This window comes from Mustela lutreola, chromosome 9, assembly GCF_030435805.1.
Source record: "Mustela lutreola isolate mMusLut2 chromosome 9, mMusLut2.pri, whole genome shotgun sequence".
NCBI classification, from domain to species: domain Eukaryota; kingdom Metazoa; phylum Chordata; class Mammalia; order Carnivora; family Mustelidae; genus Mustela; species Mustela lutreola.
Genome location: NC_081298.1, coordinates 30,215,588 through 30,358,906, shown reverse-complemented (window position 1 = coordinate 30,358,906; position 143,319 = coordinate 30,215,588). Strand labels below are relative to the sequence as shown.

Sequence of the window (143,319 nt, the reverse complement as noted above, 5' to 3'; positions counted from 1 at the left end):
AAAGCTTTTGTCCTAGCACCATTTATTGAATAATCCATTTCTTCCCTACTGTTTTATGAGTCCTCCCCAGGGAGACATTTAAAGGTACAATTTCAGGAGACTAAATAAACTCTTACAGTTTTTTTTTAATGGAATTTTCTTGTTCTAAAACACAAAAGAAACCTATGCTAAGTTAAAGAACATTTATTATTAATTTTTAACATATCCTGGATTCCCATGCCAAAAATAAATTAAAAGCAGTTGGTTATTCTAAATCATCAGTTTTTCTTCAGCTTTATAGTGGAGTTAAGTGAAAAATGACAAGTTTAGACAACAAAACTAGAGGTTACCTGAAGGGGTCTCATATAACTTCTGGGTAAAATTTGTAATTGGTGATAGTGTGTGGGCATGCACGTGTGTGTGTGTGTGTGTGTTGTTTGCTTAAGCCCTTGGTCCTCAAACCATGATCCCCCAGCCAGCAGCATCAACTTCAACAGACAGCTCTTAGGAAGTTAGGATCTCGGACCCCACTCCAGCTTAATGAATGGTAATGGGAATTTTATCAAGATGCCCGGGTGACCCGTGGGCATGGGAAAGTCTAAAAAGCACTGGCTTCAGCATGGCCTTCCTGCTTCAGCTGGCTAGGGCTTCCATTATGTTATCACATTCTAGCTGCAAAGCAGGGTCTTTAAACCACAGCGAAGAAACAGAGACCCACCCAGGTAACTCCATTCAAGGGAACTGAGAAGCTCCGAGGCAACCCCAGGGACTGAGTTGTGTGGCGCTCCTCTCAACCCAAAGAGGTTCATCACTCTTGTATTTCACCACCAGTGCGTCTTGGCCACGGGCCTATCTTCTTTTTCCCCCTAATACATATTGGCAGGTTCTTTTCATAGCTTCCTGGTAAAATTCCATAAAGAGATTATCTGATTGTCCTAATTATTCACTTTACTCTATTAAGCTGAACATTCATGCCAAGCTTTCTCATGGCCAGGCTGTATTGGGCCCCTTCCTTATCATCAAGGGTGATACAATTTCCTTTAGAAGGGCCCATGGGTGTGGAATGCCTAAGTGTTGTCACACACACTCTTCTCACACTTTAAAGTGGAGGGAGGAGAGCACTGTGGTCCACCATGGCCTGAGATCTGAGCTCTGTGCCCAGAGATGAGCTGAATTTGTTGATACATTCACAGCCTCTCCCAAAAGCACTTTTGTGTGTGATTGGTAGAGACTTACCTGCCTCTAGAGTGAGAGGTTGCTGCGTACTCTGGAAACTCAGCAAATGTACTAGCCTACTGGTATTATTTTTGTATCCAAGTACAGCTGAAACGCAATGTTACATTAGTTTCAGGTGTTCAAAGTAGTGACTCCACAAGTTTATACATTGTGCTATGTTCACCACCAGGTGTAACTACCACCTGTCTCAATACAATGCTGTTACAATATCATTGACTATATTCTTTGGGCTGTTTCTTTTCTTCCCATGACTTACTCATTCCATAACTGGGAGACCATAGCTCCTACTGCCCTTGACCCATTTTACCCAGCCCCCATCCTCTACCCCTCTGGTAATCACCATCTTATCTGTAAATCAAAATCACAGTCTTGTCCATAGCCATCCATTACTTGACTACTAAAACCACCCAGAAATAAACTTTTCATCTACCTCTTTTGCTCTGGTGTTTCTCTGCAGGCCCCAGGCCTTTGGTTCTTAAGCCTAGCCCCTGCACCATCTTGTCTTCTCTCCACATGTAAGTTAATGTCTCCGCTACTCTGAGATATTAACTTCCATATCAAGGACACAAAAGTGAGCTTTCCAGGTGGCTTGGAAGGGCAGAAGCTGGTACTTCCCAAGGGTTCATCTCAGGCCTAGCCTCTGCTCTCTCCATGCCAACATTCAGGAGTCCTTTTGGCCAAATAGGACACAATGGCTAGTGACCATTTACTGAGCATCTGCCAAGCTGAAGAAGAGACAGGAGGAGATCTAGTCTCCACCTTTGGAGAGTTCACCATCTGCTGTGAGGATAAACCAACCTACAGCAAAGAGAAAAGCAATTATAGACAAACAGCAGTTTTTACTTAAAAGTAGTTAGAGAGGAGAAACCAGGAAGTCTGGCCAGAGTGTTTACCCTACCATTACAATGCACACAAGTGTACTGGCAAAGTCCAGCCCATCCGCTAGCTCATTCATTTCGCCCGTTTAGTTCAGCAAACATGTGATGAGCACTCCGTGTCATTTAATCTTCATGATACTGAGAGGCAGATATGATTATTCCCATTCTACAGATAAGGAAACTGAAGCCTGAAGAGGCAAAATGACTTGCCCATGGCCGCACATTGTAACAAACCTCAGCCCAAGTCTCAGCAGGGTGACAACCAGCACAGTGACAGAGGAGCTGGAGGGCCACAGAAACCCCAGTGATCGTGCTGGGTCTCAGACTTAGGGCTGCAGCCTGAATCCCAAGCTTCCACTCTCAGCTCTTGTACCCTTGGCTCTCTATCCAGCTCTGAGACTCAAAATAGCAGGGAAAAAATGCACTCCTGGAAGGAGGTGGGTTAAGAAATCTTGCTGTTGGAAAAATAGAAAGATACTTTCTCCAAATTACTGACTCCTGTACAAGAATCAGAGAGGTGATAGACACTGGGGCTATTTGTAGAGATCTGAAGTCCAAGTAAAAATGGAGAGAACTTGCTTCTGAGTGCTACCAGCATGGGGTGGGGGCCCACAAACTCCTTTAGGCTTCCTTGGGGTGGGGGTTGGGCAGAGAGGGGCCTGGGGACCCAGCCCGCACAGGTGAGCTTTGGCAGGGATGAGGGTGTCCCCACGCTGAGTCCAGTCCCTTAGCCAAGGACAAAGGGTCGGATGAAAGGCAGAGGCAAGACTGAGCTGTCCTGTAACAAACCTCAACCCAAGTGTCAGCGGGGGAAGAAATAAACAGGGGCAGAGGAGCCAGAGGGCCATAGAAAGGACTCATGCAGACCCAGAATCTTCTTCTCCAGGATTACAAAGGTTCATGAGCTCCTTGCCCCTACACCCCAATCTATCTAAGGGAGAAGAGGTGGGGTGGCTGAGGGTAGAAGCAATTTTATCCCAAAGATCCCAGGCATTAGTTAAAGGAGCTGGCTAAAGTATTCTATCATAGTAAGTTCTAGAATGGGAGTAGGGGAGGAACCAGCCCCTTCAACCATGACTGGTTGAGTGGGGGTTCATATGTGACAACAGCAGAGCGATTACAAACAAACCACATCTTCCCAGGTAAGTGAGTTGCTGGGAAGTGTTTTATAAATCTGCCATGCCCACAGTGGGATTACATCTAATGCAGAGGTTGGTCTCTAAAGTAAGGTGAAATTATACCCAGTGTTTGTAAATACTGCTAAAAGTCCCTTCAGAGGTCATCATGCTGGCAACCAGCCTAGTCAAACTCTGAACTGGGAAGTCAATTCTGCAATTGAGCACTGGGATGAAAAATACACATCTTTAACCCATGCACTTGCTGTCAAGCAGCTGGACCCCAGGAGAGGTCGTGAGGATCTGAAGGTCACTGCAGGCCAACAGAGCAAGTGTTCCCATTGTGACAGGGGAACGCTGTCATGGGAGATGGAGGAAGTGACATCACAGTCATGGGTGTGATATCCTCAGAGAAGATGAGTCCAGAGGTTCCTGGAACTGACACAGCTTTCCCCAGTCTGAGAAGAAAGTATCCTTGCAAGAAAGTTTCTGTTCTTCAGATATTTATAAATAAGTTCAACAACCATCTGCCTTGACTACTTTGACCAACCTGCTGCCTGATCAAGAAGGTATGAAACAAGAGGTCCAGCCTACACTTCTCCCAGCCCACACATCACAGCTAACTTCCACATCCCTGCTGCAGGGTCTGGGCTCCCTCCAATGCCCATCCCAGCAGTAGATATAGCCTACTCTTCTTCTCCTGGAACTAAGATGCTGGAGCCCCACATTTGACACTGAAGAAGAAAGGGAAGTCAAAATGTGATTACCATTGTCCACAGATGGAAGAATCATGATCATCCCCCTTCATCAGAGTGTCTGTCTAACAAAGTCTTGCTTCAGGAAGAGTGAATTGTTGAGGGCATCAGGAAAAATGAATCTGATTCTTCAATTCTATCTGTAGGGATTCTAGAAGCAGAAGGGTTTCCATGAAACTATGTAAATATCATAGTGTAATTCAACCCAAAGAAAAATACTGGACTACCATTAATCTGGGTAGCTAAAGATGCAGGTTTAATTTAAATACAAAAGAGACATGGTCTTGTGCTCTCAGACCAAGCAATGAGTCTTACCATCATCATCTCTGTTATATTATTGCATTATCTCTGTAATCAATTCTACAGTTGAGCACTGGGTTCAATCAAAGTTCAGGAGCAACCCTGGAGCTCCATACTTTCTCAAAGTTGAAATTCATTTATTCATCAACAAATATTCTGTGTTTGGCACCAAGATTACAGTATTCAACAACAACAAATTCCTCTAACTCAAGAAATTTATATGCTGATAGAGACAAAAAATAAATAATTTTAAGTTTATATATAATTACTATATCAAGTGGATGAATAAAACAATAAGAGAGTGCCAATAGGGGGTGATATTTTATATGAATGGTCAAGGAAGGTCACTCTGAGTAAAGATTCCAAATAAATGAGGAATGACTCATGATGAAACCTAATGAAAAACGTTCCAAGCTGAGGGAAGAGCAAATGCAAAAAGCTTGAGTTGTGACCTTCCTTGGCAAGTTCAGAAAACAGCAGGAGGGGAGTTTGGCTGGATCAGAGTGGGCAAAGAGTACAATAGAAGTTCAGGTCAAAGTGGCGATGAAGGCCAACCCCTCTCTTGTGTATCATGGAAAGACTCCATATTTTACTCTGAATGAGATGAGGAGCCTTTGGTGGGTTTTGAGCTAAGAGTTTATATACTGATGTGATCTATAATTTCAGAAAGATATATCGGCTACTAGTAAGGAAAACGAGGTTGGCAATCATGAGACATGTGGAAAGGGTATTAGACCGATCAAGAAAAGAGAAAACAAGACAGGATGGTGGCAGTGGAGAAGGTAAGAGGTGCTCATATTTTAGATGTATCATGGAAGTTAAGCCAATAAGTTTTGCCACCATATTGGATTTCAAGTATGAGAGAAAGAGGGGGCTCAAAGATAACTTCAAGATCAAACTAGACTTCAGTTTTTTAGATATTCCAGTTTCCAAAGGGCCCTGGAGAAGGTTGGACAGCCCAGCAGGCTTTCCACCAGGGAGGAAATAATCAGGACCAAGCTTGAGCCGATGACTTGGGGGCAGCATCCAATGAGAAGCGTCCTCTGGATGGAGGTAGTACTCAAGGAGATATGATCTCCACACATAGGAGATAGCTGTAAGGTGAGAGACATGATTACTTTCATAATTTCCAAATCTTCCCTAAAATTGCCAAACTATCAAACTGTTGTGTATGATCAGATTTCTGTGGCTATGGGATTTGTGTCCAGTCTATTGTTGGAAACTTGAAAAAATGGGTAGGAACTTTGGACTGGATTCTCAGGAACCACAAAATTGAGGATTTTAGTCAAATTTAGCCAGATGCCCCCAGAGCAGGGCCCCAAGCCTGCCAACATCAGAGTTCTGAGATATATTTTTTCCAGTGTGTTATCTGGGAGTCTTATCTTCTTACCAAACTGGTAGGTTTCTTGAAGGCAGAGATGACTTTACACTTATTTAGACCCTCAGAGACTTATTCAAGCTCTATACAAAACCCTCAAACTGACCCAGATTGCATTAGATTAGCTTGGATTCCATAATGCTCATGGAAATTCTGGCTTAGGGTACAGTTCCTTTATTACCTTCGTTTCGAATCTTCCAAAAGCAGACTCTGAGACAAGAATTGCCATGCAACTGGTTTATTTAGGAGGTGATCTGGGGCAGCCCCAAGAGAAAAGTGGGAAAATTAGACCAGACAGGGAAGGCAGCCCATGAAGTGGGCATCAGTGAGCCAGTCACTACAGTGAAAAGCTGAGAGTGAAAAGCTGAGAGCTCATTTCTGCTGGCAAAATTTTAGGGATTACATAGAATACATCTAGGTGTCCCACATAAGGGAGAGGATGCTAGAGTGTTTATTCACCAACTGTCACCTCTCATTAGTTCAGGATTACTCCCAAGACTCCTAAGCTCCAGCATTCCAGCTTGCCCTATACAATTAGATTCCAAAGACTAGGAAACATCCTCAGTCTCAAGCACTTGTAGCAGAAAGCTTTGGGTGGGAAACGGAATAGTGAGTGGCAAAGGGATAACATGGGCAGGGCATCAGTAGCAATCACAAAACTAATTGTCTTCCTTTTAAGTGATAAAGAAAATGCTGGCTCACAGAAAAACTAAAAAGAATTGCTGTATCTACTCTCTCTTTTCCCCCTCTCCCTCTCTCATTCTCTCTCTCTTTACATTCTCTTCTCTCCTTGGTGTTGGTTCCCTCTGAGCATCTCTTCATGTCTTCATGGATCAATGGCAACAAGATCAGAAGATCAACTTCAGTCCTAACATCATCTGACATCATCCTCACATCAAGAAATCCCAGAAGAGTTTTGCCTCCCCAAATCCTTCAACAGTGTCTCACTGGACCAGCCCGAGTCATACCCATGCCTGAGAGGGACCATGGAGATGAAATAAGCTCACTTGAAAGTCCACGATTGTGTGCTTGCCCCAAAGCCTTAGAGGTTGGAGTTAACTCCACAGTAAGAACAAAAATAATGTGAGGAATCAAAGGTCTATAGAGGGTTAGAGGTTTGCTCAAAAATCACACAGACACTGTGGGCAGTCAATATGAGAATGACGGGCCACCCAACAGAAAAATGGGTAAAAGTTTTGAACAAGCTTGTCCTGAAAGGGCACTTCACTAGAGAGGATATCCAAATGGTCAATAAACACATAAGTATGAGGTGCCCGATTAGTCATAAGGAAAATGCAAATATAATGTGATATCATTACACATATGTGATATCCATATGTGATATTATTACACAACCATAATGTGATATGATTACACAACCACCAGGATGGTGAAGATGAAAAATGCAAAAAGTATCAAGTATCAGCAAGAATATAGAGCAATTTGAAACCTCATACATTGCTAGTGAAAGTAAGATTGCTGAAAGTATTTTGAAAAACTACTTTGTAATATCTACAATGCTAAGTAGATGCCTACTCTGTGACCCAGCAATCCCACTCCTTGGGGGATGTGCAATGGAAATGCAAACATAAATCTATCAAGACACACACAAGAATGCCATAGCAGCTTTATTCATAATAACTAAAAACTGGAAACCGTTCATACATCCATCCAAAGCAGAATGAATAGACCATAGTATAGTCACAAAATGAAATACTGTACAGCAATAAAAAAGAATGGTCTGTTGTTACACACAATGTAGCTAAATTTCAAATATGTAATGCTGAAAGGAAAAAGAGACACTAAAGAATATGCACTGAATAATTCTATTGCTCTGACGTTCAAGAACTGGCAAAATTATGTTATTAAAAGTCAGGGTAGTGTCTACCCTCAAGGAAGTAGTGGCTGGGAAGAGAGCACCAGGTGGGGATTTTGGAGGTGCTAATCATCTTCCATTTCTCTAACAAAGTGCCAGTTAGATGGGTGAATTCAGTTCATGAAAATTCATCAAGAAGCAGTACACTTTTATTCACTTTTCAGAATAAATGAGAGCTCAGTTTTTAATTTTATGAAAGATGAAAAATTATCTATCCTGTTAATGAAAGAACTGGAATTAATAAAAACCAAGGCCTTTCTCTCCCAATCAGAAGGTTTTCTACCAAACAAATTCTTCAGCATACCCTCAGGGTCCTTTTTAAACAACCCCAACAAAACTAATTGCTTCTGTGTTGGACTTTATTGGAGAATGGAGTCTCATTGCCTCTCTCATCCTTACCCATGTATGAAGGTAGCTTCCCAGCCTGGCCTGGATCTTTTCTTTGGCAGCTTGTACTACCCTCCTTGATCTGGGTGGGAGGTGGCTGCCAGGATTCCAGCCTCCTTTTTCACCATCTCTCTCTCTCTCCTGGAATTTCCTTGAGCCAAATGTTCTTTGAGTCTTTGGCTGGTCTTGCTGAGCTCTTTCCAAGTCCTTTTTAATTCCTTCAATGGGTAAAAGTGTTCCAGATTCAGGATGAACAGATGGATGCATGAGAAATGAAATTCACATAGTCATGAAGGCCTTTGGCCCTCATTGCCAAGGTCACATTATAGAATATCCTAGAATTCAGGCCACAGGAGATCCCTACCCTGTAGGAGATCTGTGCCTTCAGAGATCCAGCTTTTGGGGGGGGGGGGGTGCAGCACTCAGGGAACCACTCTCTCTTTGCTGGTCTCCTTGAGCTGATAGCATCTGTTTCTGGAACAATATTTGAAATTGGACTTGTAAGTTTATCTAATGACAGGGGTGGGAGAAATCAGTCTATGGCAAGTGTGAGCTGTTCTCTGAAGCCAGGACTAGAGGGGAGTCTGAGATAAAGTCGGAAGGTCCATCTGTGATCCCAAAGTGTAGGTCATAACCACTAACTCAGGTTTCCCTCAGCGGGGAACAGATCAAGTACTGTGTCAGGACAAAAGTAAGCAGATTCCTTGGCAAAAGGTACCCAAGCAGCCACTCAGACTCAGAAGGAAGATGTGGGTTTCAGCTGGCCAAAATGGCACTTTCTCTCTGTAACCAAACTACTTGGTAGTAAACTTTCCATTCAGAGCACATCTTTTGGTAATACTCAGGGTTTACCAAGCTTCAGGGTCACTCCAACTTCATCAACCTCTCTCCTCTTTAGCAAAGAGCTTACACTTAGAAACCCTGCTTCCCACGCCCACCTGACCCTTCCCTTGACCTCAGACTTACCTCCAAGTGCAGCACCTCAGCTCTACCTGGCCCCTAACACTCAGTGTCCCCCAGTCCTCATTACAGACACAGTGAACCCCAACAATCTCAGTATGCTTCAGGGACCCTACACCCACTGGTTCTCATGTTGAGGCCACCCACGTGGTCTAGGTGACCCTGAATGCACAAATTAAGATAAGAATTCAAGGGCAAGTTTAATCCGGGGAGAGGTGACAGCTGGAAACACTCATGGGGGAGTTGAGAACTGAAAAAATAAGAGAAGGCAACTCCAAAAAGGGAGTATGTTACCTGGCAAGTCACCACTGTGGGCTACTCCTGTGAGCAAGGCTGGGAACGAGGCTGGCTGTGTGTAGGTCCGACCTTGAGGGAGCATACAGCACACCCTTCAAAGTCATCTCACCTTGGGATGAGGAAGTTGCCAACTTGTGCTGTGTCCTTCCTGCTCTGTAGCTCATTGTGCAGGTGTGTGCATATACATCGCCTCTTCTTGCCCTACACACAGACCATACAAGCTCCCCAGCCAAAAAAAGGAGTCCTGGGGTGGAATGGCAGTGTTCACCGTGCAGAAGGAATGCTGCAGGGATGTGGGCAGGGTGCCAAGAGCATCCACTAAGGTCCCCATAATCATGTCTCCTAGCACCCATCCCTCCAGTGTTCATGGAAGACTGCCCAAGGACTTGGCCCCGTGCATGGCTATGCCATGGGGATGGAGAAGAGACTCAAGCCCCATCCTTGGGCAGACAAAGCTCACACCTGCCACAAGAGCCAACACTTAACCAGATGGCCAATAGCCACTGGCCTGATGAGTGACCCCCCCGAACATGCACTGTGAAGAGCAAAGGGAGGAAGAAGACCCGACAAGGGCACAACCATAACTGGCCTTGAGTCATGCATAGGAGCTGGGCAGGCAGAAGGAGAGGAGTGGGCTGGCAGGCCCAGAAGGTTTGGAAGGGGGTGGGCAAGGCTGGGAATGAAGGTACAGCTAGCTGTGTATGGTGCTGGCAGGGCAGGCCCAAGACAATTTATTAAATCCATTAGCCAAATGTGCAGTAGCTCCCACTGCACACATGGTGTGGAAAGCAGGAATGTAGGTTTGATTATGCATTCTGTTATGGTTATAATTATTTATGGATTGGAGGGTAAAGAATTATCAGGCAGCGCTGGAATGGCAAGAATTCGGGAAGTTAGCTTGGATGAAGTAGTGACAGGGATCCTTGGAAGCTGGTTGTGTAGGGAAGTGGCGTGATGAAAGAGTCATTCCCATTGGTGACCATTCCCCCACTAGGAGGAAATCAAGCAGTTTTCAGTGCCTGTGTATTCCTGGGAGAGGGTCTCCTTCTGTCGTCCGTGAGCTCCCACTCTTGATCTCTTGCAGCTTGGGCCTACAGGTCTACCCGAGCTCACTATCTGGCTATGCAGGGTTCCTCTGAGCACAGAGCACGCAGGAACTGCAGCCTTCCCCCAGTGAAGGGGGCCGTTGGGGGTAGTGCCCCAGCTTCCTCACCTCTCGCCCCTCTCTCGAGGAATAGTCAAGCAAGGGTCTCCAGCAAGACAGAATTTCCTGAGGGCCCCCACCAACCCATTAATGTGCCCTCCACTGGTGTTACTCCCTTCCCTGTCTCACCTCTCCACTCCTCTGAGTGACTCTTGGGACTACCTCCCAAATAACTCCCTTGGATCCAAATTGCTCCCAAGGTTACAACCCATGGCACCAGACAGAGAAAACATGCATGTGGCGCTTATATATGAAAATTGCCTGTGAGTAGAAATGTTTAATAATCTTTCTCCGGATCTGATAGGACTGGCGGGAAATTTAAGAGCCGGTGCATCAGGGTTGAAGGCAGAGAGTTGTGGGGGTTATTTCAATATTTTCTTTTCTCTTCTTGATGAAACAGTGGTAAAATCAACTCAGAGTTAATCATAAACACCAAATTAAGGGAAGAGCATCTTAAACGGAGCACTTAAATGGTCCAGAACATCAAACCAGACTGCTCATTGAGGCAGAGTGTAAATGCCAGAGGGCGATGCAGCACCTGTCCTGTCTGTCCTCAGTCTCCCTTCCTAGCTCTCTAGCACCCATCTCCACTCATGCAGTCACTCAGTTCCCTGGCACAAGACCATGGAAAGAGACCTGGCTAGTGTCCTGTTGAAGGTACCGGCCCTGGCCACTGCCATATCCCATACCCAGCTGCGGGCACCCCCCTGCTCTCTGGCCACTAGAGTCTGCTGTGTTGTCTGCACCACAGGCTGGGCATGCCAGATGCCCCAGGGTGGGCTCTCAGCCACAGTTGGAGTTGGTGGATAACTTTGCAGCATCCCCCTTGGTTGGGATAACGTTGAGGCATGTGTCCTACACTGCCTTTCAGGGGTTTCCCATGGAACTGAGCCCCTCTGCCCAAGGTGGAAACAAAACTGAAAATGCCTCCTGGATGGTCTGACTTCCCTTCTCTGTCTCATTTTCCCCTCCCTGGCCAGTGTTTCCTGGGATCACCTCCGAAGTAAGGTACTTATACTCACATGCTCACCTGGTGACTGCTTCTTGGGGAACTCCACTTAAGGTAAGAGTGGGCAGGTCATCTCTTCCCTCTGAGTCTCTAGTCCAGGGTATAATATCTTCTGTCGTCTCAAATGAGGGTGCATGAGAGAAGATGAGGTTCATTCAATGCTTGAACACAGTAGGAGAACCGTCAACATTCATTTGATGGTGATAAAAGCTAAAAACCTCATACCTATAACTTCTCCATTGCTTTGTACAAGTCAAGCATTTGTTCATATCATTTGAACTGGATGACCATCCAGTGAGGTGGGATTTATTATCTCAATTCACAGCTGAAGATGTTGAGGCTCAGAGAGTTTAAGGAACTTGCTCAAGGTCACAAAGGAAGTGATAATGCCAGGATTTAAATTCCACTTGACCCCAAACTCTGTTCTCATACCCCTATGCAAAATTCTCTCCAAATAAAAAAGTATCATCTTTATAGCTAATGTTGGTTGAATATTGAATTTGGGGGCATTACCTTCTTCTAACTTGGAAACTCCCATTCGCCTTCAACATTCAGCTCAGGCTTATTCATCATGGAACTGTTCTCTGCTCCTCTCCTCAGCAAGGCCGGGCTACACGCTCAGGACCCCCTGGACTCTATCCACATGCCTCAAACCCTATTGTGATTCCCCATTTACTTTACCCCATTTATACTCACCTCCCTGCACAGCTCTATAAGCTGAGAGCATAGCTTGAAACAGGACATGATGTCTCCCTCTTGCAAAACGGTTTCAGGAAGGTTCCCAACCACCTGTGTCAAAGGTCTAGGGCTCCTCCAGGTACCACAAAGCATTACCAATGATAACTCAATAAGCAAAGAAATGACTATCATGAGGACACAATACCTCCCTTCACATCTCAGTCAGGAGAAAAAGAGAAAGTATCATTTAGTCAACATGCCCCTTAGTTTTCTGGGGCTTTGTTTCCTCATCTGATCTCAGTGACCTCCACAGCCTTTCACCTCTGACAAAGGGTGATTCTAGAGATGTTCTGGTGTCTAATGGGCATCTCAGGGGGAGATAAGGAGTGTAATATCCCCTCTATGGACTTATCCTAAATTCAGGAAGGCAAAGCTCTCAGACATGGCCCAATTGACAGTATGGGTCAGGTTCCTAACTGATTCAAACCGGGGGAAATTAGAAAAAGGAGTATGAGACAGAGATACTGTTTTGTCTTCCCCTGTGATGAGAATTCCTGTGAATGGTGGGGGAAGGGTGAGTACTGGTAGGGCCTGAGACAATGGGAGTAGGAATAGGACCAGGCAAGGGTGTGAGATCAATCAAAGTGCCAGGAGGGTAACTTTGGATCAGTACTGCAGAAGGTTCCATCAGGGACAGGGGAACTGGGGTATTGATAACCCCACAACTGTCAGGCATTAGTTAAGAGCTGTCCCCAGGGTGTAAATATCCAGCTTACTCTTGCAAGGTGGGGTTCAGCACCAGGGAGCCTGGAACTACATTTCTCTGCAATCTAGAGCAGAGAAGGGAGAAGGACAAGAAATGAATCTCTTCAGGCGTGCCTGAAGAGTTAGGAGACTCAGTCTTAAGAGTCACAATGCTTGAGATGTTGTTCCCAATTTCTGTTTCATGTTTTCAAAAGATAACTCAGAGTTACCCAGTAAGTTCTCAGAATTTCCTGAATTTAGAACCTGATTGCCTATGGTTATGAGATTCCAACATAAATGTCACCCTCTGCAACAGGACAGCTGGCTCAGCCAGGTGGTATGCACCCGGGAACATCCAGCCCCAGAATTTTCAGTTCTCTGAAGTCTCAAGGCCTGGCTTCCTGCCACTGGAAAGGGGACCAGGACAAGGTGTTTTGTGTGGAGACACAGCTAAAGAATGCGGCTGATTATTGGGGGGAGGAGCAAGTTAGACTACATTTGCAGTGACAAAAATGTAGGCCTTGCTAAAGCTTTTCTAAAAATTTTAAAAACCAAAGAAACGTCTGGGTTTCCACTGAGGTTTTTGTTTTGTTTTGGGTTTTTTTTTTTTTTTTTTTTTTTTTTTAGCATCAGTCTCCTCGGATGCAAAGCAACCTTGTGTCTCCACTAAGAGCATGCTGGGAAAAGAAAAGCTATGGGTAGGAGCTAGGAAGCCAGAGGACCCTGAGCAAATCCAGGAGAGCTAAAAGTCCCTACAGGGAGCAAGGATGAGAGATCTTGCTCACCTGACATACTGGCTGCCCCTAGCAGGCCATGTTTGTCCTGAATCATGTCATGGGATTTGGCCCTACCTGCCAAAGCACTAGCTCTGGAAAGTGATAGCAGGGCACAGGTGAAAGGCAGGGACTCCAGTACTGGATCTCTCATCTTCCCCCCCGCAGGGCCTCCCAACTGATGCCTTCAAGCAAACAGAGACCAACTGCTTTCATTCACTTCTAAACCTTGCTCAACCCAAAGTCCCAAGCCAAATTTAGGGCATTTCCTCCACCTCCCATCATTGGTAGACCCCACCCTCAGGCCTCAGAGGTCCCAAAGCTATCAACCCTTCTGCTCCACATCCTCATCCAGTCCTGTTCATTGAGAAATGGCCCAGATTTTAAACAGTTCTTCCCTCCTCCCCACCATTAAAATGCAGTGGCCCAGGAGACAAGTGTTCTATAAACTCTGTAACTGGGATGTTTGAGAGTGATAACATCTTGATATGTTCCTCCTTGCCTGGAGAGGCAAGACCTAGGCCAAAGGAAATGATGTGGTAATGGCAAGACTTCAAGCATGTGACAGGCTAATGGGAGAGATATTTGGGGGTGAGGAAGGCACTCTGGAATTATCAGTCACCAGGGCCAGGGGTTCTAGAATGGAATAGTGTAGGAATTACAGCTCCATTTTTGATCTTTCACAAGCTCTCTAGACCCAGCCCAGATACTCCCTTGGCAACCAGGCATATGGAGCTATAGATGCTGAATCAGAGGGCTCTGCAAGGGAGAGGCGGGCTGGGGACCAGATGTCCAACATCATTGCCAGCTGATCAACTAGTCATTAGGGCAAAAATTCCCTTTCTTCGGTTCTTAGTGACTTTTTATTCAGACTAAAATCAAGTCAAGGCCAGTTGCAAGAATATCTATGACCCTGGAGCAGGCAAGTCCCTGTAAGTGATTAGCCAGAAAAAAATGATTATCTTCATGTTCTGCTTTATAAGCCAAATGGATGTCAGGGTTCTGAATGCTTCTTCATTCAAGAAGAATAAGGCACAGATAAACTATACCTTGAATCACAAGCCATGATTGTGAGAGGACACCAGAAATCAGGCAATGAAGCTCTCTGGACTGGTTTTGGATGGTGCCTATCAGTGACCAAATTATTACCCCAGAGGCACTAAGGTCAGGTGTCTCCTATAGCCCCATTACCTCCACCCATCCTGATGGAGTCTTCTTGTACATCATTATTACCTTGATTAGCTTGACCATTTTTTCCCCTTTACAATGGCCAACATCATCACCAATGACATCAGTTATCTCCCTTATTCCACTTAACATTGAAGTTCAACTCAAGGTCATCTCCTCAGGACAACTTTCCCAGCCATCCTTTCAGGCACAATTGGTTATTCCTTCCTCATTGTCTCCAAAATAGCATATTCCTGTGGTGTTGATCTGTGGGTCTGTCTTTCCTATCAGACTGTGAGCTTTTCACAGCCTGAACTGATTTTCAATCTTTGTTTCCCTAAGATCCAGCAAGTACCTGTAATACAGTAGGTTTAAAACATTCATGTATACAGTAAAAGACTGAGAAGACATTTCAACAACATGGTGCATAGTTCTGCTTCCAACTTCCACTTGCCCTGTGTACACAGCTCTAAGTGAATCCCCTCCTTCCTCCCTATAGCTCCTGCTAAAGCTGAGCACCTCAGACAAACCACTGTGCTCATCTGTCCTCACTTCTGTATCTTCCCACCCCTGGCAAGTGGTCAGTTCAAGGTATGGTCTGTGTGGGTTACTGGAGAAGAAAGGGCAGTGATAGGAGGTGTCTGCGAATAAAGAGTAACAAGGCTTGATAGAAGACTGGGTATAAAAAATGATGATGAGGGAGAAGCCAGGTGATCAAGAAGGTCACTGCTGCTGACTGACAGGAAAGTCAAAAGGAGAGCAGAGGACGGGATGGGGGAAGGGGTGAATTCAGTTGAGAACAAGTTGACTTCGGGGGAAGTCAGCAGCATTCAGTGGGAGATTCTAACAAGTCAATGGAAACACAAGACACACACCTAAGGGAAGTGATAGGGCATGAAGAGCTGGGCATGAAGAATTTGGAGTCCCCCACACAGAGATGAAAATTGAGGGCATACAAGATCATCCATTTGAGAGTTCCAAGGACAAGAGAGAACAAAGATCAAAGGAGAGGAAGAGGTCCAACCAAGACTGGGCTTTGAAAGCACCATCATGTATTGGGGAAAGTCTTGGGGATGGGGACCCCAGGAATAAGTTGACATAATGGTGCCATATTCAAGCCTAAAGCAAAAGGAAAAATCAGTGATGCTGATCCTGTCTTTAATTAATGTTTTAATATTTTATTCATCATAGATTTTGGTATTTTCATTTTTTTAAATATTTCATTAAACTGTTAGTTTGATAAGTAAGTAATGAAAATGCCTTTGAAGCCTGAATCGAAGACAAAAGATGACTAGATGTCGAGCCCATTTACAGAATCCTCATCTGACTAACACCGGACTCAAAATGGGTTCATATATGTTAATAGAAAAAAAAGAAGAAGGTTGGGGGAAATTGCTCTGTATCACACATTAATTAAGGCAGAATGATACTGCTGTGGGAAGAGGACAAAACCAACTACAGGAACTAAACAGAGATCCAAGAAAAGACTTGTTCTTAGATCAAACTTTGGTTTGTTTTTGTTATATTCCTGTCACTTAACTTATTTTACAACTGGAAGTTTGTACCTCTTAGTCCTCTTCCACTATTTCAGTAACCACCAGGTCGTTCCCTCTATCTATGAGTCTGTTTCTATTTTTTTTTTTATTCATTTATTCTGTTTTTAGATTGTGTATGTAAATGAAATAATATTATTTGTCCAAAAAATGTTAGCTTGAGAGATAGGATCAAATGTAACAGTCCAGGAATGTCCTTCTCAAGAAAAGGAGACCTGAGGCAGCTGAGGCCTGTGCCCAGAGCCTAAGCATTGGATCCCGCCGGTCAGGATTCAAGTTCTGGCTCTGATGTCTCTTAGGTGTGTGATCTCACGCAAGTCACTTCCCTTCCCTCAACTTGGCATCCTCACCTGAAAAATACCTTCCTAGCAATGCTATCACAGTGCCTGCCTTACATGGTGATTCCTAAAGAGTTGTCCCCATCCCCCTGGGCACTTAAGATGGTGAGGAGGGAAATGAATTGGCTGGATAGGGAAGGAATGGTAGGGGTGAGGAGTCTGGGGAGGATAAAGAGACAGTGCAGCCAGGAAACCAGGCTCCTCCTTCTCTACAGTCTGACAGATGGACAGAGCCATACAGAATTGGAACACTCCATCCACCATCCACATTTTATATGTTGCATTACACTCTTTTAATATCTGCGACTTCCTTCCATTTGTGTGGGGGTTGGAGAATCAAAACCTTCCCACAAGGCAGAAAAGGCCCAATGCTCAGAGTGAGCTGGAGCCTGGCCACTGTCTGACCCAGTCCACTCTCCCACCCCTGTCCTCTGGAAGCATTGTCACAGACCCTTTGGTCAGTACCCTCAAGGTGACAATGTACAGCCACTGCAGAGTGGTTCCCAGAGGACGGGGAAGAGGCTGGGCTGGGGAGGGGGCTCTGCCATCATTTCCTTCCCTACCCTCTTTTTTCATCAGCCTATAACTCCCCGGCATATTTTCCCCTGGTGGAAAATGTCCATGTTTGGTGTCTGCCCAAAGGAGAATCTCTATGGAAAGTTTGAGAAAGATTCCCTCTGGCTGGGAATGTGAAAAAAAGCCTGTGCTTTTCCCATTTGGAAAAAAAGGAAAGAACATACTTGAGATGTGGTTATTTTTGTCTCCAATTCAGAAGGAACTGACTTGGACAGTGCTCACTTGGCCCGCATTCCCAACACTTTGTTGGTAAAGGCAGATGGACCAAGCCACACGGAGGTGATGCCGACCCCAAAATACTCATGTCTCTTCTGAAGAATCTTTTTTGTTTTACTCTTTTATTAGATATAGGCTACAGATAATAAAGTGCGCAAATCTTAAGAGTCTTACGTATCCAGCTTGATGAATTTTTATGTAGGTGTATAACCACGTAACCATCGCCCACGCCAAGAGCTCCAACATTTTCAGAAGGCTCCCTCCTGCCACTTTCCAGTCAATACTCACACCCTGAAGTTTACCAATTAGTTTTGCCTCTTCTTAAATCCCATAGAAATGGAATCATACTGTGTTTGCTTGACATCTCATTTCATTCACTCAACGTAACATCTATGACATGTGCTCATATGATCACCTATTTATTAGTTTCCTAGGGCAGCTGTAATGAAGTACCAAGGACCGGGGGCCTTAAACAACAGAAATGTATTTTCTCACAGTTCTGAAGGCTGGAAGTCCAAGAGTAAGGTGTTCGCAGGATCAGTTTCATCTGAGGCTTCTCTTCTCAGCTAGTAAACTCCGACTTCTCCCCGTGTCTTCATATGACCTTCCCCCTGTGCATGTCTGTGTCCTAATTTCATCTTCTTATAAGGACCCCAGTCATATTGGATGAAGGGCTGTCCTAATAACCTCATTGTAACTTAACTGCTTCTTTAAAGACCCTGTCTCCAAATATAGCCACACAAATAAAGTCACACTCCATAGTACTGAAGTATAGGACTTCAACGTGTGGATTTGGGGAGGGGAACATAAGTCGGCCCATAATACATACAATACCGAATGTTTGGGGGAGTTTTTGTGGCTGAATTGGATTCCACTGTGTGACTCTACAACAACTTGTGTATTCATTGTTTTATCAATAGACATTTGAATTATTTCCATTTTGGGACTACTGCCAACATTGTGGCCATCACTGTCTCTAGTACGCATCTTTTAGTGAACATCGGTCCTCATTTCTGATGTGCTCCTACCCAGGAGTCTAATCGATGCCTTATAAGGTATGGGGATGAGAAGCTTCCATAGACACCACTAGACGGTTTTCCAGTCCCATTGCACAAACACTCTATGCCTTTGCCAACTCTTATATTATCACACCCTTTTATTTTAGCCTCCTCAAAGAATCTTAAAAATGATCTCAGAGCAAGTTCATCTGCAAAATCTAGGCTCCTGGGAATTGTGGAGAGCACCGACCATATACGCGTATGGATAACTGCAATTTCTTTGGGGCCAAGAACTCTGGTCTTCTGCCTCCACTCCACTCCTGCTCAGGAGTCTTGAGGTTTTTAGTGGGTTGTGTCCCCAGTGGGACTGGAACAGCCTAGGATCTGGGGGCGGCCTAAGGCCAGTGAGTAACTGACCAGAGGAACAGGAGAATGAGAGAAAGTGAAGAGCAAAATGCAGTTGGAAATGTTGTTTCTGGCCACCTGGGGAATTAATGAAGGCTGTGTGTCTATCTCAGAGAGAGCTTCAAAGGACCCCTGTGAGATCATTGTTTCCTCACAGTTTCAGCCAGCTTTCTCTGAAGAGAAAACTCTCAGAGTCCCTCACACCCAGGCCCCACTAGGAGGCTTCTCGAAGCTGACCCTTCAAAACGGTCTTCACCCTGAAGGTCATGGATTCGGGACAGACCTTCTACTCCCCAATTTCCTCCCCCACCTCGCCTGCCCTAGTACTGGAAATTCCCATAGAGTGCCATTCCCCTGCTTTGCAACGTTCTCTTTCCTGGTGTCTTCAAACCTCCGAAAACTGTCCAGTCAGAGAAAGACAAATGCCATATGACTTCACTCATCTGTGGAATTTAAGCAAAAATACATATGAGCAAAAGGAAGAGAGAGTGAGAGACCATCAAGAAACGGACTCTTGGGGCACCTGTGTGGCTCAGTGAGTTAAGGCCTCTCTGCCTTCGGCTCAGGTCATGATCCCAGGGTCCTGGGATCGAGCCCCACATCGGGCTCTCTGCTCGGCAGGGAGCCTGCTTCTTCCTCTCTCTCTGCCTACTTATGATCTCTGTCTGTCAAATAAGTAAATAAAATCTTTAAAAAAAATTTTTTTAAAGAAAAAAAGAAACAGACTCTCAACGCTAGAGAGCAAACTGATGGGAGAGGGTGGGGAAGGGGTAAAACAGGTGGTGGGGATTAAGGATCACACTTGTTGTGATGAGCACGGGATGGTGTGTGGGAGTGTTGCATCACTATATTGTACACCTGAAACTAATATAACACCATATGTTAACTAACAGGAATTAAGATTAAACAAACAAACAAAAAACCTCCGAAGACCTAAGACTGTCTAGATCTGAAGGGAACAGGAAGATAACTGTGACTTGCCCAGGTCCTCACATGCAAGTCTGGCTCCTCAGAACTAGCAACACAGGGCCTGTTTGGAAAAACATAAAGCAAATCCTTATCTTACTCCTTAGAGCAAAGTAAAATTCAGTTGAAGCAAATATTTAAGGGTAGAAAAGAAACCATACAAGTATTAAGAGGAAAAAAATTAGTAAATGTACTTATCATCCTAGAGGGCAAAGTCCTTTCTATTTAAGTAAGATAAAAACCCTGAAACTATTAAGAAAATGATTGATACATATAACTACATAAAAATTAAAATTGCTTGAGGGCTGAAAAATGCCATTAAGAAAGTCAAAAGATAAACAGCCAACAGGGGAGTGGGGATAAAACTAGCAACATATTTGTCAAAGGCTCATTTTCTGAAGTCACACAAAAACACTATTTGTATTAATTAGAAAGGGCCTCACAACCCCACAGGAAAAAAAACGGAGGAATGGGTGAAAAGAGGAGGTCACAAAGGAAGGAACCCAGATGTCCAGGATACATAAGAAAAAATGCTCCACCTGCATCATAAAGAAGATAATGCAAATTGAGACAGTAAGATGCCTTTTCAAAACTGATTGGATCAGGAATGCAAACACTGAACAACAGGTATTTGGTGAGAGTTTGGGGAAACAGACGTGCATGGGCATGGTTAGTGGGTGTGTATGTCAATGGAGCCTTTCTGCAGGATGATTTAGAAATACCACTGAATTCCACAGCTCACATAGCATTTGATCCAGCAATTCCACCATCAGCAATTTAACTTCTGGTTATACTGACAAAAGGGTCCAATATGTATGTTCAAGATGTTCATTACAGCTCTGCTCTGAAGCGAAAACTGGAAACAATCTAGATTTCAACCAAGGGGCAATAAATTGTAGTATATTTATTGTGATGGAATATTATATGCTTATAAAAAAAGAAACCACTTAGGCAGACCTGCGTGTAGATTTAAATAAATCACCAGGCTCTATTAAGTGAAGAATGCAATTAACTGAATAATGAGTGAGGCTTTGTGTAAATAAAAAATCCGAGAGTGTAACAGGAATGTTTTTAGCTACAAATACTTGGCAACATAAGTAAAAGTGGCTTAAACAATAAAGACAGTTCATTATCTCACATAATAAGAAATCTGAAGGTTGGGAGACCAGGGCTGATAACAAAGTCATAAAAGACCAATCTTTCTGCTCCTCCATTCTCTGGCTATCTGATCTCTTGTTGCCACTTGCTTTTGCAAGATGGCCACCTCTGTTCTACCTAACCTCCACATTTAAAGCAAGGAGGTAGAAGACTTAACGCTCTTCTCATGCGTGTCTCTTACACTCATTGGCCAGAACGGTGTCACGTGAGACCCCTCCCCCACCCTGTTGCAAGGGTTTCTGGGAAAGTGAGTATCTAGCCGAAAAGGAACCTATTACCATGATTGCCTTAGCCGACCATGATTTGTCTTTAGAGGCTGGGCACATTACCTCCCTAAATTAACTCCAGAGCAGGGATTATTTTGGTAATAATATTTTATTATATTATATATATATAACTTATATTTTATTATAATAATAATAAATTATCTTAAGCCTAATTACAAAATGTTTTCAATGAGTAGGTAACTACATCATCAAAAAAGCTAGATATATGGCTATCTGGTTGGCTTTATTGAGAGCCAAAATAGATGGTAATACATACGTTAGTGACGTCAGATGGGGGCAATTTAGAGCATGGGCCATGACAGAGAATGGAACAATAATTCTCTAAATGGCACTGGGTCTGCTCTAAGTTCCAAGACCACTCCCAGAGGGCTACTGACAGAACCCAAGATATTTAGCAATACCTTGATTGTTTTTGAGATCATAAATTGGATTTCTCTTCCTTCCCGGAGCCTGAGGACTCCACGCAGGACCCAGGGAAGTTGTTTTGCCTAAGGTGCTGACAGACTGGGGAGTTCTACTTAACCCGAGGTACTCACTAGCGCCCCTGCTGGAGAAAGGAGTGATCCCACAAAATGCCCTGAAACCCAGCAGAGTCTGGGTTCTTACAAAGCCATCCCATTTTCTGCCATGTTTCTTCATTTTAATGGTATTCAGTTTCCTCACTAGTTAAAGGGGCAAGTGGACCCATAATCTCAAAGGCCCTTTCCAGGTCTTTAAGGCATCAGTTCTAAACAAATCTTCTCTCTCCACCACAACCTCTATGGGTGTTATAATCAGAGATCCTGGAAGTCCAACAACAGGGACTCAAATCCCAGCTCCCCACCTTACAAGCTCTGTAAGCCTTAAGCAAGTTACTTAACCCCTCTGAATTCATTTACTCATCTAAAAACATTTTTTAAAGAAATACTTTGCAGGAAAGGGGTTCACTGGGTTTCTACTCCAGCTAAGCCAGCTGGGGTCCCTTCTAGGGTCCCAAGTGACCCCTATGTTGTCATACCCAATGGGCATTCTTTTGTCCTTATTTTTACTTTTGGCAACATCTGGTAGTGTCCTTCCACCCTCCACCCATCCTCCTCCCATCTTTGAAGCTCCTCTCTCCCCTTCTGTGAGCCCAGCTTCTCCTGCTTTTCTTCTTCCCCAGTCCATGCTTCTCATTCTCCCTTATGGGATTTTCTTCTCCTCTCAATGCCAATATTTTTAACATAGACAATGATCTACCTCACTCACAGCAAAAGGAATGCAAATTAAAACAATGAGAGATCATTTTTTGCCCATCAGATTAGCAAAACATAAAGAGTTTGGCAACAGTCTGTGGACCATGATGTAGGGAAATAGGCACTCTTGCACATTGTAGAGATGCAATTGGGGGGGAAAAACCCTTTGGAGGGCGATTTGGCATAATCAAAATTTTAAATGCATAGGAGGATTTAATCCAGCAATTCCATTTGTAAGAATTTGTACTAGAGATAAAATTTACCAGACATCTACCCCGTGCCCATTCTCTCCTTCTTTATAGCAGAACCTGATTTTGTTGGCAGAACAATGAGCCAAACTAAAAGATATTTCCCAGCCTCCCCTGAGATAGGGATAGTTGCTTGACACAGGTCTGGCCAATGAGATGTAAGAAGAAAAAAAAATGTTTGGAAGCCTCTAGAAAATTCCCTTAAAAGGATAACAGACTTAGCCAACAACACAACCAACTTCCCTTTGTTGTCTTCTTTCCCACCTCCTGCCTGGAAAGGGGATACAGTGGCGGGATCTGGAGCAGCCACCTTATAACCACAGGAAATGAACATGGAGACTTTGCTGTGATATCATTGCACCATTAAACCAATACCAGCATTTGCCCACCCCAGATTTCTCACAACTTAAGAAAAAAATAAGTCCTTGCATTGCTTAAATCTCTGTTGTTTGAGTTCACTCTTCATGCAGCCAAACTTAATCCCTAAATAATGTTTGTATGTTCCAGGATATTTTTGCTGTATTGTTTATAAAGCCTCAGCCTGAAAATTCTCATTTAAAAGGTACTGGTTAATTAAATCAGGGAACAGGTTCATGGCGGAATAGTATGCAGCTGTACAAAAGAATGAGATAGCTTTTTAGTGCTGATAAGGAATAATTGCCAAGATATTTAGTTAAGTTTTAAAAGGAAGATAGAAAGTAAATATGATGTGCATTACAGGCATTACAATTATAAAATTGCATTACAGGCTTAGAATATTTCCAGAATACATTAAGAAACTGGAGGGCCTCCAGAGGTGGGATTGTTAGAGATCCTAACTGGGTTGTTAGGGATCAAGAGGGGAAATCCCCATTCACTGTATACCCTCTTGAACTGTTTGAATGTTCATCACGTGCAGATCTTAATCTTCCCAAAAAGTTAATTAAAATTGTATTGCTTTATCAAACAGGAGAGAGAGAGGGAAGAGGAAAAGCCAATTATTTCCATGACTCATTCTTTTCTCTTCCTTCTTTTTATTGAATGACACCCCACCCCAGTCCCTTGGGCTCAACTGTCACATATATGTGAATGGAGTCCAACCTCAATTATTCAGCAATGGGCTCTCAGATGAATGCCGTACTTCCTTATTGGACCACCCTTTAGACATCACCCCACGGAGGCCCCATAGGCATCCAAATTCAGCTTGTCCACACCCGCAATGCTGCTCCTGCACCAGTGTTCTCAGTAAAGTGACCAGAGATACACATTCAGTGGCCCTGCCATCTGGGAAAGGAGGAATGTCTCCAAGTCCTGCTTTCCCTGTTCTGTCTCAAATCTACCCCTTCTCCCATCTGGCTTCATTGGTCTCCCTAGAGATGCTGCACTAGTCAGAACTTTCCAAGAGCATAGCCAGATGCCCAAACCCCCTTTTTTTGCCCCTCTTTACATGAACCACTCTGTTTACTTCTTGTTCACTGTCTTCCTTCCTGGGCTGGCATTCCCATGAAAAGAGGGACCACGTCTGTGTCTTTCTCTACTGAATTCCACATATGGATGGCAGGCTCTCACAGCAGTGACTGCATGAGCCAAAAGATGTGGCCAGCATCTCACCCTCCCCTTCCAGTCCTGTCCCATCTGTCCATCTTCCCCAGCAGCCCCCAAACCACCCGCTTCTCTCCATCTCTGAAACCATCATCCTAATACCAGCTTTTCCACTGCTCACCACCCCCAGTCATGGCCACACCCCTCAATGGGACTCCCTATGTCCAGCATGACCCCACAGACAGAATTGAGTATATAAAATGGCATTGTCATGTCGCCCACCAGTAAATAATAATAAATAAGTATTGCAAAGCTTTTGTGTTCAGACCCTATTGTAGCTCCTGGACCTCCAAAAGGCCCTCCATCCCTGCATCACACCTCTGAGCCCATCTCCAAGCCTTGGCCTCAGTCACAGGGAACCATTACACTTCCTGGAAAATGTTAATGCTTCAAATCTCTGTGCCTGCACACACATTCCTACTTCCACATGGAATACCACCACCACTTCCCACCACCACTCTTTAATTTTTCTTTTAGTTAAGACCTTCAAACTCAAATCAAATGTTACCTCCTCCAGGAAGCCACCCTGGACTACCCAGCCTGACGGAAGGCCCCTCCCATCTGGACTGTGAGCTGTTGAGAGAGGGGCGGGACCCTGTTTCATTTGACTTTCATCTCCGGTGCCTAAAAAGGTATCTAACGTACGGAAAGCTCTCAATAAATGTTTGTTGGATGATTAAATAAATAAGTGAATGAATCAATGGGTTTTGCTGGAATGAAATGAAGCATGTGTGATTTACCTAATAACCATGCCAGGTACATAGCTGCCAAGCAATGTACCTGGCATTTCCATTCCTTCCTTCCCCTCTCCTGTTGCTCAGTTTTCCCTGGTCTTCCCCAGCCCATGCCATGTACACCAATGGAGTCCCCTTGGCAGGGAGGCCGGGCTTGGCCCCGCCTGCTCATGAAGGACACCCACTCGCACCTTGCCTGCTCCATGATTCTGACAGGCTCCAGTAGATCTTAGAAACTAACCCATCAACTACCTTCACTGCCTCACACCTGCCATGTGTGTCCTCCCTTGCCTCAATCCCACCTCCCGGACCCATGGAGTCAGTCTTCGGGGCTCCGTGCAGACTGCTATGTCTCTGCTCCTTCATGTCTACTCACAGCCCCTCACTCTACCAGGTTCAGCTGGTGGGAGGCCCTCTGACCACACTGCCCTCTCCACCCCGCCTTCCCCATTCCCCGGAGTAGGTTCCTCCCTTTCACACTCACTGCGGGGCTACCCTCCCCCCTGGCTCTCCCCAGCAGAGGCAGCCCCCCTCCTTCCCCTCCAGATTCCAGGGGCCCACTGGGGCCTCTCAGAGTTCACGCTTGCCTCTCGAGCCGGGCCTCGCTGCTGGCCCGGACTGCACAGCTGGGAGCTGGATCCTAACAGCCACCAACAGGCCAGAATGGACATAGTTGATTCCCATCATTGCCTCTCTCTAAATCTGAACCGTGACCAAAAGGAAAAAAAAAAAACAAAAAAACAGGAGAGAGATGAAAAACCATAGGAACAGGACGTCCTTTTCAGTTGCCTCCCCAATTCTGTCAGGGGCTTAGTCCAACAGAGGCTTTAATTGGTCAAACTATGTGTTTTTCACTGAAAGAAAATGCCGTAAATGAAATATGATTCACATTTGGCATGGGTGGCTGGGGGGGAGAGAGACCTCATCTTTGTCAGGCCCTTTTGAAGGAATTTGGGGTGGGGAGGGGTGGGGAGGGCCCAGAACCCCCCAAGGTCCCCAGGGGCAAGGACATGTCCCCAGGGACGCCCTGGAGTCTGTGTCCTCCGTCAGGCCATAGTGGGCCTCGCTTCCCGGCAGGGCGCCCAGCACTGACCTCACACCGGCTGCTGCCTGCACCCTGAGTGTGTGGGAGGGGAGGGGGCTGCGGCCTGAGAGCCTGTGGCCCATGAGCAGAGGAGGCCACGAGGGAGCTACAGGCCTCAAGCAAGTGAGGCACCCAGAGGCCCAGGCGGCATGCACAGACAGGAACAGCAGCCTCTCCTCTGCCCACACCCGCTTCCTTCTCCCCCTTCTCCTATGCCCACACGTGACAGCATCCCATTTACACAATCCCAAGAAGACCCAGCAAGATATGGGAGTGGCTCCTCGCCACTGCAAGACAAGAATTAGAACTAAGATATGTGCAAATGACAGAAAAAGGAGTCACTTCAGGGCCAGTCACAAACTCGAGGCCCCCTCCCTCTAGTAAGTTTCAGGAGTCCCAAGGTAAACTCAGCACCTCACCCAAACCCTTCCCAACAGAGGCCTGGAGTTTCGTTAGAGCTCCCTTTGGCCACCTTGAGATCTGAAAAACCTCAGGGAAGGATATAGCAGTTCCCTGGAAGATCCCAGTGAACTGATCACAAAGACACAGGAAATCCACCGTGTGTGATGACAGGGATGAGAGGAAGGGGAGAGAGAGGCAGGGAAGGGGGAAGGAGGAAGGAGAGCTCCAAAGAAGTAGAAGGGTTTGGGGGGAGCTGGGCTGATCAAGCCAGCTTCCCAGGTCTCAGCTGCCCAGGATCAGAGTGGAGGGGAGCAGCCAAGAAAGCCTTCCTGGAGCAAGCCAGGTTTACCCTTGACCCCTCACTCACAGCCAGTCTTAGGCCAGTGGGTTGTCTTCTGTTGGCAAGGTCACCTTCTCCAGCTGAGGAGCAACAGGAAGGTCCCCACAGGAATTAGGAAGAAAGAAGGAGATGCCCTCAGCAAAGGGGCTGGTACCTCCAAGGGAAGGTCAGCGGGAAGCAGACATCCCCAAGCTGATTAGCTTGGACCAAGGCAAGAAGAGGGGAGTGCTGTCCCAAGAAGGCTCCTGTAAAAACAAGTGCATTTCACCTGAGGAGAGAGAGGACCACACAGGTGTTCTCCCGTAAGGAGTTTGTTAGATCCGTGAGCGAACAGAGCTGGAGCCTAGAAAGGGGGGGGGGGGGGGGGGCAGGGAATTTCCCTGAGGTTGAGAAGGCTGGAAATAGTGGAGCAAGGGAAAGGAAAAGCCAGAAAATGAAGCCAGGGGAAGTAAGGGGGTGGGAAGAGGAGCAAAAATTGTGTGCGGAGGCCAATGGGAGCTATTAGAAAGGTTTACACGGTAGAGCTGGGAGCCCTGAAGGCCGAGTGTGCTCACCTCACAGCTGTGCCTGGCACCAACCCCAGGAGATGAGCAGGCAAAGTGCCCTGTGGACTTGTTAACATACCCAGTGTCTTAGGTCCCCTGCAAGTCCTGGGACTAGCTCAGACCTCCTCAGGGCCTGCCCCAAGATGGTGTCCAGTGCCCGGATGTGTGCTTTCCTCCTTGGAATCTGATTCCCTGAATCCTAACTAGCCCTACTCTCCAAGCAAACATTCTGAAGAGGCCTTGCCCAACCCCTTGCCATGTCGACCCCACCAGGCAGGTTTTTTTTTTTTTTCTCTTTCTCTCTCTCTTTCTTCCCCCCAACATAGAAAGAGCCCCAGACAAGGGATCCAGGTCTGGTCGGGTCAGGGGGGTAAGCTGGGCCCCACATCTGGGCCTCCATGTCTTCCGTGAGGAGAATGGGAACCACACTCCCAGCCCTGCCTGTGTCCCAGGGCACTTCAGGATGGAACGAGGTAAAGGCACGGGAAAGCTCTTTGGAAATTTTCAAATGTTGTGAAGGTTTATTATGATTATTATTCATGTCTGATTTCACCGCCTCTGTGGAGCCCCGGCTCAAGTTTGTGCCTCCTCGATGCCAAAACAACCAGTCAAATCCATCAAAAAGTCACTCAATTGAGTGGGAAAAAATGCAGGCGTCTCTGGAGCGAGCTATCAAAAAATAAAGCCACCAGCACATCACTGGTGTTTTGGGGGACGTGCAGTGGGTTGTTCTAGGCACTGTTTTTGAGTTTTTCTAAGGCTCTCACCTTCTGTGAACCAAAAAAAAAAAAAAAAAAAAATCAAGTCCCTCATTTGTTTCCCAGGAGTGAGGTTGGCTGCAAGGCGCCAGGCTCAGAGAAGGGGGGAGGCAGAAATATTCACAGGGATGGACTTATGTCATCCTTGTCACCCTTAGTCCCAGCAGGTCTTATGCCAGTGGGTTGTCTTTGATTGGTGAGGTCACCTTCTCCAGCTGAGAAGCGACTTTGGAAGGTTCCCCACATGGGTTAGGAAGAACGAAGGAGGTACCTGGATGGTTAGCCAAACTAGCAAAGGCTGAAGGAGCCCTGGACCCAAGCACAGGAGCCGGCACCCAGGAGACAGAGACCAAGAGGCCAAGGAGTGGTTGGCATCTGGGGGTAGAGAAGATTCTGAGATAAGAGGGTGTTTTGAAATCAGGAATGTCCCGAGAGGGTAGCTTCAGAGTGGCACGTAACTCAAGCCGGTCTGTTTTGCTCCGTGTGAGCAGTTCCGCTAAGCATTTTACTGGGACAAAAAGATGGAATCCAGCTTGGCTATCAGCCGTGAGTTTTCTATAAGGACCCCATTCTCATCAGAGGGTGTCTTCTGCTTCTAAAATGGAGTTTCTAGGGGACGCCTGGGTGGCTCAGTTGGTTAAGCGTTAACTGAGTTGGTTAAGCATGACTCAGGTCATGATCCTGGAGCCCGGGATCGAGCCCTGCATTGGGCTCCCTGATCATCGGGGAGTCTGCTTCTCCCTCTGACCCTCCCCTGCTTCTCGTGCTCTTTCTCTCATTCTCTCTCTTTCTCTCTTGAATAAATCAATAAATAAGCTTTTTAAAAAATAAATAAAATGAAGTTTCTGGATGGAAGGAGAATCCATATGAGTTTAAGACCCAAGTCGCATCCTGGAATTATTCCCATCAGTTAACAAGTCCTTCCCAAGCATCTGTGCATTCCCACTCCCTTGCTACAGGCCGGGGGTGGGGGGCGGAGGAGGGGAACAGAGGAGGATGTCATGGAAGATGAGACCCACAAGAAAGAAGGGCCATACCGTGGGGTGGTAGGAATCCAGAGGCAAGTATAAGCTGGAGCTGTCCCCACAAAGTAGGTCTTGAGATAATATTCAGGAAAAGAGATTTGGGGAAATATTTCCAAATATGTATTTCGATCATTTTTAGCATAGTGCTTGAAATGGAACTTGAAAGATGACTAACATAGTAGATGCTGTTGGAGCTCCACCTGCATCCCGTTGGAAACATCCATTTCCAGAACTTCACCTGCCAGCAACTGCAACTCTCTTCCAGGGGTTCCCATGGGCTGCTGGAGCATGAGTAGGGGGCAGGCTACAAATAATAGCAAATTAACCCCCAAACCCCGCAGCCACACTGACTGATGGGAACAGGTGTGTAGATACCCCACCTCCCTCACCCCACGGATGGGATAACCTGAGGTCCTTGTTCTTCACAGTGTCCAAGAGCTCCCGGAGGGATTGAGCCCCAGGTCCCTACAGTGGTGACTGACTTGAGAACTCATCTTTATGGGATGCTTTCCCTTCTCTGTCCCACTTCCCTCTTCCTCAACAAGTGCTACCCAGAATCACCTCCCTGATAAATTATTTGTACATGAATCCTTATCTCAGAGTCTACTTTAGGGGGAACTCTAATTGAAATTATGCATATATTATTATCACCCTTTCAAGTTAAATTTCATAAGTTTTTTCCTATTTAATCCTAAGAAAATGGAATTACTCTTTAGATGATGGATTAAGATCCTGAAAGTTAACATAACCAGCTGAAGATTACATAATGAGTAACTGACACACCTTGGGCTAGGTTTAATATCCGATATGCTGACTCCTGGCCTGGTACTCTCTCCATTACAGCCCACCACCATGGTCATTCCCATCTCTAAGTGAACTCTGCACAGTAATGTAGCCCAAGTTCAGGTTGGCAGTGTCCTTACAGGAGAGGGGTGTGGAATGATACATTTTCTAAGACTTTGCATATCTTGGCTATAAATAATATATTCCTGATACCTCTACATATGAACAACAACTTAGTGGAGCCAAGAATTTTTGGATCACAATCCTAGAACCCTGCTGATAAATAATTCCCAAAGTACTGTGGTGGGAATTATCTATGGATATTAGCAGAGGCATAACATTTGTTTTTTATTTAAAGACCCTATTTATTTATTTGAGAGAGAGAGAATGTGAGTGTGAGAGCAGGAGCAGGGGCAGCGGGTAGAGGCAGAGGAGAGGGAGAAGCAGGGTCCCTGCTGAACAAGGAGCCCGATGCGGGGGCTTGATCCCAAGACCCTGAGATCAGGACCTGAGTGGAAGGCAGATGCTTAACCTGAGGCACCCAGGCGCCCCAAGGCATAACATTTGCTATTGGGAAATACGGGTAAACAAAGATAAACAAAGATAAACCCTTTTTTTATTACTAAATTAATGTTTGTAAATATATATATATATATTCCATAGTACTCCCTAAGCATGTGTCTTTCAGAGCATACCCATCACAGTCTCCCACAACAGTGATGGATATAACATCTGCTTAAGAAATGGTTTCCTAGGGCGCCTGGGTGGCTCAGTGGGTTAAGCCGCTGCCTTCGGCTCAGGTCATGATCTCAGGGTCCTGGGATCGAGTCCCACATCGGGCTCTCTGCTCAGCAGGGAGCCTGCTTCTCTCTCTCTCTCTCTCTCTGCCTGCCTCTCTGCCTAACTGTGATCTCTCTTTGTCAAATAAATAAATAAAATCTTTAAAAAAATAAAATAAAATAAATAAAATAAAAAGAAATGGTTTCCTAGAGGCACCTGGGTGGCACAGCCAGTTAAGTCTCCATCTCTTGGTTTTGGCTCAGGTCCTGATCTCAGAATCATGAGATCAAGCCCTGCATCAGGCTCTGTGCTCATCGTGGAATCTGCTTGAGATTCTCACTCCTTCTCCCTCTGCCCCTCCTGCTCTCTCTTACTCTCTAAAATAAGTAAATAAATCTTTAAAATAAAAAAAGAAAAAAATGATTTTCTGACATTTACTCCACTGTCTTTATCAGGGAGAAATCTGAGTCCACACTGAATTACGTTTCTTAATATCCCAAAGTATGAAATCTTCACCAGGATACACTGAAATACCAGGTTCTTTATTATTATTCTTTTATTGAAATACATTCAGTTCTTCTTTTTCACTGCAGTTCTCTCACTTTATTTAAATTTTTATAGAAACTGTTTTCCAAAACTACGAGTCACTAAGAAAATTATTCAATAATTAGAAAATTTGATTTTATATCGCACGGTCTCTGGCCCCCAAGATTCTCCAACTTTCTTATCTTTTTTTTTTCTCAGAAAGGTACATATTATTTTATTGTATGAAAACACTTACAAATATTTGACACCTTTGAAAGTGTCTGTTGGGTTAAAAAAAAGATACATCTATATTCAGTCTAGTTATATTTTATTGGACTTTGTGATATTGTCTAATCACAATTCTTTTATTTTTTAAGATTTATTTATTTATTTATTTATTTGACAGAAAGAGGGAGAGATCACAACTAGACAGGGAGGCAGGCAGAGAGAGAGAGGGAAGCAGGCTCCCCGTGGAGGAGAGAGCCCGATGCGGGACTCGATCCCAGGACCCTGAGACCATGACCCAAGCTGAAGGCAGCTGCTCAACCCACTGAGCCACCCAGGCGCCCCATAATCACAATTCTTAATAATAGAGAAAGAAATGAGGAGATAGATGACCTCTAATAATAAAACTCTTACTTTTTTCCTACCACTATGTTGAAAACTATTTTCTCTTGCACATTATTATTTAAGGGTATACAATTTGGTTTTTTGATCTTCATCACTTCTGATCTCAGAAAAGCATCCTATTTGCCTCTAATTCTTTCTTCTGTTCCATTTTTGTGGTGGGCTCTATGCTTTCTCTTCAGAGTTGTCATCTTCTCTCTCATCAAGTTCATCTCTTGACCTGTTGCATGGCATTCTAGATTATCTTTAGTTTGCTGATCCATTACTAATTTTATTTTCTACAATGTCATTTAGGTTCTTTGCCACTTTCAATGCATATTTTATGCTATTGAGTTCTTGCCTTACTTGAATGAATAATGCATGTATAAGATGCAAAATAGAAAAGGAAAAGGCAAACCGTGAAAAGTATCTCCCTTCCAACCTTGCCCCTGAGGCATTTCTCTCCACAAAGGTAAACACTGCTATCAATTTCACAGAATCCTTTGAGAAATAATCTATACACACACACACACACATACACACCCCTATCAACATGTCTATTTCTTTTTTTTTTTTTTTTTATTTTTTATAAACATATATTTTTTATATACATATATTTTTATCCCCAGGTCTGTGAATCACCAGGTTTACACACTTCACAGCACTCACCAAATCACATACCCTCCCCAATGTCCATAATCCCACCCCCTTCTCCCCAACCCCCTCCCCCCGGCAACCCTCAGTTTGATCTCCCTGATATGAGGAAGTGGTGATGCAACATGGAGGCTTAAGTGGGTAGAAGAATAAATGAAACAAGATGGGATTGGGAGGGAGACAAACCATAAGTGACTCTTAATCTCAACATGTCTATTTCTTAACATGTTTTTAGTGACCAATCCCTATATTGTTGGGAATAGTAATATGTCTTGACAAATAAGTACATTTCCCAACCTCTTCACAACACGTGTTAACATTTTGACATTTATGGGTGAAAAAAAAAAGAAGAAGAAGAAGAAGATAAAAAGATACATAGCCCAACTCAAAGTAGCCTATGAGGAAACTGATAGTTTCCTCATAAGTTCAAGGCACGAAACTAAGAGTTTCCAATGACAACATGGCAACTTCCAGGCTGGTTGATTCAGCAGCTCATACAGTCATCAAAAACCCAGATTCCTGGGGTGCCTGGGTGGCTCGGTGGGTTAAGCCTCTGCCTTCTGCTCAGGTCATGATCTCGGGGACTTGGGATCAAGCCCCATGTCGGGCTGTCTGCTCAGTGGGGAGCCTGCTTCCCCCTCTCCCTCTCTGCCTGCCTCTCTGCCTACTTGGGATATCTGTTTGTCAAATAAATAAGATCTTTAAAAAAAAAAAAAGAAAGAAAGAAAGAACCCAGATTCCTTCAATCATTTTATTGTGCCAGCCCTAGCTAATCGGTGTCTTCGTGGTCCCAGGATGGCTGCAGGATTTCCAAACACTCTACCAGAAACAATAACTTCTAGAAGCAGAAGAGTGGTTATCTTTTCCTTGTGTCTTTTATGAAGAACTAGAAAATCATTCCCAGAAGATTCTGGAAGACATCCTCTTGCTCCCATTTAACAGAATTTCATCCCTTGTCAATGCCTAAACCAAACCTTGGGTCTAAGAACAGGATTTCCGGGATGGCTTTAACCAATTAAGACCCATTTCCTAAGAATAGGGAAGGAACATGCACAAGGCTTGAAGATAGATAGCTAAACCACCACAAAGCTCTATCAGGAAGGAAGAATGGCAGGGAGCCACAATGAAGGATGGATGTTGGGTGAGCAGTCAACTATATCTACACTGCACATTCTTTTTTTTAAATATTTTTTATTTATTTAACAGACAGATATCACAAGTAGGCAGAGAGGCAGGCAGAGAGAGAGGGGGAAGCAGGTTCTCTGCTCAGCAGGGAGCCCGATGTGGGGCTCGATCCCAGGACCCTGAGACCATGACCTGAGCCGAAGGCAGAGGCTTAACCCACTGAGCCACCCAGGCGCCCCTACACCGCACATTCTTGATTATCTCAGTTAGCGTCTGTCTTCCACCAGCTCCCACATCCCTAGTTCAACAACTTCCTGGGTCTCCTTTTTAATGATGCAAATAACCACCTCTCCCTGCCTTTCCAAACACACCCAGTGTGTCCTCCCACTCCATAAGAAGCACTCCTGCACTGTGAAACTCCTCTCGGGGCATTCCACTCCCCTCCTGCTTAACAAATCTAGCATCCCCTAGAACACTCTTTCCCCAAGGCCCTCTCTAGTAGTTCCCTGTTTCATCTCTAACACCTCCAGCATCTCAGGATTGGGTAATTGCTATGGACTGAAGATGTGTTGGCCCACCCCCAAATTCCTATGTTCAAATCCTAATTCTCAATGGGATGGTATTAGGAGGTGGTGATTAGGTGATGAAGGTAGAGCCCTCATGAATGGGATTAGCACCCTTAAGAGAAAAAACAAGAGGGAGCTTCCTTCCCCCCTCTCTCTCCTCTCTAGTCGGAGGATACAACAAGAAGATAACCATCTGCAGACCAGGAAGGGGTCTCTCAGCAGACACCAGATATGTCAGCACCTTGACCTTAGGCTTCGCAGCCTCCAGAAGTGTGATAAATAAATATTTGTTGTTTAAGCCACCCAGTCTATGGTAATTTGTTATTGTAGCCCAAACTGACAAAGACAGCTATCCTCCTCCTAGTGTTTCCCGACTCTGCTCTCCCCACTAGCTAGTTGAAACTCCAGATCCTTTGAGACTTTGGGTCCAATGGTTTTGTCACCCCTCGCTTCTCCCCACTGCTGCCATCCATCTACCTCCTAGTCATTCCTCTCATTTGCTAATAATCATAACACCTATTGACAGCATTCCTCTCATGTATTGCTCTCATGTATTTCTTGTGAATTTAGCATCCTCAGGTCTATCCCCACTCAAAACCCTACTCTTCGTGGTGACACTTCCTCTCCCTTCCTCTTCTTCAACCAACTATTGTCACATTCTGGACCTGGGCATCACACAGGTAATTCTGGACAGCTATCTATTTTTTTTTTTAAAAAAAGCTCTTTCCCTGACAATACCCAGGAAAATTCACGTATGTGTTAACTTCTTTGTTGCAGCTATCTCACTGCTAGGAATCTATCCCAATAGAGCAAAAATATAACAAAATGTTATACAGCTAGCAAAAATATAGCAAGATGTAGGAATAAAGCTAGTCATAAAACAGCATTATTTGTAATGGTGAAAGACCAGAAATAAGCTAAATATACAATAGGGGCGTGACTAAATGAATTACAGTCTATCTGTACAATGGGGTGCTATGTCCCTATAAAAAGCAACAAGGAAGACCTGCATCTCCAATAAAAAAATGATCTCTGAAATATTTTATGTTTAAAAAAAAAAAGAAGAAGAAAGAAGGTACAAGATAATGTGTATTGTTTGCAGGGCGTGTGTAAGAAAGGAAAGAATGTGTCACTGGTAGTAGTTTGTGTGTGTGTGTGTGTGTGTGTGTGTGTGTGTGTGTTTATCTGAAAAGAAGGTATCTTAGTTTAGGCTCTTTTAACAAAATCATCCAATGGATGGCTTAAGCAACAAGCATCTATTCTTCACAGTTCTGGAGGCTGGAAAAGTCCAAATTCAAGGTACTAGTAGATCCAGCCTGTAGTGAGAACTACTTTCTGGCTTGTAGACAGCTCCCGTCTTGCTATGTCCTCACATGGAGGGGAGAAGGAATAAGCAAGATCTCTCATGTCTCTTGTTATGAGGGCACTAATCTCATCATTAGGGCCCCTACCTCATGACCTAATTACCTCCAAAAGGCCCGTCTTCAATTATCATCCCATTGCATTCATGTTAACCTATGAATTTTGGAGTAACCAAACATTCCATTCATCACAGAAGGTAAGCCAAAAACTAATCTTTAAAATGGTTAGCGATAAGGGGAAAGAAAGAATTTGAGAGATGGAATGCAATTTTGGAATCATGTAAATGTTTTATATAATTTTTTAAAAGGGGGGTGCCTGAGTGGCTCAGTCAATTAAGCCTCCAACTCTTGATTTCAGCTCAGGTCATTTCAGGGTCATGTGATTGAGCTACCTGTCAGGCTCTGTGCTCAGCAGGGAGTCTGTCTGAGTTTCTTTCTCTCCCTCTGCCACTTCCACTGCTTGCTCTCTCTCTCTCTCTCTCTTTCTCTCAAATGAAAGATTAAAAAAAAAAAACTTAAAAAAAGTTAATTCAATAAGAAAAAAAGCATCTCTAAATGTAAAAAAGGAGCTTCAACAAATGACCTTATTGTATATGAGGTTGGGAGAACAACCATACAGAAAATAAATATTTCCAATGACTTAGAAAACTAGTATTTTGACCATGTGACCCTAGTGAGTGACATTCTAAAGGCAAAATGAACAACTGCACACAGTAGTCTCATTGTTGACAATAAAGTTGGAGTATTGGTTTCTTATTGCTCGAGGTAACAAATGACCACAAATTTAGTAGTCTAATACAATACAAATTTCTCACCTTGTAATTGTACCTCTGGACACAATTCCTCTCCTCAATCTGTGAACCTATGAAACCCAAGCAGCAAGTTGTCTCTTCCTAAAGTATAATGCAAAGACAGGCATAAGATAACAATTAGACATTTGGTTCAAAGAAGATGAAAATGGAAGAGGGGGGAAAAAAAGAGTCACATGTCCCAAACAATCTCAAAATCCAGCCAGAAAAACTCCATTTGTTTCCATGGTCTGGGAATAATCCTCTCTCGTTTGTGGCCCCACCCTTTGGAGTCATCTTTTATTTATTTTAAGAAAAATAGCACATGTTTGCAGTCTAGTAGTTTTATCAACTTGTTTCTCGCCTGTAGAATTTGGGGGATGGGGGGTGGGGTTGGTGCCCAGCAGTCTTCTTTCATTTTGTCCTTTCTCTGTACCTTTCAGTCCAAGTTGGCTGTATTTCTGCTGAAATACATTGCAAGAGCCTTGTGGATCTCCTGGGTTTATCTCAGGGATTTGCTCCATTATACAAGAAGCTCCCCTACCGAAATTTCCTGGATAATCCCATCTCTATTCCCGGCTTCTGCTGAGGCAGCTGAGGGGTCCATGAGTCACACATCTTCACGGAGCCCCCCGTATGACTGGGGAGTCTGAACAATGGCTCCTCCAAGGCACTCACAACAGGTTGTCCATCCACACCCTTCAATTTCTTCCCAGACTATGTTTCCTGATGGTGACTCTCCTAATTTTAGCTTCTTTTGCAATCTGGGTAAGCTGAAAATTGCCCCAACTATCAAGTTCTGGTTCCTTTTTGCTTAATCCTTTCTCAACCTAGCTCTTTCCTCTTACATCTCACTATAAGAAGCAAGAAGAAGCCACGCCACATGTTGAACCCCCTGCTTGGAAATCTTAGCTAAGTATCTAAATGCCGGGATGCCTGGGCAGCTCAGTCGGTTAAGTTACTGCCTTTGGCTCAGGTCATGATCTCAGGGTCCTGGGATTGAGCCCCACATCAGCTTCCCTGCTCAGCTTGGACCCCGCTTCTCCTTCTGCCTCTGCTGCTCCCCCTGCTTGTGCTCTCTGGCTCTCTCTATCCTTCTGCTAAATAAATAAACAAAATCTTTTTTTTTTTTAAGGTAAATATCTACTTACAAGTAGATACTTACAAGTTTCGCTTTCCACATAACTGCACAACCCAATTCAGTGCTTTCAGCTGATTCCCTTTCCACTAGCTACCAAGAACATGTCTCTCATTTCCATCTGAGCCTTGCCGACAGCTCTTTTAATATCCATGTTTCTATCGGCAGTCTGCTCAGGACGGTTCAGGTACCCTCTGAGATAATTACCCTGCTTCTCACTTCCTTCTGAGTCAGCACTAACAGAGTCAATCACATCCATATTTCTATTAACAACTTATTCAGGGCAATTTACTTTTTTTTCTTTTCTTATCATGCTCTAAAAATTCTCCCAGCTGCCAGCCTTCTTCATCCACATTTTTAGGTATTCGTTTCAATAGCACTTTGCGTCCAGGCACCAAAATCTGTATGAGCTTCCTAGCACTGCTATAATAAATTATCATGGCCCCAAACGGCAAATTTATTGGCTTACCATTCTAGAGTTAGAAGTCTGACAGGGCTGCTTTCCCTTCTGGAAGTTCTAGCAAAAACCTATTGTCTTGCATTAATTTTCCAGCTTCTAGATGCTTCCCTCATTCCTTGACTCATGATGCACTTCTGTCTTCAGTGCTAGCAATGGCCAGTCTAATCTTTCTCCTGATTCTACGGTTGGGGATTCTTCTGCCTCCCTCCTCATCATTTAAGGACTCTTGGGACTCCCTTGGGCCCACCTGCAAAACCCAAAGTACTCTGCTTGTTTTAAGGTCACCTGACTAGTAAACAAGTCTATCTGCAACCTTAATTTTCTCTTGCCATAAAACATAACACATTCAGTTTCTAGGGATTGGGACATAGACATCTTTGGGGAGTGAGGGATAGATTATTCTGCCTCTCAAATTCAGTATTGTTATTTTGAAATAGACACACATCTACAGATATAAACACCTATATATACACACAAAGATAAAACAAATAAGTACTTCTGATAAAGTTATAAGGAATCAAACTGATTTTCAGCATATGATAAAAGAGGTACAAATATAAAGTCTAAGTAAAAACCCTGTGTGGCCAATAGGCATATGAAAATAAAATGATCAATATCAACATCAGAGAAATGTCAATCAAAACCACAATGAGGTAATCACATTACACCTATTAGGATGGCTACTATTTAAAAGAATGAAAAGAGGGGCTCCTGGGTGGCTCAGTCAGTTAAGCATCTGCCTTCAGCTAAGGTCATGATCTCAGGCTGCTGGGATTGAGGCTCACATCAGGTTCCCTACTCAATGAGCTTCTCCCTCTGCCTCTCTACCTCCATCATGTGTTCTTGCATTCTCTCTCTCAAATAAATAAATAAAATCTTTTTAAAAAAATTTTAAAAAGAAGGAAATCCTGTCACATGCTAGAACATAGGTGAATCTTGAGAACATGTTAAGTGAAATGAGGACATTATATTAAGTGAAATGAAGCAGTCATAAAAAGACAAATACAGAATAATTCCTCTTATATGCAGTATCTGAAGTAGTCAACTCATAAAAAGTAGAATGGTGGTTACCAGGGTCTGGGGGAAAGGAGAATGGGTAGCTGCAGTCTAATGGTTACAGAATTTCAGATTTGCAAGGTAAAAAAAGCTCCGGATCTCTGTTTCACAACAACATAAATGTACTTATCACTCCTGAACTATACACTTAAATGGGTAAGATGATCAATTTCATGTTAGGTTCAACAAAGTTTATGTTATCTGTAAATTTTATCACCATAAAAAGAAAGAAAGCAAAAGAATCGAGTTTCTATTCTTTTTCCTTGCAAAGTGTATTTCAGAATAACCCAATAATTGATGTAAGTTCTTCATAGAGGAATCACAGCTCATAAATGCAGAAGGAATGACAGATTTCAAAAAAATCACAATTTCACAACCCCAGAAGAAATAATGAGTGGAGGCCACAAATGATTACATAAATCTTCAAGTGATGTTTGTGGGGAAACTGTAACCAACAGACCAACTGACGACTCCTAAATCCATAGTTTATTTTTAACATCCGAAGAATGTGACAACCGGCTATGGCACATTAGGCTATTGGTTGTGAAGTACCTAACACAACCTATAATGTACACTTGCTAAAGAAAAAAAAGAGAAAAGCACAGAAAACAGAAATGCAGAAAAAGAACATCGAAAAATGCCTAGATGAGTACAAAAATGCCTAGAGTTGTACAAGGATGGACCACCAGCAAAAATGGCAGAGTAAGGAGCTCTGAAAATTCTCTCCTCTATAAAAGCAGAATCATCAGAATCAACATTTTTCAGAACTCTGCAAATTCACCTGAGTTTATTATTAACAGAGCATGTATTCAAAGAAAGCCGGCCGAATCTCATTAGGAACAGTGAGCTGTGTGGCCAGGTAACTTGCCCTCGTCCCATCCCCCACTCTCCGGCTCCAATAGTCTTTAAAAAATAACAGCCCGCACTTGCTGTGGAAAGTAGCAGCCTGGCAGACCCCAGAAAGAAAGAACAGGGCTGGAGCCCTTTCAAAGCCACAGTCCTAAAGAATTATCATTATCTGACCTGTCTGGTTAATTTTGGAAGATCCCACTTACCAAGCTATCTCTCTTTGACCTGACTCTGTGCTTTTCCAGGGGAAAGAAAAAGTGAAAAGCTTTTTTTCCCCTGGGGGCACATTAAAAACAATTAAAAGCAAATGTTTAACTTCCACACTACCTAGGGTGGTGGATAGCAGTTGGAGCAGTATTAGGTTAACCAAAAAAACATAAAGTGAGACGTTGGGAATGAGATACCCATAGGTACCTGGAAAATCTCTGACATATTCCTGAGAGTCTGGAAGATTCCCTGGGTGTATAAGGCTGGCCAAGAGTTCAGGGAAGTCCTGAGAAGGCCCTAAGCTCTCACCTTTGACTCACTCTAAGGATCTACACACCCAAGTGAAAGCTAAGGAAGGGGTGTCAACGGTCTGGTTGAGTGTTGGAAATGGGCCCCAAGATGTACCCAGAGTCCCCTGGCAAAGACTGTAAGTCTCAACATCTCCAGGCTAACAATCGTCGACTCCAGACATTTAAAACGCTCTGTCCAGTCACTGGCTGACCACTTAACCACACGGAGACTCCAGTGGCCACACACAATCAAGAATACAGACTTTCCCCAATTTGTTCAGAAAGGTCACTAAGCAAACAACAGCATCTATGACAAACAGCGACAAAAACCGACATGGGGGATGGGGACAGAATTCAATTTCCAGACCTGCCATATTGTATTATTTTAAAAGTACAGCTTTCAACAAAAACACTATGAGAGGCACAAAGAAATGAGAAAGTTGGACCCATCCATAGAAAAAACGGTAATCAATAGCAACTACCTTAGAGGAACCCCAGCTAATGAACTTACCAGAAAAGACTTCAAATCCGTATCTTTAAACAGTGAAATGCTGTTCAGCCATAAAAGGAGTGAAGTACCGAAACACACCAAAACACAGATGGACCTTTAAAGTACTACGTGAAGTGAAAGAAGCCAATCCACGATGCCATTTTAATGAAATGTTCAGAATAGGCAAAATCTATAGAGATAAAAAGTAGATGGGGGGCGCCTCAGTTAGTTATGCATCTGACTCATCATTTCTGCCCAGGTCATGATCTCAGGGTCCTGGGGACTGAGCCCTGTAGCAGGCTCTGTGCTCAGCGGGGAATCTCCTTGAGGGTTCTCTCCCTCTGCTCCTCTCCTCTCTCTCAAATAAATAAATAAATCTTTAAAAAAGAAGAAAGAAAGAAGTAAATGAGTGATTGCCCAGGCTGGGGGAGGGTAGGTGCAGGGGAATGGGAGTGACTCTCTATGAGTAGGGGGATTTTCAAGTCAAAAGAATGGCCTCTACCTTGGATGGTCAGTGGGTCAGTCATGACAAATTATCCAAGCCCAGAGTGGGGATCCAAGGGTAAACAGAACAGATATGCCCCTTCCCTTAGGCAGCCTCAAGACTAGTGAAAGAAGCAACCGTGAACCGTGTCATCAGCCCAGGGTCGGGTGGGAGCAATGACAATCCCGTAGGAGCTCCTGACCAAGAGGCCACACAAGGACCAGGCAGTTGCGAGGTCCAGATGCCCAATGGCAGCCTCCCATGGGATAGGAGTAGGGGGTCCCACTATTTCCTCATATGGGTGATGGTTACACAAGTGGGTTCACTTTATGAAAATTCAGCAAGCCATTTACCCACAGTAAGTTCTCTCCCCATACATCATGCTTTAGTAAAAAGTTTCCTGGAAAATTCTCCTTTGATTCAAATATTCTGCTGGAATTAAATGTAGACACCTTTCTGCCTCTCTCTGTGTCCCCCCCCCCCCTTCCTCTGTGGCTGTCGCTCGTGTCCTCAGTCCTCATTCTCTGTGCTCTAAGCTCACTAGCCTTCATTTGGTGGCAGGAATGCTGTAATTGTCCCGGCCTGAGAATTTTCTACGTGGTTTTCCTTTGCCTGAGGTGCATTCATCTGTTCCTCACAAACTCAGTATTTCTAAAAATCCAGTCTCCGTCGAAATGGCATCCTCTCAGAGGCACTCGACCTCATTGCTCCATCTACCTGGCCCAGTGCCCCGCACCATCCTGACACAGTGCCCTGTGCATGTTCCTCATTGCACTAGACTCATTGTACTTCCGTGTCTTACCACCTGTCTCCCATGGTATACTACAGTATCCAGGGAAATCCAGGCTGTATCTTACGCAACATTTTATCCCCCTGCCCAGCAAAGGGCTTGGTGTATAGTGCACCCTTGTAATAAATATTTGTGAATGAATGAATGGGGAAATGGAAGGCAATGATCAACCCAAGAGTGGAGCCAGGATGTGGCCTTTCAGGCAATGTAGCAAGCCATTCAGTGAGGTTTTGTTGACAAAAGAATTCCTGTGTTTTGTGGCCCCCCATTCAGTCACCCTAGATTAGCAATAACTGGACATCAGGAATTAGAGAAACTCCTAGAGCCAATCTTCCAAGGGGAAGGAAACGCATTAAATTGCCCAATGAAAGGAACAAGGCCCCTGTAATTCCTGCCATCTCTGCACCCCTACCCACCTGGGAAATCTGTGATGTCACAGCGTCTTGATTCTTAACACAATGGCACAGGGGCCGCTCTCGCTTGTCAGAGGATGTGACTGTCATAGCGTCTTTGTGTGTAGGTGTGACAATGCTTTCCCCACACAGCAGGGAGAAACTGCAGGCTGTAATTGCGCCCTGGCCCCCTATTATCAAAACCATACCACTTCCTCCCCAACCTTAGAATATACTCCCCGAAAGGTACCAGGTTTAGCTGGGGAAGATCTCTCAATGCCAAAGGAGATGTGTAAAAAGTAGGAAGAGCTTAAATCAGGGCTGGTCAGAGATAAGGCCAGCATCCCTGGGTCAGCCCCACACTGGTAACCTGCTCTCGGAAGGAAGCCATTGGCCAACCCCGTCAGTCTGCCCTGACCAGCCACCTGCCCATAGCCTGCCTGGCCTCAGAGGGACCCTCCGATTCCAGACACATAACGTCTTGCCCTTCAAAGTACATCTGATTTCATTACCCATACTGTGAACTTGCTGGGGCAAGACACCAATATCTCTTGAGAACCTGAATATACAAATGGACGATGGCCAGACCATAAATGACAATAGAACTCTTACCCACCATCTGTAACAACCAGTTCAGGAAGCCAAATGCTCAAAGCAATTGGCCTGGTATGGTCAGAAATTGTTCCCATGATGTCCAGCTTCCTGTTTCCCACCCAGAGCCCACCAAATAAAGGCAAATGGGCTCCCCCAGCAATCACACAAGATGCCTGGCTTCTAGTAGGGCTCCCTCCAGGTCCCCATGCCAACAGCCTCCAATCATGGCACACCTGAAGCCTTCCTTCCTCTCTGTGCTAGAACATCTTCCACTCCCTGCCTGCCTTTAAGTCCCTGACAAAGTAATGGTGGCTGACTCCCTTGCTGTAACAGGGCTTTGAATAAACAGCCTCTGTTTGTTCTCATCTAGGAGGTCTTCGCTTCTGTCCACAGTTCTCCTGGCAGGCCCAACAAGACACAGTCTGCACTGCACATCTTGCTGACCCCAGCCTTTGGCCAGGGGCATTATTTGCAGACAACATATGAGCCCTCTGTGCCTTGCCACTCATGACTTGTCAAATCCACCCCAGGGTGGTGAGTCAACACTTAGTCTGAGTTACACCCCCCTTGGTATTGAGTCCTTAGCTACGTCTTACCAGTTTAGTGCCCAGGTTTTTTGACTGGGTCTCCTTTGTTTGCATTCTTGGTGGAATTGAGCCTTTCCTCTCTTTTGTGCTTCCATTTGGTGCTGTTCTGTCAAAACTCTTGGTCACCAGATGGAGAATCACAGGGCAGAACACAGACAGAGGCCCCCTGTAGGTTGTAGGTCAAGCCAGCCTCATAGACTGGTGAGTTTGTGGTTCTCACTGCACCAGAATCCATTCAGACAAACTGCTGTGGGTGACCAGTAAAGCTGAATGAGGGTCTCCTTCCATCTCAATACCTTGTCCAGAGAGAGTCTGCTCTCTGGTTTTCCACAGGGAGTGCAAATTGTCAGGTCTGCATTTGGAGACAGCCAACTCTCAGGCTGAGGTCCTACAGACACAAGGTGTCAAAGCATCACCTTTCTACAGACCATGGCCAGCTCCCATGGGGTCTCCAAGTCCTCTCCTTCTCCAGGAAAAACTCCTGTCTCTGACCGATTATTCTCTTTAGAATCCAAATCCTTGTGCCTGTTTTCCAAACGGCCTAACTTTGCCAAGGATCATTTGGACTTTCAGTGGCCACTCCAGGGAATGCTTGACTTGCACAAAATTGTTCATTTGAGAGACACCTTTAGAAAACAAAAGGAACAAGAGAGATATTTTTATCAGTGTGCAGAGGTCCCCAAAGTAAATTCTGATTTAAAAATTGCTTCACTGGAAGATTCTTTGGCCAAAGCTAAAGAGCAATTTGAAAACTCAAGTAACAGCCAACTAGACTTGTTGCCCTTAATCTTCCTCCTCCTTGTCCTGCGCTTACTCCCCCAGATGCAGCCCTGCCTCGCCCCCCTTACTCTTCCATGGCCTCCCTCCACAGCCCCAGGGACCTCTCCTCCTCCTCCCCTGTCTAGCCCCTATTCTTTCCCCAAAAGCTCCTAAGATCCTTAAATTCCAGTCACCTCTAAATATTCACGCCTGCCATGAGCCAAGTATGGAGATAACTGTAGAATTAACTAATTAACCAGAACTGAATGGGTAACTATAATTAAAGATTTCCCTAAACCCAGAGAAAACTAGCAACTATTCGTAGAAGAATTAGAATTCGTTTGGATACATGGGAGCCTGGGTCACCTGAGCTGTCACCAGTTTCAACCACAAGGGTCAGACCCTCAGGGCTAAACCCTGGTTGACAGGAGCTAATTAAACTGACGTGGTTCTCTCGAACCACAATAAACCTGAGGGTCAAAAACAGGGTCCAAAATAGAGCAAGATCCCCTAAAAACCATCCCTGAAACTTTTCTAATAAAAACCCCCCTGGGTCACAATGCAATTGTTCAAAGGAAGAAAAGTGAGGCTCTGGGTCCCTGTTGTTTGTGGGGCTGTTTGTGTCTCCAGCACTCATCCAGATGTGTGAGTGAAGGTGTTCTGTAGATGTAATGAACATCAACAATCAGTTGGCTTGAAATAGAGATTACCCGTGATAGAGTGGGTGGGCTTCACCCCATCAGGGGAAGACCTAAAGAGCACAAACCAAGGTTTCCCAAAGAAGAAAACATTCTGCCTCAAGACTAACATCGAAACCCTCCCTGGGATTCCAGCCTGCAGCCGCCTGCCTACAGATTTCAGACTGAGGCCTGTAACGTCGACTCTTACCTGAATTTGTAGCTTGTGCTACAGATTTGGATTTTCCACCCCACCCCCACACGACCTAGTGGGGAAGATGTCAGCAGGGCCACACTCCTGCCGAAGTCTAGGGGGGAGAAGCCATCTTCACCTCTTCCTGTTTCCGGAAGCTGGTAATCTACGGCAGCTGGTAATCTCTGGCCTCCTCGGCCTGTGGTCACATCCCTCCATTCTCTGCCTCTGTCTTCACGTCGCTTTCTCCTCTGTGTATGCATGTCCCATCTCCCTCTGACTCACCCTGATAAGGACATTTATCATTGGGTTTAGGGTCCACCTGGGTAATCCAGAAAGAACTTCTTATCTCAAAGTCCTTACCTTGGTTACATCTGCACAGACTTTTTTTTCTGAAGATGGTGACATTCACAGGTTCCAGGGATTAAGACATGAACATATCCTTTGGGGATTCATTCAACCTGTCTTGGTGGGACCAGATGATTTCAAATGGGTATAGGCTGAACAAGTCATCGATGTTCCTCTGCAATGTAGTTACCAATCCAGAGCGGCCTTCTGCCACGATCAGAGAAGTCACTGGGTCCTGCAGTGTCCAGTGACCACCTTCCTTCAAAGGCCTGAAGCCCTAGACAAGAGCCCAAACTAAAAACTACAGGAACATGTCAGACACATTCCAACCCTGGGCCCTTTCTAGTCCCTTTTGGAAGCAGGGGCAATATCACTGTAATCCAGCTCCTCCTGGTGCCTCCCAGAAACCCTCTTCCTGGGAGAAAGGTGCCCACTCCTGCCATAAACAGACCAGGCTCCCAGAATGTGTGAAGGTCCTCCTTGTCGCCTCTTGCTAAAGGATGGCACCCATCAGTGCCTCTCAGTGACACTCGGTGTACATCTCCCCCTTGCTTCCTGTCTTCACCTGTTGATACACACGTTCATCCACCAACTGAACAAACCCACTGAGCAACTTCCAGAGCCCAGGCCTGCACTCAGAGCTGGGCACAAAGACACAAGTATGTCACAGTCACTGAAAATCCCAAGAAGGCCGCGATTTCCCGACACTACAGGTAAACGACGAAATTACAAGGCACTGCAGAGGAATAAATCAAAGACAATGCGGGGCCCAACGAGGGAGGGGAGCGGGATTTTTGTAGACACTTAATCCCCACGTGGGACAGTGATTACCACCATTTTACATTCATGAGGAAATGGAGGGTCCGAGAATCAGTCACTAGCCTACAGAAGAGAGAGAAGGGGAGAATTGGTAGGAACTGGAGGGATAAGGCATGAAGAAGACTAAAGTGTCGAAGGCCAGCCTTGCATCCTAATATTTTTCCTGGGACACTTGGGATTTGTTTGTTTGTTTGTTTGTTTGTTTCCTCCACCTTCTATTCTCCAGGGAATCATTATCAAGGGAAATCCTCCTTTCTTCACTGTCTTCTCCAGAGAATCTTGGCCCAGGAGAAAGGAAATGGAAAATGGCTTTGGGCCATCTTATTTGTGAGCTGGAAGGTTGACATCCCAGCAGGAGTTGTCTCTGCCTCCCTAAGTGGGATTGGAGTCATGCAACCCTGCCTGGCCTCTCAAGCTGATTATAGGCCACTTCCTCTGAGTTGACTGGCCTATTTTAATTCTGTGTTAGGAAATCTCCCTCATTAGCATTTGCGGCTCTGTTTGAGGGTCAGAGAATTTGTCAGGCTTGCAAAGTTTATCCCTGGAACTTTCTCATCTTCCTTTTCATTCCCACAGAATATCCCTACGGATCGACTTCCTCACTCCTTGCATTACCCAATCTCAGGGGCGGAAGGAGGTAGTAAGCTTGTATGTCTCTTGTACTAGGAGGTACAAAGAAACTGTGATGGAATGAGAAATAGTGATTCTTGGAGTTCGGAGACCCAGATTATAGGAGTAGACTTCTAGGCAAGGAAGGGGAGAGATTCTCATTGGCACTGGGTGGATTCCACTAGAAAGGGATTGCTAATTCTCCTCGAAGGTTAAAGCAATGCTAGCTAGCTGAGTCTCCACTGCCCACTTCAATCTCCTTGTGCATCACCAGAGCTGGAAGAGTTGGGACTGTCATCATCACCAGCTCATCCCCAAATGGTATTTCCAACTCTCATGGGTTTTTTTTAACAAGCTGTTCTGGAAGCATGGTGCATGGTGGGCCTGGTCAGAAAAGACTAGCCACATGAACAGCAATCCCTGGGCCTGGGTGGAGTGTTGGCTGGGGTTCAGCCAATCTACCTGCTCTTTTCACAATCCGTCCATGAGATATTGCCTGACTAATGTCCAAATCAAGTCTTGCCAAGGCTCTTCTGTTCTGCAGCATGAACAGGCTGGATGGTCATCAAGTTTGCTCCCTTTTCCTGGGCACTTGGCTGAACCACATCTCCCCCTTGCTTCTAAGTGGACTCGGACAGAGGTGTTGGGTGTGGCTCCTCAAATGTCCACATAATCCCCCATACTCCCTCTCTGTTCATTGGGCAACGGGATGTTGACAATTTAGAAGAGGTCTCCAGGATCCTGGAGAATTCCCAGGCTCTGGGGAAAAAGGGGAGTCATGCATTGGAAGAAGCAGGGGTCCCGAGTTGCCTCATGATCTGTCCATGAACTCTGACAACCAGGGACATCCGCACTGGACGCTGAGTAGAAGAGATTTAAAGTTTCATTGCGCTAAGCCACTGGCGTTGCTTATTACAGCTTTTAACCTACGACGACTAATCTCTGCCCCACTCAGGGAGTTTTCCACGCTAGTGTGTCTTCCGATTTTGTCCAATATCCTGCTTCCCAGCTTATTTCCGCTCTGAAAGAACATAAAAAGAAACAAAAGTCTCTCTCTTAGGAGCAGAAGCAAACACAGCTGCAAAGCTAACAGCCATTCCAAGGGTCTGCAGAGCTGTTTGCCAGTCTCTGAGTGGAATATTGTTCTATTTGCGCCCATCCCCAACCTCTACCATCTCCACTGTGATGGGAAATAAAATCACTAGCCTCCAACTCCATTAATTTTAAGCAAAAATTAGCATAAACTGTCAAATCATAACTGGCTTCAAGTCCCCAGCAGCCCTAGTTGATCAGGCTGGGAGGAAAGATTACCAAGCATCTCCTTACAAATGACATCCTTTCCCTGACCTAGGATCACTGAGAGGCACCATTCCTAAACACCAAGCTCTGCTGTCTTGCAGATGAGAGATGGTAGCCCCAAGCCTTGACCACAGGAAGTAACTGGACTAAATGATACAATTAGGGGTATCAGGAAGGCTTAGATTGCTTTAATAGTCATTAGCAAGTTCTAGCTCTCTTCCTAATGTTTAGAGACCCTTTCTGCCTTTTGAATGTGAGCTCCAGGAGGGACTTTGCTTTATTCAACATCATATATGTGGTTCCAGTGCCCGGAACTGTTACAAGCATATAGCTGTTGTTTAATTTGTGTTGAACGGACAAATAAAGGTTGGTGGGGTGGGAGGGAACTGAGGGCTGCTGGTCCCCCCCCAAACAGGATACCCATCAGGAACACCTTCTCTGTCCACATTCTGTCCCATTCAGCATTCTGTCTCAGCAAGTGACAACCTCCTGCACCGTCTTCAGAAGAGGGGAGGAGGTTCCAGATCTCCTCCAACCCCTCATGACTTCTCAAGGAAGCTGAAGTCCAGATTTATCAGCCTAGGAGTTAACTTCTCTGTTGGAGGATGAACTCCTCCTTTTTCTCTATGCTGGCTCTAAAGGGGTCTCACAAAGGAGGGGAGAGAAATGCTAGGGATCCATCTTAAATCAAGACTTGCCACTGGATCGCAAAGAACCTAAAGATCAGCAGGGTCACCAGGGCTCCCCTGCTGTTCATGCCTACTTTCCTGTAGTCAATTCTCAAAAGACCCAAGTAAAAGATGGAAAATGGAATGGGGAAACTGAGGGCCTTGGAAGAGCTGTTTCTAAGCTTGGACTCTAAGAGCTTTAGCTTCCGGGCTGGGGAGGCCAGTATAAGGTGTTACCCATCTCTCAACATTTGCACCATTTTCTGCTTTTTCTCCAAAGAACATTCCCACCTAGGTCTCTCCAACCTCCTGCCTCGGTCATCCATGGCCAGTGGGTGCCAAGGCTCTGAGTTCTCCACCTCTTCCCAGACAGCTCTCCAAATGAACCCTCACCTCCCTGGCACAACTCAAGCCTTCCTCATCTAGCACCTACATGGTTCTATTATCTTCCCTGCAATTCCCTTCCTCCTGCTACCCAACATGCCCAGCATGGCGCCCTGGTGAGTAATTTTACAGCAGTCAAATGAATGATCTCTTTCTGTCTCTTCCTACCCAGTCCCGCTAGTTAGCAAGAGGCTCCTCAAAGCCAACCCTCCACCTGTGTCCCCCATTCAAACCAGCTCCACACACCCCCTGCTCTCTGTCCTCCCTGTCCAAATCCTGGCCTGCCAAGTCCCACGCAGCCAACAAACCCAGTCACTGCTCTCGGGTCTTAACAATGTACTAATTTAATGTTCACATCATTAAGTAGACACTACTCTTATCTATTCTTACCCTCCTTTTACAAATGAAGAACTGAGACATGAAAAAGTCAAAGAGCTCCTAGGGTACATAGCCCAGATGTGGAGCCAGACATTTTGCCAACCCCCCACTCTGTAACCATCAGGCCAAGCGCCCTTTCCCACCCTCCAGCACTTCCTCCTTCCCCAGAAGGCTACTTATTTGTGTAACAAGGAAGTTTTATTCCGATATCTGATACGTAGTCAAGTAACAATGCCGAAGATGGTAGACATAAACCAGTGGGTGGTGGGCAGGGTCTGAGAGCCATAACCAAATGGATTCTTGTTCCTTTTCCCATCACAGACCAGCAGTGGCACCTGATCCCTCCCCGGGCTCTCCCCACTCCACCGCACTGGACAGAGGTGTTTGAGACCCTCGCCCGGCCTGTGGCCAGAGAGGAGTAAGGAGGTGCAACAGATCCCTCCAGGCAGTCCCAAGAGGCGACCGCCGCCGTACTGCGCGCTCGGGTCCGCAGTCCGCAGATCCCGGGTGCTTGCTGCTCTCTGGCGGCCGGAGCCGGGAGCCCGGGAGCCCCGGGACCCGAGAATCGCGCCGTCTCCGCTCCGCGCGCCCAAGGGCACCAGCGAGTGACCGAGAGGCTGGGGAAAAGGGCGGGAGGAAAGGGGATGCGGCGGAGGGGAAAGGGAAGAGGCCCGCGAGGGGCGCGGGAAGGGGCGAGTTGCTGACGGCGAGAAGAGAGGGCGGTCGTGGGTACCCGCGGCAGGGCAGGGGTGGCTGCCGCGGGGTGGGAGCGGGCGCCAGCGCCGCGACCCCTCCGGACCCCGGAATTGCTGCTCGCCGGACTCGCGCTGCCCTTTCTCCCAGCGCGTGGGGCGCCCCCTCCCTCCGCGCCGGCCGCCCCCTCCTCCTTCCCCGCGCTGCCCCTCCTCCGTCCCGCCCCCCGCGCCCGGTCGAGAGCGCCGCAGTGGCTTTGCCTGCACTGCCCGGCCCCTGAGCTGCCGCTCTGCCCGCTCGCCTGGGCACGCTCAGAGAGCAGCGCGCGTCTCCGGCCCCGGCTCTCCGGTCCGACTCCGCCGCCAGCCTCGGGAGCTCCGGCCGCTGCCCCGGCCAGCCCCGCTCCGCTCGCGGACAGCGGCGCTCGGCGCTACAGGAACTCGGGCAGGACCCCGACGGGACCCGCGCGCCAGGCTGCAGCAGGAGCCCCGCGGCTATGCCCGGGGCCCCTCTCCTGGCCAGCCGCCTGTACTGCGCCCGGGCCCGGCCCCCGACGGCCGCGCGCTGAGATGACTTTCCGCGACCTCCTGAGCGTCAGTTTCGAGGGACCCCGCCCTGACAGCAGCGCGGGGGGCTCCAGCGCGGGCGGCGGCGGGGGCGGCGCGGGCAGCGCGGCAGCCTCGGAGGGCCCAGCGGTGGGCGGCGTGTCGGGAGCCGCGGCGGGCGGCGGCGGCGGCGTGGTGGGCGCGGGCGGCGGCGAGGACAACCAGAGCTCCGCCGGGGAGCCTGGGGGCGCGGGCGCGGGCGGCGAGGTGAACGGCACAGCGGCCGTCGGGGGGCTGGTGGTGAGTGCACAGGGCGTGGGTGTGGGCGTCTTCCTGGCCGCCTTCATCCTCATGGCTGTGGCGGGCAACCTGCTGGTCATCCTCTCGGTGGCTTGCAACCGCCACTTGCAGACAGTCACCAACTATTTTATCGTGAACCTGGCCGTGGCCGACCTGCTGCTGAGCGCCACGGTGCTGCCCTTTTCAGCCACCATGGAGGTCCTGGGCTTCTGGGCCTTCGGCCGGGCCTTCTGCGACGTGTGGGCCGCCGTGGACGTGCTGTGCTGCACCGCCTCCATCCTCAGCCTCTGCACCATCTCAGTGGACCGCTACGTGGGCGTGCGCCACTCGCTCAAATACCCCGCGATCATGACCGAGCGCAAGGCGGCCGCCATCCTGGCCCTGCTCTGGGCCGTGGCCCTCGTGGTGTCCGTGGGGCCCCTGCTGGGCTGGAAAGAGCCCGTGCCCCCTGACGAGCGCTTCTGCGGCATCACGGAGGAGGCAGGCTACGCCGTCTTCTCCTCCGTGTGCTCCTTCTACCTGCCCATGGCCGTCATCGTGGTCATGTACTGCCGCGTGTACGTGGTAGCGCGAAGCACCACGCGCAGCCTCGAGGCGGGCGTCAAGCGAGAGCGCGGCAAGGCCTCTGAGGTGGTGCTGCGCATCCACTGTCGCGGAGCCAGCACGGGCGCTGCCGACGGGACGCACGGCCCGCGCAGCACCAAGGGCCACACCTTCCGCAGCTCCCTATCCGTGCGCCTGCTCAAGTTCTCCCGCGAGAAGAAGGCGGCCAAGACGCTGGCCATCGTCGTGGGCGTCTTCGTGCTCTGCTGGTTCCCCTTCTTCTTCGTCCTACCGCTTGGTGAGTGACCCGTCTCCCACCGGTCCCTTCCTTTGCTCCGTGAGCCTGCAGCTGTGCCTTCCCGGCACCCGGACTGGGATGGCCTTCCCAGGCGGAAGGTGACTCTCCACCTGGGCCCACAAGGTTGACTTAGCAACCTCTCTGGTGTCTTGGGCAGGTGCGCTTTGTGGTCGACAAAAGAGAGGCCCCTCGTGCTTGCAGGGTTCGTTTTGCAAGCTTTGAACTTCTGTCCTTCCCCTCTCAATGGCCATGACAAGCCCAGGGTTTGTTTTCACACTCCCAAACCCCTAAATATAAGAGATCTGTGGCATCTGTGTGGATGTCTGCTCCATAGGATGTGGTCAGCAGTGTACATGTTCCTCTAAATACCCCACCCAACACACACACACACACACACACACACACACACACACACATGCCACACACATTCACAGACACAAATGCCAGCACCCAGTGGTGGGGTCAGAGTGCATGCTGGTGTCCCAAGCCCGTACCTCAGCAGGGACGCGAAGCCACCTGCTTTCTCCAGGAACTCATTCAGTTCCTGGCCAGGAGACCCTCCCTTTCTGGTGTCTGTGAATGCTCTGGGCTCTCACTTCTGAAATCTCTTCTTGTAAGTAGGGAGGGGGCTGTGTGGGATCAGAAGGAAGGGGATAGGGACAAATTATCAAATGCAAAGTTAATATCGTTCATCATTGCTTCTGACATTGACTGAGTCCTTTAGCTCTCTTGAGAACTTTCCTGTTTCTCTCAGCAGCTTCCCTGCAGTCCTGGGAGGTGGGCGGCTGTTCTCAGGGGCTTTTTCCCACCCCCTGAAGGTCCCTCCTGGAAACCTCAGGGCCGGGTCAGCTTAGGGAGGAGGAGGGGAGCATCGTCTCTGGGGACGTATTTGCCCTGAGTCATTTTGCCCATGGCTGCAACCCCGGCCGGCTCAAGCTGGGCCTCCCCTGTCTTGCCCAGGCCTCGCTCCTTCCACACTGTGCAGCGGAGTCAGGAAGGGGACAACAGCTTCCCTCTGCTCCCCTGCAGGCCCTCTCCACACAGCGGCCATAGTGAACTTATATTATAAATTAGAGTGTTACTCTCTGCTAAAACCCCTCCATGCTTTCCAGCTGCCCTGGGAACAAAATCCAGACTCTCCACCATGGCCTGTGAGAGGGTGACCTTCAAATTTATTATTGTCCAAACCAAAACGAGACGTTATGAATATTTATGCTGGGATCCCAGGCACAAACCGGGACAGTGGGGGCAAACCCGAACATGTGCTTCCCCTCCTGGAAGGAGGGCCCCGGGTGATGGCCTCATGGCTTTGCTTCCCTGCCCCTTGCTTGTTGTATGCCTTGGCTTCTCGGACCCTCTTCCGGTTCCTTACCTACATCGAGCTCCTGCTCCTGCACTTGCTCTTCCCTCCATCCCACCTGCCCTCCACAACCCCTCCTGGCTAACTTTAGGTCTCCGTTTAAATGTCCCCTCTTCAGAGAGGTCTTCCCTGATGCCTCAGCCCTCTTGTGTCCTTCTCTGGTCTCTCTCCCTTGGGGCCCAAGTTTCTCTTTCTTTACTGTCTCCTGCGTGCTGCTTGTTTGGTGTCCCGGCCCTGCACTGGCCCCAGAGCTCTTCAAGGGCAGGGCCTGGGGTAATTTTCAAATCCACAGTGCCGGCACAGCGCCTGGCATATGAGGAACAATGTGGCACAACAAGGACCACAGGCTCTGGCACCAGACAGGCTGGGTTCAAATTCCAGCTTTGCTCCGACTGGCTCTGGAAGTTCCCGAACGTCTCTGTGCCTCTGCGTCCTCGTCTAGAAAATCAAGGTCATGGTGATGGTAGCAGGGCCCACGTGGGGACCCACCATGAGAATTCAGGAAGCTGCTGTGTGTAAATCTAACCATTGCTTGTCACGGGCTCCCTGCGAGCTAATGCTTTTGTAGTAGTCACTCTGAGTACATCGCTGACTTGAAAATCAGCCAGCCAGAGGCTGCTGTGAGGGTGTAGGGAGGCATGGACACTAAGCAACACACTTGGGGGCCAAGTAGGCAGGCAGGAGAAAGTCAGTGTGTCCCCACTCCTTTAGAAACCTGCCCCAGATTTAGTACCCTCCCCACAAAGCTCCCCACTCAGGTTCCTTTCCTCCCATCAACCAACCCCTTCCTTATCCATGCCCCCCCTCATTCACCCCTCCCCCCACTTCACACTGCACCCCCATAGGGAATGATGGAGCTGTGTACAGAAGGCCACCTCCCATAATGTTCTTTTAACTTCTTTTAAAATTTCCAGTTACAGAATGATGCACAGATAACGAGAAAATGCTAGGCCGAGGGTCCCTGTACCCGTAATCACCCATACAGAACAGCTGTTCACGTGTTCCTATATTTGCCTCAGATCCCTTTCTCTGTTTCTCTTTACAAAGACATAGAACACAGACAAAAGTAAGTTCCCTCCTGCGGTCCCTTCCTCCTCTGCTCCCTCCCTCCCCAGAGGTAAATCTGGAGTCTGTCACCCCATTCATCTCTTTATACTCTTACCGCAAATATCTGTATCCATAGTAATGTATAGTATTGTCTTGTCTGCCTTTAGGATGTGTAGAATTGGCAGTATGCCGTGCACACCGTTCTTCAGTTTGCCTTTCTCATGCAACATTACCTCGCTGAGATTTACCTGGGCTGGTTCACTGTAGCAGCAGTACAGTATTCCATTCGAGAATATTCCATGGGGTGTTACACAGTCTTCTGCTGAGCATTTGATTTTTCATAGTTTTCACTGTTCTGGTCAACACTGCAAAGGGCTCCTACTGTTTTTGTTTTTTGTTTTGGGGTTTTTTGTTTTGGGTTTTTTTGTTGTTGGGGGGGGTGTTTTGAGGTTCAGAGCATGCTCCTCTTCCAGGAAGTCATCCTTAACTTTCCATGGCTTTTGGCTCTTTTTCAATCCCTCCATCTCTGCTGCTCCTCACACTTGGCGTCAGCCACCACCCACCCCCCCGGCGTATCCTTGTCTCTTCCTTCCTACCAGTCTGGTTTGTGCCCAGACTCCCGAGCCCCAGAGCAGAGCCCAGGGCCGCGGGTGGCGCCAAATTGAGTGGAATCTGGCAACAGTGAGCAACCAGGACAGAGGCCAAGCAGGGAGACAGAATATTCCGATCTTGCCTCTGCCATGGTGTGGCTGGGAGGGCGGTGCTTGCAGTGGGGGTGGCAGTGGCTTGAGGGCTGTGCAGAAAGGAGAACCAGCCAGGAGGTTCTGAGACACCACCACCCCCCCAGCATTGGGCCCAGGTCTGGAGAAGGGAAGTTCCTTTGAAGGAGCAGGGACAATTCAGAGCATCAACTCTGGGGAGGAATGTGGAATCCAAGGGTCTGGCATATGCTGGTAGGGGAGTGCCAAGATATGGCCAGGGTGGAGGAGGTTGAAACCTTGGATAAAGGGGACCAAGAAGGGGGTGGTTACCGAAGCAGGAGCATGGGGACAGAAAGAGGATGGAGGGGCAAAAAGAAGAGCGGGGCTAGGGGTAGAGCTTTGGGGAGCACCCACTTTGAAGGAACCAGAAAGAGGTCAAGAAGGGGGCCACCAGAAAGAGTGGCATCTCCCTCCTCCTGGACCCTTGTTCCCGGGCCAGGTGTGATGAGCACCGGAGGTGGAGGGCTTGAGAAAGAGCAGTGTGTGCCAGCCAGGGCTATAGCCCATGGAAATGAAGGCACCTAGTAGGTCCACAACCCAGGGGTTGTCCAACAGACCCAGGGTGCCCCTCCCTGCTTGTCCACACTCAAAACCAAGAAGAAGCACGAGCCACAGCCGCAGTCTGTCACCTGCCTGACCTTTAGATGCCAGTCAACAAGGCCAGGAAGGAAGGTATTGGCTCCTTCCGGGGCACCCCGGGAGCTGTGTGTGGATGCAAGAGGCGTCACTTGCCCTCATGAGGGGGTCCCCACCTGCCTGAGCCATTCACTCCATCCGCGTGCCCACGCCCCCTGGAGTGCCCAGGACAGCCCTGTTATGCCTGCCGAGTGGTATGATTACTAGCAATGCTCCCCTTTCACCCTCAAAGGTGTTCCAGGCTGAATGACAGAATATAGGGTCACCAATCCTTGGGGCCTTTGGAGGAGGGGCTCTGGGCAGCCCTTCTCAAGACAGGCAGGCAGTCCCTGCTCTCACCTCAGCAAGCTGACGTGGAACTGGGTGCCTTAGAAAATTACAGGATGTCGTGTAAAAGTCCCTTCTGACACCTAGAGGAACCCAAACTTACAGAATGCACATATGGAAAGGGGCAGCAGTTCTGCAGACTTCCCTGGGGAAAGGGGGTTTGGTAGGGGTGCAGCGGGTGGGAAGGGCCCCTGATGAAAGCCTCTGCCCTAGGGCACTTCGTGCGAGAGGCTTCTCACCCCCAGAGGTCTGGGCCAGCCTTTGGGGGCAGAAATCCCTGCGAGCAAGAGGGGAACAGAGAAACTGGGGAGAAACCTTGCCCCAGCAAGTGCCCATCTGCACAAGAGCTCTCTTCCTCTCCCAGGCATCTCCAGACGCATCTTCTCTTGTGGGTTCACTGCATCAGGCTCAGGTCCCCCCTTAGCCATCCCCAGAGGTGGACCTGTCCCCTGGAACATACACATACACACGGACATGACAGCCCCCCACCCCCCGCCGCCTGCCTCCAAGCTCCCTTCCATTGGGCAGGTCACTGAGCCTGATTGGCCTCTGAATGTGCTCGCTCGTGCAAAGTAGCCTCAGAGGCTCACAGCCCATGGCGCCCTCCCAAACACGCCTCAAGGTGGGCAAGCTGTCTGGAGGCTGATGTCAGAAGTCCTGGGACAGCCCAGCTGCTGTCCCAGACCCCACATCTAGCCATCTGTGAGCCATCCCTGGGCTTCCTTCCCGGCCAGTCAGGCTCGGCCCTGTGATATCGCCATCCTGCCCACCCCTGGATTTAGTTAGGGGCTCCTTCCTGCTCCCCAAATATTCTGTACATGCTTTGATGACAGGACATTGTAATTGCTGGTATTCTTACACATATCACAAAGCGGCAGGACAGAGGAAACTATACATATACAGACATAGAAAAGTAGAGGGGCCTGTCGCCTTGGAGGCATGAAGTGGAGAGTCCATGGCAAGAGGAGTCCCGAGATGAGACAGGATGCCATCAACAGGTGGAGTAAATAAATTGTGCTGTGTTGTTAAATTTGCTGAACTACTATACAGCTAGGAAAAATAACACAATGTGGATGGATTTCAGGGACACTATGCTGGACCAGCTGAGCCAGATCTGAAATTAAAAGCACACAATCTACACGATTCTGTGTATACGAAGTTCAGAAACCAGCAAAACTAGTTGATGATTAAAGTCAGGTTGGTGGGTATATGTATTGGCTGGAAGAGGGAGCAAAGAAACCTTCCGAAGGGTTGAGAATGTTCTAGATCTTGGTCTGGGCAGGGACTACCTTAGCATGTGCATATGTAAGTCATCAAGCTATACTCTTAAAACTTTATAACTTGACTGTCATAATCTGATGCCTGAATTAGAAAGAGAGAAGGCGGGAGGAGGCAGGAGACAGGCTTTAGCCACGCCGAGGAGTCAGTGTCCAGACTGGCAAACACGCGTGGGCAGCCGGCTAGAGGGGGTTGATTCCTCATGTGCATCTGAGCGTTGGCCAAATGCCAAAGGACTCCTCTGCAGATGTTCCCTGAGGTCACGTGGGGGTCTACAGTCACAGGGGGATTGGTAAGGGATGCTTGGTGGCAGGTCCTCAGCAATGCCATTAAATATCTCCTGGCCCAAAAGCCTGAAAAAAGGGCTGGCATCACATCTCCTAACTGTGCCTTTGTGACACCTGGCACATAGTAGGTGCTCAGTAAACATGTGTAGAAGGCAGAAGTGGTGGATCTCATAGCCTCTTCACATCTCCCATGCCAAGGGTCTGAGTGGTAAAGCACAATACACTCTTTCTTTTTGGTTTTCTTTTATTCGGATAAGAACACTTAACCTGAGATCTACCCTCTTAACAAGTTGTGACGTGTACAATGCACTGTGTTAGCTGTAGACACAGTGTTGCATAGTAGAACTCTGGAATGTAGTCATCTTAAGTGAAACTTCATTTATTTTTTTTAAGATTTTATTTATTTATTTGACAGAGATCACAAGTAGGCACAGAGGCAGGCAGAGAGAGAGAGGGAGAAGCAGGCTCCCCGCTGAGCAGAGAAGCCCGGTGCGGGGCTCGATCCCAGGACCCTGAAATCATGACCCGAGCCGAAGGCTTTAACCCACTGAGCCACCCAGGCGCCCCTGAAACTTCATTTATGCTGATGGATCAGCAGCTCCCTAGTCCCCCCTCCTCCCAGCCCCTGCCATTGCTCTCTCTGATTCCAAGGACCCAGCTTCCACAATGTCAACCCAAGCCCAGCCTTGGTGCATCCCAACCTCCACCCACCATCCCAGCACTGAGAATTATTCTGTTTTGTCTTATTTTGGTTTTGAGGGTTATTTTGAAGAACATCCAGAAGCCTTATCAGTTCATCTATAAATTCTTCAATATACATTTCTAGAACTCAAGAAGTTTTTTTTGAAAAAATAACCACAACCCATTATAACACATAGAAATAGTTGTTTAAGGGCAAATATGGTCTTCGTAGTGTTCAGATGTTGCCAGTCGCGTCATAAATGTATCATTTGTTTGACTCAGGATCTGAGAAAGGTGCCTGTGTTGCATGTGGTTGATTTGCCCACTTGGTCTCTTTAATTGGTAAGATTCCCCTCCTCCCACCTTTTCCTTGCAATTTACTTAGTGAAGAAACCAGATCATGTGTCCCGAACAGGTGCCCACAGTCTGGAGTCTGTGTCCCCGTGGGGCCATTCAGTGTGTCCCTCTGGTCCGTGTACTTCCTGTGAACCGGCTCAATCAGAGTAAGTTTCAGTGTTTGGACCAAGAATTCTTCCCTTTTGTGCTGTTACTAGTGGTCAGTGACCCCGGTACCTGATAAGACGTCTCAGGTTCAGCTCGTACTTCTCTTCCCCCAGAACCTAGAAGCAGCCATTTCTTCAAAGAGCCTCGGTCCCTTTTAGTGGTAAATGATCATTTAGAGATCACCGTCTGAGCTCTCAGCTGCTCAGTGAGACTGAGTTGGCCCCTGAATTAGCAGACAGAGCTAGTACATTTTATTTTTTTTATAAAAAAAAAAAAAAAAGTACACCACTAACGGGATGTACCTAGGAGCCGCCCCTCCGCCCACATCCCCCCAACAGCAGAAGGGCATCCAGGGCCAGACAAATAGTTCTCTGCCAGCCCCACAGAGTTCATGAGTCCTAAGGCAAACACGGGGGCACAGGATTTCTGATCTATTCCCAGTCCATCTTGAGCCAGAGTATCCGTCGATTACCTCTTACCATGGAAAACTGGCACTGCAAGGAATTCAAGAGAATTGGCTTGACACAGCTGGCCCCATGGTGCCCTCACATCACCCCTTCATGTTCACACAATCCATCAGAGACTAGGCCCCTCAGGCGGTCACCTCTTCCTGACAGCCTTCCATGATTGTGCCCACTTCAAAATGACCTTATCTCCTACCACTCTCACCTTCCCCTTCTCTGTTCCAGTGATCCCAACATCTTGGTTGTCCTCCAACATCTCAGGTTCCCTGTTGCTTCAGGGCCTTTGCACATGCCCTTCCACTCTCTGGCATTCTCTTTCCTCACGTTGATGTGTGGCTCAGTCCCCCCTCAGGGTCTTTAGGTCTCAGCTCAAGTGTGCTTGATTAGAGAGGTTTATTCGACCCTTTACAGTATAGCAAAGAGGTTTGCCCGCAGCAGATGTCCCAGGCTCTCTTGGCAGAGGAACTACTGAGCTTCAGAGTCAGAGCCACTGAGCAAGCAGTTGAGAGAAGGGGAGAGAGACAGGCTGCATGGGGTGGGGAATTCCTTCTCTCCCAGCCCTACTGGTGAGAAGACCCTGACTATCCAGGAGAATGTGGTATTTCTAACTGCACTCTATCTCTCCGGCCAGAGAGAAAGGCTGCCTGTGAATAGAAAAGTCCCCAGTGATGGAATGGGTGGGAAAGGGGCAGGCTGGGGTGCAGCCTGATATTTCATGGTCGGCTGCAAGTTATGAGCAAGCCTGGCTGTGAATTCTGACATTCTGCCAAGAACAAGTTCCCTTCTGGTGGTGCCAGAAGAAAGCTGTTAATCACACAGCCCGCCCCATGGCTTCACAACTGTCATTCCCCAGCGAGGCTCGGCCAGCTCGGCCGCCTCTAGCCTAACCAGCATCTCAGTAGCATCTCCATCTCCTAGACCTGGACATCTCTGGTCCTTAGGCGTGGAGGCTGGCTTGGGGATCATCAAGGCTGCAAACACAAATCTCACGGGCTGCCTCAGTTTCCCCAACAATGTGTGGGCCTGGTTGGCCCGGCCACCATGCCACAGAATGAGCCTACCTGTTGACATAAGAGAGAGGCCCTGCCTTTTGTGGCTAGTGGCTACCCAGTTCCCCTCAACATTAGGTTAGACTCCTGACTGAGGCGCCCCAATATAGGAAATGGGGGAAAGCAGATGGGAGCAAGACTGATGGGACACTCGCATGAGAGCAAGGCCGAGAAGAGAGAAGCAAGCAGGAGTTGGGTCTGTGCTTATCTCCCACCTGTGTTCTTACTACTCCTCACAGGTGCCTAGAGGGGATCCCTCAGCCCCCGCTGAGGGTCAGGCACCTGTGTTAGAGGCTGGGATGAAAACAGCCATCAGTTTCATTGCTGCCTTCAAGAAACCAATCATCAGGGCGCCTGGGTGGCTCAGTGGGTTAAAGCCTCTGCCTTTGGCTCAGGTCATGATCCCAGGGTCCTGGGATCGAGCCCCACATCGGGTTCTCCGCTCAGCGGAGAGCCTGCTTCCTCCTCTCTCTCTCTGCCTGCCTCTCTGCCTACTAGTGATCTCTCTCTGTCAAATAAATAAATTTAAAAAAAAATGATCATCTAGGAGGGTAGATGGAGCAATAACAAATTTTATTAGAATGCGGACTTGCATAAAAGAGCAGGTAACCCAGGCTTGATGGGGAGGATGCCAGCCCCAAGACTCGAGGGCTGGGAAGGACGAAACAGTTGGGGCCAAGCAGAAAGGCAGAAGGAGCCCAGCCCCCTGTGGGAGGACCTGCTCTCAGCTTCATCTCTCAGCTTTTGTCCAAATCTGGAGGGGAGCACAGACAGCACTGGGTTCTAAAAAGCCTTGACTGCAGGGGCACCTGGGTGTCTCAGTGGCTAAGCCTCTGCCTTTGGCTCGGGTGGTGATCTCAGGGTCCTGGGACCAAGCCCCGCATTGGGCTCTCTGCTCAGCAAGGAGCCTGCTTCCTCCTCTCCCTCTGCCTGTCTCTCTGCCTACTTGTGGTCTCTCTCTCTGTCAAATGAATAAATAAAATCTTTAAAAAAAAAAAAAAAACTTGACTGCAACTGCAACACAAGAAAGCTTGGGGTTAGTCCTCAGACCCGCTGGAAGCCACTTGCAGTTTTCAGAGGTTTAAGGAGAGAAACCAATTTTAGAAAAAGCCTCCAGCAGCTGTGTGCGGAGTGGAGAGGCCCCAGGACCCTTGGGGGCCATCGCAGCCATGCAAACAAAATGAGACGCCAGGCTAAGCAAAAGCCTCAGGAATGAGGTGAAGGGAAGGACCCTGCTAGAGACAAAATCGAAGGCACCTGGCATGATGGCCAGTTGGACACGGAGAGTAGAGAAGAGGGACTCACTGAGCAAACTCGGCAAGTGCCCAGCACCTACTGTGTGTTCAGTGTGCTCAGGAGGGCTTCAGGGCCATGGGAGTGTAGTGCCAAGCAAAACAGGCACAAGTGCTGCCCTGGGGACTTGGCCGCAGACAGAGATGCTGGACAAAATGAAAACTCAAACAGTATGGGAGGAGGCGAGTAGGTGCCACGGAGAGCAATAGCCCCAGTTGAGGGGGATGGGAAGTGATGGGGTGGGGGAGGGCAATTCGATTTTACGTGAGAAGCCAGGGAGACCTCACTGCAAAGCTGAGCACACGAGCCTTGTGGATATCTGGGCAAAGAAGATGATGAGGAAAAGCAAGTGCAAAGGCCCTGTGGTGGGAGTGTGCCTGGCATATCCAAGAAGTAAAATGGAGGGCAGTATGGCTGGAATAGAGTCAGGGGGTTAGGAAGGGAGGATGGCAGAGGGGTTGGGGGGCCACATGTCGAGCTGTGTAGGTTGTAGGCTTTTACTGGGAGGGGGAAGGGTAGCTCTTAGAGGGTTTTGGAACCTAAGAAGTGACTTGATCCATTTTTTTTAAGATTTTATATATTTATTTTACAGAGAGAGATCACAAGAGGGCAGAGAGGCAGGCAGAGAGAGAAGAAGCAGGCTCCCTGCTGAGCAGAGAGCCCGACGTGGGGCTCGATCCCAGGACCCTGGGATCATGACCTGAGCCAAAGGCAGAGGCTTTAACCCACTGAGCCACCCAGGCGCCCCATCCATTTATATTTTTAAAGAATCGCTCTAGCTGCTGGGTTGAGGATAAAAAGCAGGGTATACGCACGGGGAGGAGGGTAGCTTTTGAGTTCTGACCTTGCGTCCTTCCTCTCTGCCCTCGGTGACTCCTTTCTGTAACCACTACCCTCATCATTGTTCTGCAAACATGCCAGGGCCACTGCAGGGCCTTTGCACGGGCTATTCTCACTGCCTGAAAAGCTCCCCCCCCCCATGTGTCCACATGCTCAATTCAGCCCTTTCCTCAAATGTGATATCCTCAGCAGGATGTCCTGCTTTCCTGGCCACCTTATCCAAAATCTATCCCACCCCACACAGACACACAAATACACACCTCCTAGCTTCTTTCCCTGCTTTACTTCTCCTTAGCATATTTAATTATCTGATATGTTTGCATTTTCCTTGTTTATCCTGTGTCTTGCCAGCCTGGCCTAGTGAAATGTAAGCTTCATGAGGTCAGGGTAAGTGTGACATGGCCATAGATACCCAAGTGGAGAGGTCTGGGAGGCAGTTAGACCTGAGTCTGGGGAGAACCGTCTGAGCTGGAGATAGAACTTATGGGCATTCTCATCTGAAGTTGGTATTTAAACCCATGAGCTGGGATGAAATCACCAGGAGAATGTGAAGGGAAGAGATTCCGGACTTCGGAGAAGGGCACTCTTACATTTAGCAGTGGGGATGTGCAGAAGCAGCAGCAGAGGTCATGGCTACGGAGTAGAAAATCCAAGAGTGTAGCACCCTGGGAGATGAGATGGCACCGGGTGAGACGAGAGGAGTCGGTGAGGGAGGGGGTGGATGAGAGCTGTGTTCGCAGGACAGGAGGAGCAGGGCTCTACAGCAGAGCAGTGAAAAGCAGGTGGGGAATGGAAGTAGGCAGGTGTGGGCAGAAAAGAGAGAGGGGATGAGGTTGTAGCCCGAGACCCAGCAGAGAGGGTGCAGCTGGGACAGGGGCACGCTTGAAGGGGACCGATGGACGGAGGGTACCACCACACAAGGAGGCATGCTGACCCTGGGCAGGAGAAACCTCCTTCTTACCAAGGAGGCGAGGTGAGGAAGGCTTGAGCAAGTGCGCAACTTCTTGGCTGCTCTTTCCTCTGTGAAATGGGAAGTGATCGGCGGCTCCGGAAGAGGCAAAAGGGTGGAGTAAAGGCTCAAGGAGATGGTGCTGGACTTGGGGAAAGCAGGCTGAGGGTGAGGAGCCAGGTCCCTGGAAGCCCCAGACAGAGCTGAGTTCGGGAACCCTAACATACTCAGGGAGTGGGTAAATCACTCCAGAGTTCAAGTCTGAGTGAATACGTACAGCCCAAATCCAGAAGGATGTGGACATGGGAGGGTTGAGAAGGGAACATGGGGGGAGTGGTGAGTGACTAGGAGACTCAGCTAAGCAGGGATGATAGGAGAAATCCAAGGGCTGGCAGAAAGTCCAAGTGCAGATAAGAAAGAGAGGACGAGAGGCTGCAGTCGCAGTGGAAAACAGGTTTTAAGTGCAGAAAGGAAATGCTCAGGTTTATCTTTTAAAAGCTCCCCACCACCACCACCACCAGGGGCATCTGGGTGGCTTAGTTCGTTGGGCATCTGACTCTTGGTTGGGCTCAGGTCATGGTCTCATGGGTGGTGGAATCGCCCCACATCAGCTCCAAGCTCGGCTGCTTGGAGACTCTCTCCCTCTGTCCCCCTCCCCTCTCTTTCTCTCTCCAAGATAGAGGAGTAAATCTTTAAAAATAAAAATAAAAATAATAAAAGGGTTGTTTTTATAATCCTATAATTAGGGGGTGGCATAAAGGGGGGAGGGTCCAGGACCAATAGGAGTTGGTGATGGATGGGATGCCGGGTGTAACAGAGAGAGGGGTTGGAATGTATGAAGCGCCAGTGATGGGCCAAGTACATGTGGAGAGCTTACCATTTAGAGATGAGATAGGCATGCGGTGCCTGACTGGCTTATCTGGATCTCAGGGTCATGAGTTCAAGCCCTACATTGGGTATACAGATTACTTAAATAAATAAACATTTTTTTCTTTTAAAGATAAAGTAGACAGGAAACTGATAGTCGCCTGCTATGTTCTTGGCACTTAGACGTGAGAAGATGTGCTATAGGGAAAGTACCCCTAACTGTGGGGTTGGGAAGGGTGGTGTGCGGAGGGCTTCCAGGTGGAGGTGTCGCTGGAGCTGGCACTAACAGGTGGAAGGAGGCAGTACAATCCGGGAAGAGCAGGAGCAAAAGCACCCAGGCAAGCCTGGGGAGGCCACTGTGGTCAGAAGACGGCGAGAAGTCAGCGCAGCCATTCAGCTGATGCACAGGAAGACGAAAGACTGCTGAGGGAAGTAGGAGCCATAAGAGAAAGGGGAGCGAGGGTATGAAGCCGGGAGCCAGAGGAGCGGTGGGAGGCTAAGGGAGGCTGCCCCACACAGGCCTCTGTTTCCAATGACAGTTGCCAAGTTGAGTTAGCGGGACTGGGCTTTCTGCTGGCAGGGAAGGCTGTGGGAGAGGGAGCCAGGTCAGGGCAGGAAAGGGGACTGCCAGGCACTGAGAGACAGTGGCCTTGTCTCAGAGCCCCCAACTGCTCATTGGGGCTTTCCTGTAACTGGGCTCAGGGGCTGGCACAGGTGGGTGCCAGGCCGCTGGAGAGAGAGGAGAAGGCATATAGGCAAGGTTGACCTAAGTAACCACAAGTCAGAGGGGTTGGGAGAGCAGAAAGCTGGGAGTGGCCAAAAAGGGGCTTGTCCACTGATGACCCCACGGCTGGGTGACATTGCAGGGACAATGCCCATGAGCCAAGGGCCCATCCTCAGGGGTCTCGGGGCAGCTCCCCATTTCATCTATGCGTGCCAAGAGCAGGGATGGGTTCGCAGCCCCCTGGAACCCAGAGGTCTTGGCCAGAGGTTCAAGCTAAGCACATGGAACACCAGATGCTGTCAGTGTCCCCTCCATGCCATCCCCTGGACCTTCAGGCCACATCAACCAATTTCCATCCAAAAACCTGCCCGCATCTTTGCCCGGCTCCACCCACCCAAACTCTCATCATCCACGTACACAGCAGGCAGGAAGCGTGGGAAATGAACACCTCAGGGAGCAGCACAACCCGTGCCTGATGAATGAGGGTGTAGACACCCTGCCTCCCTCACCCCGCTGCTGGGACCACTCTGAGGTTCCTGGACTTCCTGGTGTCCCAGAGCTCCCAGTGGCATTGCACCCCAGTTGCTCACAACGAGCAACTTGCCCTTGAATCCTTGTCTCGGGGTCTGCTTCCAAAGCCCAAAGTAAGGCAAGAAGCTCAGCAGGACAAGGAAGAAAATCTGGGGACAGGAAGGCTGAGTGTGGATCCCAGGTCTGCAGCAAGCTTCTGCTTGAACATAAAATAGAACAGTGTTTATTATGGCTGAGGGCATCCTCACAATATGCTGTGTCGCCCACAAATCTGAGCAAAAACCACGCCGATAACAGCACTGTTCGGCCGGCTCCGGGCTTGCAGCTGAACGCATAGTCCACTGATTTGTCATCCTGGGCTAAATATAAAAGAACCATGGCCTGAGTCAGAGTTATTTTGAGCACTGTGTCTTACTTTGCGGCCACCGAGGGATGCTATTCAGAGGGCCACCTTCCTGGGGGCTGAAGTCAATCCTGGTGGCCCCCAGGGCCAGGGACAACTGTCTAACTCCGCTCCTAGGGGGAAGTTGCCTCCTCAGCATATGCTGACAGATGCCCCCGCCTCCCCCAAACCCACCAGGTCTTGGCTTCTGTTTCTGGCTACTCTCCAGATCCGGGAACTGGTCTCTTCCTGGGGCGGAGCTGTCCTCCCTCAAAAGCCACCCAAGAGGGAGAGGGGAAGTAAAGCAACACTAGTGTTTATTAAGAGCCTGCGAAGTTCTGCGCCCTGAAATGCGTGAATCTTCACGACATCCCTTCCAGCGAACTGTTACTGGATTTTGCAGAAAGCGTGAGACTTGCTCAGGGCTGCGTGACTGCAGTCTCAATGGCCTGTGCCTCGTGACGCTGGGCAACTCTCCTTCTTCTGCCACTGCCACCGCCACCGTGGGTCTTGGCACCAAGAATTCTCTATTTGGTAGGAGGTGGGTGATGGGCAAGTGCTCCCAGGTCAGAGAGGGGATAATGGTGCCTCTGGCCCCTCAATAGGGGACCTGCTTTCATTTCTCTGGGGGCCAAGGGAGGAGAGAGCATGGCCCAAGATTTGTCAAGGCCCCCTGGCCCTGGCCCACTCAGTCTCACGGGCACCTACAACTTTTGTCCCTGGTGGGATGTCCCTGTCACCGTCCACTCCCCTGCGGCTGCTGAGGATGTGAGAACGAGAGTGGTTTTGGCTTTCTGCGTCATGCATGCCCTGGCGTATTGTCGGGTGTCTTTTGAAGACATGACCCCCTCAGGTCAGTGATGGGGATGACAGGGGAGAAGTGGGCAGGGGGGAGGATCTTTCTGACAGAGCTCAGGTCCTAGTGCACACACCCCTACCTGCCTGGCACTCAGCTCCCTCAAAGCTACCCCCAGAAGCCCTCCCTGACCACTTCCCCTGGGATGGCCCCACTGACCTCCATTCCAACAGCCATGGGCGTTGTGTTTACTGAGGCTTAATTCTAGGCTCTTGTCTCCCACCTGCTTGAAAACATCCATGGCTCCGAACTACCCACAAATACATGTGGAAATTCCCAGTACTTCAGGCCCTTTACCATCTATCCCAAATGATGTTGTTCTTGGTGTATCCCACAGGACATTCCCAGGCCCCCAACTTGTACTCCTCTTGCCCACCTGTCCCCTCCTCTGCTGTCTCCCTCTGTCCCTCCTCATCTCACCACACTCCTGTCCATCCTCTGAGAACCCTGGAAGCTCCCCGGCCTCCATGCTGAGCACTACCATCACCCTGTCTTCATTTCCTTGGTAGTTTATGCACATGGGTGCTCAGGGAATGCAGCCATGCTTGATGTGAGCCCAGCACAGTGCCTGACGTGGAGCACGCCTTGGTCAACATTTAATTCAAAGGCGCTTACCCTTTTAGTGCCACAGACAGCCCTGCGCATGTGGCAAAGCTTGGCAGGGGGCCCTTCTCAGGGTTATGCTTTCAAATGCATAAACTAAAATACAAGAAATTGCAAAGAAAACTGATTTGGTCGAACACATCAAAATATTTGTGAATGAAATCTGTGAGTTAGTAAGTCATTTGCTTCTAGGTTAGGGCAGTAAAAGGATCTAGGGGTGCATTCGGATGTCTGTCGTTTCCAAATAGTGAGCAGCGTGGACAGCGTTTCAAAGCGTCTGCAACAACTGAATGTGACAGGAAAATATCTGGCAGGAACTGCTGATAGCAGGTCGAATCCTAGGAAACTGCCAATCTTGCACCCGTTTTGAGCTCCAAGAACCTTGATTGCATATGGCTCGGTCTCCTCCTGCACATGTTTGTTGCCGACACACGTCTTGAGGGAAATGAACAGTATCGGGTAGAAGTGAGTAAAATGGAAAATGATTTTTCCTCATCCAAGTTCATGGACCCCTCGAATTATATCAGGGACCCCTTGGGAAGAGAGACCTTGAGAGACCCGAGTTCACGACGCCTTTGTGCCCAGGGGCTACCTAGGCTTCCCTCTCCCCAAGCCTCCGTCTAACAGGCGTGACTCTCTGTCCTCCCCTTCCCCAGGCTCCCTGTTCCCGCAGCTGAAGCCGTCGGAGGGCGTCTTCAAGGTCATCTTCTGGCTTGGCTATTTCAACAGCTGCGTGAACCCGCTCATCTACCCTTGCTCCAGCCGCGAGTTCAAGCGCGCCTTCCTCCGCCTGCTGCGCTGCCAGTGCCGGCGTCGCCGGCGCCGCCGTCCCCTCTGGCGCGTCTACGGCCACCACTGGCGGGGTTCGACCGCGGGCCCGCGCCCTGACTTTGCTCCCGGCCCCGACGCCGCGCCCCCTGGGGCCCCGCTGGCCCTCACCGCGCCCTCGGCCCCCGGCTCCCCCGACACGCCAGAGGCGCAGGCTCCCGTCGCCGGTCGTCGAAAGCCGTCCTGCGCCTTCCTCGAGTGGCGGCTGCTCGGGCCATTCCGGAGACCGACCACCCAGCTGCGTGCCAAGGTCTCCAGCCTGTCGCACAAGATCCGCGCCGGGAGCGCGCGCTCAGAGGCCGCCAGCACCCTGCGAGCGGAGGTGGAGGCGGTGTCCCTGGGAGTCCCCCACGACGTGGCCGAGGGCGCCACCTGCCAGGCCTACGAACTGGCGGACTACAGTAACCTCCGGGAGACTGATATTTAAGGACCCTGAGCGAGACCGAGGAGTGTGCTGGGGGAGGAGAAAAGGGGCTGCGGGTGGGGGAACGGGGGTAAGGGGCGGTGAGGGAGGCTGGCTTTGTTCAAGAGGCCCCCGGCCGGATCAGGGACGGGACACTGATTAGGGTGGCTGCTCTGGGGCCTCCCCGAGGAACTGAGGCGGGGAAACGTGAAAAGTTGTGGCCCCCTCCTGGACACGGGTGCCTGGAGCTCCTCCTTTTGGAGGAAGGGGCTGCGGGTTCCGGGAGGGGGGGCCTTTGCTCCCAGTCGTTTGAGAAACACTGCCCCATCCATGCCCTGAACCCTGGACAGACAACCTCAAGTGTGGCAAGGCAAGCCCACCCCTCCTCTTGGGGGAGATGGGGCGCAAAGGCCCTGCCTGGTTGTTTCCAGTCCTCCCCTAGGGAAAAAGTCAGTGGGACCAGGGTTTCTCAATGGACACAATTTCTCCTTACTGCCTGGAGGAATCCAGTGGACCTGCTGCCACCATCAATTTCGTGGCAGATTGGATGACTGTCCTACAAGCCTGTTGTATTTACCCATGGACCCACTCCCCCTACAGAGGCTCCTCCACTCATACCCCATCACCTGGCCCTGCCCCTCATTATCTCCCAAGGGCCTTACTGTTTACACTCTGTACATAGTGCCTGTGCCCATCACTTCTTGCCGGGATCTGGAGCCATCAAATGGGGAGAGTTTTATTTGTCATTTTGAGACATATTTATTGGTAAGAGTACTTCTATTTTGTCCAAACTGTGCAAACAGTCCCTCTTTAGCTTGTAAACCCATAAAGAACCACCCTTTTTTTTTTTTTTTTTTTCCTGAACTCCTTCAAATTCTAAAGCCCCACAAGAGGATAGATTGGGTCTGCATTCACCTTTCTAATTTCAACTTAACTATCTCTTTAACTGATGGCTGCTATCCTCTAGGACTTTCAGCATGACCAAAGGACTCAGGGGTTTTGTTGGCTTTTAAAATTTACATGATTCGTCTTGGGAACCAAATAGTAATCGTAAGCATAAGTTTTTGCTTTGTCTGTCTCCCCAGATGAAACTGTGATGCCCTGAGGGCCTCCGTGAGGAAGGTGGCCATCAGTTAAATGGGTGGAACGTGAAAAAATATACAAGCCCAAGTAGACAAGTATACATGGTGAGTGAGAGAACACCTACCTAAACCATGCTTGTTGGTTTTGAGTGAATGTCCAACACTTGCTGCATTCTCAAGAGATTGCAGGTAATTCAGTCTTCAGCTGGATAACATCAACCACATACATACAGTCAGAGTGGTGTTGATGACTGTGATCCAGTGGAAAGCTGGTTAGGTGATACCCCAGGGTGTCTGGAAGTAGGAAGGTTCTAAAACTGGAAGAGCCAGTTGCTGGGGCCAACATGGACCAATATTTTGAACCAGAAGTTTCCATCCTGTACCGAGGAAGTCATCTGTTTGGAAGGTCACCACAATTTTAGACCTCTCATCCCATTTTATAAGGTAAAAAGATAGCCAAGAGCAGACATTTCCTACTGTGGGTCTGCAGCAGGTTCTAGACTTTCAGGACTTGCATCCCCCCAAGGCACAGGAAGGACAGTTTAAGGCAGGTGCTGGGAATATAATGCACACCCCAAAAAGGGCCCACTTTATAGCACATTGACCACCCTAAAGCTGGGGACACTGAGGGACAGTCCTTGCTATCTTCTCACAGAGGTGGGAGCCATCCCTCAAATCAGGGGTCAGCAAAGAGGCTCACCCCCTTGTCGGAGAATTGAACACTGGGCTACTGGGCAGGGGTTCCAGTAGCAGGGGAGGGTCTCTGAGCAGGCGACCGTGGGCTCCTACAAGCCAGGGCAGTTGAGCCCACAGGAGGTCAACGGTGCAGACAAGGGAGCAGGTTGGGGAGGGAACATTCATAAGGGGGATTTTAGGGGGTCCTCCTTGCCCTGGATAACCCAGTAGGTGTGCAGGCAGGTGGGGCCAGCAGCTTGCCCAGTACATCCAGTTGGCACAAGGATTAATCTGCAAAATGTATCTGATGTTCAAGACTCAGCCCCCATCTCCTGGGCACAGGGGACCTCTGCACACAGCTGTCTCCTCCTATACCTCCACACCAAGCCTCCAGGAGATCAGAGAGAGCTACAGAGCCCCCAGAGAGGCTGTGCCACGGGGACCCTCCAGGGACCCAGTTATAATCATCAATAAAGCACTGAGTTGGTGACCTTGGTGTCAGGACATGCCAAAGTGTCGTAGAGTGGCCCAGAGCAAAGGAGGGAAAGCAAGAGCCCTTCTGGAGGAGGAATCCTCTTACAAGTGATTTGGGGACATCTGGAAGAAGCACATTCTCCACACTATTTCCTGAGTCCTCGGGCACCCCAGTCCACACATCTGATTAGAGATACTGCCTCCGAGGTACACACAGAAAATGAAGTTGTTGTCTCCAGGAAGTCCTATGAAATGTCAGGCTGACTGGGAGAGTGGGAAGACTCTCTCAGCGCTCCTCAAAATGGGAATAATTGTTCCTTTACGATCTTCAAGGAATGGGGTGAGGCCTTGAGGGAGTTTGTGAGTGGGAAGGGGATGGCCCCGTGAGATGGGACAGGGACAGAATGAGCCTCCAACTTCACTGGCATTTGCCTAAGCCCTTTGCCCCTCACCATCCTTAGAAAGCCTCCTTCCTGCTTCCAGCTCCAGGCCCCAGCCCATTCTGCCCGCCCTCGTCTTGAGCTGGGCTCTTGCCACCCATCTTGCCTTGCTTCCCACACTCTTTCAGGGACCTCTGTCCCCAGCAGCCCCCAGAGCTGCTTTTGCAAGTCACCTGGGACATCTCACTTCCTCCATCTCCTCCCCTCTGTCTCTGCCACAGTCCACGCTGGGGCTGCAATGTTCTCCCTGCCCGAGCCACGCCCCTGGGATCTCTTCTGGCCCCTGACTACTCTCTCTCTCTCTCTCTGTCCTTATATGTCTCCCAAGGTTTTCCTCTCCCTTTCCTCAACTGTCCACACAATCTTATCCACTCCAAATCATCTCAATGACCACTTGTACATAAATGCCTCCCTAGGGTTTGTCTGTAACTCCAGATGTGTGTTCACCCTCCCCTTGGATGCTTCCCAAGCATCCCAAACTCAAGCCCACTCACCTGCTGCGAGGCCGTCTTCTCGACTCCATGTGGGCAAGGTAAGGACACTGGTGCTGAGGCCGTAAGCTCCTGGAAGGCCTGAGCCTGCCACCTTCTCCCTTCCTTCATCTTCCCGAGATCTCCCCAGAGCCCCTGCTCAAAAACAAGCCCCAAGTGTCCCTTGGCCTCACTAGTAGCTCACACAAGATCATCCAGGTCTAGAGGTCACTGATAGAATTCCTACCTCTGTATGGGGAGAGGGCTCCCTGTCCCCAGAGCTGCTCAGGGCTGGGTGTGAGTGTTCATTAAATCCTGGGTTGATGGAGTTGGCCCACTGACCCTTCCCTGGGACACTGCCCCACTGCCCACCCAATGCTCAACATCACTATCTTTGCAAGACCCTCACCCCCAATGGTGCCACCAGCCCTCACAAGGTTAGAGCCTGTGCCCTTCCCCAGCCAGAGAGCCAGATGTGCCCAGGACTTCTACGGAACACCTGCTCTTTGTGCCTTCCAGCCCACCCAACCCTCCACCTGGAGCCCCAGCCCAACCCTTAGTCCCTCCTGCTCCAGGCGCTGACAGGTCCCGGCAAGTTTTGAGACCTCAGTTGCCCTCCCCTCCGTGACCTGTCAGAGCCCCTGCTCCTCCGTGCCCTCCTGACCCTGTTTCTATTTCCATCCTGTTACAGCCCCAGGGACTTACATGTTCACCGGCCACTTGGAAAGAATTTCCTTTTTTTTTTTTTTTTTTCTACTTCTTGTGGCTCCAGAGAAGCACAAAACCAGATGCTCCTCAAGGCTAAACCGGTCCCGCAGGCTCTGTTCAGAGTCGCTCTCTGGGGAGCCCTGCCGACCCAGGTGGTGCCAGCGGCAGTGGGGCCTTCAGGCAGGGGGGCTGCCCTGGACTCTCCCACCATTTGGAGCTGGCTCTCTGCCCTTCCCCCAGCCACCCCTTCGCAAGAGCAGGGAAACAAAAGGCATGCTGCATTCTCAAATTACTCTGGTTAGGAAGAACGAAGCAAGAATCGCAAGAATCGCAAGAGGCATTTAGAATCAAGGAGAAATCCAGGAACTGGGGCCACAGCAGCCTGAGCTCGCAGAGCTGGGGGGGGGGGGGCAGAGGGAGGGATATGCTGGAGGCACCTGGAAGCACCTCCCCCCAGACTTCTGCGATGTTCCCTCTAGGGCCTCACCATTCACTGGACTCCGCTATTCCGTGTGTGTTTAGCTCTTTCTGTCCTGCCCAGAACTGAAGAAGGGGTCTCCATTCCCACTCCTGAGAGTGACCCAGACTGGCCCCACTTATCTCTTGAGCCAAGCCACATGGGTCACTGGTCAGTCTATGGACTGGCTAATTAGGAAGCCAAGCCCGATCAGCTTGGGCAAGCTGATGGAGGTGGGTCAGATCACATGGTACAAAACACACCAGCCTGGGGACCAGTGTCCACGGCTAGGAGTGATGCTCCCAGATCGGGCAGGGGCAGACAGCCATGGACAACTCCAGCAAGCTAGACGGGTTCAGAATGCAACTACAAGGAATACGGACGCTGATGGACTGCTGCTTAAACCCGGGTCATTACTTTTCTCACTTGATAAGTTACAAGGCGGGAGGTTGCTAGCATTTTCCCTTCCAGGCCTTTGCATTCTAATCTCTGGTTTGTTGACCTGTATACTCTTTGTTGCCTAATGCATGATCAATGTTTCCATAGTCCACATTCTTATTCAAAATGACGAGGGGGAGGGGTGAAGGAGAAAGGTCTGCTTTCATCAAGGTAAGAAAAGCTTTCCCAGAACCCCTCCCTCAGCACACCTCCGCTGGGTCTTGTGGGCCAGACCTACCAGGGACACGGCTAACCTCCAAGGCCGGGCATTCAACCCACCACCTGATTTTGTACAACCCACAAACTAAGAATGGATTTTACATTTTTAAATGGTTGGGGTAGGTTCGGGGGGTGTGGGGAGGAAATCCAAAGAATGTCACGATGGAAAAATTACATGAAGGTTTCCTCTTGGTTCACAAAGCCCAAATTTTACTGTCTTGCCCTCTACAGGAAAACTTTGTCAATCCTTGCTTTAGGGCAGCAAGGATCACTGCCTTGCATTGGGCATACTGCTATCCTGAACAAAATCAGGATTCTGGCAGGAGGAAGAAAGAAGGAATGGCTATGGAGCGGGCAGCTCGCAGTGCCTACTCCCTATGCCAGGCAACACATTTTCAGCCTGTATCCTGTTACCTAATCTGCAACAGCAGAAATGAAGAGTTCCGCCTCTAACTAGCAACCTGACACAAAGGGCTTTTTCTGGAAGCCCTCAGCCCTGAGGACATCTTCCCAGACTGACCAAATGTATAAGATTTTGAAAGAGTCCTGTGAAAAGGAAATGGGGGTAGCAGGAAATATCACCACCACCTGTGTCTCAGAAAGCTCAAGGAGGTATTATTTGCTCTATGAACTTGCGCCCAGCCAAGGTATGCAGTCCTTGATAGTACAAGTCTAGAAAATGGGTCTGGTCAGGATTCCAGAGTGACCAGTCTCCTATAAGCAGACAAAGTCAGCCTAACTCACTAGGATGTCAGGCGCAGAAGCCCATGACCAATGTACTAATTTATTTTATTTTATTTATTTATTTGACAGACAGAGATCACAAGTAGACAGACAGGCAGACGGGGGCAGGGGGGAAGCAGGCTCCTCGCTGAGCAGAAAGCCCGATGCAGGGCTCGATCCCAGGACCCTGGGATGATGACCTGAGCTGAAGGCAGAGGCTTTAACCCACTGAGCCACCCAGGCACCCCAATGTACTAAATTTTAATGGAAATACAGCCTAACTATATATACAAGCCAATATCTTCATGATGACAAATGAACTTGATGGGAAGCCAAACTGTGGTCTGAAAGTCCCTTAGTGAGTTCAGATGCTGAGCAGAGACATTAATAGGAAGAGGTGTTGATTGAGACCTCTGGCATAGGGCTCCATCCCTAGTCCACATCTTCACCTCCTTGCACATCCTACCTCTGTTCCCATGATATGTCCTCTCATCCAAATGACTCAGACTCCAGCCCCAGTCTTCTGTCATTCTCTACACCTTTAAGTTCACTTTACCTGCCTCCAGTCTCATCTGTCATGGACCCATTTCAGACTAGAACCCTTAGAATCCAATCTTGAGAGCTTTTATGTCTCAGCTCTCAGGGAACAACTTAGAGTCATCCTAAGGCAAGCCTACAAGCATCAAATGCCTGGACCTCTTGCAGATTATGCAGCTGGTATTCCTCCAACCCCAGAGGTGAACTGCACAGGTGGGGCCCCGGAACCCTCTGATGCCTTTCAACCAGCTAGTCCCCACCAGCCAATAACAAATAATGGTCGCTAAGCAGTGCATGTGTTTGATAATATTTACTCAGCATCTACTTATGTGCCCAGCAGATAGGGAGGCATCAGTGTACAAAAGAATAAAATCTCTACCTCCAAAGTGTCCTCATTTCAGAAGAGACAGGAGTGATGGGTGGTAAACGACATAAAAAAAAAAAAAATAGACAGTAGATGGTGGCAAGCCAAGGAAACATAACAGGGAAAGGGAACAGAAGTGTTGGGGGTGGGAAGGAGAATGCACTTTGAGGCCAAGTACCCAGGGAGGTCCTCAGGGAGAAGGTGATGTAGGACAAAGGCCTGAAGATGGTAAAGGGGTGAGCCATGCAGATCTTTGGGAGGCAGAGGGAGGAGCAGCTGCCAAAGTCCCAACTGAGGAGGAGACCTGGTGTGTTTGAAGGTTAGCAAGGAGGACCGAGTAGGCAGAGCCTGTCAGGCAAAGGAGGGGAGTAGGCACTGAAGATGCCAGCCACAGGAGGTGATGGGGGCCCAAGTACACGGGGCCGTGTAAATCACAGCAGGAACCCGGCTTTCCAAGTGGGACAAAGGGAGTCAGGTGGGGCTTCAGCAGGCTTGAGCAAAGAAGAGACAGGATCAGACTCAGGGTGAACAGGGTCACTCTGGCTGTGTGTTGGGCTAATAAAGAGAAAGAGGGACTAGAGCAGAAGCAGGAGGCTAGTTAGAGAAGAGAGGTGACTGCAACGGTCCAGGCAAGAGATGGTGGCATTTGGGCCACTGGCCACGGGGATGGAGAGGAATGGTGAGAAGAGGTAGAGTCCAGGAGATTCTGCAGATGGCGTTTCCACATGCCGTCCCCACACTCAGCATTCCCAGGCTACCATCCAGACCTGCCTGCCTTGTTAGGAGCCCCGAACAACTCAGGAAAGCTTTTTCTTTTTCCTGTCCCTCTTCCGTCACCCCTTATACACAGACATGTCCTAAAGTTCTATTCTTGGGTTTTTTTTTCTTTTTCTTGTTGCCATCCATGGGAATACCCATATCCCAAAGCCACATTTCCAACCCCAGCACTACCTCCATACACAAATTCTGTGGTCATCCATACACAAATTTTCTCCTCACTTTACTACTGAAACTCATACACACAGTTGGTGTAACAAAGAATTTTTAAATCAAGAACAGAGACTTCCGACTTAAAACGCCATCCTGTTCAAGCCCTTTATAAGACCCCTCCCCCCTTAAAACACCACCAAAGACTTAAAAAGAGGACATAAATTCAAAACAGGTCTGAAAAGTAAGGGTATCAGCCAACCACTTTGAAACAGTGGGAATTCCAGGGCTGAGGAAATTCAGCGGAGGAAAAGAGACTCCGGGGCCCTTGCCAGAGATTTCCCTTCTGCAACAGAGGCACCACTGGCTGGTAAGAAAAAGCTCTACCTTCTTCACTGTGTATCTCCCTGCTCCCCACTCGTAACCCCTGGAAGAGCCCACCCAATTAGTCCCTGCTCCATGGCCCAAAGACTGCTCTCTGAGTAGCTGAGGACACAGTAAGCTGAGGACACAGCCCCATCCTCCTGATTCCTGCAGGAACTTTCTACCCTCAGCAAAGACTTCCTGCTCACTGGACTATCTGGGCTTATGGATCTGGGATCAGAAGAGACCTGAGAGCAGAATAGGATGGTATAGTTTCTCAGATGTTCCCTTTGATGGAAGAAGAGTGGCCAGTAGCTCTGAATTTTTAGAACAAAGTTCTTCCTCTTTAGCTGAGAACTGGGGAGTTGGGGGTAGATCTTTCCTCAGACTGGTAAAACAGAACTAAAAGAATGCCCATCGGCTCCTGTCATCATGCCATGTACTATCTCCTCCAGGGAACTGAAATCCTTGGCCCATTCCTGCCAGGCCCCTTGGCAGGACTGAGCCTCCCTTGTACCCTGGGTGGCTTCCCCATCTATGGCCCTATTGCCCGTCCTATCGCCGGTGCCTAGAAATATCCCTCTTGGGGGCTGAGTGACTCCCCCAAAGAGAGACGTATCAGTCAGCTATTGCCACAATAAGGTTGCAAAACAAGCCAGCCCTAAATTCACAGGTTATGAGAGCAAGTGTTTGTTTTTCTTGCTTGTGTGTCTGTCCACAGAGCCTGGGTTTGGTTCCAGGCTTCCATGGGCTCCTCCATAACCTCTAGGAAACATCAGCTATCCGGGGCGTGTTCTTCTCATGACAAAGACAAGTACACGAGAAGCAAAACACAGCTTTACAAGAATATTTCAAACTCCTGTTCATATCACATCGTGTCTGTTCACATTCCATTGGCTGAAACAAGTCAGAGGGCCAAGCCTCACATGATTGGGGCAGGAAACGAAACTGCTCCCTGAGGGAAAGGAGAGTGACCGAGTATTTGCTGATTAATCTTCCAATCCATCACACGTAGCTGGGTTAGGACATCAACCTATGAATGTGTGGGGGACCCAATCCAGCCCACAGTAACCTATTCTGTGGCAGGAGATGCAAGGTCATCTAGAAAAGCCTCGGGTCACGGGGAGAAGGGAAGAACCAAGGTCAGGTCACTTTCGTCATCATCTACCGCAAGTGGCAACACCAATCTGGTTCTTGCCCTGAGCCAGAACAAAGGCTGGTCCAGACTGGAACACCCCCTCCTCTGGCCTAGAACAGGGACCCCACCTCACCATCCCTAGCCCTGGGTTTCCTGGCCTCTCACTGGGGCCCAGCTCACAGTTTTTGGTGAACTGCAAATGATACCCTGTTGTACACGGGCTTTGAAGAACAGAGAGAGTGATAAAGAGAGACCGTGATTTTCTAACCTAAATAGGGTATCATTCAGGCCTATACACAAGAGGCAGATACTTTTAGCTTCTTTTAAAACAGTACCTTTTGAAAAAGCCCAGTCAACGTAAACACAATGAAAAAGAACACCTCTGAAACAAAGTGGGGGTTGGGGGGGCTATGACTAAAGTCACAGAGAACACTGTGAACAGTTTGTAAGCAGTAAATGTTTAAACCATCACGAAAAGGCCAATTTTCTAGGAAACTATAAATTGCCAAAATTGCATCTCCCCTCAAAAAGTAGAAAATGTTCACAGAAAGTCGACCATAAAAGAAATCAAAACATCCGTCAAAAATCTACTTCAAAAAAAAAAGAAAAAAAAACAAGTCCAACCAGTTTTGCAAGTAAGCTCTTTAAAACTCCAGGAAACAGGTAATTAACATTCTATACAGACTTCTGCAATCGATATACTAAAAAGATGCAAAGCTACCCAAATTATTTTAAAAGCCCAAGAGAGTAAGAAGGAAAAAAAAAAAACCCGGGAAAGCCCAAGACAAAAACATCTTAGGTCACTTGTGAACATAGATACAAAAGCCTACATAAATATCTGCACGTGAAATCCAGCAACAAATTAAAGTAATACTATATCATGACCAGTGTGATAGATTATATTATAATTATGAAAACATCCGCTGCCCCAACTTGCTGGGCACTTTTCCACAGGATTATATACCTAGTCACTGACATCAAGCTTAGTCACTGATGGGCTTGGACCAAGGAAAAGTGAATAGAAGTAATATATGTCACTCTTGAGTAGAAATGTTAAGATGCTCCAGTATCTGCTTTTCCGTCTACCATGAGATGCTCCATCAACGTGGGTCCTAGAATTAAGAAGACATGAAATCAATCCTTAGTGCCCACATGACATGAGCAATAAATAAACCTCTGTTGTAATTCACTAAGATTTAGGGATTGCTTGTTACCAGAGCAGAATTTAGCTTAAGCTGACTGGTACAACAACGTAAAGACTGTTCCCCATGATACAAGGAAAATATCAGAATATTAATGTTATTAACACATGAACAGGTAAAAGGAGAAAAACCCTATGATACTCTCCAATAGATACAGAAAAAGCATTTGATAAAATTCAATTTTCATTTATAATAAGACCATGACGAACTAGATAAAGAAGGGCATTTCTTTGACCTGATGAAAGGTACCCACCAGAAAACAAAAGCAAATAGCATACTTATTAGAAACTTCAGAAGCATTCCCATTAAAGTCAGCAACAAGGCTACGATCCTCCTATCACTCCTTTACTCAACATTATATCGGTAGCTCTACTAATGCAGTAAGAAAAGAGAAAAAGAAACAAGTACATTGGCAGTAAAGAAACAGGACTATCTAATTTTGCAATTAATATGATCTTCTACCCACAACATCCAAGCAAAGTAACTGATCAATAATGGAAACGAATAAAAGAGTTTGCAGTGTAGCCAAGCATCAACCAATATTCAAAAACAAATAGCCCTCCTATTCCCCAACAATAATCATTTGATGACATTTCACATCAGTGGGGAAAGGGTAACTCATGCAACAGGTGATTTTGGGATAAGCAGCCAACAATGAGAAACCAGCACGAAGCCCCACCCCTGCCTCATACCACAAGTCCATTGAAGATCTAAAGATATAAAAACTTAAGAATTATTTTTAAAAACACAGAATAGGGGCGCCTGGGTGGCTCAGTGGGTTAAGCCACTGCCTTCGGCTCGGGTCATGATCTCAGGGTCCTGGGATCGAGTCCCGCATCGGGCTCTCTGCTCAGCAGGGAGCCTGCTTCCCTTCCTCTCTCTCTGCCTGCCTCTCTGCCTACTTGTGATCTCTCTCTGTAAAATAAATAAGTAAAATCTTTAAAAAATAAAAATAAAAACACAGAATACTAGCTTTATGGCTTGGGATAGAAATGCATATTCTTGAAAAGGTTATAAAAAGCACAAAATCGATGGGTCACATGGGCGGCTCAGTCAGTTAAGCATCCGACTCTTGGTTTCCACTCAGGTCATGATGTCACAGTCATGGGATAGAGCCCCGGGTCAGGCTCTGTGCGCTCTGTGCGGAGTTGTGGAGCCTGCTTGAGATTCTCTCTCTCTTCCTCTCCCTCTGCCCCTCCCCCTCCCACTCGCACTCTTTCTGTCTCTCTAAAAACAAAACAAAAAAAGATTGATAAGTTCATTCTTTTGTGAATGTAAAGCTTCTGTATGTGAAAAGACCCCATAAACAATACAGCTGACTAGAAGAAAATATTTGCAATCCATATCATGGACAAAAAGACTATTATCCTAAATATATTTTTATAAACTCCTATAAATCGCTAAGAAAAAGACAATACCAGAAATGTGGGCTAAAGGACAAGACAGACAACACCTGGGGGGAAGAAAACCCCAAATGTCTAATAATCATAAGAAAAAATATCACTAGTTGGGAAATACAATTAAGGAAAAAAATAAGACACCTGGTTTTACCTAGCTGATGACAAAAAAATTAAAAACATGGGTTTTTCAGTACACTAAATGATGGCAAAATGGCATAAATACAAGTGTTCTCATACTCTATTTGTGGGAGTGTAAATTTGGTAAACCTCTTCTCAGGATAATTGGGCAGTGTCTTCCAAAACTGAAAATACTATGCCCTATGACCCAGGGACTTTTACACATGTGCACACAGGGGCATTGTCTCTTGTTATTGCAACATTGTTTATAATAACGAACAACTAGAAACAACAAAATGCCCATCCTTGACAAAGTGAAGTATGGAGTATGGTCATACAAGGAAAGGCTATCTATCAGCTAAAAGGAATACATGAGATACATAATTTAAGCAGAGAGTTCTTTTGTTGTGTGAACAAAAGAGCAAATTGAAAGAGAGTATGTACAGGGCAACTCTATTTATCTAAAAATACATGGATATACAAAATATAATATAATTTACATTTACATATTATGGATGTAGAAACAGATTCTTGTATTTTTTGGTAGGACGAACACCAAATCCTTAAGGGGGCAGGGGGCTTAGAATTAAGGAAATGATCACAGGCAACTCTAGCTTTTTCTGTAAAGTTCCTTTATTTTTTAGGAGAATATCTTCACAACTATTTATATCACTAAAAATTAATTTTTAAAAGCCAGAAGGTTTTACACCAATTCTATTATTACCTTCACCAGTCAATAAACTTTTTTTTGCACCCTTATTAAATACTTGAATGCTAATACTTAAATACTTAAATACTTGAGGAATACAAGGATGTTATAATCTCTGTGAACCACCTAAGACACATGGTCATGTTATTAGCAAACAAGACAAGTACAGTGAAGAAGCACAGTAAAGAAGCAAACTGCAGTGCTGGGGGAATTCAGAAGACAGAAATTGACCAGAAGGGACAGGAGTTATAGACAAGACAGTAACATCACCAGAAAGCTCCATTAAAGGGAATTACCTGGATACTGAGTCTGAAGGCTTTGGCAACTTGGGAGAAAATCTTGAGAGAAGCAAGAGAGAAATGACACCTTCTTCTAGAGGAACACAGTTCTAAAGACAGCAGATTACTCATCAGAATCACATAAGCCAGACAAAAAGCGCAGCATTTAAGGGCTCTAAGAACAGAGCTGTCCATCAGAACCCTCCATCCAGTGAAAATACCCTTCGGGAATGAAGGGGATGGGAGGCAGCTAGAATGATGCCTGTGGTGAGGAAGGGATCCCTAAGAATCCATACTTAATATAGACACAAACAGTTACATATTAAAATGCCCATAGATATGTATATGCACATGGTTAGTGTATACATAGCTGTCAGCTGAGAGAGACTAGAAGCAGAGACATCTCCATGGCAACAAGCACACTGAATACCCAAACCTTGGTTTCTAAAACCATCCTCTATCAAAAGGAGCTAGGGTTCCTTAGAGAAGTGGCTGTTTCTATGACTGGCGCAGGGACATAGGCCAGCTGAGCCTGGAATATCATGTAGAGCTAAAAAGTAAATAAGTGTTCAAAAGATGAAACACACACACACATTGATAGGGGTACGTCAAAGAGACAGAGGAGCCAACTGAAAGAGGTCCCGATGGTCAAAGCTAGAACAACTTAATAACAAAATTAAGTAGTATTGGATAATCCCAAGCATAAAATAAATCTCTGATACATAGACATGATTTACTGAATAAATTAATAGGAGGCTGGGGGAGAGGGGAAAGAATTCTTCTGTGCAGAAGAACTCCAACAGATTAAGGTAGACACTCTAAAGGAGAGGAACGTAACTCCTTACCTGTGGCTGCCCATAGTGACTTCTTTCCAAAGACTGGAACATGGGAAGTGGGGGAAAGAATAACTTCACAGTGCAGAAACCTGACCAATAGTCAAGCGAGCAAGGTCAAGTGAGAAAGATCAATATCAACAGTCATAGATCATGTTGGTGGTGGGTACCCTTGATATGATGAGATACAACAGCCCTTGACTTCTGTGGTCTTCCTCCCCAAAGCATATAACCCTTGTCTGGCCATGAGAAAAACATCAGACAAATTCCAGTAGAAGACATCCTACCTAACCACACTCAAGATGGGTAACACCGTCCAAAACAGGGAGAGTCTGAGAAACTGTCACAACCAAGAGGAACCTAAGGAAACACGACAGCTAAATGGAACTTGGTATCCTGGGTGGAATTCTGGGACAGATAAAAGACATTAGGTAAAAACTAAAAAAAAAAAATAATAATCTGAATCAACTACAGACTTTGGTGAACGATGATGCACCATTGTTGGTTCTATTAGTTGTAACAAACATACAATAACGATGTAAGATATTAATAATAGGGAAAAATGGTTGGAGGCAAGGGACTCTTATATATACCTTTTCTTAAGTCTAAAACTGTTCTAAAATAGTCTATTGACACTACAAAAAAACCTGCTAGAACTGAAAGGATAAATAAATCCATAACCATAGTTAGATACTTCAACACTATTCTCTCAACCATTGCTAGAACTAGACAGAAAATCTGCAAGGATATAGAAGAAACCAATAATACCATCCACCAACAGGATCTAATCAACATCCATAGAACTTCCACCCAACAATAGCAGAATACACATCCTTCGCAAGCCCTATAGATCATGTACCAAGATAGACCATATCCTGGACCATAAAGCAAACTCAACAAATTTAAAAGAATTCAAATCATACAGCCCAACTTTTGTTTGTTTGGAAGACAAATAGGCTCAATGTTTAATCTATTTATTTTTTTAGTGAATGTATTTATTAAAGCGTAATTAATTCTTTTTGAGGCTGACATGCAAAAGGAAAGCGCTGAAGGTCTGGTAAAGAAAGGGAAGGGAGAAAGGGAAAGAGAGAGGAAGAATGAAAGGAGGAAGTGAGGGAGGAGGGAAGGAAAGAAAGAGAAGGAAAGAGAGAAAATGTTACCTTGGGGCCACCAAGGTCTCTTTTTACCGTTAAGAATGAAAAATAGGGTGCCTGGGTGGCTCAGTGGGTTAAGCCGCTGCCTTCAGCTCGGGTCATGATCTCAGGGTCCTGGGATCGAGTCCCTCATCCGGCTCTCTGCTCAGTAGGGAGCCTGCTTCCTCCTCTCTCTCTGCCTGCCTCTCTGCCTACTTGTGATCTCTCTCTGTCAAATAAATAAATAAAATCTTTTTTTTTTAAAAAAATGAAAAATAAATGCTACTCTAGAATAAGTTACAATTACAATCTTATTTTATTCACTTATTCTATGTAAATTGAAAATACTTATTTGTTGGGTGGTGGTCTTGGTGTTGAATTCAGAAAAGCCCCCAGAGAAGAATCCAGCATAGACCTGTTCTCCCTGCCGCAAGAGGGCTGTATTCCCAGATGACCACCAGATGGCGCCAGAGGACCGTTTCAGACCACGACTTTGCCCTCATTTCCAGATACCCTGGAATCAGCCGCACATTCTCCCCACCTCTCCCAGCCTTGGTGAGAAGGGGAGGCAGCACGGCCCTTCCTGTGCCTCTCTCTGCAATCTAAGGACCCCCACCGACAACCGCTAGAGTAAGGATAGTGAGATGCAGAGAGACCAAGTGTAGAAAATGCTAGCATCTGAAGCTTGGCTGAAAGGAAGGCAAAGGAAGGTGGTAGAAAGAGGATGGGGTGATGGGAAAGACAAGGGCGTCTTGAAATGTGGACAGAAAAGATGGAGTGGAGCGAAGGGGGAGAGGGAAGAATGCAGGAAGGTCCCTGAGTTTGGGCAGGAGACGCACAGGAGTCACGGATTTCCTTGTGTAGGGAGCAATGGGAGTGGTCCCTATCAGGATGGACGTGAAGATGAGCTCTTCGTAGATTTGGCAAGGAAGTTGCCTCCGGTGGCTTCTCTTGAGACTATGAAGCAGGAGACATTGTTGTTGGTTGACAGTGAGGAGACAGGGGCTTCAGAGGATGAAGGGAGAGAGCTGACAGGGGACACCCGGGGAGGGGGTGGGCTGTCTTAAAATTGCTCAAATACTGAGCTTACTGAAATAAAATATGTCTGGCATTTTGCATCTTCTAACAGAAAGCCAGGTTTTGAAAATCAGTCCCTATAAAAAAAAATCAGTGTTCAACAACCACTTCCAGATTCATGAAAGGCAAGATCAGCTTTTGTATCCACATCTCCAGTTAGTATGAAGCAGAGCTTGTGACCAGCCCCTTCCCTTCTTCTATCACGTACCCTCCATGAGCTTAGATGTCCTGGAGGCCACCTTAGTAGGGCCACAGTGCCTCCCATCCGTTGAGATTTGATTACCCTACACAAATCAGGAGTAGCCCCAACAAACAGCCCAGCCAGTCATTATAAGACAGCACGGCCTCCTATAACTCTACCATTATGTTTGGCAGACCATTAATTAAGCAGGTGGTTTTCTAGAACTGAACCAGCAGCCCACCTCGCTCTGTACCTTGGGGTTACCCTCGGGCTCATCTCAACAGGCCCAAGTAAATGTAGGGTGACTCAAACCAGAAATGCTTCTCTCCCACATTTGTTTGTGGGCAGCACAGACATTGCAGTGGCTCCCACAAAGCAGGAGCTAACTGCTAACCCGTCCCATACCAGCCAAGGTGGGAAGACACAGTACCTGCCAAGTACCCCCTGGGCCCCTGAAAGGAACATTTCTGAGGCTTCCACAAGACCACAACTGAACACCTGGCCCACGGCCTCACCGATGCCCACAGCACCGCAACCATCCTACTAGAATCTTGGGCCAGAGACATCTCCTCTCAAGTGTTTTCTGTGGGGGATAGGAATTGTTGAGCAGGCATTGACGTGGGTGGTGGCCTGTGCATGCCACATTTGCCACCCCTGAGAGAGGCCTCTGAGTGTCCCTCAGTGCCAAGGCTGCCTCAGAGACCTAGTCACAGCAAGGAACTCAGCCTCTGTTCCCGGTGCGTCTAGTCTGTCTTGTTTCTGAATGGCCCTTGCTTTTATCTGCTTCACATCTGTGTGTGGTGCTGCAAATCATAAATGCTCCCCACATTACATGATTGTTCGATGCAGAGGTGGCATCCCGGAAGGCTGTGGCCCACTCTCCAGGGCCGCCCCTCCCGCACCTGTCCCCACCTTCCTCCCAGGGTGGCTCACTCCCACTCAGATGGCATGGGCTCCAAGCTGCGTGGCCTTGCACAGTCCCAAACTGTTCTGAGAACCCGGATCTCCTCTGCTGTGAGACAATCCCTGCCTCCCTCACCCAGCTGTTGATGCCCAGATGAGGGGAGCTAAGCCAGGGGTCTGATAAAGGGTGACATGCTAGTAAGCACAAGACATGCTAGTAAGCACAAGGCCAGTCCTTATCACCAGGCAGCCAGGGAGACATAAGTAGGTCCTTCCTCCCTTTATCTGCTCTCGGCATGTGTCCTCTCCGCTGCAAGGTCGAAATTCACTGGGTCAACACAAACGTGTATTTTGGGATGGGACGGTGGGGGGATGGGTGTCCTCAGACTCTTCTTTAAACTTCTTAAATTGAGTTATATCATACACACAGAACGATGTCTAGTCTTCAGCGTATAACCCAGTGCATTTTTACGAATGTATGTACCCACTCCACCGCCATCCAGGTCAAGATACAGAACATCTCTGCAACCCAGAAAGCACCCCTACCCATACTTCTTCCCAGGCACTACCCGTCCTCTCATATCTTACATTATAGTTAGTTTTGTTGGTTCTTGAACCTCATATTTAAAAAATCATACAGTATATATAGGCTTGTGTCTGGCCTCATTCACTCAACCTCGTGTTTTAGAGATGAACTGATGTTGAAAATAACGGCTTGTTTTTTTTCTATTGGTACATGGTATTCATTGTATGGACGTACCACAGCTGGTTCTATTGACGGAATCTGACACACAGTTTCCCAGTACGGCATAACCCATAGCCAATCTCTCCAGCAATGGCCTCAGATTCCTCCCCCACCGACCCCCACCCCTGCCGGCACCAGCCTCTTCTTTTCAGTGCAGTAAATAGGAAGAGCCTGCAATGGGAGTCAGACCTCAGTGACCTTGGGGGCCATTACTTAACTCCCCATGGGGATAAGTCCCCCTCCCCAGCCTGAGCTGGCCTCCATATCAAATTAAGAGGCCCGTGTGCCCAGCATTCACAACGGACGCCCTGCCTGGCAGATGGATGGCTCTAAGTGAACGTTCCCTCCCTCCCCCTTGCCCATATCTGAAGCTGCCCAACATGCAATCACGGAATAAACACTTAGAACACTTTCACCTCACGGAGCCCTTTAAAGTTCCTCTGCCGATGATCCGGGGTATCTACTTATTACTTTCTTCCCCCTTCCTTATGTTCCAGGCCACTTCGATTCACCCCACCTTAGCCAGTGGGGAAAACCGAAGACACGGGAGGGTGCACATTGGGTCAGGGCCTCCCGAGGTGAAGTCCACAGACAGCGCTTCCTACAAAGTGACTGTGGGCCGGGAAGGAGACACCTCCCCCTGGACCACAGCAAAGTCCAAATTTACATTGTCTCCATAAAAGCACCGCTATGAAAGATCTCCAAGATATATTACATTAACGAAAACAAGCAAAATGCAGGACGGGATGAATACTTGGGTCACTTTTGTGTTAAAAGGGAGCAAGAAGGGCCCCTATTTACATGGACACTGGAAATGGAGCCTCTAAGAACATGGGCGGTGGGGAGCAGCCAGACCCCTGGGGACCGATGTGGGAGGGGACGGTCCTAGGCGCCCTTTTATGACCTTTGAGCTTGCACCATGTCAATGGAACCTCTTCTCAAAAAATGTTTCTACGCTTACAGTTTTCTAAGTTACGTGCCAGGTGATGACGAGTCCCCGACGTGAGATCCAGGAGGACCCACCTGGGCAAAGCAAGGGTGCCTGTGAGCGAGAGCAGGTGCTGGGGTGGGGGGTGGGGGGGTGCGGGGGTGTGTGTGTCGCAAACGCAGGCAGGCCACGGTATAGATGTGCCCACGGCAGGAACAGCTCCATCATCACTGGAGGCAACAGGGGGGAGGGGACGTGGGGTCACAGCAGGAGCCGGGCCCTCTGCTTCTGAGAAGGGGACCCAACCTAAGTTCACAGAGTTCAACCACGCAGGCCCAGCTGGAGGTTCACAACGTCCTCCCCCACCCAAATCCCTTACTTCTAGAACTCTGTCATTAGCAGTCTGAAAGAAGAACATGACTAAATGTTCTTTAAGGCTCTTTGCATGTGCGTGTACATGAGGTTGTGTGTTGGTGAAAGGGTGCAGGCTGGTGTATCATGTGAGAGTATGTGTAGATGTGCATCTGTGCTCGCACACATATGTGCATGCATGTGTGCACACACACACAGGTGAGTGTGTCTGTATGTGTGCGCATGCGTGCCAGTGGGAGGGGGTTGTGTGTGTGTGTGTTTGAGTGTGTGCATCGGGGGGGTTCATTCAGCAAAAAAAGCCGAAAAGACCAACACCCCCAATAAGTGATAGGCCCTTGGAATACAGCAGGTGGGCCACAATTCAGAATATTCCCCCCAAAAATGGCCAGACTCTCCTCCTTCCCAGAAGTCAACAGCAGCCACCCCAAAGGCCAGACCTAGGGCCCCAAGGCCAGGTGACACTCACTACTAATTAATACCCCTGAGCGGGCATGGAGCCACAGCAGATGTCCCCTCCCATGAACTCACCTTCACTCCATGTGGCCATGCCACCCAGTAGGGCTCTGAGAGGTCCAGCAAAGGGCCAGTGGGCAGACACAGGCCCATCCCGAAGGAGCTGAGCTGAGTAGTGAGGAGCCCTGAGCCCTGAGGGGTCTCACCAGCAGGAAGGCAAACAACCACAAACAGACTGAGGTAAGGGGGTACTCCTTCCAGTAAAGGCAGATACTTTACCTTCTGGGGGCATAGCCAGGTCACAGCCCTCCCACCATCCCCTCACTCAAAAAGGATGGGCTAAAAAACAAAACAACAACAACAACAAAAACCAACTAGAGACACACATGCACATGAAGAGGCTAAGGTAAATGAAAGAAGAGAGAAGCTGAGGAGCACGGGAAGGGCAAGCCTCTTTTATTATCCCAAAATGCAAAGTGTTGAAGGCACTTACAATAACAAGGCAGGGGGGAGGGGAGGGGAGGTCAGAGCACAGAGGTAAGTCAACGGGCCCCACCCTGGTCCCCAACTGGCATGGAGAAAAGGAAGAGCTACAGGACCAGACCTGAAGCCAGTCAGGGTGTCTACCTCTACCAAAGATACAAATCCAGTCTACAGCGGATTAGAAAATGAGGAGCACACAGCAGCGAGGGGCAGGGCTGGCAGTCACGAGTTAGTGGCTCTGTAAGGAACACGCTGGGCAGTGAAGAGGGCCCTCAGGTCCCCTGCTGGAAGAGGTCCCGGTACATCTCGATGAGACGGGCGGCCTCGCGCTGGCCAGAGAGCAGAGCACCATGGGTAGTGGAGTAGTACTTGCGGTGAGTGGCCTCACCCGAGAACAGCACCTGCATGGGCTGGGCCGGGGGACGGGGAAGTGAGCGTGGAGGAGCGAGAAAGGCCGGCAGGCTACCTGTCTGCCCCGGGAACCCCCCATCCACACCACAGGTCAGACAGCCGCACCTGAGATGCAGGTACTGCTGTTTCCACGGGATGAGGAATTGCCCATCCCACCTGGCCACCTTCCCCTGCTTCTTCCCCAGACATCCAGGCCTCAATTCTTTCCACTTGGGCCCTATTAGGAGTCCTGGTTCTGCAGGCTCAAAGGCTCACTGTGCCCCTTGCTCGTGAACTCAGGGCAAGGGGTTTAACCTCCCTATGCCTTGGTTTTGGTCACCTGCCACTTGGGTTCAGACCACCTGCTTCTGAGGGTGGGTGTAAGGATTAATGGAAATAATGTATCTAAAGCACTTAGAACCTAGAAGAACATAAGCACTTGATAAAGTTAGGTGGTAATTTAACAAACCTTTATGGAGCCCCTATTAGGGTCCAGGGACTGTTCTGAGCACTTGGAAGATAAAAGGTGACCGGGCTGCTGCTTTGAGGAGTTTCCTTGCTGGTGGGGAAGCCAGACACGAAACCCAATTACTAAACGGCGTCACGTGTGACATGATGGGTGTTTGGACAAGGTGCTGAGAGCCCAGAAAAGAGGCCCACTGTAAGGGGGACCACATAAACCTTCCCAGAGGACAGGATCTCAGAAGATGCTAGGTAAACAAACAGGCAAAAGACATTTCAGGAAGAAGGGGGAAATGGGGGCAAAAATGCACTACAGCAAGGGACAGTGAGAACTTTGGTAGGGCTGGGGCTCAACCTTGAGAAAGCAGAAGCTGTCTAGGTGGGGTCCAGGTAAAGAACGAGTGCTTGCCTTCCAAGCTTGAGTTGGGACTTTTTCCCACTGTGTCTCAACCTGAATGTGCAAAGGCACCCACAGGGGACCCTGGTACCCTGTTGTTGCTTATTTAGCAAGTCCAGGGGGTTGAGAGCCTGCATTTCTAAGACTCTCCCCCATGATGCTGGTGCTGCTGGTCCACGGACCACTCACTTTGAGTAGGGAAGCTTTAACCCACCAACAAGGAGGAGCCTGCAGAGGCAGTTAGGCTGGAGGTCCTCCTTCTCCTCCATCACAAAGCCCTGATCTTTAACTGGGTGCATTGCCATCCAGAATAAAAAATGATCAATCCCAACCCCTTTTGCAGTTGCTCTAGGCAGATGACTTAGTTCTGGCCAATCAGCTTCAAGTGCACTGTCTTCTTAGGGGAACTGACTAAGCCCCAAGGGGACTCTGCCTGTCCCAGATCTGAGTGGCAGCCTCGCAGCCCTCTAGAACCACAAAGTGGCCTTGAAGATGGTGCCGGGTGACAGTGACACTGGGTCCTGATACCTACCTCTGAGTTTCCCCTTATATGACAGAACGAGAGACTCTGTCTGGGGTAAGCCCCAGTTATTTTCATGTTGCTTTGTGCTGTAGGCACTAGTCCTAACTGATGCAGGTGACAAGAGAAGGTCTGGTTTTCGGGAGGGAGGCTGTGGCAGCAGCAAGGGCCTGCTGCTCCTCTCTCCCGCTGAACCCAACCAGGGCATGCACAATACACGCTGGGAGTCTTTTTCGTCCTTCACATCAAAGAATTGTTCCCAGTGTAATTCTGCTGGGGTTGTAACATGTATTTAACAAGTGTATACTTGTTGGGAGAAACTCGAAATCCCCTTTATAAGACCAGAAATATATACAATTGTATATACAAATATAATATAAAAATAATTATATATATAAACAAAAATAATTATATATACAAATATATAATAATTGGTTCTCTCAGATTTATTCTTTTTCTCTATGATTTATTATATAGTTGATATAATTTGGGGGAGGGTCAGTATTCTCAAATTTCTTTTCTGAAAAATATTAGGGAAAAGACGTAAATAAAACATATTGGGGAAACTTACTTCTATGCAATCAGTGTTGTCCGAGAGAACTTTCCGTGGCAATAGAAATGCCCCATTAGCTACACAATCCGACACCGTGGCCACTAGGCACGCATAATTATCAAACTTCAAAAGTGGCCAGTGCAACCAAGGAACTAAATATTTAATACATAAATTTCAATTTTAAATAATTTCAATGAAATGTGGCCAATGGGATGGCAGAGCGTGAAATGGCTCAGCTTCTACCACCTCAATAAAGTGTTTAACATCTCACTGTTGATTCCATCTTTTCTTCCAGATGTTAAGTGCACGTGTCCTTGTTTCCTCCTTCAACACCAGAGCTACTCCTGTGTCTCCCCCTGGCACCCCTCAGTGAGCACGGCCCACCCTCTCCCCGCCAACCAAACCTGCATCCAAAGTGCCTACCCCCAGCCCCACAGCCCCCAGCCCCACTCCGGCCCTCCTCCCCTGCACCCACGCTCACCGCTGTCTTGGAGCTCTCCGTGTAAGGCAGGGGCTTGGCCAGCTTCTCCACGTCTGCGCCACTAGAGCCCACCTGCGTGTAAGAATAGGAGCCTCGGAAGTAGGGGTTGCTGCCCCAGGCCGAGCGCAGGATTCGCCGAGGTTTTGGAATGTTGGGGTTCCCTGTTGGGGAGTTGGAAGAGCCAAGGGGAAGGAAGATAAGAAATGGCTGTACACGGAAGACGCCCCTGAACAAGCAACTGACAGTCCTCCGGCAGGGCTGCAAGAAGGCCAGACCCCCGCAGGGAGGTATGGAAGACCCAGGAGGAGGTAGCCGGGCTGGGGGCTCCAGCCAGTTACCCTCCCCACCCCCACCCCGCAGCGCCTCCTTGTGGCCACTCCCAGCAAAACAGCTCATGGGGGAGGGGGGCTAATTTTCCTGTACGAAAAAATATTCCAGATCGTCACGTATCCCCTTCCCACTTCAGGGGTAGTGGACGAAAAAATGTTCAACTAAAAGAATCAGACAGTGAAACGCAAATCCATCTCTGAGCAGGACAGTATGGGTAGGAAATGGACAATCTGAGGTTTGCGGGTGATACCTGAGTTTTTTACCATCAGCCCTTAGAAGAAACACAGCGCCCAAGGTTCTGAGTGTTTCAAGTTCCAAAGGGGGGGATGCGGGGAGGAGCCCGCCGTCTGGGAGCCCAGGCGCCCTGCGGCAGCTCTCCCGTTGGACACAGCAATCCAGGGCTGCGGAGAGCTACAGCAGGTGCAGGAGAGGCAGAGGGCCGAGTAGAGGGTTGCAGGGGGTTGGGGGCGGGGGTGGACAGGGAGGTCGGAGGCGAGGGTACATACCTGTGAACTGCCGCAGCATCTCCGTGCAGATCTCGGCCACCGCCTCGTCGTCACACTTCTCCATGACAAGGGCCTCCTCTCCGCAGATCCAGCCGCTCAGCACATGGCCGTAGCGCTCAGGCGGGTAGAGGACGTCGAAGCCGCAGATCTTGCGGTACCAGAGCTCAGGCAGGTAGGTAAGGGTGCGGCTCTCCGCCTCGTCCTCCCACACAAACTGTAGGCTATTGCACTCGGGGCCCCAGAAAGGCTCCTCGAATTCCAGAAAGATCTTGTCGGTGGTGCCGATGCCCAGGCGGTGGATGGCTGCCACCTTCTCGGCCGGCAGGCCTGGCCGGAAGAAGCTGGTGTACTGCCTCTTGAGCACGCCCAGCGACACGGTCACGATCACGTGGTCCGCTGGGATCACCTCACAGTCCTCACACTCCACCAGCACCGGCCACTGCTTGTCCTCATCCCGCCCGTCCCCCCGGGGCTGCTCTCCCCCCTGGCCGCCCTCCCCGGCGTCATGGTTGTGGTCACCTTCGCCCCGAGGCTCAATCTCCGGGCCCCGGGGGCGGGCCGAGGCCTGGTCCCAGTGCACACAACGGACAGGTTTCCCCAGTTGGATGACGTGGGCGGGGATGCCCTTGGCCAGCAGCTCCACAACCCGCATGAAGCCCGAGGGGATGATGTGGTGGGCCCCGGGGATCTCCGTCCACTCCCCGAAGGCGCTCAGAGACACCTCATCCATGCTGTGGGAGCCACTCTCACAGCTCTCCACCTGTGGGAAGAGCCAGAGAGGAGCCAGGTGACCACCAGGGCAGGGCAGAGGTGGAAAGAGGACCTCAAAGCAGCGCCACCCTCCTTGGACCCAGACTCCTCAGAATGGGTCTTCCTCCCACCACCCTGTATTCAATAAAGCTCTGGGCAGACAAGGATACCTTCAGGTACTGCTGGATCATGGCAAGCTTCAGGCGCTTGGTGGCCTCCGGGTCCTCAGGGTCATCCCTGATGCGGTTGCGTACCTCCTCCCGGGTGAACACCCCTACGCTGTTCTGACTCTCAGCATTGACTGGTTTACCGTGCCGGAAGAACTCCTGGGTCAAGTTATAGACCTGCCAGAGAGACCCCCAGGATGCTGAAAACACACTCCCTCCTTCCAACCTCCGTCTCAGACCAAAGAACCCCAACTCAGAAGTCCCCACCTTCTAGGTATTTCTGGACATGCTGAGCCCACAGCGCCTCTTCCTTGGTGAATCTGTGTAGCCCTGGGTGCCGCACTTGGGCTGCACCAATAGGGCCAAGGTTCAGGCTGACAAGTTGCCCTGGGCAGCCCGCCTCCTTGCTTTCAGACTGCCCTCTAAGACCCGCTGGGTCTGTTGGGAGCAGGAGGGAGCCCTGGAGGCCCTCTTGCTGGGCCCTTGCTGAAAATAAAGCAAAATGTTTGCTGGCTTGTGGGAAAGGAACCGCCCCCTCCCACAAAGGATGATCTGTGGCAAAGCCGACCAACCACTGGACAACCCAGGTCTGCACGCATTTCCTTTTTTCCCAGAACCAAATGCCCAAACCCTTTCCCCACGACTCCTGGCCAAGTGTATCTGCTTCCCCCTCTCCCAGGAGGGCAGTCTGAACTGGCCTGTCTGGTGTTCTCGGGGGAGAGGGAGCAGAAGGAGCCCTGAAATCTGACCTCCCAGGAGATGCTCCCTAGCGCTTCCCGGGTCCACACGAAGTGGAACCCAGATTTACTGTGGAACCCAGATTTATTTAAGCAAGATGGCCATGTTGGGGCAAGACATGTGGTGGGGAGGGAGGCCCCAGGGTGCCGAGGAATGAAAATACATTTCACAGGCATATTTTGGCAAGAACTCCTACCCACACCTTATCAACAGAAAGCAACAAACCGTCCCTTGGAGCATGGTCCTATTGCCTCCCCTCCCTGCCTGGCACATAATTCCCACCAAACACTGGACTCGTCTCCCTGGCAAAAAGGAAGCTAGCCCTGGGTCAGGCATGGCATCCCCAGCAGGCAAGGTCTGAGACCCAGCATTCACTCAATGAACAGTTACTGGGCTGTGCCAAACACAGAACATAATCATGAGCAAGAACGTTCCCCTGCCCTAGCTCGGAGTGGGGAGATATCATAACTGGGCTGTTTCTAGAACCCAGGGGTTGTGGGATCGACCCCGATGACCTGGGACAGCTGGCAGTGAGAAAGAGAGGAAAGGATGAGGAAGGTAAGAGGCCCTGAGAGAACGTAAGGAGCTCAGTCTTGCCCAAGTAGGCAGCGAGGAAAGAGAAGGTTACAAGAGATGACTGTGAAAAGGCAGGCAGGGGCAGGGCACGAGGGACTAAGAGTCACGTCAAGGTCTCTGGACCCTGGTGTCACTGAAGGGTGGCATACTCTCCCTCCCAGGACACCGGCAACTGTGGGCTCCTTGGTCAAACATCTGGGGCTGGTGTCAATTAGTCGTGTGTTCCCCGTCCTAAAGTGAGTTTGAATTTGGTCATCACGCGTTCATGGGAATGGGTGTTTGCCCTGTAACCCAGCCCCGGGACAGGGCCCTGTGGCTGAACCCTAGCAGAAGGAAGGTGACGTTGACCATTGTTCATCATCCCACTCCAGGGAAAAGCCTCCCCATGAGCTAGAAATATGAATTAAACATGTCTCCGAAGTATACAGTATGAAGAAGAAAGTGAGCTAAATTGTTTGCTTTTCTTCCCTCCAGTCACAAGATGCTGGACATTTGACCTTAACTGGAATCCTCAGCAAATTCCTCACCCAGCACCACTGCCAAGGAGTCAGGCTTTCGGCTGGCCTCTTCCTCCCTGGCTTTTTTTTTTTTTTTTTTTTTTTTCCCCCTTGAGGCAATAAGCAACATGGTAGCCAGTCCTTAGCTTATGTTGACTAAAGGCTGAAATGTGCAGCTGGGAGTGATAAATTTAGTACATCTACATGATTCTTTCTGTCAACCACCAACTGGACAGCCTTCACTGAACATGGGCTTGGCATAGGGGTACAGTCGCCTGTCCTGAATTAAATGACGTCTTCCCAATGTGACCTAGGGAAATGGCACTATACCAGCTGATAACCCTCACCCTGATTCTCAGTAAGTACTTTTCATCAGGATCTCATTTAATCCTCATGACCCTCTGAAGTAGTTTTAACTGTCCGTTTTATAGATGAGGAAAGTAAGAGTCAGAGAGCCTCAACAGCTTGCTCAAGATCATATAGCTCATAAGTGGCAGAAGTAATATTTGAATCAAGGTAGTCTTTCTCCAGGGACTAAGTTCTATACGATACTAGAGCATGAACTCATTTATTTGTTAACAAGCAGAATAGATTCAAATGAGCGGCCCTTCAAAGTCGTCATCACCTTTGGAGGAAGGTTACATATTTCTTATGAAACCACTCTCAGGCAGGGCTTCCCAAGCTTAGAGCAAGTCTCTTCAGAATGGCCTCCAGCTCTGGTTAAGAGCCACACAAGGAAATCTCTCTTTCCTCATGGTTAACATCTCTTCCCTCTGACCCAAATTTTGACTCCAACTGATAACCCACCTTCAACATCCTGCTCTCCATAGCTCACACTCGTAGCTTTAAAAAATCAAAACCACAAGCAGAAGCTGACGATGATCTACATTTAAGCACATTTAAGAGAACAAGCAGGTCATAGACCCTGAAAGTCCTTCTCAAGAGGCAGCCATGTTTAAAGCACTCACTACAACCTGGAAATCAGGATGTGACTAATTTCCAGTAGACCAGAAAGGTCTACTTTGGAGAATACTGGTTCTTATCTGCTCATTAACAATTCAATCTCTTTGTACGTGAGTGAAAACACACAATATACCTGTGGGTGCACACAGAGAAGTCACAGTGTGCCTACTTTCCATTCAGCAAGGACTATCCCCAAAGCGAGAGTTGTTTCTCCTCCCCCACACCCAAGAGACAGAAAATGTGCAATAGGTGCTTGTTAGCCAACTTGCTGACCTGCGGTGAAGGTTCATTACACTATAAATGAGAAGCTATCAGAAGGCAAGGCCCCCATGCTACCTTGGTTGTTAAGTGCAATTCACAGCAACACTGAAAGATACTAAAAACATGAACACTTTTTTAAAAACCTGAATTAGACAAGGATGTGTGCCATTGCCACTTCTACCCAACACTATACTGGAGACACTAGCCAGTGCAATATGGCAAGAAAAGAAGTAAGTTGTCTCAGGCTGTGCTGTCTGATACAATAGCCACCAAACTATGTAATAATAATAATAATGTAATAATAATAAACTATAATTATAATATTGTAGTATATATATTATATTATTATTATGTAATAATAATAAATTTAATAATAAATAATAATGTAATAGTAATTAACTATTACTGTGGCAATTTAAAATTAATTAAATTAAATATTTAGTTCCTCAGTGTTACTAGATACACTTCAAGAGCTCTACAGCCACATGTAGCTAGTGATTACCCTACTGGATAATGCAGGTCTAAAACATCTCCATTGTTGTAGAAAGTTCTACTGCATAATGCAGGTCTGAGGATTAGAAAGAAGGAAAAAAGTTGCCATTTTTTGGTATAGTATGTACATAAAATTCCAAAGCATTATTAGAATATAAATTAAGGTTAACAGATATAATATTAGCATTAAAATAATACTTTACCAAAGTAGCTAAATCAATATGTAATAATCAGTTATAGTTCTACACACTGGAAAAAAGTAGAAAGTAAACTTTTAAAAAATTACCACTTACAAGAGTATCCAAAAGCAGTAACAACAATCACCACCCAAGCACCTATTAAAAAAGTCTAATAGAAGATTTTTTTAAGATTTATTTATTTATTTGAGAGAGAGAAAGAGAGCAGGGGTTGGGGCAGAGGGAGAGGGAGAGAAATCTTCAAGCAGTCTTCCTGCTGAGTGCAGGGCCCCATGCAGCCAATCCCAGGACCCTGAGATCATGACCTGAGCCAAAATTAAGAGTCAGACACTAAACCAAATGAGCTATCCAGATGCCCCCCTAATAAAAGATGTTTAAGGTCTTTCTGAAGAAATATTTAATCATCTGTATCGATGGTCTCTTACCTAGTACTTCCCCACTCATCATCTTCATTCTGTCCTCAAATTGTCCTGATTTTCCAAATACACGGCCCAGAGAGGATGCAAAAACATGACCAGAATCACAGAAGACCCCACAGGTCACCCAACTCCTCCCCCCATATTACCAGGCTGCTCCCTGCCTCCCACACCCATGTGCCCAACTGCCCTGCTAACACCTCACCTCGTTGTATAAATCGCTGAATTCCTCAACCACGTCCTTGGGGATCCTGCGGCCACGGTTGGTGAGGTAGCAGGCCACGCCATTCTTGGAGTAGAGACTGATACGGCCCACACTGCGTTCCCCATCAGTTGTCTCTTCCAGGAGGCCATTGGCTTCTGCTAGATGATAGATGGGATTCCCATGGGAGCCATGGATCCACGTGGCTCCCAACTCAAAGGTGGCGTGTCCTGATGGTGACAACAACAGGCCCTTAGAAGGGCAGGGGCTTCTTCGGAGAGGGCCAGAACACTGCCTCACCCTTCTTCCTTCAAGAGCCTCCTTCCATGCCCACAACAGGGCAGAAAGGGAGTTGGGTCCCATGTGGCAACCAAAGTCTTCAGTGAAAAGTTCCCAGTGGAAACTACATGTGGCATGAAATGGATTCCACCATTCAGCTGAGATAATGGCCACCCTAAATGACTCTGTGATTTGTCCCAGAGTCACTTCACTGGATAGTTGGAAGGCTCTCCTTTTGCATTCCACCTTTGTCTAACACAACACCAGATACTGGCCTCTCCATCCTCACTGGTGACTCTCCCTCAGGAGACATTCTGTGGGCACCTGAGGGTACGGTGGTCCCAGTGAGGGAAGGGAGGTCATCCATAATATCCGATAAGGAGACCCAGGAAGAGGGCCTCTGACTCAAGGTCCTCACCTGACTCCAGTTCCTCCACATCTCATGGTCTAAACCCTTGTCCCAGATGAGAAAGTGGCCCCCCTCCCAACTCAGTCCGGAGCAGAGGAGAACAAACATTACAGTCTGGAAGACTCCTCCCCAAGGCAGTCTAAAATAGACTTCCAGAGAAAACTAAGTTCTCTCATCCTAAGGCAGAAGAACAGAAGGAGGGCAGAACCCTGGGAGTCTGACTAGGGAAGGGGAAACTCCCGGACCCAAGCTGAGGCAGGACCAGGCCCGGGGCTGGCTCCACCACCCCACCCACAGCCCCGGTACCAGATACTCTGAGGCATCTGTGCCTGGGCCTAAGTTTCCTTTTCGGATGCTGCAGGGACTGTGGCACATTGTCTCCTTCTTTGCCTAGCTCCCAAGGATGTTGAAACAATGGAAGAAGACAGAGGAACATTTTTTGTGTGTTGTGTTTTGTTTTGGAGGACTGATTCAAGATATCATGTGCAGCTATTTTTTGCCAAGATGATCACAATAATTCCTCCTATCCTTGTACACATGGCCTGTTATATGACCTTGCCAATCCTCCCATCAAGAGGTGGGGTCTGTCTCCCCACCTCCTTGAATCTGGGCTGACCTCGTGACTTGCTTTGATTAAGGGAATGCAGTGAAAGTGATATCTGTGGCTTCGGAGCCGAGGCCTCAAGAGATCTCATGGCTTCCACAATCACCCTCTTCGAATCTGACCACCCTGAAGAGGCCTATCCTGCCAGAGATATGTGGCCCAGCCAAAAAGCCAGTGCCAACCAGCAGACAGACAAATGGGTAAGGCTGTCTTAGACAAACCAGCCCCCGTCAAGCTACCAGATGACTGCAGCTGAGTGGGAGATCCCAGGCAAGACCAGCAAAAGAACCACCTAGCTGAGTCCAGCCCAAATTCCCGACCCACAGAATTTAAGCAAATAAAACGGTGCTGCCTTCAGCTGCTACATTTGGGGGTGATTTGTTAGGTAGCAATTGCTCTCTGAATACATCGTAACAGACAACAGTATCACCCCTCAAACTGGACATTCTTGTTTTGCATACCTTCCTTCTCTTGGGTTGTTTCTAATTAAACCACCAGTTACTAACAATAGCCCTGTATATACTATGTACCAAACACAGAGCAAGAGAAAAAGCATCCCACAGCCCATGGCCTTGTGCCACAACCTCATGCCACAGCCAGTGAGACAGAATTTCCTTGTGTCTGCAGAGGAGGAGGCAGGAATGTGTACGTCCTTTTGTCCAGGAAAAATGGACAGACAGAGAGGTACAAAAAAACTAAAAAACAAAAAACAGTGCCTGCCTCCAGGCTTGGGGTTCCCCAAGGTGTCTTGCCTAGTTTGAGCTCCCAAGAGAAGAAGGGGACCAGCACCTCGGGGAGGGGCCTGGGCCCTCCTCTGGGCATGCCAGGGAACTCCAAATCCCACTGCCACAGGGTAGGGACATCCAGGCACGGGCCACCCTTCCTGGCTCAACACATGGCAAAAGCGGGTTTGAGATCAGCCTGAGGTCAGCCGCAAGGTTGGCATCCCACCCCTACTGGTCAGGCTCTGCAAGGAGGTGGGGTGAGCAGGCCCCAGTGTGAAGATATCTCCCACCCTCTCCCATCTGCTCCTCGGCCGCCGTGATCCTTGACACCCCTGCATCCAAGGGCACCAACCCCATCTCCTCATCTGTCCCATGGTGTCCCCGAGCCTCTGGCCCTCAACACCTTCTCAACGTCACTGAGACTCACAGCTAGCGTCTCACACTGAAGGAGGTCCAACTGCAGCCTGGGTGTTCCACCCTGCAAGTCTGCACACATGACAGGGGCAAGTTTGCCCTTCCCTAGGTGTGCTGTCCACTCTCCTGGCAGGGTCTGCCTCGATCTTCTTCGCATATATCACTCCAGGCATATGGCTCCCTCCTACTTCTCCTTCCCCTCATCTCCGCCCAGCACCAAGCTCCCCCAGCTCAAAAAGACTTCTGCCACCAACAGATGGTAGCTCCCCTCAGCTTCCTGCAGCCCCAGGCTTCCGCCTCACTGCCTGTACCATGCATGGTGTGTCTCCGTGGTCAGCAACCCCTGAGACGGGGCCACAGGTCCTCTCATCTTCTGCTTCTGTGTGGCACACTGAATGTTTTATCAAGACTCAAGAATCCTGACAGGAGCTGCCCCTTTCCAAAGAGTCCCAGGGCTTCCTTGCTGGCCGTCCCCAGGTTTACGAGCACCTTGGATGGCACTTCCATCCTCACTGCCAACATACACTCCTGTGTGTGCCAGCCGGAGACGGACGCAACCTTATATACGCCTTCCAGGAAATGCTCTAGAAGACTCTCAATACATCAAAGTTTCTGAAAGAGGAAAGGGCCCCATGTGCATCCTCAGCCTCTGCTCATTCTAAGCCTGACCACCTCCGTCTCTGAGCCAGGCTCCGTGTCCATCAAATGTGGGCATCCTAACTGCGTGGCCCTGTTGCCCCGTGTAGGAATTGACCCAGATACAAAATCCTCTGGAGGGTCAACGTAGCACATGCCTTAGGATTTCAGGCGTGGTCCCTGCCCACTTGGCCTCTCACTGATAGATGCCCTGGCTGGGAAGCGCTGACTTCCAGCTGCCATTTCAGGCAAGTTCCCCACCCATTAGGACCCCTGGAAAAATCTGCCCACCCCTGGGGTAAGTCTCTTTCCTGGCTCCTTTCTCTAGGGTCTTCATTACTCTGCGACCCAGACAGATCCTCTTCCCAGATGATCCTAAGATCTGCCCATCACCCACAAATCCCATCTACCTCTACTTCCCTGAGCTCCTTCCTACTGAGTACTTCCTTCTACTTCCCTAGCCCCAAGACTGGCTCTCAGTCGTGATATATTAATTCACACTCAAGAGTTAATGACTCATAAAGACTTAGAGAATTCCTCTTCTTGAGAAGTAGAAACTGGTCCACCCACTGCCAAGACAGTTTGGTCTGCGTGTCCTCTCCTTCCTAAACACTGTGCACTCCAGGTCATATGTCAAAAGCGAAAGCCAGGGCCCTTCAGGTTGCTCAAAGGGCAAAGGAAGCTTCTGCCAGATGCCCAGGCAGCATGCATGATGGAACGTTTACCATGGGCGGGAAAACCAAAATAATGAGATTCCAGGCAGGGCCAGAGCACTGAAGGACAAAAGATGACCTTGGCCTAGGAGTCAGGGGGAGGGGGCCCACTCACCGAGTTTCACGCTCTGCACACGGCCTCCTATGCAGCTGGAAGCCTCAAGCACAGTGACATCCGTGAAGCCTTGCTCCAAAAGTGCTTTGGCTGCAGCCAGGCCAGCCAGGCCAGCGCCGATCACCACCACACGAGGCTGTCCCCTTCTCCGTAGGCCACGACTGAGAGGGTCATCCGCACTGTCGCCACTGGATTCACAACTTTGCATACCGTCCGCACTGGCCTCCTAGGAACCTGCGGGGAGAGGGGGGCAGGGGTGTCATGGCTTACCTGCTCTGCCTTCACTTCCTACCTGCCCTAAGGGACACTTTTGAGCTCTGTTCTCAGGGGGGTAACCTCAAGTCCTTGTGCTCCTCCTGAGCCATGGACGAAAGGAACCATCTCCTAAGGACGTGGGAGGGAGAAGGACAGACAGAGAGAAGGAGAAAGGTGGAGCAGAGGAACCTTTGGGCCCTGCAAAGAAGCAGGGCTGCCGGGAGCCTGCCCCAAGCCCCTGAAACCCATCAATCCCATCCCAAACCTGCTCAGCAAACCTGAGACAAGAACCAGCCAGGAAGGGGATGAGCAAAAAGGCCAAAGTCAGGAGAAGCTGTTGACCCTGCTGACCCTGAACCAGCTTGCCCCAGCCCAGCTGCTGTGATCCAGCTCACACCAAAACCAGATGCTCATACAGACCTTAGGATGCTCACATGGACTCCGGGATGCTCACAAGGACCCCCAAGATGCTCACACAGACCTCAGGACTCTTGCACACACAGTGCTGGAGCCTCTACTTTCCCTCCCTTGTGTGGTTCTCCCCTGGCACTCTTTCTCCTTTACCCCTTCTCTTGTCCTCTTGCTTTCTGTTAGTCTTTCACAGGCTGAACGAAGTGGCAATTTGGTGGGCAGGACATAGTCCCGCCCGCCCCCCCCAGAAAGTGCCACGAGGCTGGTATCAGACAAGCCTCTGCTATTCCGGGTAGGTCTCTGGTTGTTTTCCTCAGCCACTCAGCCCCTCAGTCACCGCAAAGCAGCAAGGAGCCCAGGAAACGGTGGACTGTCAGGACCCATGGCACCAGAGGCCAGACATCAAATTGACAGTTACAGTAAGCCAGCTTGTTCAGAGACGCCAGGCTAGGGAGCTGATGGCGGGGCGGGTGGGGGGTGGGGGGTGGTCCCTGAATCACCCCAGTGCTGGGAGAAGCTACCCTTCTATTCCTATAGTGACCACCAGGGTTTGAAATTGTCTGGGGGCCACTCCTCTCTAATCCCGTCCCTGTTCCCTCCCTGACCCAAGCAACTTCTATTTCAATTATCTTTGCTGAAGTTTCAGCGGCAGAAGCTCCAGACTCTAATAGTACCCGGGACCTAACAACAGAAGAGGAAGGGTGGGCGGAAGGTGGCTACTGGGCAGTGAAGTGGGCAGGGGACACATAAAGTAAAAAAAACTGTCTCCCACACCTAATAGAGCTCAGCATAACCCTTCCAGTGACGAAGCAGCCGCACCCCCCAAGAATAAGCCCAAGAGAAGCAGGGCACATTCCACCAAATAGACATGCCAAACAATGCTCATAGCAGCTTTATTTACAAAAGCCAAAAAACAGAAGCAGCCCAAAGGCCCAGCCATGGGAAAATGGGTAAATAAATCGTAGCATTTTCCTACGAGGGAATATTCTTCAGCAATAAACAGAATCAAAGTACTGATACCCTCAAACATTACACTGAACAAAAGAAGCTAGAGACCAAAGAGTACGTGCTGTATGACTCCACTTACGTGAAGCTCGTGAGGAGGTAAAATGAACCTGTGAGGAGAGAAGAGAGACTGGGAGGAAGGGAATAACTGAAAAGCCTCAGGAGGGAACTCTCTGGGGCGGAAGGGATATGTACCTTGATCTGAATGGTGGCTACACAGTGTATATATAAAGATCCACTAACTTGGGGAATTCAGGATTTGTGCCATTTGTTGTATGTATATGCATGCGCCTCAGTAACTATTCGCATATCCATCCCTGCCCGGGAAGGTGGGGGATGGCTGGGATGGGGTGGTTTGGGGGGCGGGGGGAAGCTTTGCACTTGCTTCCTTCTCGCATCTCCTGGTCTGACCACTGAGGCTTCCGTCCCAGCTTGCACCGCGCCCTCCAACATCTCTTTATGATAGGATTAGCAAAGGGGTCTTTTTCTAAATACGCTGAGGCTGCGAAGCTGTTCCTCGCGCCTCCATCATTCCGCCTGCCGAGGCCACTCCTGGGCACCCGGCCTAGGACGGCCGCATCCTCGGACTCCCACCCACAAACTCCCCTCAAGCCCCCCAGACCCAGGCCGACCGCCTCGGCGACCCGCAGTTCGCTTGCCGGCCGGAAGGTGGTGCCCGCGGGCCCCTCCGAGGCGAAGTCTCGGCGGGAGGCCGGGGCTCCCCGCCCCCTTCCAGCGGAGCCGGGTCTGGCACAACTTTTCCTTCCTCCTCCGGTCCCCGCCGGCTCCCTGCAGCGAGGTGCTGTTGGCCTCTGGGAGCACGGGGTCCGGTGGGCCACGTCCTCCCCTCCCACCCTGCCCTCGCCCAGGTTCTCCTTCCGGTGGACTCAATTTAGAGGCGAGGGTGCGGCTGCCTGCACGCGGGGCCCGGGCGGCCGGGGTAGGAAGGGTCGGCGAGGCGACGCGGGCTGGCGTCAGGTTGGTAAACACACAGGATGCTCAGAGCGGCCCGCGGATGCCACCTGCCTCCAACCCCTCGATGCGACCTGGAGCTGCCGCCGCCCCGCCCGCATGCCTCAGTCCCCAGAACTGGGGGGTGGGGGTGGGGGCGGGGAGGCCTCCATTTTGCTCTCCAGGCTCCATCTGCAGCCCACCCCCCCCCACCTGCCTCCGGCGGGCACCCTCCAAAACCGCCCCGCTCCTATAATAAAGGAGGGGATTGCCGCAGGGGTCTCACACTTGACTGGTGACGACCCCTTTTTGAAAAGTTCCTGTGGGGCCCCGTGTGTGACTGGGATGAAATGGTGGTGGTGAGGAGGTCCCCACTCCCCTCTGAAATCTCTTCACAGAACCCCAATCTCTATGGGCCACCGCGTCTGAAAACCCGGCGTCTAGTTAGGCTGGAAGCTGATACAGGGAAAGCATACCTGGGACACAGCGCCTGCCCAGCCAGCTACATGAACTTCCTGGCTAGCCTCAGACAGGGCCGTCTTGTCCTCACTACATTGCTATAGTCAAATAAGGCCCTGTGTGGATGTCACAGATTGACAATACTCGTAAGACCCTCAAGTGTGACAATCACCTGTAAGTTTCTGTAACTAAATTATAAGCAGAGGGCCTTTGGGGGAGGGTTCAGAAATGCACAGCGGGAAGTGGCAGGTGGGCAGTTTGCCTTTAAGAGGAACACAGAAAGAACCCCGAGTTCCCAATGTATCAGGGACCTTAAATTCAAGCAACACAGGGGTGGAAATAGGCAAGCAAGGGCCACCTGCACCTCTGATCTTCACAAGGAATCCCACAGTCCAATTCCTTCGGGAAAGAGCCAGAGAAGCCCTATACACAGAGAGGGGAGGAGTCCCCCTGTGGCCCTGCACATCAGCCCATGGAGCCAGTACACCACAGGGTCCAAACAGAAAGGGACAGAGAAAACCTCAGGCAGGAACACCTACTGTGTGCCAGGCCCTCAGCTAAACCCTGAACTGGACCTTCCAGTGCTCTGTGATCTCCGGCCAGGGTAGAGGCAGGGGTGAGAAGCCGCTTATTTTCTGTTGGCTTGTGGCATCTTTTCCTTTCAGGTGTTTTTTGTTTGTTTTTGTTTTTTTTAAAATTTTATGAGAAAATGGCTTATTGAGGAAGAAGACTCACACTTAATTTCCACACACACACACACACACACACACACACACACCCCATTGCCTGCCTGTTCTTCTCTTGCCTTTGGGAAATAAATAAATAAATAACATCCGCTCCTTGATCTGTATGCACAGGAGAAACAGAACACCCTGTACTTCTCATGCAGATAAAGGAGAGAAGAAAAAGTGCTGGCTCAGCCAGGCAGGGAGGAGGAGGAGGGGTGGGGGAGGAGGGAGGCCCAGGGCAACAGACACTTGTCTTCTTGATCCTACTTCCATGGCAAAATGAGGGTGGGAGCCTGGAGCTCCCATGTCCCCAGACAGGCCAAGCCTGGTAGCTTTGAGAAATCAGGTCCAGGCATGGTGTGAGCATCCCATCTCATTCTGAATGCCCCACTGCCTGACCCCTGCTCTGGCCTGCCAGCCAACGCCTCCCCCTGCGGCCCAAAGCCAACACTGTCCTGACTGAACCCGCCCAAGAAGCCAGTCTGGAAAGAAGGCAGCAGCAGGGGAAGAAGAGAGGAACAGAGGGAAGAAAGGCCCTGTTCCTGTGGCAGGCTCCCCAAGAAAGAAGGATAAAGACGAGGAGGCCAGTGTGTGTCCACTTTCCCTCCCCACCATACCTTCTCTCAGCATGCCCGCCAGTTTCATTGCATCCCCCTCCAATTTACCCTCCAAGAAGTGCCTCCTAATCTCCAAATACCAGAAACATGCTTTAGTCCTGGGCTCCTCCAGAGCCCCTCTTGCAAATGTCCAGGACTGAGCTGGGGGCAGCTCCGTATCTCCCTGTGCTTCTGCATCATGGTTAACACCGCTGGACCGCTCCCCCGTCCCCAGGCTCAACGCTGAATGTGTCCCTAAGGGAAGACTGCCCTTCTCCATCAGGTCAAGCCATGTCCAGCCCGCAGTCAGAATCACTGTGGCCTCTACCCTCTGTTTCCCGAGGTACTTCTTGCCTCCTCCCTCTGAACTGTACCCTTAGAGAATTGCTGGGCCTGCCTCAAGGATTGCAGGCCCAGGCCTCCCACTGACCAGGAACATAACCCTGAAACATAACATAACAATATTCACTGAGCACTAACCATGTACCAAGAATGGGTAAGGCCTCGACATGTCAGCCCTTTACCTGCTGAACCCAGCTGACCTTTCTAGCTTTAGTTCTCACTCAGACACCACCAAACATACATATATACCCCAGCTTCGCTGAGGTCCTGGGATCCTCCGTGCTGCCCTGCTGAAGGCTAAGAGGAGACACCCGGCCCACACACATGTCAGAGAAGCTGGCTCTGTCTTCTCTTAAAAAGCACACCCTTGTGCAGGGCACTGGGGCTGGGGGGTTCCGTGCCTGGCTGAACCCACCCACAAGGCCTGCTCTACTGATGTTTCCTGAAGCAACAGACACCCTGGAAATGGGAGTTCCTGGCACTAGTTGGGCTATGTGATCACCCCCCTCACCCGACCCCCATCATTCTTCTGTTCCCAAAGCATGGACATCTCACCCCAGCAAAAACTATGCTATGATTTGGTAATGAGGCTGCAGCCCCCCACCACTGAGCAGGGTGTGGCCCCAGGCTATGCAGGAGTGAACCGCCAGGAGGGTCAGTGGCCCAGCTCCATGCAGGGCACCCCTTCCTCCTCAGGACTGGAGTCCACTTCTGCTCACCTAGCAATCAGCAGGTCACTTCCCTCCCCCCACAGTGGCCACTGCCACCGAGGGCCAGCATCCCAGGTGCCCCCACGCCCTTCCAAAGTCTCCCCTCATGAGAAACAAAAAAAAAATCTTACTCTCCTTGGCTCCCCTCTGAACACAGGCTACTCCCAAATGTGTCTGCCTCACTTTCCTTTTCTCAAGGTCACCTCATTATGAATGACCCATTTCCCAGAGGAGAAGAGAATGGCCGAGGCAGTTAGCGCACCTGGCTCACCTGACCTCACCGGTAAGAGTCCAGACACCACCAGCGGAAGCACTGCCAAGTGGGCCCACCGCTTCCAATCAGTTGCCTTCTCCATTCCTATATGGCCCATGTTTGTTCCTGCAGGGCTCTAGGGGGCCCCAGGACCCTCCCCTAACCAACCCTGGGGACTTGCAAGTCTCTCCTCCTAACAGGGGTGGCAGCCCTACCTCAGTTTCCCTGGAGGGCCTGACCCCTCTCTGCTTCAGGTTTCTAACAGAAGGGAGGGAGGGGGAGGGAAGCTGGGGGGCTGGTCCAGGGGAATCTCTTCAGACTGCCTGACAGGTCTGGGAGGGATTTGGATTCTCCTGGGCCCCCCAGACAATGCAATTATTCTTCAAATGTAAAAAACGCCCAGAAATCCCAGACCAGCTGCTTTGCACAGCGACCCAGACAAAGGGGCTCTGTCTGCAAGCGAGGCCCCTCCCACCCCTCAACCCCAGGGAGGGGCTGGGCCCAAACTCCTCCCAGCCAGACCCTCCCCAGCCCTCCTCACCCAGGCCAGGCAGCCAGGAAGTGAAAGAGGCAGGGTCAGGCCAGGCCAGCCACAGGGGCATGAGGGTGGACAGTGAGACAGAGGAAGCATGGGGACAGGGCAGAGGCAGCCTGGGAGCCCAGTCTTTCCCTTATCAGGTGACCCTTCCCTTCTCCGGGTCCCACCTGGCCAATACCTCTGAACTTACCCCAGGAACACAGCATCTGTACCCCACCTCCTGGACATATTGGTTTAAGCCCCATCACTTGCTCAACTGCCTCATTTAGTCTTCCAGCTTTCCCATCTGTAAAATGGGCGTCAGTACCTCTGTGTGGTGGGACAGCTGGGAGGATTAAATGAGACAGCACAGGCAAAAGACGTGGCCCCTTGCCAGGGCTATCTCTGAGAGAGCACAGAGGGAGGAAGACCCCTGAAGAGCCCAGGACAGAAATGGGAGCTTCTCCTGGGGCCCAGGGCTTCATCTCACTTATGGAAGAACCCCAGTTAGTGTCTGAGCTCAGACCCAAACCTCAGCCTTGGCCCCAGCCCTAGTATCAGACGAGACCTTGACCCTGATATCAATCAGAGTACACCACAGCCTATGTTTCACTGACCCCCACCACCTCTGAGTCAGCCTACATTCTACCCAACTCTGGAGGGTCGGGCATCAGAGACAATGGTCACCAGCTAACCCCAGGTTCATAAAAGGGGCAAGGGGTGGGAGCCTCATTCCACAGAGCCCACCCACCAGCAGTGTCCTCTGGCTCTCACAGGCCAACATGAGTCAAGAGCTCCGGAGGCCCTATCTTCCTTCCTGGCCCTTAGACTTCTCTCCCAACACAATGCCTTTGTTACCCATCTCTCTTCCTCACGGCCAGATGTGTAAAGTCCCTGAAAGCACAGCTTTAAAAGTATTTGTAATCCTTTTCAGGGGAAGCAGGGAGCCTACACTGCATGCAGAGAGGCAGCCGCAGACCTGGTGTATAGGGGGACAAAGCCAATAGTGTGGCCCACACAGGTGATGGTGGGCAGGAGGGGGAGGCATTCCTAGAAAGGTAAGCACTATGGTCTGTTCTCCACTTCCCTGGAGGCTCTCCAAGACAGGATAGACCCAAGAGGATCATTCCAGGACCCCAGCTTATAGCTGCTTATAGAGACAGACCATGGAGATGACCCAGGCCAGGCTCAAAGCCTAGTTGGAGGTGGAGGAGGGGAAGCAAGGCTGGAAAGAAGCCAGAGAACAGGGAGAGTCCGTCTGATGGGCCTGAAGTTCAGCTGGTAGCCTCAGTGACCGTGCAGCCAGAGAGAAACAGAGGTAGAGATGGGCCAGGGCAGAACCCAGGACAGCCTTCCATCCCCCACAGCCACACTCAAACAGCTCTGGTCCACACTCCACCCTGGACATCCTACCCCAAGCAAAAGTAATTGGGTCACACTCTGACCGGAGAGCAGATCAGGGGCTGGTCAGGGCTGGCTTCTGAACCATCAGTGATGGGCCTTTCCAACTCCAGGCCAGCCTGCTTCAATCTCCTACCCACGCTCCCCAGATCCTGTGCCTTGGGTTTCCATCTCTGTGCCTGACTGCACCACACAGCCTCTCTGGCCCGGCAGGCTGCCACCTTTCTGCAAGCAGGGCCCATGTTCTTGCCCCCAGATCCCAGAGCTTCCAGATAAAGGCAAACCCCAGGCCCCCTCGGCCCAAAGACAGGTCAGGGAGCTGAGATGATGACTGCCACTCCTGGATGCTCCTGGAGAAGATGAAATTCCCCCAGACAGCAACCTCTGCCCCAACCAGGGTGGCCCTGGGAGAGACTGTGAGCCCTTGAGCCTCAGTTTCCCCATCTGTAAAATGGAATAAGAAAATGGCAATAATCCCTATGAGCCAGCCTCCAGTGTCCCCCAGCAAAGTCCTAAGGGCACAGGTCTCACTGTGGCTCCCTCAGCAGCCCTTAGGATAAGATCCAATGGCCTGGATTTCCTCCCTCTGAGCAGGACCCCACACGCAAACTCTGAATCCTCCTCCAGGAAGTCATCAACCATAGAAGTGTAAGAGACCACAGAACCAATCACTGGCCTAGTGACCACACTGCTGTGGGACTGCCCTTGGTGACAGCAGACCAGACTGTGGGCACAGAGAGCTGAAGGAGATGGCGCTTGCGGTGACTCACTCCTCTGGAAGGAAGTTCTCCTGAAAGGGTGAGCTTGAGAGAAAATTAGCCTCAAGCCCAAGTTGCCAGCCCTGTTTTGAGGCAGCCAAGTCACTGGCCCTTGGGAAACCCCAGAAAGAGACACTTATATCCCTCCCTCCTCTCCTCTCCCCCACCTCTCTCTCTCTCTCTCTCTCTCTCACACACACACACACACACATATACAATCACAAAAATATACTTCCTTATGGTTCACTTGATGATCTAGCTTGATAAAGAGTCCCCTCCTTTGAGGACATGCTAAAGCACCATGGCTTTCACACAGGCCCTCCCCGGGATCAGATCACTTGTTTTTTAACAGCAGTGGTTTGAATCTTCACCACGAATGAGATGAGTGACCTAAGCCTCAGTACCTCCTCAATAGAGTGGGGCAGAAAGAATGCCTGCCTCACAGGGCTGAGTGCGACAATGCAAAATACTTAGCCCAGAGCGAGGCATGGAACAGCAATAGTTCTTATGTTTGTTTTCCTACGGGCCCAAGTGCATGCTAGTCAGGGTTGCGGGCGGCGGGGGACAGGGCAGGGGCATGGCCTGGGCCAGGAGACCATGTGGTGGGGATGGGGGGTGGCTACACCAGTAGAGAAGTCACAGACCTTCCTGCAAGATAACTGTAGAGCAAGACCTCCAGAGACGACCACCCCACCCCACAGAGATACCACCCCAGCCGACAACAGAGGAGGAACAGAGCATTAAGAGAGAAGGGCCACCCCACTTACTGGGGAGGCTTGAGCCTTCCAGGCTGGGAGGCCAAAAGCACAACAAAAGGGCAATCCATGTGGTCACCAGCCTCCAAGATGGCCCTCAGTGACCTTTGTCTCCTAGTACTTGGGCCCTAATGCAGTCTCCTCCCACGCTGACGTGTGTGACTAAGAGGATGTCCTAGAGATGACAGAGCATGACTTCTGAAACTGGGTCAGAAAACACACTGTGGCTTCAACCTCACTCTCTCGGGCTGCTTACCAGAGGAGAAGCCGGTCACCACCTCGAGAGGCCACTCCAGAAATCCTACCGAGAGGCCCGTGTTGCAACAGCCTGAGTCCTACCAATAGTCAACCCATCTTGCCAAGCTGTGAGTGAACCACCAGGAAGCAGATCCCCCAGCTCTGGTCAAGCCTTCCGGTGTGTGCAGCCCCAGCTGACATCTTGACTCAACCTGCCCAGAGACCCCAGCCAGGAACACCCACCGAGACTGCTCCCAAATGCCTGTCCCACAAAAACTCTGAGGATAATACACAGCTGCTTTAAGCTACTGTAGTGTGGTGCCATTCGTTACACAGCAATCGGCAACTAACACAGTCAGCAATTCTGTCTCCCCAGTCACCCCGAAGGTAAAGACCGCCCCCCCCCCCAGGCAGACTCCCCATTCTCCTCAGGATCCCAGCTCCTTTTTTTTCCTCCCTGAAATTCAGGGCTGTGTTGGAACGAAAGACAGTCTGACCCAGGCCCTACAACCTACAAGCCCAGGAGACACAAACAGTCAGTAGGCTCACCTGGAGGTTTTTAGAAATTACCGATACCCCCCCCCCGCCCCGCATGCTTGCTCATTTAAATCAGACTCTTTGGGTTGGGACTGAACATTATAAGGGCTCTATATGAGGTTCACTTGGAGCCAAGACTGAGAATCACCGCTCTGGGGCAGACTCCCAGTGCAGACTCCAGGCCAGCCCGGAACATCCAGGATCCGCCCATGCAGGACAAGGAGGCAGAAAGAACAGCAAGGCCAAGCAAGACCTGAGATCCTCTCCCTCCCCTAGTTGGGCTGAGGGTCTCCCTTTCCCTCCCCTCCCCTCCCCTGCTTCCCTGCTATGCAGGCCCCAGGGCTCTTCTGCACCTCCCGCCAGACAAGTCCAACCTCTGCCCAGGAGGACTGCTCCCCTCAAGAAGATCCCCCGTGCAAGACAGGGTTTAGCTCTCAGGGATCCTCAGTGATCTCTATTTCCTCGCCTATCAGTGGTGATTGCCATCGTATCTGCTCTGATCTCTCACAGGTCCGAGGCTCCCCCTCAGATGTCTTCAGAGAGATCTATATGTTTTGCCTCTCCTGAGACACAGCAATGGGTTAAAGAGAGAAGGTAGGATAGGGCTGTGATAACAGCTGTGCCGGTGATGGCGGGAGAAGATGGGACAGGCACCTCGTGGGAGCAGGGAGAGGAGTCAGAGATTTCCAGAAGAGTCCTGAAAAAGGAGCTCCAGTGGGGGAAGGGCAAAGGCTCTAGTGGCACCGCTTCCAAGATAACTCTCAACAGCACTCTTCCCCCACTCTAGGACTCATCCGCCCCAGCTCCAGGCCAGGGAGCCCCCGGCCCCACGTGGCTGCCCTCACATGACCTTCCTCTGCTGCCTCAGCGGCCCCCACCTGAGCTGCTCTGAAGGCCTGCAAGGCACCCCTCAGCTTCCCCAGGTGACTGAGCCGCATACATAAGCTTGTCGCTCCCCCCCCCCCCCGCCCCCTCCCCATAGCCAGGGGCACCCAGGAGGAGGGGCAGGATGGCCCTGGCTCCCCAGAGGGCTGCAACTTCTCTCAGACAGCACCCCAGCCCTCCAGAGAAAGGGGCAGGATGGTCACACTGTCCCTCGGCAACAACACAGGCACTGCAGACTCTGAGTAGAGCAGGGTGAAGAGTGGGGAGAAGTCTGGGTGAGCACAAGACCTGGCGGGTGCAGTGAGGAGGGCAGGATGTGTCAGCTGCCTCTTGAAGCCTGGCGGTATGTTCCAGGCCAAGGGTGTCGCCAGTGGAGAAGCCACAGAGATGAACACCAACAAGATAAGAGAGAAAATGAGGCCTGAGGGGAGAGGGGCAAAAATGGGGGCGGGAGGAAGCAGGGGACAGATTTTCACTCATTCACGCAAAAATATTTTGTCCTCACACCCATTAGGATGGCTACTACAAGGCTGGGTGAGGATGCGAAGAAAGGGGAGCCCTTGCGCACTGTTGGTAGAAATGTAAAATGGCAGAGTTGTCATGGGAGGCAGGGTGGAGGGGCTTTTTAAAAATTAAATACAGGGGCGCCTGGATGGCTCCGCCAGTTGAGTGGCCGACTGTCGGTGTTGGTCCTGAGACGGAGCCTGGCATCAGGCTCCAAGCTCAGTGCGCAGAGTCTGCTTGGAATCCTCTCCCTCTCTCTCTGCCCCCCCCCCATAAATAAATAAATAAATGTAAGATCTAAATCTGAAGTTCCCGTATGATCCAGCAATTCCACTCCTGGGTGTGTGTGTGAAAGAATTGAAAGCAGGGTCTTAAAGACATAGGTAGACAGCCACATCCGTAGAAGCATTATCCAAAATAGCCAGAAGCTGGGAGCCAGCTAAGTGTCCATCGGTAGATGGAGCAATGGGATGTGGTCGGCATACCCAATGGAATATTATTCAGCCTTAAAAAGGATGGACATTCTGGCACCGCTACAACGTCATGCACCTTGAGGACATCACGCAAAGTGAAATAAGCCAGTCACAAAAGGACAATTACTGTGTGATCCCACTGCTATGAGGGACCAAGAGTGATGGAATCCATAGACACAGAAAGTAGAGTGGTGAGTGCGGGGGGCTGAGACGAGGGGGAGATGGGGAAGCTCGTGTTTAATGGGAATAGTTCCAGTTTTGAAAGATGAAGGAAAGTTCTAGAGATGGATGGTGAGGAGGGAGTGCAGAAGTGAATGTCCTTAATACCACTGAACTGTATACTTTAAAATGGGTGAGATGGTAAATTTAATGTAATGTATCTTTTACCACAATAGAAACAGTAAGAACAAGTACAGAAACAAAAATGTTCCATGAGTGCTACTCTGTGGCAGGTAGCCAGGATCCAGCGACAGCCAGAAGCCTCCCCCACGAACGCCCCACAGGGTCCAACGGGTCCGGGGTGACAAGTGCCACCACACAAAAGCAGGGTGAGGGGAGAGGCTGCTGCTCTGTGTGGGGAGGTCAGGGAAGTCTGGCCCACACGGTGACACTGGAACAGAGGACGTGACAGGCAGGAGGGAAGCAGAGGATGAGAGTGCTGTGGTGACCCTCTGGGGACCGGCTGAATGACAGGATGTGGGGGTGGGGGTGAGGGCAGGATCAGGATGACTTGGGTGACAGACATGACACCGGCAAACCCTGACAAGTTCTGCGTGAACAGGCCATCCCCTCACCCTTCACCACAAGCGTGTGAGGAGGAGGAAGAGAACTGAGGCCAGAGAACTTGGTGCAGGATCCTTGAGCAGGAGGGCCCCCCTGGGGGGGAGCTATCCCAGCTCCCTGCAGCCTCTGACCCGGGTGAGCCACCAGCACCCGGAGATCCACCCATTCTGTGGATGGCGTCCTCCAAGCCTGGGAGGCGGAGCTGGTGGACGAGGAGGAGGTGGCTGCTTCCCTGCGGGGCTTCTCCCCTCTCCCTGCCAGGAGCCACAGCAGCCTCAGTTCTGGGGTGAAGGAGGACAGCCCAGTCAGCACTTTCCACTGACTCTTTCAAAACCACTGACAAGAACCGAGGCTGGGAGACAAATTCAGCCTGGGCACAGTCCCCCCCCTCCACCCCCCTACTCCCCCACTCCCGCCGCCGCCAGCAGGCCCCTCGTGACTGCACAAAGCCCGTCTGTGCTTGGCCTCCAAGCCCCGGGAGGAGGGAGGTCTCCTGCAAGCCCATCCTCTCTCCTGAGCCACAGGGTCCCTGTGCTGCCTGGCTGGGGACACCCTGCCCCCAAAGAGGCACCCCGCCCCAAGGGCAGAGCTGGGCTCCCCACAGTGTTTGTGGGGACCTGAAAGGCTTAGCAGGACTCTGTCCCCCTTCCTGCAGTAAACTCTTTCTGGGCAAAGCTCCTTCTCCTATGCCCCCACTCACCAGAGTTTATCACTGGGCAATGGTGGCATGCAGCGTCCCAAAATGAAGAAAAGAAAAGGAAAACAGCCTCAAAACACCCAGCCACCAGATATACTCCATAGCAAACTTATATATAGGGAGCCCTTTGTGTGCCAGGTCCCATGCTGGGGGCTCGCCTCTCCAGTCACTGAATCTTTTAATACAACATCCTGCTGCCCATTTTACAGATGAACAAAACAGGCTCAGAAAGGTTACCAGATGGGAGGGAGGCCACCCGGATAGAGTGAGGGGCAGAGCAGGGCTTGACAACCCTGAGCTCCTCTCTCTCTGCCCCCATGCTCGCTGGGTTCTCAGGCTCCCACTCAGCCTCCCAGGCAGCAGGCCTGAGGACTGCCCTCTGCTTGGCACATCTCCTGTCTTACCCTCCCCACAGACTGACACTGAACACATTGTGCCAGGCACTTGGGGGCTGGTAGGAGGCATCCCCCGGGCCTGGCTGCTCAGCCCAGCTGCACTGCCAAAACCTGGGGCTGCCACTGGGAGGCCACCTGCCTCCCAGCCAAGGCCCTGGTGGGGCGGGCTGCACACCCCCCAACTACCCTACCCCATGAGGGCTGGCTTAGGGTTTGCCAGGCACGACGCTGGGCTGGGCCATAGCCCTTTGCCCTCAGTTTTGTCCTCTATAACCAAGAACAGAAACGGAGGTCTGATCACTTTGCCTACACAAAAGAAAATTCTAAGAGCAACTCACTCTAACTTGCCTCTAAACAGTCACCTCCTTTCTCACTGGCCCAAGACATTCCCCCTCCTGGTAACTTCAGAGCAGTTTAGCTGTGCTGTCCTAACGAGTCCTAACACTGGATCACCCAATAAAACGCTTTCCATAAAGTTCAACCCTGAAGCAGAAACCCCCTACCCCCACCCCCAGGAAGAGCTGGAACTAGGTCTGGAAAGCCAATGGTATTCATTTCAAAATGCATATGTGGGCCCTGAGCCCATGATTTAATCCATAAAACACCTACAGAGTTAAGACGCTGGGCTTGGACAATAAACATATTCTTTAAGTCCTTTTGCTGAGTTCAAAGACAGACTTAATAACTCACCAGCTTTTGAAATCAAGAAACGTCTGTTCTTATAAATTCTGTTATTATCGTTAGGACTACTTTTGCTGAGCGCATGTGAGGTATGGAGCCCAGTGCTGAGCATTTCCTGAGGAATATATCAGCTGATGCTCGCATCAATATCCCCATTCCACAGAAGGGGAAAACTGAGGCTCGGAGAGCTTCCATAATCTGCCATTTGGCATAATGCACTCCAGAATTCACTTAGTAAGATCTTAACACTCAGGCTCTACTCTTTTGTAAGACCAAGGAATGAGTCAAGTTCATTGTCTTTTCTTGAGCTACCTTTTCAGATTTACTCAAAAGTTAACTGCACACATTGTGTATGATTTTTTTAATTTCCTAAAATAAAAGTGAGAGAGAGAGAGAGAGAGTAAAAGGGATCTCTGTGTTTAATATTTAAAAGCCTCATTTAAAAATCTTTCCTAAGGATGTCTGCGCATTGTTGATCCTGAGTGTCTCCTGCTTGAATCACCTTAAAATTTAGCGGACTTAAGGTCTCATTTTTTTGGCCAGTCCAAAAGAAGGACCTGCCAGCCCCTCCTCCCTGGGGTCTAGACTTTGGGCTGGCTTGGGCAGGAAGTCTGGTTGTGGGTAAGGAGGAATGGTTGCAGGTTTGGGGACAGGCTCTGGGGGTACTATGCAGGAAAGAAGGCGCATCAGACCAGATGTCCAAGAATCTGGCTGTGAGACCCAGTCATGCCATTTGCTGGCACTGCCTGTGTCTCCAACTGTGAAATGGGGTAACAGCTCATGCCAGGTGGGGCCGTGTGGCCAGGACAGGCACTATGGGTCTGCCAGGGCCTGGCATCAAGTTGACAGAGGGTGGATAGGTTCTTTCTTCTTTTTCCTAATAAATTACACATCATTTCCAAGTGTTTCTCCCCCTGGTCTTAAATCATACCTTCCTTACCATTCTCCCCCCAAGAAGCAGCTAGAGGATAAAGGAATCTGGACAGAGCAGACAGGGTCCTCCACTCCCCCCAGAGCCGGGCCACACCACTCTGGCCAAACCTAAATGCTTTTCTTCATCTTTCGTCCTCTCAGTCTCTGATGCAGAGAGAGCAGGACAGGCCCTGGTGCCCGCCTGTTTGAGGAGGAAGGAGCCAGGGCAGAGGAGGACAGGAGCCTGGCGCTGGGCTGGGTGAAGACGCTCACCGGGCATCCTCTGCCAGGGCCTCCTGAGCGCCTTCGTCACTGTCCACAGGTCCACCCCCGCGCACCATTCCAGCAACTTCTCCTGGGTCACTGCTGGAGCCGCCACACCCCACCTCCTCCACCTGAGCTGCCGAACAAAGAGCCCTCACACCTTAGAGGAAATGAGGTGTGGCAAGGGGTGAAGCAGGGTGGCCTCCCTGACCGTCCCAACCAGCCACCGGGCAGCAGAAAGGGAGAGGCAGGGAGCAGGAGCCCTGGGACTCGCCCCCTCCCCCTCCCGCACTGGCAACACCCTTTCCTGGAAGGCGACAAGGGGAGATTCTTAACCTTTTGGGAAAATGACTCAGAGCTCTGAGACTCTGAGCAGAAGGGTCATATAAGCAACCTGCTCCCTTCCTGTGCTCAGGGACACAGCTCTTCTGTGTGGAAGCCCAATGTGTGTACTTGAAGGGCCTGTCCACCATCCCACCATCCCTGCACACCCGTGCCATGCTTCGCACTAAAGCATTGTTCTGATCAAACCACTACCTTGCTCAAAGACCTCTGATGGCTCCCTAAGGCAGGCCCCTGCCACCTTCCACCTGCGCTTGGCACCCCATCTCCTAAGTGCACTCAGGGAACCTTCTGACTCCTACACCCAGGCTAAGCTTGTGACATCTCAATCTGTCAGAATGTCCCCACCCTGCGGGCCACTCCTCTAAGCAGCAGGTCCGGGCTACCCTCACCATCCCTCTTCCTTCCCCTCTACAGAAGATGACTCCTTGGGTCTAAGCCTCACCATGCTCTCTGCTGGCCTTTGTACCTCTTCATGTCCCTGACAACTGTCCCCTTCCCTGGGTCCCCACCAGAGACACAGCCTACAGCCATGTCAATCACACGGAGAGCAGCCAACCAGTATCTGAGTGTCACAATGGCCCTACAAGGGAAGTCACATCATCCACACAGTCCAAATGAAGAAACTGAGGCACACAGCAGTTTCACTTCTTGGCCAGAGATCACAACCCCACCCTCTGAGATGAAAGGCTGGGAGACCTTGTAGAACAAGGAGATGGCAGGGGAGGGGTGGTGAGAGGCCATCCCAGAATCACAGAGACCCAGGCCTAGCTACCACAAGGGCCCTCCCAGGTGCCTTTCTCAGCCACCCGGTGCAGTGGAGCAGAGCTGTTGCCACAAGAAGGGAGGGCTGGGTCTGGGCCCAGATTCCCCTTCAGACCAACCCTCCCTCTGCAGTGCCCTTTTCTTCCACTTATGGTCCAAATAGTACCCACCCCACCAAGCCCACCTCCTCCAGGAAACTAGTGTCATCCTTCTTTCCCTACCTTGTACTTCCAGCCCCACCCATCACCCTTATTTGTGGTTTCTTGTGGAGCAGCATCTTTCCACAACAGCCCTTCTCACTGGGTGCTTTCCTGGTCAGTGGGACATATTATTAAGCAGTCTTCTCCAACAAAGATTTTCATGGTCAAATCAGTTTAGGAAATAACAAAAGATTTCTTTTTCTGCAGGACTTATCAGAACCTTTAATTCTCTTACATGCATTCTGAATCTCCCACAGGCTGGAGGAACGAATTTCCCAGCTTCTACCCTTACCTGTCCCAGAACCCCTGGGGTTTCTCAGAACAGTCTTTAAGAAATGCTGCCCCCCCCCAACCCCTACAGAACAGCCTGGCACGGCAGAGGTCAGATAGGCAGGGATCACAGGTATCCTTTTACGACATATATGGGACATTTGACGAACTCAGCCCGAGAGTCCCTCTCAGTGCTGCCCTCAGTTTCTGTCCTTTCCACCTTCCTCTGGGTGAAGTGACTGCCTCCCCTCCTGCCAGCGTCTGGAAGGGACCTTATCTGACTGGGGCCCTCAGCAAGCGGCCTGGGAAATCTCCAGAGCAAGCTGGACACTGCTTTTGGACAAACTGCTTATTTCTACTCCATCATTAGCCTTGAATTTTAATATTAAACCAAAATTAAAACATATGAAGCTGCTGTTCTGAGATGCCGTGCCCCACCCAGCAAACCCTGTAACCCTCTCCCCCCACCCTGCCCTACTTCCCAGGGAGGGAATGGACTCCTTCAATTTACAGAAAACTAGGGCCTCCGAGGGGAGCAGACACTTGCCTGTGGCTGCCCGGTCAGGGGCAGGGCAGAGAGAAGCATCCAGGCCTCCTCACTTCCAGGTACAGAGGTGGAGGGGAGGTCACCAGGTGGGATAAGACCCCAAAAGCAGCTCAGGTAACCATCAGTGCCAGCTGCCAGGACTCACGCAGGCCAGAGTGAAGTACAATGCACACCCTGGGGGTGACAGCTCAGAGGCTGGGATGACTTTGGGGACTTTTAGGAGAGGATGGCATGTCTGGGGCTGTTTCCCCAATCTTCTTGGCCCCACCCTGGCTGGAGGAAGAGTGCTCACCCCAGATTGGCTACCCACAGGGCCAGGCTCAGCTGTCAGCAAAGATAAGGTCCCCTTTACGCTGGCCCTGTGTCACCCTGCCTTGGGGAAGTCGCCTGAGACACCCTCTCGTGGTCTTGAGAGTTCCTCACAGTCAGGTAACTGGGAAAATCAGGCCTATATTAACCATCTGAGACCCAGACTCCGAGCACCCCCTCCCAGCAGAGTGGTCCGCGCATCCCACACCCTCTATGTACTCCCCTCCCTCAGCGCCCCCCCGCCCCCCCCCCACACATGTAGCTCCTATGCCTCCTACCACACAGTCCATGGGAGCCACGATGGGCCCCTTTACCTGTTCTTGGTCCCACCTGAGCTGCACCTGTCACTGTACCTGCCTGCCTGAGCCCTGAGTCCCCAGTCTCAACCCTCCCCACACAAACACGGCCTGGATCGGCAGGTTTTCACCATCTGGGAGCATGTGCGAGATACAGAGGCTCAGGCCCCAGCCTAGACCCACTGAATCAGAGCCTACATTTTAACAAGATGCCCAGGTGATCTACGTGTTAGAGTTTGAGAAGCACTTTTATAGATCACTGGTCTGATCAAGTCATCACACCTGAGGCCTATAACCTTCAATGGCTCCCCAGGGCCTCGGGAATCAAGTCTAGACTCAGCACCCAGTGAAGACCTTCCCTGATCTGGCTTCAACCCAGTTCTCCAAGCTTGACTCTCCCTTCACCTTGGGAATGCCATCTCCTCCTCTGTTGGCTAATGCTGCTCAGAACTTCAGGGCCCTCTAAGGCATCACCTCCTCCAGGAAGCAGGCTGAACTACAACTCCTTATATCACATCTGGCATGGCTCACTCATTTCCTGCAGAGTGGAGCTCTCATGTTCCCAATGGCTCTGAGCACCAGACAGGAGCATAGGTGCTGACCACAGGTAACAAGGTCCAGCTGAGGAGACGTCCACCCTCAACTCCAGCCTGCCAGCCTCAGGCTCTGCCACCGTCTTCACCTCAACCCAGCAGACAAGGACTCAGTATGGACAAGTGTCCCTGCCCAAGAAGGGGCACTCCCAAGAACCATGGGCCTGGTGAGCTTCTGCCAGTGATGTGTTTACTCTGTGCCTCAATTTCCCAAAGTGAAAAGAATGCCACCAACTCTTCCTCCCTCTTTTCCTGGGGGTCTGGCAGGATTTGCAAAGATAGAGGAGCAGATCTCTGAATCTGGGGCTCAGAATTTGGAGCAGAGACTCCATACCTATATGGTCAGCATCCCTTGTTCGGCTAGCCAGCCAGGCCCTGGGGAAGCCAAGTCACCTGCCCAGAGGCATCCTCATGACCAAACAGGAAAGCCTCGAAGGACAGGGCTACCACACCCTCTACCCGCCTCCCTCCTTCCTGGCCCAGTTCCTGGGGCTGGCACCTCATGGGAAGTCCTTACTCCCTTATGTTGGGTCTACAAGAAGGCACTGAAGCATGTAACCTCGAGGAGTTCCCAGCTTCCACAACCTCTGGAGGGCAAGGATAAAGTTTCTCCCATTCCATTTTACAGACAGACAAAAAGAGGTAAGGACAGGATGAGTAGTGATGTGGATTAAGCTCTATTCAAGTATCATTTCTCTGTGCCCCCAGCTCTGCTCAAACCCAAGGCCATGTCTGAAGCTCCACCTGGCAACATTCTAGAAGTAATCCAAAGCAGGTTATCTGCAGAGCCCCTACCTGACCTCCTGAGTTCTCCAAAGGCAGATGATGAGGCCAATGGGCAATGCTAAACCCAGAGATGTGACATTCTTTTTTTTTTTTTTTTTAATTATTTTTATTAACACATAATGTATTATTTGCCCCAGGGGTACAGGTCTGTGAATCATCAGGCTTACACATTTCACAACACTCATCATAGCATATACCCTGCCCAGTGTCCATAACCCAACCACCCTCTCCCTACCCCCCGCCATCCCTCAACAACCCTCAGTTTGTGAGATTAAGAGTGAGAGGTGACATTCTAATGGCATCCCAAGCAGGGAGCTGATTTTTGTTTTGTTTTGTTTTGTTTTGTTTTGTTTTTAGGGAGCTGTTTTTGCACTTGACCTCCCCAGCACCCCAAAATCACAGTCTCTGTGACACCCAACTACTTGGCCTGGGCCTGGAGCCCCTCCTGGAAAAAATGGGGCATGAAGCAGAGAATCTCAGCTGCCCACTCTGAGTGAGGACCACTTCTACCTTAGAATGTATGACTACTTTCCTACCTGCCCCCCCTCAAGGCCAGGAACCTTTGGAAGTCAGAAAAAGCCCTTATTTGTTAAGAAGCCTTCAGCTGGTGCGGATCTGAGAGGCATGAAAGAAGTGGCAGAGTGGAGTGGCTTAAGGCATGGATTCTGGAGCCAGATTCCCTGAGTTCAAATCCTCATTCTATCTCTACTGAGTTATATGACTGTGCCTCGGTCTTCCCATCTATAAAATGGGAATAAGACCCACCTCATAGAGCTGTTAAGAGGATGAAAGGGGTTAATATTTGCAAAGTCTTTAGACGACTGCCTGGCATCCAATGAGTATACCAGGGCCCTGGGCCAGCCTCCCGTGCTCTGCTTGATTTCTCCCAACAGGATACTCCCCTTGTTCCAGTTTCTTCCTAGGCATGTCAGCCCGACCCTAGGTCTGAACCCCCAGTCCCTAGTTCCAGCACTCCCCTCACACCATCCCACTGGTCCATCACCAGTCCCTCTATCCAGGGCCCTCCCAGAGCTCAGGTCCCCTGGTTCTCAGCTCTCCATTCTGAGAGCACCAGTCACACAGTTGGATTCTCAGCCGGCTCCTTTGTACAAAGAGGAGAGCTGTAGGTGCAGAGACAAGGGCCTACAGAAAGACTCCAAGCCCCAGCCTCTTCCCCTTCAACTCCCTGCCCCCAGGGTTGGGCACCCAGCAGGTACCCAAGGGATAGGCCTGAAATAAATTTGTCTGCCCAGACTGCCCCCATCTCCTGAGTTAGATCACACACACACAGAGCTCGCTGCTGACCCAGCCTGGATTTCCACCAAAGAGAGCAATTGAAATCATTGATGCCCCACCCACCACAATCCACATCAACCCCATATGCCCCAAACCTACCCAATCCCCCTCTAGGCATACAGGCCTGGCTTTTGAGCTTGCCTGAACCTTTCCCACTTCCTGTTTCACATCCTACTAGCAGTCCGATTTTATAGCAATTTGTACAACTTCTTTTGTGGACAGAAAATAAAAATCCTCAGGGGCACTTAAGGTTTAAAGAGGGGGCTCGTCCACTGACTGCAATACCCATGTCTTTCTGCCTAACGGCAGTCCTGACCTTCCCACCTGGCTCAAGACTTCCCGAGAGTCAGCTACATGCCAGGAACTCTGCTAGATGCTCCAGGTACAGTCGTAGGCCATTCAGTCAAGGTCCAGCCCTTGAGAAGCTGGACAAAGTAAAGAAAGGAAATAAGGTGCTATGATGCATTACAGGGGAGTGGGGAGGGGACCTCTATGAAGACTGGGAAGGCACCTTTCTTTTTTTTTTTTTTTAAAGATTTTATTTATTTATTTGACAGAGAGATCACAAGTAGGCAGAGAGGGAGAGAGAGAGAGAGGAGGAAGCAGGCTCCCTGCCAAGCAGAGAGCCCAATGCGGGACTTGATCTCAGAACCCTGAGATCATGACCTGAGCTGAAGGCAGAGGCTTAACCCACTAAGCCACCCAGGCGCCCCAGGGAAGGCACCTTTAAGTTGAGAGCCAGCCCAGTAGAAAACCCCAGAAGAACATTCCAGGCAGAGAAAATGGCACAAGCAAAGGCCCAGGGCAGGAAAGAGCTGGTGTTCAGGGGGCAGAAGTGATTCAGACCTGGTTATCAGGAAGAATACAAAGGGGACGTGGTCAGGATAAGGCGGGAGGAAATCAATAGTGTCCAGATCATGGAGGGTCTGATCAGTAAGCTTTAAAATTTTATTCCTAGTGCAATAGGGAACTATCAAGGGTTTTAGAGGAATGTGATTATCTAATCACTATTTTTCTAAATCATTCTTGCTGCTCAATTACAATAGATTAGAGGTGGGCAAGTGGGAATTTGGAGAAAGCAGAGTGCAGCTACTACAGCACTGGGGCAAGACATAAAAGGTGGTTTGTCCTGGGGCAGTAGCCTGGGGCCACAGCAGTGGAGTCAGAGCATGAAGAACAGGCCTGAGATAGATCTTGCTAGATGTGGGAATGGAGGCAAAGGGAGGAGCTGGTGCCACCTGTTCCTGTCTTTAAAGGTGGGTGGGTTATGGGCTGTTTGGAGAAATGGGAAGGCCCACAGAGGGTCACCTTTGGAGAGTGCAGTCAGGGTTTTGTGTCATCCATATGAAGTTTTCATACCTATGAGACATCCAGGACACCCCAAATCAACAGATGGGCAGCGAGATAGAGAAGCTGGAGCCGGTGACAAAATTTGCTACTTAAAATCCTGAGAAAGAAACTGATGTACACTTAAGATCAGTGTGTTTGTAAACTACTGCTTGATTTTAAAAATCCTAAGAAAGAATAAGAGCTGGGAAGTTAGGTAAATAGTAGGGAGTCAGGACAGAGGAGGGACTGAGGACAAAGCCCTGGGATCTTACAACATTTAGAGCTGAGTGAAGGAGTTGTCCCCAAAGATCCCTAAAGATGGCATAGCCAGGGAAGGAGAAGGAAAACCAGAAGTCAAGAGAGGATATTGATTCTAAAGGAGAAAAGATCAATAAAACCAAGCGGGGGTCAAGGAAGACCTGCTTGTGGGGGTGTGGAAATCCCTGGAAACCTTGACTGGGGCAGTTTCAGTGAAGTGCTAGGACAGAAGCAAAGGAATGTGCTCCAGCAGGTGCAGACAGCTCTTCGGAGAAGTTCTGCTGTGAAGAGAAGTGGAGAAGTAGGTGTGTAAGGGAGGAAAAATGAAGGATGAAGGGGGAACAAAAAGGGAGGGGCTATAACTGTGGGAAGGAGGGTGTCAAGAAGTGTTCTTACCCAGGAAAAAAGAAGACACTTCTAACACTGGAGAGAAGGGAAGTAATCCAGGAGTGAGGGACAAGGAGCAGACCACCTTGGAGCCCAAGTGGCAGACTGGGTCTGTGGAAGGAACTGAGATGCTTCCTCCCCACCTCACAAGAAGGAAGGGGGGCAGAAGTGCCAGATTACAAACACAGGGCCTTCCCCGCACACACTTTCAGTCGCATGCCTACCTAACCTTCTATTCATGTCCACTCCAACGACCCCTGGGGCACCTGCTGAACATCAGGCTGCGCGTCCCACAGACGGCAGGGCATGTGTCACCACCAGCAGGTTCGACAAACTACCTGTGGGTACATCTCACCATTGGTGCCTGCCACTGCACTTACCTCATCGGGGCTGTGCCTCTTCCTAGTGCTAGCTCTGAGGGGGTACACGCGCCCCTCACCTCCCCTACCAGAGCCCCAGCCCCCAGCCCCAAGGCAGCCGCCTCTCTCAGCCCCTCCCCCCAAAGTGAGCGCTCAGTACAGCCTACCCCTTTTCCAAGCTGGCTCCCTAGTTGGCCCTTCGGAGAGAGCTGCTCCCCACCCTACCCGCCGCTCCCCCCCCTTAGACCACCCGGACAGCCGGAGGGAGGGCGCCCCGGCCTCTCCCCGTGTCCCGGCCGTCGCCCCGGCGTCTTCTCTTCTCTCCCCAGCGCCCACCCCCTGGACCGCCCGAGTCGTCGCCGGGCGCCGGCGCCCGGCTTTGTCTGCGCCCACCGAGCGCGCCCGCGGGGCGCCCGGGACGCTCCCCTGCCGCACGCAGCTCCGGAGGTCCGGCCTGCCCTCCACCGCCGTGCGCTGGCCTGGCCAGCGCAGCCCCCGCCCGGGGATCACCGCACCCGGCCGGACCACCGCTTCCCCGGACGCGAGCGAGGGGGGCGCGGCGCCCACCGCTCTCCGCGAGACTCCTGCCGGCTGCCGCACACCCCAGCCCTCCCGCCCGAGCGCCGCGCTGGCCGCCGCAGCCCCCGGCCGCCGGAGCCCTCGGGGCCGCTCGGGGCCCCTCGCCCTCCCGTGGCTGCCGCAGCCCCTGCCGGCGCGAACGAAAGCTGGGGGGCTCGGGGCCGAGGGGCCAGGGGCCGGGAGCCGGCGCGCGGTACCTTTCCCTGCTGAGCCGGGGAAGTGAGTCTGCGGTAAGCGGCGCTCCAGCCTCGGCCTCCTCCGCCTCCCCTCCTCCTCCAGCCGCCTGGCTTCCTCCTCCAGCCGCCGCCGGGACCGTAGGGGCCCGAGCCAGCCGCTGCGGCCTGTGTGGAGCCCCGCTCCGCCTCGCGTCCCCGGCCCACCCCGCCGGGTCCGCCCGCGCCCGGCCCCCCCCCCCCTCCCCCTGCGCTCCGCCTCGGGGCGGGGACGCGCCGAGCTCCTCCCCGGCCGGGCCCGCCGGGGGCGGGGAAGCTGGGGCCGCGGGAGGCGAAGACCCGCCGGCCCCCGCCTCCGAAGCGTCCAACCCCGCGCTCCGCACCTGGGCCCGACACCCCCTTCTCTAGCCGGGCGCCAAACGTCCCCACTCAGGCCCAAAAGAACAGCAGCCAGCCCAGCCCGGCCCGCCCTGTCCTGGGCGTAACTCGGGCCGAGGCTGCCTGCGAGACGACCCGCAGAGCCAGAGCTCGGGCCTCGGTTTACCCGCGGAGTTCAGAACCCTGCTTTTGGAGGGAAGAGGCGTCCATCTCTCCTGCTGGAGCTGCCTTCACTCGCGCAGACCAGACACTGGATCTCGGTTGGGAACAGAGGGCTCGTCCCCAGGGGCTGCCACCAATCTCATTTTCTCCCCCACACCGGTGCCTCCACCGCTCCAGCCGCCTGCCACCACGCCTCTGAGACCTCCGTGCCTCAGTCGCCAACTCTAGACAGCGGGCGTTTGAGGGGTGTGGGGCAGGTGGCAGGGGGCGCTCACACCGCCACGGCCCATCCCTTTGCAGCCCGCGGAGCAGAGCTGGCCTTTCAGAAAACAGCCTTCAGTAGTACCCACTGCCTCATCGTCGATTTAATAAAAACCGAAGCAAATAGGTGTGAAGGTCACTTTTTATTTTCTTTTAAAAATTGTAGTTATTTGGGGCGCCTGGGTGGCTCAGTGGGTTAAGCCGCTGCCTTCGGCTCAGGTCATGATCTCAGAGTCCTGGGATCGAGTCCCGCATCGGGCTCTCTGCTCAGCAGAGAGCCTGCTTCCCTCTCTCTCTCTCTGTCTCTGCCTGCCTCTCCATCTACTTGTGATTTCTCTCTGTCAAATAAATAAATAAAATCTTTTAAAAAAATCGTAGTTATTTGGAAATTACTTATTCCCTATTTGAGATCCTGCAAGCACTGTTCTGATCCCTTGTGCAGTTTTTCCTCTGTGCTCTTTTTTTTTTTTTTTTTAAGATTTTTATTTATTTGACAGAGATCACAAGTGGGCAGAGAGGCAGGCAGGGAGAAAGAGAGAGAGAGAGGAGGAAGCAGGCTCCCCTCTGAGCAGGGAGCCCAATGCAGGGCTGGATCCCAGGACCCTGGGACCATGACCTGAGCTGAAGGCAGAGGCCTTAACCCACTGAGCCACCCAGGCGCCCCTCTCTGTGCTCTTTTAAGGGGCAAGGTCACTTGGTCTAGTACCATTTCATTCTGTTTAACCCTGTGAGCATCTCCAGGGCCTCCTGGAGCCCATAGAGACCAAGTCCAAGGGGTGGAAGTGTTGGGGGGAAGCCAGGCCCTTGTCCTGAACTGTCTTTCAGGCTGAGGAGGGTGCCTCATCTAACCTAGACCCTACAGGGGACCTGCCAGGCCCCAGTGCAGAGCATAAGTCCACACGGGTGGAGGCCTGGAGAGCAGAGGTGTCTCTACAGAAGTGGGGTTTGATGTTCCTGGGCAGGAGGAACCCATGTGAGGATAGGCTTCAAGGCAGGGAGATGGTGAATTTTAGGTGAAGTTTCTTCTCAGCAGAAAAGTCCTGGTCAGTGCCCAGGCTAGTCCCTTCACCTAGAAAACCTTTCCGCTCCCTCCCTACCAATTCCTGTGTCCCCTTAGAGTTAAAGATCAGGTTAAATGTCACACCTTCCTCTGTGAATCCTTCCCTGTTACTGTGGAAGAGGAAGGTTTCTGAGTGGCTCTCAAAATTAATTTCCTGGGTTTGAATTTGGCCTCTATGTGGCCTCCCTGTGCTTCGGTTTCCTCACCCGTGAGATGGAATTAATAAATAATACCTACTCCAAAGAGTCATTGTATTAAATAAAAACATTAATGCGGATTTGACGAATGATGAAAAACTACTCAGATTGGTTTGGTGTAAGCAAGTAGGACATACGTACGCTCGCATGAGAGAAGATGCCCATGGTCTGCCTGATCTGGGTACCAAGAGGCTTTAAAAATACCGTCAAGACTTAGTCTTCCCTTCCCTATCTCTCTTTTCTGTTTCTTGCTGTGGCAAGATGGCTACCAGGGCTTCTAAGTCCACCTTCACAGCTCAAGTCCTCATTTCTTTCAACTGTCCTACCAAAAAGCCAAAGTTACACCAAGTTGGCTCCACCTGGATCACATATCATTGTTTGGGCCTGAATCACATGCCCAGCCCTGGAGTCGGTCCATTCCAAACCACAGGGATGCGGAGTGAGGAAGGGTGATGTCAGGGCACTGTTTACAATTAGAAGGTGAATGGGTCCAGAGCTGTGTGCCAAGCACACAGAGAGTTCACAAAAATATATATATACTTGGCCCTTGTGGAGAGCCCTCGTCATTTCAGGGGTGCCCAGTAGCTTTTGAACATCCTTCTGAGTTTGGGGAATTTTCCATGTCACGAATCCTGTACCTCCTCCTCCAAAGCCAAATTGCTCTTTCCTACTCTCCTGTGCAGCAGGGGTGCTGGCTTCACCGGGACCCTGCAACCAGACGCACCACTGAAGAGTTTTCTGAGGAAGTGAGCAATGTGAGGAAACAGGCGGCACCCAGAATCCACTGGGGAGGACAGTAGCAAGGATGGCACCCAAGGCTTCTCACTGTAGGGACTACTGTGGCAGGGATGCTAGAAGACTTGCCAAAGTTCGTTTCAGTTGCCTTTCGCTGCATAACCAACCACCCTCAAAACTTAGTGGGTTAAAACAATAATTTCTGATTTCTCAACTCTTTGGGTTCACTGGGCTCAGTTAGACAGTTCTTCTGCTGCATGCGCTCTTGGTTAGGGACATCAGCTGGAAGCCTGGCTGGGTCTGGAACAATCCAAATGGTTTCCCTCTCAATGGGACCTCTCCTGTAGAATGGCCTTAAGACATGGTAGGCTGGTTTCTCTCCTGGGGGAGATGAAAGCAGCCAGGCCTCTTATAGACCTCGACCCAGAAGTACCATTTCATTATTTCTACCTCATTCTATTGGCTAAAGAAAGTCACAAAGCCAGCCCAGATTCAAGGGGGTGATAAATGGACTCCACCTCTTGATAGGAAGAGTGCAGTGTTGTATTAGTTTACTAGAACTGCTGCAACAAAGTCCCACAAAGTCCCACAAAGTTGATGGCTTAATCAACAGAAATTCATGCTCATGGTTCTGGAGGATGGAAGTTCAAGATCAAGGTGTCAGCAGGGTTGTTTCCCGATGTCTTCTGGTTTCCGATTTTAGCTGGCAATCTGGTGGTCATTAGCTTATAGATCATCACCCTGAGCTCTGTCCTCACCCCCTCATCTTCACACAAGTTCCCCTCTGTGCCTGTCCCTATTCTGTGTCCAAATTTCACCTCCTTACAAGGGCACCAGTGAATCAGGACTCATCCTAATAGCTTCATTTTTACCAGATTACCTCTGTAAAGACAAGATCTCCAAATAAGGTTATGTTTTGGGGTACTGGGAATTAGAACTCCAATACACCTGATGTATCTATGGGGGAAACATAATTCAACCCATAACAAAAGAGCATACACGAATGGGAGGATTCCTTGGTAGCCATCATAAAGATAATCTACCATGAAGCAGAAACCCCATACCTTACCTTTAAGAATGGATTTCTTGAGTACATGGTTTCGATTAGGGCCTGGAATTTTAAATGCTCCTTACAAATCATTCCACCACCACCAGCAGCCTTGAGTGCAACCTATTTCTCTATCCCCCCACACACCAAGGGGTCTTTGGAGCCTGATTGGTGCAAAGTGGACTGGAGCTAAGAAGTTTCCTCATTGTTTCCTCCCAGAACAATGAGGGGAAGGAGGTCAGGTGTAGGGATCTGACCAACCGTGAGGCCTTGTGCAAGTTTGACAATCTCCCTTTTGTCATCCTTAAAATGGGGGTAATGTTAGGCCCCTGTCACTCAGGGTTGTGGTGAGGATTAAAAAGAATAAAGGATATAAAAATTGATGTCCAAGCCATCAGTTCCCCTCCAGATATCACTGGTTATTAGCATCAGTCTCTGTCACCTCCATACAGCTGATCTAGACTCAGCTTTGTGTTGAAACATTAGTAAAGCATTGATCACAGTCAGACTTCACATGTGTGGAGCACTTTCTAGTTTACCAAGTACTTCCACACCCACCACCACAGGGAGATACCAGAGTAATGAAGAAGAGCTTTAAGAAATGTATCAGTTGTAAGTAATGCTGGCTTCTATAAGAAATAGATCCAAGAATACAGCAGTTCAAACATAATATCTTACCTATGCAATAAAGAGGTATTCCCATTTCTTAATGGCTTTCCTCCACGTTGTGATTCAGGGATCTAGGCTCATTCCAACATGTGCCTCCAGCAACCATTAGGGTCTTGCAGTCACCTGCACAAAGCCAGCAGCAGAAGAGAGCCTTCGCTTGAAAACTGAGATCACTTCTACTCACACACCATTGGCCAAAACCAGTCTCATGGTCATACCTAACTACATGGGAGCCTGGGAATTACACTCAAGATGGGAATCCAGGAAGGGTAGGAAAGTGATTTTTGGTGAACAGCCAGCAGTCCCCACAATGAGGGAGCTTTTTAAAGTTCTGGAATGGATGGGTCATATATCCCCAAGGAAATATCATTCCAGGTTGGAAGATACAGTGGGTTGACCTACTGGCCACAATTCACTTCCTTGTGTAGTATTTTGCCTCCATATTCTTGTCACAACTCAGGTGGAGTATATTTTCCCACCCACCAATGTCAGGCTTGAGTAAAATCAAGTAGAAGTGGTAATAGGTCTGTTTGGAGCCTCCACTTGAAGAGTTCCTGCATGGTTCCACCTCCACCTTCATTAGAAACATTCCCCTGCATAGCCACTGCCCTTCAGCCCAGGACTGCAGAATGAACACTCAAGCAGCAGACCAGCACTCAGACTCTCCCAGACCATATCTCGAAGCACCTATCTGATCCAAGCCTAGATCAGCAAATGCCCCAGCCAACTTGTAGACGCAGGACCTCAGCAGAGTCATCCCAGGCAACACACATACCCATGAGAAATGAATACTAATTGTTGTATGCCACTGAGGTCTCGTGGTTGTTACACAGCACCGTTGCGACAATAGCCAACTGATAGAGACAAAGAAGAATCTCGCCTACCCAGGCTTTTTGAAAGTTACATCAGGGCGCCTGGGTGGCTCAGTGGGTTAAGCCGCTGCCTTCGGCTCAGGTCATGATCTCAGAGTCCTGGGATCGAGTCCCGCATCGGGCTCTCTGCTTGGCGGAGAGCCTGCTTCCCTCTCTCTCTCTCTCTCTGGATGCCTCTCCGTCTACTTGTGATTTCTCTCCGTCAAATTAATAAATAAAATCTTTAAAAAAAAAAAAAAAAAAAAAAAAAAAAAGAAAGAAAGTTACATCAATTCCAACTGACTGAAGAATGAATTAAACAACAAGAGACTACATGGCTTAAAACCAGACCTACATAACCTTGCAGTACGTGAATACTGCGTCTGAAGTCAAGGCCACACTGTATGCTTCTGCCTGTCCTCTCCACAGATCCTGACCGGCGTCTTTAGGTTTCTCCGCCAGGGTAGGAGTCCCTGTTCTTCAGCCAAAAACTTTGGCTACCATACAGTTGTCCCAATGGAACAAGGATGTATCGATGAAAAGACATGAACAGACCCAGGCACAGAATACAAGTTCCATCGGTGTGGGTAAGCCTACAACTGTAGACACCCAGGAGCAGGAGACCGTGCAGTGGGCTCTGATAGACAGACTAGCAGGAGTGGCCCTCAGGTCCCCCTGAAGAAAGCCAGCTGCTGCTGTGACCACCCCCATCAAGCTGAGGTTCCCAACAGGTGTGCTCTAGCAGGTCTTCTCAGATGGCACGCCAAGCCCCTGGAGACCTCGTGAAAATGCAGGTTCTGATTCAGCAGGTCTGGGGTGGGGCTTGAGATTTAGCTGGAACTGCTGCCCCCGGTCCTCAGACCTCACTTTGAGTGTCAGATCTCCAGAGAAATGGTAGGAGTCTCAACACACACTAGGATATCTTGGGAAGCTTTTGAAAGCACTGATGCCCAGGTCCTCCCCCACCCCCACCCCCTACCCCTGAACTGAAAGGCTCTGAAGTAAGGGGTCTGGGGAAAACCTGGGCACCCTAGCCATCCCACTGTGTAGCCACTGCTCTAAAAGCACCCCTCACTGTTCTCAGGGGGCCTGTACTGTCTTGCCTCCTCTCCACATTTCTAGAGGCTCCGGCTTTCTGCTTGCCCACTCTTTATCCTACCATGTAAGGGAATCAAATGTTTTTAAAAAGTGATTCCCATGTTGTGAAAGACATCTTGAAAAGGCAGCATAGGGAGGCAAAAAATGGAGTTCTTTAAATTGGACAAATCCGGGCGCCTGGGTGGCTCAGTGGTTTAAGCCGCTGCCTTCGGCTCAGGTCATGATCTCAGGGTCCTGGGATCGAGTCCCGCATTGGGCTCTCTGCTCAGCAGGGAGCCTACTTCCCTCTCTCTATGCCTGCCTCTCCATCTACTTGTGATTTCTCTCTGTCAAATAAATAAATAAAATCTTTAAAAAAAAAAAAATTGGACAAATCCCCTTTTGAAAATCTCACTCTCCTGCCCTTCTTTTCCTCACTCACCATTGCCAAGGGCAGACGGTCCCCAGTGTTCCTTCCATCCACTGGAAAGCCGACTGACAGGCTGAGCAGGACCTTAACTAACCCAAAATCCAGCGTGAGTACATGGGAGAGGTTTGCTTTTTAACTAGGATAATTTAATAGCCGTTTTAGAGCAAAACAAGGGTAGAAACAGACAGGTGGGCTTAAACTTTACGTGAATTTTTGAGGTGAAATCCCAGACTTCAGAATATTGCAGAGTTTGCTACTGATGGCCTCTAGGTAGGAGTTGAGGGTGGGGACCAACGTTTGGAGGGCTTAAAAGGGTTGGCAGATTTAGCAAAGAAAAATACAGGGCACTCAGTTCAGTCTGAATCTCAGACAAACAAGGAATCATTTGTTCCCAGAAGCATGGGCCCCAGTCACACGCCCTGAGAGTGAGTGGCACTGCTGAGCCCCCCGCCCTCCCCTAAGCCCAGGTCTGTCTAGTAGGTGTACAGTGTACAGTCAGGCCATGAGGCAGACCCTGGTGAGCTCCAGATGACCTCAGGAATTCCGAGAATCCTCTGGAAGCATCAAAGGGCATCCGCCTAGACTCTTGGCTTATGTGGATTTTGTTTGTTCCTTGGTTTTTTGTTTGACAATCTTTGCGTGCTTGGGCCCTATGCTCAGAGTTTAGAAGTCAGGTCCTGGGCCAGCACCTTGAAAACAGGGGGCATCATCTTCTTAGGCTTGGGTCCTCCAGACCTCGATTTAAATGCCCATCGCCACCCCCCTCTGTCTCCCCACAGGTCTGGCCTGACCCCTGCTGCTCTCCCCACTCACACCACAAACCCCAGGAAACCTCGTCAATCTCCAGTCTAACCCTGACCAGTGCCACTGCACTGGATTTGGGGAAACCAAGAAAAACAAACTTAAGTGTGGGTCTCAAGTCACATGAATTCGGAAGGAGGGGCCCAAGCAGGAGAGGGGAGCAGAAGGAATGCGGTAAATGGTGACCCAATCCACAATTCCTTTACCTTCTCTGCTCCTAATTCCTTCATGTAGAAATGGGCATGATAAGTAAGCTGCCTTCTGACATTATTTCTCTCGGCACTGTCCTTCTCGCTTCTAAGACCCCTACACCCCACAAAATCCTTGAGGAACTGTGCTTTGGGCACTCAGTTGCAGTCAGGAGATTGTTCCTGAGCCCTGAGTTTGGGCCAAGCATGCTGGCCATGGAGCTCAGCAGCAGGGGGAGATGACCTTGGCCCAGCTGACTGCCCACAGCATCCCAGACATCGGAGCAGTACAGACCAGGACCTCCTGGTTCTGGTGAAGCCAATTGACCTGGTCATGGTTGAATGTGTGTGCCTGTGTGTGTGTGTGTGTGTGTGTGTGTGTGTGTGTCAACATCCTGGTCCCCACCCCACCCTGGGGGGCTGTGGACAGCCTCACTGACCACAACGCACTGTGTCAGCGACAAGTAAACAGGATGGACTGATTGCTGACTCCATAAACAGATAGATGCCAGTCACCATCTAAACAGGAAAGAAAACACAGAACCCGTGGGAAGGGGAGGCTTCACTATTCTCTGTGACGTAGGAGAGAAGGGGAAGGAGACAGAGAGAGAGAGACACTGATGGACACAGGGGTGAAGGAGAAGAGTCACAGACCCAGCAACACGGGCACCACCAAACCCACGGTTTGGGGATTGCTGTTTCTATCAGCTGCTTTGTGCCCCCCAAGGTGCCCCTACTTGCCAAGTTCCCCTGCCTTGGACCAGTCACCCCAGCTCTGACCTCCCGTCCTCCTCCCATGGAGGCCTCCGCACCCTCCTACAGGCCCTGCTCAGATGGTAGCTTGTCCTAAGACATCCTCAAGGATAAACCATCCCCAGGGCTCCCTCTCTTTTGCACAGAAAAGTTCCAAAGTATGTCTCCAGTCAGATATATTCCAAGAGGCTCATCTTCTCTCTTTTTGGGCCACTACCAAGTCCCACATCGTAGGATGTACGATTTTTCCCATTTTCAAATAGAAACACTGAGCCCTTGGAGCGCTTGGGTGGCTCAGTGGGTTAAGCCGCTGCCTTCGGCTCAGGTCATGGTCTCAGGGTCCTGGAATCAAGCCCCGCATCAGGCTCTCTGCTCAGCAGGGAGCCTGCTTCCCCCTCTCTCTCTCTGCCTGCCGCTCTGCCTACTTGTGATCTCTGTCTCTGTCAAATAACAAATAAAATCTTTTAAAAAAAAGAAAAGAAAAGAAACACTGAGCCCTTTATGGATCCATCCAAGGTCACCCCCAAATGAGAAACAAATTTAGCCTCCTGCATCGTAGCCGTACAGCTCCCACCCTCTTTCCTGGTCCACTTATGGCTGACCTTTCTTGGCCTGCCCCAACCCCCACCGGGTCTCGCTAGTAATGTGTCTTGATGGAAGCCCTGGGGGGAGGGGGGGTGACTGAGGTAGGGGGTGGCTAGGGCTGCCAACTTCCTGGGAGGAGCACTTACCCACGAAACAGACCATCCTCTGAGTCACTGGGACGACTGGAGATCCTGGAGGTTGGGAGAGGCTGACTCATCCTTGTCTCTATTTCGTCAGGGGAATGGCTGTTGTTTTCCCCACGGAACTGAAAACTGCAATGGAGCCATGTGGAAAGATGGAGCAGGCCCCAAGAAGGTTCTGGAGAGAGAGAGAGAGAGAGAGTCCGGGGTCCTTTCAAACCACCGTGGACAGGAAACTCAATATTCAAATATAGACTCCAAAAAAAGTACACTTGAAAGATGTTTGTCTTGTGAAATAATCACCCATTAGAAAGCCCAGAGTTCCTTTAAAGGGCCTTCCAGTCCTGTCAGTCTCCAGGGCTTGCTTCCAGATCCATCAGGGAGCTCACAGCACTAGAAATGTTTGCCCGCCATCACCTCCGAGTGGCAGGTCATCCCCAGGTCCCCTTGGCACCTTTACGCTAGTTCTGAGCTTCTCAAACTCTCAGAATCACCTGGAGAGCTTGTGACAAACACAGGTGGGTACAAAGGTGGGTAGGGCCCCACCCCCGTGTGTTTGACTCAGTGGGGTTGGGGTGGTTTATTTGCATTTGGGGGTGGGTCAGGTCATTTGCATTTTAACAGGTTCCCAGGTGATGCTCCTGCTGCTGGTCCAGGAGTGTGTGAGGCCCACCTGCCTGAGCTCCCTGCCAGGGAAAGTCACTCCACACCTCCTTGTCACTGGTTTCCACTGATGTCTGGACCTCAGGGCTCCACAGGGCACTCTGCCTTGCCGGGTAGATCCATGGCACTTCCTGAGGGAGGGTGTTGCCTTTCCCACCTCTGCCACGACTTGTTCACAAGTTCTCTGTGCCCAGACTTCTAGCAGCCCCGCGTGGGCCCAGCTCAGCTCAGAAAGCTGACCCCATCGCCTTCCCACCACCAAACTTCAGCCCCACCGCCCACTCTCTCACCCATGCTCCTCAAGAATGGAGTGTCTGCTCCCACCTCAGGCCATTCATGCCACCCGTGTCCCTCCTCCTTCAGTTCTCTATCCTCTCCTATGCCTTTCCTTACCCCCTCTAATGGGAAGAGTGGATCATTCCCATAAGCATACAAACATTTTCTAGAATCTCTCATCTATTAAAAATGGGGGCTCGGGGTGGTGGGTGAGGGGCACCTGGGTGGCTCAGTGGGCTGAACGTCCAGCTCTTGGTTTCGGGTCTGGTCATGATCTGGATGTCATGAGATCAAGCCCTGTGTCAGGCTCCATACTTAGCAGAGTCAGCTTGAGGTTCTCTCCCTCTCCTTCTGCTCCTCCCCCTAATCTCACTCTCTCTCTCTCTCTCTAAAATAAATACAATTTTTTTTTTTTTTAAACAGGGAGTGAGCTACCCTAGGCCACCTCATCTGCCTCTAACTATCCCCCATCTCCCTAATATTCACAGCAAAATTTCTTCAAAATATTGGGGATAGTTCCCATAGCCACTTTCTCCTTCCTGACCCACTTGAGTCTCTCCCCCTTACTTAGTACTTAATACTTAGTATTAGTACTTAGTACTCCACTGGAACCCAGCACTCCCACATTACCAAATCCCAGGCCTCACCTCAGTCGGTCTCTCAGAAACCTTTGAGACCACTGACTGCTGCCTCTTACTGGGAAGACCTTTTGCTCATGGATTCTTTGGCCCCACTTCTTGGAGGGTTGGAGGGCCCTGGTCTCCCCCCACCCCTTTCTCTAGCCTCGTGGTGTCAACATGCTGTCTGCTGAGTCTGTGTCTACCGCTCATGATCAGTCCCTCCCTTGAGCTTGGATTTTATCCAACTACCTTTAGCATCTCAAACCCAACATGCCCAAACAAAACTCTTGTTTTCCCCTACCCTGGTTGGGGGAGGGGGTATATAGCAGAAAATTCATCATCTTTAAGTGTACCATTTGGTGGTTTTAAGTATGTTCCCAGTGTTGTGCAACCATCACCACTATTCATTTCCAGAACTTTTCCATCATTCCAAACTGCAACTCTGTACCCATTAAATAATATTATTTAACATTATTCCCCCACCACACTCAGCCAGTGGTAACCACTATTCTTTCTGTCTCTATGAATTTGACTATGGAATGTACCTCATGTAAGTGGAATATTTGTCTTTTGGTGTCTGCCTGCTGACAATTTCTTCCCTCTGTTTCTACCATCCCCCAATGCCCCGAGAAAACTCCCCAACAAATAAATTGGCAGTTGGCCAGCTCTGAGAAGGTTTCTGAGGTGTTCTTTGATTTTTTTTTCAGCGATTTGTTTTGCTGTATAAAATTTTTAAATAAATAAAATAAAATAGCTGAAAAAGACGTAAGGCTATGCTCCTAGTTCTCAGATTTATCTTTGTTAACATTTCATGTCAGTTGCTTTGTCATTTTCAAATACAAGAAATAAAGCACTAGAATTCAAATTGTAATCTCCTTTTAACGCCCACCTTCAGAGGCAACAATAGATAAATTAAATATACATCATCTAGCCAATTTTTACAGTGCTCACTTAATCTATATCTCGTCTAACCTGAGACACCATCCGTTGTAAGATGCACTATTATTTTAAGCCCCACTTAAAAAGAAAAACACTGACAATTAGACTACGATGCAACACTTTCTAATCTTGGATTTTTATTTCTCCTAATCTATTTTTATTTTTTAATTATTCGTCACTTACATATAACACCCATTGCTCATAACAAGTACCCTCCTTAATACCCATTGCCGATATAGCCCATCACCCACCCACCTCCCTCCATCAACCCTCAGTTTGCTCTCTGACCTTAAGAGTCTCTTATAGGGGCACCAGGGTGGCTCAGTTCATTAAGCATTGGACTCTTGAGTTTGGCTCAGTTGTGATCTCAGGGTCGTGGGATTCAGCCCCATGTCAGACCCCGAGCTGAAAGTGGAGTCTGCTAAGATTCTCTCTCTCCCTCTCCCTCTCCCTCTGCCCCTCCCCCACGCCCGCGCCCGCGCGCGCTCTCTCTCTCTCTCTAATGGCTTGTTTCCCTCTTTTTTTTTTCCCTTCCTCTATATTCATCTGTTTTGTTTCCTAAATTCCATATACAAGTGAAATCATATAATATTTATCTTTCTCCAACTGACTTATTTCACTTAGCATCATACACTCTAGTTCATCCATATCATTGCAAATGGCAAGATTTCATCTTTTGGATGGCTGAGTAACGTAGATATAGATAGAGATAGAGATAGAGATCACATCTTCTTTATCCATTCATCAGTCAATAGACACTGGGGATCTTTCCATAACGTGGCTATTATTGATAAGGCTGCTATAAATTTCAGGGTACATATACGACTTCCAATCTGTATTTTTGTATCCTTTGGGTGAATACCTAGTAGTGCAATTGCTAGATAGTAGGACAGCTCTATTTTTAACTTTTTGAGGAACCTCTATACTATTCTCCAGAGTGGCTGCACCAGTTTGCATTCTCACCAATGGTGTAAGAGAGTTCCTCTTTCTCCACATCCTCACCAACATCTGTTGTTTCCTGTGTTTATTTTTGCCATTCTGACAGGTATGAGGTGGTATCTTATGGTGGTTTTGATTTGTATTTCCCGAGACGTTGAGCATTAGATTTTTATTTAATACTTATTAAAAGGCCTCCTTGAGACCTCTTTAGATGTATATTTTGTCATACCATATTTCCTGGAATTTAAAATATCATCAATTTTAAGATGCAACCTGATTCAGAGACTTTTTAAAACTATCTTGGGGTCAAAGGATTATGGCTTATGATTCTTGTGCATAAATAAGAAGGACATATCAAGGAACATAAAATTGGTTAAGTATTCCTAAATTTTCACATCTAAAGTTCACTCTCCTGCATCACTTCTTAAAAAATTAGTGGAGGGGCGCCTGGGTGGCTCAGGGGGTTAAAGCCTCTGCCTTCGGCTCAGGTCATTATCCCAGGGTCCTGGGATCGAGCCTCACATCGGGCTCTCTGCTCGGCAGGGGGCCTGCTTCCTCCTCTCTATCTGCCTGCCTCTCTGCCTACTTGTGATCTCAGTCTGTCAAATAAATGAATAAATAAGTTTAAAAAAATAAAAATAAAAAATTAGTGGACTTTTTAACAGTTTTAGATTTAAAGGAAAAATTGAGCAAAACATACAGTTTCCATATACCCTTTCACCCTTCCTCCCAATTTTTCCCAAAATTGTCCCAATTTTGAACATTTTGCATTATTGTGGTACATTTGTTTTCATTGTCTTCAATGTGGTACATTTGTTTTCATTGATGAGCCAATATTGATGCATTACTATTAACTAAATCTATAGTTTACATTAAGATTCACTCCTGGCGTTGTACATTTTATGGTTTGACAAATGTATAATGACATGTATCCACCATTGTGGTATCATACAGAATAACAGTCTCACTGTCCTAAAAATTCCCTATGCTCCAACTTCTTCCCCTCTCTTTCCCCACAAGCTCCTGGAAACCACTGATCTTTTTACTGTCTCTATAGTTTTGCCTTTTTTAGAATGTCATATAGTGGGAATCATACAGCATATAGATCATATTAGTATACAATAGTATAGTATTAAGATTGGCTTCTTTCACTCAACCTAAATGGTTAATTGGTCTTCAAACCATCTCAAAACAAAAAGGGGTGTCAGTGTCTCATCATACCACCAAATCATTATACTCTTTGGTGAGCTTATTCTATTTTTTGGTAAGTTTATTCTATCTATCTTTCTTTCTTTCTTTCTTTCTTTCTTTCTTTCTTAAGTAGGCTCCATACCCAACATGGAGCCTAGTGCAGGGCTTGAACTCATGACCCTGAGATCATGACCGGAGCTGAGATCAAAAGTCTGATGCTTAACTAACTGAGACACATTGGTGCCCCTGTACTTTTTAACAATTTGAAAATTACTTTCCATACTAAAATGCAAATGCCCTGAGATGTTTAGAGGCTGTCTGTTTCATCATATGAATAAGGAGAGAACATTTGAGGAGGAGGAGAGAAAGGTTAGATGTATTCACCTAATCCAGTCCTTCTTGGTAAAGTAGGTGAAAAAGTCATCTGCCAAAAAGGAGAGAGAAGGCTGGGGAAATGGTTCTGGAAATTTGACATGACAACAACGAATGTTTTTGGTGTGTGTTGGGGGTGGGGGATTGCACACAAGTGTGTAATGAGCGTATCTACTTCCATGTCAAAGTAAATGAGATTATCAAATACCCTGAGGATGTCTCAATTTTTTCTTTTGGTTTTTTGTAAGGTATAAAATACATCCAGGAATGCTTACCCTTGTTAGATACAGTTCTGCAAGTTTTGAGACACATGTAAGTTATGTTATTGGCACCACAGTTGATATATAAAACAGTTCTATTACCCCAAAATATTCCCTCATGTCCCTTGATAGTTAATCCCTCCCCCTTCTCCAGCCTCTGAAAACCATTTGTTTGTTTTCTGTCCCCACAATTTTGCCTCTTCTGGAATAAATGGAATCACACAGTATGTAGCTTTTTGAGTCTGGCTTCTTTCATTTAGCCTAATGCATCTGAAATTCATCTATGTTGTGTATATTAGTACTTCATTCCTTTTCATTGCTGAGTAGTATTCCATTATATGGATATACCAGATTTTATTGTTCACTAGTTGAAGGACATATGGGTTATTACTTATTGGGAGACTATGAATAAAACTGTTATAAACATTTGCATATAGATTTATATGTGGACATAAGTTTTTATTTCATTTGCATAAATACTTAGAAGTTGGATCACTGGATCATATGACTATAGCGTCATAACATCTCAATAGTAGTTTTAATCTACTCTTCCACAATGGCTAATGATGTTGAGCATCTTGTCATGTGCTTTTTTATCACCTGTATATCTTCTTTTGTGAAGCATCTGTTCAAATCCTTGCCTGTTTTTTATTGAGTTGTTTGTTTTATCATTGAATTGAGACTTCTCTTTATATTCCACTTTTTGATCAGGAGAAGAGCCTTGAAATGATCCATTCATGTGTTTCCTTTAAGCTGTATTTTTCTCTCATGGCTTCCATCACATATTTCAAAATAAAGGTTGTCATGGTCTTTCTAATGGTACCAAATACTCTGGCATTGAAATTACTTTTTCTCAACCTCCTAAAGCATTTGGTAGCAGGGTTTTATTTTCCACTCAGAAGCTCTTGAGAATTGGGCAAATGGCAGAGCCAGGAAAAGGGAATGTGTCTGGTGTTGGAAAGTGAATATAGTGGAAAAATACATAAACTTGTTTACTTTTCTTTTTCTTTCTTTCTTTCTTTCTTTATTTATTTATTTATTTATTTTCTTTCTTTTGCTCTTTGCCTATTTTTGCTTCTCAGCCCTTTCATCTGAGTTCATTTTCCTTCTACCTAAAGCACTTACTGAACAATTGTTAATAAGTTTGGCTGGGGATAAACTCAGAATTTAGACTTTACATTTAATGGAAATGCCTTTATTTCACCTTTCTTAAAAGATGTTTTATCTGGGTATAGAATTACATGGATTTTTTTTTTTCCCCAACACAGTGAAAATACCGTTTCACTTTCTTCTCATTTCCATTACCAGTTAACTAAAATTTATGTCCTTTTCTGCCCTCTTTGGCTGCTTTTTAGATTTTTCTCTGTATCTTTGGCCCTCTGTAGCTAAGTGTAGATTTCTTTTTATGTCAAGTCTAGAATTTATCTTCTTGAATCTGTGGGTTGGTATCTTTCAATTGTTTCAGAAATTTTTCAGCTATTATCTCTTCAAGCATTGCCTCTGTCCTTGTCTCTCTTGCTCTTCAACTTCTGAAACTTTGATTAAATATATATTAGAACTTCTCACTGTGTACTCTCACTTTCTGGACCTCTCTTTGTATTTTCCCTCTTTTTGTCTCTTGACTTATTATCTCACCGTTCAAATAAATGCCCAAAACATGTATCAAGAGTAATGTATTGGGGCGCCCAGGTGGCTCAGTCATTAAGCGTCTGCCTTCAGCTCGGGTCATGATCCCAGTGTCCTGGGGTTGAGTCTCACATCAGGCTCTCTGCTCAGTGGGAAGCCTCCTTCTCCTTCTCTCTCTGTTTGTGTTCCCACTCACACTGTGTCTCTCTCTGTCAAATAAATAAATAAAATCTTTTTAAAAAATTACTTTAAAAAAAAAGGGTATTGCACTGGGTAGACTGGTTGCCAATGGCTCCTGAGGTCTATTCTAAATGCCTACTAGGTAATCCTCCATTGGTTCAGCCAGAATCTACCCATTATAGTATGCAGCCACAATAACATCTCTGGGGAAAATACCACTCTTAGAAATTGCTTTATAATTTAAAATCAGGGTGACCCAATTTACTTGGGACAGTCTCTGTTATCCATATCCACACCCCCTCTTTTACTCTCATAAGTATTCTGGTTTGAAAATTAAAATATGAACACCTTATTCCCATTAAATATTATGGCCTCTTTGGGGTTAGTGGCAGCCACATATATCATCAAAGTGATTACATTATTTTGGAAACCTGTGCTTATGATATTAATTTCTTTAGTGCTTTTAGAATGGACAGTATGATTTTGAGGTTTTTAAAGAATGTGTGATATTGTCATCATTCCCTACTTGCCTAAAATCACTGTTTCATTTTTCCCTGATTGAATCACATCACTAGAAATTAACCTGCTTCTGTTCAAAATCAGCAAAAAGCTTTGGGGAAACTGATTTTCAGAGCTTCAGCAATAGCTCCCACATGATCCACCCATCACACCAGCCTCTTGTTTTTGAAATGTCTTTTGTTCAATTTGAGGGGTTTGGGATTTTCTCCTGCTTTGAGTTGCATTGCATGGTGAGTGACAGGCAAGCTTTTGGGCCATGACACGGCTTTACCTACTTATGGGTATCTTTATTTTATTTCATAAAGTCCCTCCTTGTTGATTTGTGAGAAAAAATAAAATTACAGAAATTCCTCCAACATCATGTACAGACAGATTTCATTTAATTACACTTCATAGATATTGTGTCTTTTAAAAATTGAAGGTTTGTGACAACCCTCCACTGGACAGGTCTATCAGCACCATTTTCCCAACATTTGCTTACTTCATGTCTCTGTGTCACATTTTGGTAATTCCTGCAATATCTCACTTTTTAATTATCATATGTATAATGTAATACAATATGATATGATATGATATGATCAGTTCTCTTTGATGTTAACTACTGTAACTGTTTAGGAACACCACAAACCATGCCCCACATAAGACAACAAGCTTAATAAATGTTGTGAGTTCTGACTGCTCCACCCACCAGTCATTCCCCTATCTCTCTTCCTCTCCTCAGGCCTCCCTATTCCCTGAAACACAACAATATTGAAAGTAGGCCAATTACTAACTCCGAAATGGCCTCCAAGTGCTCAAATGAAAGGAAGAATAGCACATGTCTCATTTTAAATCAAAAACCAGAAATGATTAAGCTCAGTGAGGAAGGTAGGTCAAGAGCCAAGATAGGCTGGAAGCTGGGTCACTT

At 49.0% G+C, this 143,319-nt stretch overlaps 2 protein-coding genes across 7 annotated transcripts; one reads left to right on the top strand and one right to left on the bottom strand.

Annotated features, from left to right (window-relative positions):
- Window positions 1-51,080: 51,080 nt before the first annotated feature.
- ADRA1D (adrenoceptor alpha 1D) lies at window positions 51,081-68,969 on the top strand. Its single transcript, XM_059133856.1, has 2 exons — window positions 51,081-52,202; window positions 68,298-68,969. Exons 1-2 carry the CDS (start codon window positions 51,086-51,088, stop codon window positions 68,894-68,896), a joined length of 1,716 nt encoding a protein of 571 aa, XP_058989839.1. The 5' UTR covers window positions 51,081-51,085; the 3' UTR covers window positions 68,897-68,969.
- Window positions 68,970-78,514: 9,545 nt separating this feature from the next.
- Window positions 78,515-130,111, bottom strand: SMOX (spermine oxidase). Of its 6 annotated transcripts, none has more exons than XM_059133851.1 (8): window positions 130,012-130,111; window positions 101,495-101,728; window positions 97,603-97,829; window positions 93,261-93,434; window positions 92,341-93,100; window positions 91,505-91,665; window positions 89,561-89,650; window positions 88,647-89,111 (listed from the first exon to the last, which is right to left on the bottom strand). In XM_059133851.1, the coding sequence occupies exons 2-8, from the start codon at window positions 101,700-101,702 to the stop codon at window positions 88,974-88,976; spliced, it is 1,758 nt and encodes a 585-aa protein (XP_058989834.1). In that variant the 5' UTR covers window positions 101,703-101,728; window positions 130,012-130,111; the 3' UTR covers window positions 88,647-88,973. The 6 variants fall into 6 exon arrangements, with proteins under 6 accessions (XP_058989836.1, XP_058989834.1, XP_058989832.1 ...); XM_059133849.1 differs by lacking the exon at window positions 130,012-130,111 and adding an exon at window positions 125,517-125,707; XM_059133850.1 differs by lacking the exon at window positions 130,012-130,111 and adding an exon at window positions 119,128-119,373.
- Between the last annotated feature and the right edge of the window lie 13,208 nt (window positions 130,112-143,319).

Excerpts from the sequence above, each read along its gene's own strand:
- ADRA1D (XM_059133856.1), top strand. The coding sequence starts at position 51,086 with ATGACTTTCCGCGACCTCCTGAGCGTCAGTTTCGAGGGACCCCGCCCT. Across the intron at positions 52,203-68,297 it reads CTTCTTCGTCCTACCGCTTG|GCTCCCTGTTCCCGCAGCTG; the intron begins GTGAGTGACCCG and ends CCCCTTCCCCAG.
- SMOX (XM_059133851.1), bottom strand. The coding sequence starts at position 101,702 with ATGCAAAGTTGTGAATCCAGTGGCGACAGTGCGGATGACCCTCTCAGT. Across the intron at positions 97,830-101,494 it reads TGTGCAGAGCGTGAAACTCG|GACACGCCACCTTTGAGTTG; the intron begins GTGAGTGGGCCC and ends TGTCACCATCAG. Across the intron at positions 93,435-97,602 it reads TCAGCGATTTATACAACGAG|GTCTATAACTTGACCCAGGA; the intron begins GTGAGGTGTTAG and ends TCTCTCTGGCAG.